This window comes from Petromyzon marinus, unplaced genomic scaffold (assembly GCF_048934315.1).
Source record: "Petromyzon marinus isolate PM22_M1 ecotype Great Lakes invasive population unplaced genomic scaffold, UKy_Petmar_22M1.pri1.0 PM_Scaffold_25, whole genome shotgun sequence".
In the NCBI taxonomy this organism is placed as follows: Eukaryota; Metazoa; Chordata; class Hyperoartia; order Petromyzontiformes; family Petromyzontidae; genus Petromyzon; species Petromyzon marinus.
In genome coordinates, this window is record NW_027423224.1 from 1,263,071 (window position 1) to 1,389,658 (window position 126,588).

Sequence of the window (126,588 nt, forward strand, 5' to 3'; positions counted from 1 at the left end):
TCCGTGCAGTTTAACGCTCTCTATGTGTTGCACTGATGTCACCCTATGTGCTATTTGTTTTTACACCTGATGAAGATCGCTTGTGTTGCGGTCGAAACGTCGTGATTGATTTATTTTAATATAATTTTATGGTATTTCTACATACGTGACTTTACCGAAAAAACCAATGAGTTAATCAATGGTTCTCTGTGTGAGTGAGTCTATGTGTCTCCATGTGAGTGAGCCTATGGCTCTGTGTCAGTGAGACTTTGGCTCTCTGTGTGAGTGTACTCTGTGAGTGAGTCTATGGCTCTCTGTGGGAGTAAGTGGGTCTCTAAGGCCACAACCATCTTGCCCCCTGCCCAGTGCGTCCACCTGGTTGAGCTGCAGGAGTCTATTGTCCACCGCTCCAGACCGCACAGATATCCGACGTCCACCTCCAGCACAGACACCAGCAGATTCTTAAACCTGGTTGTGGAAGTAAGGACACGAGAGGGGTAATAGTCAACCACCATTACCACCATCAATACCACCATTACAACCACCAAAATCACCGCTATCGTTAACACCACCATCAATATCACCACCTCCACCACAACGATCACTATCAAAATCACAATACTCTTTGGTTCTTTAGGTAAAGTCACGTAGGTAGAAAAAAATAATAGATCACGACGTTTCGATCGCAACACAAGCAACCATCATCAGGTGAAAAAATATAGCGAGAAAGCTGCTGAAACACAAAGTTATATTGGCTTGAGATAAGCTCAGCCCAAGGGTAAGTGGGCGGGGCTAGAGGTAGAATTTGCATGTAAATACAACACCACATCGTGGAAAAGGAAAGAGAGACACAGACACCGAGAGACATCCACACACAGAGAGAGGCACACACAAAGAGACACACGAGAGACGCATATAGAGAAAAACACACCGGCAGAGAGAGACACCCACACAGACAGATGCAGAGAGAGATAGACACAGAGGGAATTACATAATTGCCCATGAATTACTATGGTGTGACAATGCCAATTACCAATGTCAAAGGGAACATCAATGAATGGTAAATGTGGGGTAATATCCCCAGAAGAGCATGTAGACTACATTAAAAAATAAAATAATCAATCAATATAATATCACATATGGGTTCAGTTTAAAGTTTACTTATGACAAATAATACTGAAATAATTGTGCTCCATAGATTATCTTAATGGTCAAGTTACATAACCATCACGGAATCACTTAAGCTGACCATTTAAAAAGACATTAATTGCAAGATGTTGAGTAAAGGAAATTGTTTGGAAGTTCATCTCACACTAAGTACATGTTACTATAAATCTAAATCTGCATAGTTCTCGATCAGCAAAGTCGCAAACATGTTTTACCACAAGCAAGGAGTTCGGTGTAAAGCTGTTAAGCAAATTAACCACTGCACACGGTTGTAAAGCTCTCTGCCTCAAAGACAGCACTCTACCAAGTGTCGCGACGCAGCTGCGGATGCCGCATGACAATAGGCGGAGTGAGTGAATCTAAGTAGACACTGACCCTGTCAAAGGGGATCCCATGTCTAGAGTATTTGTGGCTGGTGCTACACATTTCTAACGTGATTAGCCATTTAGCTGATCTATCATTTGTGGAAAGGTCGCTTCTGGAAAACAGCCACATAGCTCAGTGGGTCTCACCTGGTAAAATAAAAATAGTTTATAGAGTTCGTTCTGCCTCAACGCGTGTTTTCATAACGCCATTTGGATATGGTACGATGGATGTAATAGGGAACACGTTTTATAACGCAGATGCTAAATGGATATAACGCGATTGAGTCAACAGAACCACGTCGCGCGAGTAGGAATGTGCGGTTGTACGGCTGCCTGGGCACAGCGTCACACGAGGCATTGGGATGCTGCTGGATGCTTCCTGATGCTCCCCACGCGCCTCAGTCTTTGTTCAGCCGACACACGCATCTCACGCTGTTATCACGGACTGTGCTTTACCCTGTATTAGTCATTGTAACGAGGGAGTTTACACAACGCGGTGTTATTCAGCAACGCAACTGCCGCGTTATAGAACACTGCAGTAAATATTGTCGCGGTGTGGAAGGAGCAATGAACGTCATCTTGTGGCATGGAAAGGCATCGCAGCCCTAGCGAGCAGCCAGAGACAAAGCCTGCACGCACGGCAAAGTTGTGATTGACCCGGGGACTATTAGCAAGTGACACGTATGGACTAATGGTTACTCTAAATGACGATGTTGACGATGGTTATAACGTGCTACAAATATGCAAAACGCACATCGCATTAGCTCTGACAAATAGCGGACTTTTTTAAAGTTATCGTTTACAATGGTTAATTTGTATATCATGCCAAGTGAGTAATTTGCGTGTGGACCCTGACAGCGGCACTCAATGTCCAACTCTTGCGAATGCTCTCAGGGGATCTTTACCGTGCGCTGCGTTCACTCACTCAGCCCCAATCTCCCTGTCGTGAACTCACCACTCACCCACTCACTCACCTCACCCTTCAACTCACTCACCCTCCTCACCTATTAATTCTCCTCATTAACTCACTCACCCTGCAATCCCCCCCCCCTCCATCACCCGGCACTCACCGCCTGTCCGTGACCACCTCTCCCGTGCGTACAACCACAAACACCACCACCACCTCTCCCGTGCCTACAACCACAAACACCACCACCACCTCTCCCGTGCCTACAACCACAAACACCACCACCACCTCTCCCGTGCCTACAACCACAAACACCACCACCACCTCTCCCGTGCCTACAACCACAAACACCACCACCACCTCTCCCGTGCCTACAACCACAAACACCACCACCACCTCTCCCGTGCCTACAACCACAAACACCACCACCACCTCTCCCGTGCCTACAACCACAAACACCACCACCACCTCTCCCGTGCCTACAACCACAAACACCACCACCACCACCTCCTGCTGCTGCTGCTGTCTCGGTCTCCGCGTGGCGCCGCGGGTCCAGGGGGAGGCCTCGCGGCCCAAGAGCGGCGCCACGGCTCCCCCCCTCCCGCTCCTGGCCCCTCCCCCTCGTCCCTCCTGGCCCCTCCCCCTCGTCCTTCCTGGCCCCTCCCCCTCGTCCCTCCTGGCCCCTCCCCCTCGTCAATCCTCCTCCCGTTCGCGACGTGGAGTGAACTCAGCCCCGCCCCCTCCCGCCCCCACCGCCCCCCCCCCTGCGCGGCCCCGCTGCCCATTGCAAGAATGGCGGGAAGCGGTCGCGGGGCCTACCGCGCGCCGCCTCTCGCGTGATTGGCTCGCTTCGCGTCACGTGGGGAAGGCGGAAGAAGAGTATGGGGGAGGAGCTGCGCGGTAAGGGGCGGGGCCGTGGAGTCACGTGGTGGGCAATGATTGCCAATAAGTGGGCAGGGATGGCTGTACGTCACATCCGGTGATATAGGACACGCCCCTTCGTGACGTGCCTCACACTTCCTTCCGTCCCGCGTGCCGTCAACACGAGCTCAGCATGGCGCTGTTGACCGTTGGCGTTCCGCTGTTGGCCATGCTTGGGATGGAGATCTTCATTTATCTTCGTTTTAAGCTTTCCATCTCATACTTTTACCGCGAGACCACGACGCTGCAAACGGAGAGGATGGGCCTGCAGAATGTGGAGCTCTGTCAGAAGAACAAGACCATGGAAGTGGAGAAAGATGGTAAGCTACCATTTTCTTTGGTTCTTTCGGTAAAGTCACGTAGAATGAGAATAAAATAATAGATTGATAAAATAAAATAACACAATAATATTCTCACGACGTTTCGGCCACAATACAAGCGGCCTTCATCAGGTGAAGGGGACGAGACTGTCTGGAGGACAGCGCTGGAGTGAGAAAGCCACGCTGAGATCGCGATCTTTAAGCTGTGTGAGAAGAAACAAAGCGCCTTGACAAAGGAATTAACATAATTTAGCATTGAAATGGCTGAGTGATTAGCTTGTGACTGGTCACAGAAAAGGCTATGTTAAAGTTAAAGCATACACATCCGCAAAGGCACCCCTTGACAAAGGAATTAGCATAGAATTTAGCATTGAAATAGCTGAGTGATTAGCTTGTAACTGGTCACAGAAATAGCTATGTTAAAGTCAGAGCATATACATTCACCGAGTCACCTAGTACAAATCAAACAGGAGAATTTAGCATTGAAATAACTAGGCGAATTTAGCATTGATATAACTGAGTGATTAGCTTGTGACTGGTCACAGAAATGGCTATGTTGAAGTTAAGGCCTACACATCTGAGCTATTCACAGTAACTGGGTATACAATATATAATGAATACTATATACTGAACCAATAAAAAACACAAACATTTTAATTACCTCAATGTTATCAATAAACTCTATATTCTCCAATCAGCTAAGCTACCAACAATAAGTCGTTATATATCACAATGCTATATGGCGAAAAATGGGTGGATTCTTACCCTCAACTTTAGCACCACGGATAGCTACGGGTCCCGTTCAGACGGACGAGTTCATCGATGGTCGGAACAGAGGAGGGGGAGAGAGACAGCTGCGAGGCGCTGTTATACTCCATGTTGTAAACCATACCATTAACCACGGTTAAGCTATCCGTGTTGCTAAAGTTGAGGGTAAGAATCCACCCATTTTTCGCCATATAGCATTGTGATATATAACGACTTATTGTTGGTAGCTTAGCTGATTGGAGAATATAGAGTTTATTGATAACATTGAGGTAATTTATATTTTAGTATTTTTTTTGTTCATGATATAGTATTCATTATATATTGTATTGTATACCCAGTTACAGTGAATAGCTCGGATGTGTAGGCCTTAACTTCAACAGCCATTTCTGTGACCAGTCACAAGCTAATCACTCAGTTATTTCAATGCTAAATTCGCCTAGTTCAATGCTAAATTCTCCTGTTTGATTTGTACTAGGTGCCTCGGTGAATGTATATGCTCTGACTTTAACATAGCTATTTCTGTGACCAGTTACAAGCTAATCATTCAGCTATTTCAATGCTAAATTCTATGCTAATTCCTTTGTCAAGTAGTGCCTCTGCGGATGTGTATACTTTAACTTAGCTATTTCAATGCTAAATTCTATGCTAATTCCTTTGTCAAGGGGTGCCTTTGCAGATGTGTATGCTTTAACTTTAATATAGCCTTTTCTGTGACCAGTCACAAGCTAATCACTCAGCCATTTCAATGCTAAATTAAATGCTAATTCCTTTGTCAGGCGCTTTGTTTCTTCTCACACAGCTTAAAGGTCGTGATCTCAGCGTGGCTTTCTCACTCCAGCGCTGTCCTCCAGACAGTCTCGTCCCCTTCACCTGATGAAGGCCGCTTGTGTTGTGGCCGAAACGTCGTGAGAATATTATTGTGTTATTTTATTTTATCAATTTATTATTTTATTCTCATTCTACGTGACTTTACCGAAAGAACCAAAGAAGATGAATCCTTGCAGTCACGAAAACTTTAAATCGAAATTTAAGCTACCATTCTTAGATGTTCTGTTTGAGAAGAGACCTGATGGCTCATTGGGGCATTCTGTCTACAGGAAACCCACCCACACAGATTCCTACTTGAAACCTGATTCCCACCACCACCCAGCCCAAAAGAATTCTCTCATCAAAACTTCATACCATAGGGCTCATTGCATTTCGGACCAACACCACCTGACCAGTGAATTAAAACATGTACACCTGGCCCTCAAAAGGAATGGTTACTCTGACCGTACCATCCGCCAAGCTGTTTCTCCCTCCATACAGAAACAACCACTTGATACTCCGGCCAAAACCATCACACTACCATATATAGCAGGCGTTACTAAAAAGATTTCAAAAATTCTAAACAAACACAAGATCCAGGTCCGGTTCAATACAGTACACAAAATTCGTGATCTGATCCCATCCGTGAAGGATGGCATTCCTGACTTACAGTACCCCGGGGTTTACAAATTGAGTTGTACCTGCGGTGATTGCTATATCGGGGAGACAAAGCGACATGTCTCTGACCGAATTTGCGAGCACAAATCAGATTTGAAACACAGCAAAACGAATTCTTTGCTGATCACTGTTACAACCATGTGGGTGATCACGATATAATTTTCTCCGATACCAAGGTTCTTTGCAAACCCACGGGTTTTTATCAGAGATTTGTTCACGAGGCAATTCAGATCTACAAACACAGACACAATTTCAACCGAGAAGTTGGTTTCAAATTAAGCAACCATTGGAAAGATGTTCTAAATCGAACTAAACATAAACTCATTTCTGTGGTACAGTATATTTTTCAAGTAGTGGTACCCCAAACTTTCGCAGCTCTCAGCTCCCCCCCCCTCGTCCCTCCTGGCCCCTCCCCCTCGTCCCTCCTGGCCCCTCCCCCTCGTCCCTCCTGGCCCCTCCCCCTCGTCCCTCCTCCCGACTCGCGACGTGGAGTGAACTCGCCCCCGCGCCCCGCGCCCCACCCTGAGCGGCCCCGCCGCCCTTTGCAAGAATGGCGGGAAGCGGACGCGGGGCCGACCGCGCGCCGCCTCTCGCGTGATTGGCTCGCGTCACGTGGGGAAGGCGGAAGAAGAGTATGGGGGAGGAGCTGTGTGGTTAGGGGCAGGGCCGTGGAGTCACGTGGTGGGCAATGATTGACAATAAGTGGGCAGAGATGGCTGTTACGTCATAGTGTACGTCACATCCGGTAATGACGTCACGATAAATAACACGCCCCTTCGTGACGTGTCTCACACTTGCTTCTGTCCCGCGTGCCGTCAACTCGAACTGAGCATGGTGCTGCTGATCGTTGGCGTTCTGGTCTTGGCCATGCTTGGGATGGGGATCTTCATATATCTTCTTTTTACGCTTTCCATTTCAGACTTTGACCATGAGACCACGACGCTGTCTACGGAGAGGATGGGCCTGCAGAATGTGGAGCTCTGTCAGAAGAGCAAGATGCTCCGTCTGGAGCTACAGCATCAGCTGGAGGAGTTCATGGAGAACCGAGAGACTCTCCAGAGAGAGATCAGGAGCCTGGTTCAACAGCTTAAAGAGCGCCAGTTGGAGCTGGAGCCCACGAGAGTGCCTTGCAGGGAGAGCAAGTCTCTGCATGCAGATTTTCTCCGAGACTGCAATGCAGCAAAGCGGAAAATGTCGCTGCGCTGTGAAAACGAAGATCTCCGGAGGTCGCTGCACGCCCACCTGAGGAAGTTGAACTTCCTGAATCCGCAGAGAGGGCAGGAACAGTTTAGGCTGCGCGGGAAGCTGGTGCGTCACGAGGACATGTGGCATGGGGAAAAGAGGCTGCAAGAAGAGAACCTGCATCTCCGTAGCCAGCTGAAAGAGCTAATATGGACCGTGTCTCAAATGTACAATGATGCCACCACCACCGAGGCCACTTCCACCGCCGCTGCCACAGCTTCCACCACCGCAACCGTTTCCACCACCACTTCTGCCACCACCACCAAGCCCAAGAAGATGAAGAGATTTAGCCATTGGTTCCGAAAATTGCTGAAGCGCAAGTCGGCCATTTAAAAATATTGGGGAAATTGTGAAAATGACACCACCCTAATTAAAACATTACTCAGAAAGACAAACATACCCCATAGAACATCAACAAAGTCATATATAAGACAAAATATCGTACATTTGCATGCAACACTCTAATAAATACTGTATTGTGAGCAAAACATAAAGTTACTTAAATGGAAAAAAAATCTGTTATTGTCACTTACCTTTAGTCCGGATGCCGGTCTGCTTGTCGGGAGGGGGCGTAATGAGTCCCTGCACACACGGGGGCGGTGGGAGGGGGGTGAACGTCCATACACACACACAACAGCGACAATCATCCGCTGTATAGCCTTACCAGAATGTTGGGGCAAGCGCCTATGAAGCTCTGAATGGCACACGGGGTGAATGGCCAGCACCCTGCCCGGCTGCCTCTCTTTATCTCTCCATACACGAGACTCACAGGCGTACATGCGTCCGTGCACACACGCACAACAACAACGCAACAACCGTCGTTCACCCCTAAGTGGCGGTGACATCACCACAGCACTTGTGCCATGCTCGGTGCATTTTGAGGCCACGTGAAGTGTCGAAGGCTGGCTGGCAGGAGGTCATGTAATAGACGCAGGTGCCATGGATTGACTTAGGAAGATGATGGGCAGATGCAACAGCCGTGCTCCCCACTGTGCCAACTTTATTTGTGTCAGTTGTTTGGCGCTCTGCTCGTTGTTTTGAGCCTCGCTCCTCTGCCCTATGCTGTTGCTGGAGGGCAACTGCCTCCACTTCCCCAGCAGCACCTTTCATGAACCTCCTCCACAGAAGCCGATCATGACACTGCTGATACCAGTCATCAATAAGTCCAATCAGCTCCACATCCTTCTGCACCACATCAGTCCATCTCTTCTCTACCCCGTACCACGCCCATTTAGCACCATCTATCCAGCCAAATTGAAGCTGCTTGGGGATGCCGTGACTGCATACGGACTGCATGACACAATCAACGCAGCCTCGCTTGCTGGAGGAGCCCACAGATGGGCATTTGTCCAGATATTCTAGGAATCTGTGAGCTTACAAAGTCCAGTCTGGTTAAACCCTGAATAGATCGTGGGCAAGCTAACCTTAATGTTCCTTTCGAGAGAGATAAGGAAGGGTATAACTGTGGCCGAGAAGACATGAAGATTTTTATGGAGTGACATGCCAGGTAGCTTCCACACTGTTGAGCAGTTGATGAAAATATAATGCTCGAATTATTTTAAATGAGACCTCGGCTCCCAAAACGGACTTGATCATCAGCACACTGCCCACTCCACTCTCTCCTCAGGTGCCCCAAATACATGAGGAATTGAGGAAGGGAGCATTTTTATGATGTAAAATACCCAGGGAGGTGATTTGTTTTCGTGGGGCTGATGGTAACGGCCCATATTTTAGTAGCATGCTTCATGTTTAGCTGTAGTGTCTCCAACTTCTCCTTAGAGTGGGCAGTAATCACCAGATCATCCGCATTCATAATATGGTTTAACAATAGAGAGCCATACCATGACCGGCTCAGGCATCGATCAGCCTCCCATTATATCTATACCAGATAAATTCTACTGGTACATCCATGGAAATCGTCTCAAACTACGTAGTCAAAGAAAATGTTCAGTCGTGTAGGGGGCAGAGGACATCCATGTCGCACATTACTCACACATTCTATCATCCCTTAGCTCCATTACGTCGATTTTTCATGAGACAGCAGTTGTCTTTCTATTGTTTATATATGCTTTATCGAAAGAAGAAAATAGTATGTTTGCTTTAATTACTGTAACTCTGTGTTTTATTTAGCTTTGGTAATTTGGGTGATCCAGGTCTCTCTTGCAAATGAGACTCATCCTGGTCGCTTTAGTTCTCGCCTTGTTCAACTCAATAAACTGGTACTCACTCCATTATGAACTCACCCACTTCCTTAAATCTATGACTCACGTAAATACTCCCTCTCTCTCCTCATGAGTCATATATTTACCTGATCACACAATCACCCGATCATTTACTGTGTCAACCTCACTCACGCACTTTTTCATGCTCTCAAGAATGACCCACCCATTCTATCACTACATAAATCATCATCCCCTTCCCTCATTGACCCACTGGTAAAATTAAAATACTCGACAGCAACAACACGTGAGATTATACTCAGGCTTACACTCACATGTGTAAAGAAGCTCCTTTGCAGGTTCCATTTGATAGATGATTTATTTCACGATGATGTATTTACAACGCAAGAGTACGACTCACACGAACCTTCCCCCGTACAGTAACCTGTACCTGTTTCAACCCATCTCCACTGCCCCCACTATAAACTTTGCCATCCAAGAGAAGTGAAGTAGAAGACAATAGAGTCTGCTGAGAGAATCTACCGGGGAAAACTGCTGGAAGTTACCAGGGCGTGGCCGTGCGGGTATATGGGGTGATGCCTTGGGGACTGAAGAACAACTGCAGGTGGACGACATCGGGGCCGACTGTTGGAAATCAACATGGTGGAAACCATCAAGAAAGACTGTTCGAGATTAATCTACTCTATTAGAAACCACCGGGACTGCAGATAGTCATAGCCTTGTGCAACGTGTGAGTCGCACTCTCACCTTGTAAATATGTTATCGTCGGGAATAAATCATCTAGAAAATGAAACCTGCGAAGGAGCTTCTTTACACATGTAAGAATGCAGGACATGCTTTATCAGCAGGCCGTTGTTTTTGTCTACAACAGACCTATGCACACGATCTTGAAAATGGCATTTGATTGGGATTGTCACCTTCAACCCATTCTGAAATCGTCCAACTACCAAAACCCTTGTCTGCATTATACCTAAAACTTGACCAACGTGGCAATGTTATTTTCTCATTTTATTGACAGTAAACAAAAAACATGGCATAGTTTTTTTTAATTTCCCTGTTAACTTGTACATACGAGTGGAACGGTGTCACAATGGTTTGTGCATTGCACTATGAATCAGGCCACTTGAGTTTGATTCTCGGTTATAGTTAACATCAAACAAACTGGCCATGAGCCTTTTCGTTATCAACCCACGTTGAGAAGCATGATGGCGTATGGTGAAACAATCTCCATGACTGATCCAGTATGGGAAGACTTCACCCATGACAATGGTTATACATTTATTATTGTTTTTGTTTATTACCACCAAAGGAGTAACTTCAGACCTGTTAGCCAGCCTATATATACTCATAGATAAACTTTCGCCTAAACACCACCATTGGGATGAAGCTGACTTGGTATCTTCCATACTCTTTGGTTCTTTCGGTAAAGTCACGTAGGTATAAAATAAAATAAATCACGACGTTTTGGATGCAACACAAGCGTCCGTCATGAGATGGCAAAGCATGATCTGCTGTTGAGGCAGAATGTTTAAAAGAGTTTGAAATGGGTGTAGCCCAACGGCCATAAATAAGTGGGCGGGGCCAGTGATGTTAATGTGAGAAATTAGCATGTAAATGTAAGAACGGAGAGTGGCCTCCTCGTAGAGGGCATCAAAGTGGCCATGTTAATGTGAGAGATTAGCATGTTAAAGTAATATCGAAGAGTGGTGGAATCCAAAGGCATGAGAGTGCAATCCAAAGGACATGTAAGCATGAGAGATCTAAGAGAGAGGCATAGAGAGAGACACAAAGAGTCGGAAATAACAGCTGACATAGGCAGGTAGGATGGAAATATCAGAATCATAAAGAAGGTACACCACTCTGTGCTATCGTCTCCACCAAAGAGTATGAATCCCTGCATTCATGAAAGCTTTAATTTAAGATTATTCCAGCAAATTTTACCGTCTTCTACCTCGAACCTTCCCTCGTACGGTACCATGCACCTGTTTCCACCCATCTCCACTGACACCACTATAACTTTTGCCATGTACAGTACCCTACATCACCCTCTTCTGCCCATAAAAATATCTGTCCCGGCTAAAACTCTAATTTAACAGGTCCCTGCAGGGTGGGCTGGTAGGAACATTGGAATTTTGCGCAATTTTATTTTTACACCCCAATAGCACGAGATTTCACTTTGTTAAAGTATTGAAAGGGGACGGACGGACGCATTAATCTATTGCAAGCTGGTACACTCATCTATTGCAGGCTGGTACACTCAGTTTACAACTTCGTTCCTACCAGTAATAGGGAACTCTATGTGGGAATCAATGGGATCGCACACGGGATTCAGTGATGTGGGCATGGAGTACAAAACATTTAACCTCTGGGTTAATGCTTAACATAGGCGCTTGAATCAAGGGGGGGAAGGCATTACAACCCAACTTGACCATTCAGTATCATCACCAAACTCTTACGTGGGCTGCCCTATTGAAGGTGTACATTCTTAGGCAAACAATACGCAACATCATTAGCCTTACATTTACAACAAGCCATCAATATGTACTGTAGGTGTGGTCGAGCAGCACATTCGACCCGGTGACACTCCTTCTCGGCACCTCTCTAAATTAGTCCGTCGGCCTCCCTCATCGTGGCCATCTTCATTCCGGTCGATCCTGAGAGGAGAGTGCGGGGGCACTATTTCTGTGAGGAGGATGCTCCCCTCCCTGGCATTCATCACGACGCCCCTGGACACGGCTTTGTGAGCCTGAACGATCCCTTGTGACGTCAGTTCTCTATATGGTTTAGGGCGACTCGGATTAACCACCCATCTCTGGCGTCCCATTTGGATGCGAACACTTTGCGGGCAGAGGATTTTAACAATTCCACTGGGCTTTGCCAAGGATGGTGTAGTTTGGCGGATTTTCTAACCCGGACCTCAGGACAGTGTAACCAGGCCCGATCACCCTGTTCAAAGGGTACAGGCGTCTCCGTTCTTTTCCGCAACCGTTTGTTTGCTATTTGCGATCTGCCTGACTCTGCTATCGCGGCTTCACGAGCTTCACAGAGCTTTTTTAGTGGCAGTCTGAGGGAGGCTGGTGACGACACAACTTTAGCAGGGAAAGCCACCAGTTGGTCCTCAATAGGTGGCTCAGGGTCTCTCCCATACATCAAAAAGAAGGGGAAGAGCCCGGCCGATGCATGTGGCACTCTACAATATGCCCCTAGGACCCCTGGGATGTGCAAGTCCCAGTCCATCTGATCACCATTTACAACATGGCACAACATTGCGGACAGCGTGCGGTTAAGCCTATCTACTTGTCCATCACACTGCAGGTGGTATGGTGGCGTTCGAATTTTTCTTAGTGCCCACGATATTACAAACCTCTCGCAACAGGTTAGTAGAAAAATTCTGACCCTGGCCTGCTAGACGTTTCTCAGTGGGGCCCTTGTCCAATACATAGCCATGGAGAAAGGCTTCTGCTATTATTGCAGCCGTTTGGTCATGTATCGGCCATGCAACGAGCCAGTGTGTGCAATACTCCATCCCCTCGAGCAAATATTTATTTTATCCTTGCTGTTTTAGGAAATGCACCCAGGATATCCAACGCTACTAGTTCGTTTACCCTCACCACTGCGATCGACTGCAGTGGAGCCTGTATAGGATGGGGAGCAGGTTTCCTTTTTGCACACTCCTGACAATGATTACCCGCTCGCGTACATCTTTTGACATCACTGGCCAAAAATATCGAGCCTGCAGTATGAGCAATGTGTTTCGGTGGCCCAAGTGGATTTGTTGTTTGGCGTGCACTTCTAGTAGCAACTGTTTTTGCAAGGGTTTTTGCACCACTAGGCAACAACGCTGCATCTTCATGTCCCACCTCATCAGGAGTCCTCGCCATGGGATGAATGGCTCCCCATTTTGACCAGTTTGAGCACATTCAGCTGCCTGTGCAGCCAATGACTGTATAATTTCATCCTGTTTTTGCAATCGGATTCATTCGGTCCTTATCAGCCCAAGATCATGATCTGTGGGTGGTACATCATTTTCTAAGGTTGCTGTGTTTATTGACATCACCTGTCTCGGCGAGTCAGGGAGGGTCGGTTTACACCATGCTGCTCCTGTCGCTGCTGCTACGACCGATCTCACTAACTTTTTCCACTTAGCCCGAGATGTTGGCCCAATTTTCCCTGTTGTTTCACTCCAGGTCGATGTGATCGAGTGGTGTGCTAGTGATGTTGGTGATGAGGGTTTTGGAAATGAGGTGCACGTGTGATCTGGCTGGGTGTACAGGCGACACGCCTGGGTGTTTCTTGGTTGTCTCGGGATGACTTCCCCTCGGCAACCTCTCGCGATGTGGCCCGACCTCCCGCAGTGGTAGCAGTACATCACCGCATGGTCCTGAATTCCTCCGTGGTTGTGCCATGGTCGCTGATGCTGTAGTTGACACCTTGAATCGTTGAACCCCTGGATGGCCACAGCCATCTCTTCCAAGGTCGCCTGCAGATCACCCTCCATGCTGGGCATTGCGGCGGTCCCTGTTGTTGCTGTCCCTGTTGGCTCCATTGGTCCTTCTGCTCCTCCATTCTCCATCACCCTTGTCACATGGGCTGCTACTTCACATGGTGCCCTGGGATCTGTGTGTGCCCAGAGGCATTTAGCAAACTACATTGAAGTTTGCTCACTCTCTGGCAAAATCGGCAATGTAATGCCACTTTGATAGAGGAGAGTTTGTAGCCGCTCCGCCACTAGCACGTCTCAGGTTGTCATGTCCATCCTTGGAAATGCCACATCTGCAACCGCATGCAAGGTACTTCTATAAGCCATCAGTGGCTCGCTATCTCCTCTTCTCCAGGATGAAAATTGCTGCCTTGCGCTGGACGCAGGACAGAAAACATCGGCCATCCCTTGACAACCTTGTTGGGTTGTGGCAGGTTGATTTTCCGGGATCATAAAGAAGGCCAATAGTGCTCTGTCATCCAACACCGTAGGCAGCAGTCGTAGCACTTCATCGTCAATCAATCGGCTGACTCTGACAGCTGCTTCAAATCTTTTGATGAATGCAATACAATCGCCTCCCGTATTTTTATGCATGGTGGTCAAGGTCTGTTGAACAGCTTCTAGTTGTGGTTGAGTCATTTGATTGGTTCCCGCCTGCTGCTCGACGGGGGGAAGCGATGGCTGCTGCCCTATGGCGCTTTCTCCTCGCCATTGCGGTCCATGGTGGAGATGGATCTGGCTTCAGCCGCGCACTACCTGTTCCTTCCTCTTCTCTTTTCTTCATCATCGAAATTATCAGTCGATCCACCACTGAGGTAAGGTGGTCCAACCTGTCCAACAGCTGCCGCCAATTTTTTTTGTTCGGCGATGCTGGTTCTTGGGTCTTTGGCGGAGCATCTACTTCCATCGGGAACTTGGCTGCCAACGGGGTCCGGCTCTCACTCCCGCCATTTGCCGAGTCTGAAAAACCTGGAGCGCTTAGGGTTGATAACTCGTTCTCTGCAGGAGCTCTTCGGCAGGTCTTCCTTCTTGAACTTGTAGACTGTATCCCACCACTGCCACCAGAAGCTTCTTTGCAGGTTCCATTTTTGAGAAGAGAGTGCAACTCACACGCTTCACAAGGGTATGACTATCTGCAGCCCCAGTGTTTTCCACTACATTCATCTCGAACAATCTTTCTTAATGGTTTCCACCATGTACAACAGTCGGCCCCGATGTCATCCACCTGCAGTCGTCCTTCAGTCTCCGAGCTAGCGCCCCAATTGCGGGCCTCGCTCTCCCTTTTCTACCCACTCAGCCTCGCCCTGGCAGCTTCCAGCAGTTTCCTTGGTACATTCTTCCAGCAGACTCAACCGTCTTCTACTTCCTTTCTCTTAGATGGCAAAGGATATAGTGGTGTCAGTGTTGATGGGTGGAAACAGATGCAGGGTACTGTACGAGGGAAGGTTCATGTGAGTCGTACTTTTGCGTTGTAAATACGTTATCGTGAAATAAATCATCTAGACAATCTAACCTGCGAAGGAGCTTCTTTAAACAGGTGAGTGTTAGACTGCATATTTCCATTTTACCAGTGGGTCAATGAGGGAAGCGGATGGTGAGTAAGGTAGTGAGTGATGGGATGAGTAGGTCATTGGTGAGATTGTGAAATAGTGCGTGAGTGATGTTGGCACAGTGAATGATCAGGTGGTTGCCTGGGTTATCAGGTCAATATATGACTCATGAGGAAGGAGAGGACGTATTTATGTGAGTCATAAAGTAAGGGAAGTGGGTGAGTTCATAATGGAGTAAGTAGTAATTTATTTAGTTAAAACAGGCGAGAACTAAAGAGACTAGGATGATTCTCATTTGCAAGAGAGACCTGGATCACCAAAATAACAAAAGCTAAATAAAAACACAGAGTTACAGTAATGAAAAGCATATATAAACAATAGAAAAACAAATGCTGTGTCTCATGGGAAATCGATATAATGGAGTTAAGGGATGATAGAATATGTGAGTAATGTGCGACATGGATGTCCTCTGGCCCCTACACGACTTAACATTTTCTTTGACTACTTAGTAATGAGACGATTTCCATGGATGTACCAGTAGAATTTATATCTGGTATAGATATAATGGGAGGCTGATCGATGCACGAGTCCGGTCATGGTATGGCTGTCTATAGTTAAACCATATTATGAATGCCGATGATCTGGTGATTACTGCCCACTCTAAGGAGTTGGAGACACTCTATATAAACACGGAACATGCTACTAAAATATGGGCCGTTACCATCAGCCCCACAAAATCAAATCACCTCCCTGGGTATTTTACATCATCAAAATGCTCCCCTCCCTCAATTCCCCATGTATTTTGAGGCAGTTGTGGAGAGAGTGGAGATATTTCCGTACTTGGGCAGTGTGCTCATGACCAACTCTGTTTTGGGAGCCGAGGTCTCACTTCGATTCATTCGAGCGGCATTATATTTTCATCAGCTGCGTAACATTGTATGGAAGCTACCTGATCTGTTACTCCATACAAACCTTCATGTCTTCTGGACCACAGTTATGCCTTCCCTTATTTCTCTCTATAGGATTATCTGCAATGGTTTGAAACATTTGGTCTAGCCTGCCTACGATCTATCCAGGGTTTAACCAGACTGGACTTTGTGAGGAGGCCAAAATTTTCTGAAATATCTGGACAAAGGCTCATCAGTGGGCTCTTCCGGCAAGTCAGGCTCCATTGGCTGGGTCATGAAGTCTATATGCACTGTCACCGCATCCCCAAGCAGCTTCAATTTGGGCGGATAGATCATGCTAAACAGGCGCGGCATGGGCTACAGAAGAGATGGACTGATGTGGTACAGAAGGATGTGGAGCTGATTGAACTTGCTGATGACTGGTAGCAGCAGTGTCGCGATAGGCCTATGTGGAGGAGGTTCATGAAAGACTCTACTGGGGAGGTGGAGGCAGTTGCCCTCCAGCAATAGGGTAGGGCAGCGGAGCGACACTCATAACAATGAGCAGAGCGCTATACGACTGAAACACTGAAATTTGGCACAGTGGGGAGCACGGCGTTTGCATCTGCCCGTCATCACCTTAAGTCAACCCATGGTACCTGTGTCTATTCATGACTTCCTGCCAGCCATCCTTCGACACTTCAAGTGACCTCAAAATGCACCAAGCACCGCACAAAAGCGCTGTGGTGATGTCACTGCCACTTAGGGGCAAACGGCGATTATTGTCTTCTTGTTGTGCGTGTGTGCACGGACGCATATACCCCTGTGAGTGTGTGTGTGGGGAGAGATAGTGCAATGGTGAACACTGTCTACCATCCCACCGATCCCAGTTCGATTCCCACTCACGACCAACACCTTTAACGATTATATTAATGGTTGCTGGGCTTTCCGTCGATCGACTCAGCCTCAAATAAGTGCCTGGTGTGGTGTGTAAATATCACCACTGGCGAGACAAAGGCAGCCGGGCGTGGTGCTGTCCACGCACCCCCTCTTGCGACATTCCAGCCTTCATAGGCGCTGCTGGCTAACAGCACTTGCCCCAACATTCTGGTTAGGCTATTCGGGGGATGACTGTCGCTGTTGTGTGTGTGTGCTTGCGGGCGTTCACCCCCAACCCTCCCGTGTGCAGTTATGGGGACTCATTATGCCCCCTCCTGACAAACGGTCCCACATCCAGACTCAAGGTAAGTGACATTAAAAACATATTTTTTGTCCTATTTACGTAACTTTATTTTTTGTTTACATTACAGTATTTATTACAGTATTATTTGCAAATGTATAATATTCCGTGTTATGACTTTAACAATGCTTCAAAATTTTTGTTAAACCGTAATACATTTTACAACACTTCCAGTATGTGAATTTAAATACAGTACACTATTTTATTCAGACTTATGAACTGTTCGACTCACTAACGATTCTCTGTAATGGAATCCAAAAGTTGTACTATTCATTAACAACATCTCCCATTGGTATGGTTGACTACATGTGATGCAAAATAAGTTAAACATAGATAAATATATATTGTACAACACTTTCCCCAACAGTGTGTTGAGGCTACATGGGGGACCTTTGTGTTTGTGCTTGTGATTGTATTGTGGAGGCCTTCTTAGGTGCTGCTCCTTGCTAATAGCACTTGCCCCAATAGTCTCTTGAATCTATACAGGGAACGTTTGTCTTTGTGAATAATGTTTTAATTGGGGCGGTGTCATTTTCTAAATTGCCCCAATGTTTTTAAATGGTCGACTTGCGTTTCAGCCATTTTCGGACCCAATAAATACATCTCTTCATTTCTTGGGCTTGGTGGCGGTGGTGGCAGCTGTGGCAGCGGCGGTGGCAGTGGCGTTGGTGGTGGTGGCATCTTTGTAAATTTGAGAAATGGCGCATTTCAGCTCTTTCAGCTGTCTACTGAGATGCCGGCACTCTTTGCGCATCTGCACTTCGCCGTGCCACTTTTCCTCATGACGCGCCAGCTTCCCGCACAGCCTAAACTGCTTCTGCCCTCTCTGTGGATTCAGGAAGTTCAACTCCCTCAGGTGGATGCGCAGCGACCTACGGAGACCTTCCTTTTTACAGCGCAGCGACATTTGCCGCTGTGCTGCATTGCAGTCTCGGAGAAAATCCGCACGGAGAGACGCACGCTCGCAGCCAGGCACTCTCGTGGACTCCAGCTCTAACTGGCGCTCTTTAAGCTGTTGAACCAGGCCCCTGTTCTCTCTCTGGAGAGTCTCTCGGTTCTCCATCAACTCCTCCTGCTGCTGCTGTAGCTTCAGATGGGGCGTCTTGTTCCTCTGACAGAGCTCCATATTCTGCTGGCCCATCCTCTCCGTTTGCAGCGTCGTGGTCTCGCGGTGAAAGTCTGAGATGGAAAGTGTAAAACGAAGATAAATGAAGATCTCCATCCCAAGCAGGGCCAAGAGCAGAACGCCAACGATCAGCAGCGCCATGCTCAGCTCGTGTCGACGGCACGCGGGACAGAAGCAAGTGTGAGGCACGTCACGAAGGGGCGTTATTTATATAACTTCTTTACCGGATGTGACGTACGCTATGACGTACCAGCCATCCCTGCCCACGTATTGTCAATCATTGCCAACCACGTGACTCCACGGCCCCGCCCCTAACCGCGCAGCTCCTCCCCCATACTCCTCTTCCGCCTTCCCCACGTGACACGAAGCGAGCCAATCACGCGAGAGGCGGCGCGCGGTCGGCCCCGCGACCGCTTCCCGCCATTCTTGCAATGGGCGGTGGGGGGGCGAGATCACTCCACGTCGCGAGCGGGAGGAGGGACTAGGGGGAGGGGCCAGCAGGGACGAGGGGGAGGGGCCAGGTGGAACGAGGGGGAGGGGCCAGGAGGGACGAGGGGGAGGGGCCAGGAGGAACGAGGGGGAGGGGCCAGGAGAGACGAGGGGGAGGGGCCAGGAGGTACGAGGGGGAGGGGCCAGGAGCGGGAGAGGTGGTGGTGGTGTTTGTGGTTGTAGGCACGGGAGAGGTGGTGGTGGTGGTGTTTGTGGTTGTAGGCACGGGAGAGGTGGTGGTGGTGTTTGTGTTTGTAGGCACGTGAGAGGTGGTGGTGGTGTTTGTGTTTGTAGGCACGGGAGAGGTGGTGGTGGTGTTTGTGGTTGTAGGCACGGGAGAGGTGGTCACGGACAGGCGGTGAGTGCCGGTTGATGGAGGGGGGGGGTGAGGGAGTGGATTGCAGGGTGAGTGAGTTAATGAGGAGAATTAATAGGTGAGGAGGGTGAGTGAGTTGAAGGGTGAGGTGAGTGAGTGGGTGAGTGGTGAGTTCACGACAGGGAGATTGGGGCTGAGTGAGTGAACGCAGCGCACGGTAAAGATCCCCTGAGAGCATTCGCAAGAGTTGGACATTGAGTGCCGCTGTCAGGGTCCACACGCAAATTACTCACTTGGCATGATATACAAATTAACCATTGTAAACGATAACTTTAAAACAAGTCCGTTATTTGTCAGAACTAATGCGATGTGCGTTCAGCATATTTGTAGCACTTCATAACCAACGTCAACATCGTCATTTAGAGTAACCATTAGTCCATACGTGTCACTTGCTAATAGTCCCCGGGTCAATCACAACTTTGCCGTGCGTGCAGGCTTTGTCTCTGGCTGCTCGCTAGGGCTGCGATGCCTTTCCATGCCACAAGATGACGTTCATTGCTCCTTCCACACGCGACAATATTTACTCCAGTGTTCTATAACGCGGTAGTTGCGTTGCTGAAGAACACCGCGTTGTGTAAACTCCCTCGTTACAATGACTAATACAGGGTAAAGCACAGTCCGTGATAACAGCGTGAGATGCGTGTGTCGGCTGAACAAAGACTGAGGCGCGTTGGGAGCATCAGGAAGCATCCAGCAGCATCCCAATGCCTCGTGTGACGCTGTGCCCAGGCAGCCGTACAACCGCACATTCCTACTCGCGCGACGTGGTTCTGTTGACTCAATCGCGATATAGCATCCGCGTTATAAAACGTTCCCTATTACATTCATCGTGCTATATCCAAATGGCGTTATGAAAACACGCGTTAAGGCAGAACGAACTCTATAAACTATTTTTATTTTACCAGGTGAGACCCACTGAGCTATCTGGCTGTTTTCCAGAAGCGACCTGTCCTCAAATGATAGATCAGCTAAATGGCTAATCACGTTAGAAATGTGTAGCACCAGCCACAAATACTTTAGACATGGGATCCCCTTTGACAGGGTCAGTGTCTACTTAGATTCACTCACTCCGCCTATTGTCATGTGGCGTGTGCAGCTGCGTCGTGACACTTGGTAGAGTGCTGTCTTTGAGGCAGATAGCTTTACAATCGCGTGCAGTGGTTAATTTGCTTAACAGCTTTACACCGAACTCCTTGCTTGTGGTAAAACATGTTTGCGACTTTGCTGATTGAGAACTATGCAGATTTAGATTTATAGTAACATGTACTTGGTGTGAGATGAACTTCCAAACAATTTCCTTTGCTCAACATCTTGGAATTAATGTCTTTTTAAATGGACAGCTTAAGTGATTCCGTGATATTCTTAGTTTTTTCGGTAAAGTCACGTTGAAAAGAAACAACAAAATAATAAAATATATATAACAAAAAAATTCTCACGACGTTTCGACCATAACTCTAACGGTCATCTTCAGGTGTGTTGGTTTGCATAAATTAATTTTTAAACGGCGCATTTATTTATTTATAAAAAACGTTAGCGCCACGCGCAGCGATTTGGCAGTTTACCCAGGACTAGTCCATCTATATTTTGAAAAGAGGAGGGGGGAGACGAAATTTTTTATAATGTATGCTGTCTGAAAGCCACATATACAAGCACAGAGACAATTTCAACCGAGAAGATGGATTCTATCTTAGCAATCATTGGAAAGATTTGATAAACCATTTCAGTTCTTAATTGATTGTTCACGCTTACAGTGATATTATATTGCCTGATTATTTTAATTTTTAATGTAGTCTACATGCTCTTCTGGGGATATTACCCCACATTTACCATTCATTGATGTTCCCTTTGACATTGGTAATTGACATTGTCACACCATAGTAATTCATGGGCAATTATGTAATTCTCTCTGTGTCTATCTCTCTGCATCTGTCTGTGTGGGTGTCTCTCTCTGCCGGTGTGTTTTTCTCTATATGCGTCTCTCGTGTGTCTCTTTGTGTGTGCCTCTCTCTGTGTGTGGATGTCTCTCGGTGTCTGTGTCTCTCTTTCCTTTTCCACGATGTGGTGTTGTATTTACATGCAAATTCTACCTCTAGCCCCGCCCACTTACCCTTGGGCTGAGCTTATCTCAAGCCAATATAACTTCGTGTTTCAGCAGCTTTCTCGCTATATTTTTTCACCTGATGATGATTGCTTGTGTTGCGATCGAAACGTCGTGATCTATTATTTTTTCTACCTACGTGACTTTACAGAAAGAACCAAAGAGTATTGTGATTGTAATTTTGATTGTGATCGTTGTGGTGGAGGTGGTGATATTGATGGTGGTGTTAACGATAGCGGTGATTTTGGTGGTTGTAATGGTGGTATTGATGGTGGTAATGGTGGTTGACTATTACCCCTCTCGTGTCCTTACTTCCACCACCAGGTTTAAGAATCTGCTGGTGTTTATGCTGGAGGTGGACGTCGGATATCTGTGCGGTCTGGAGCGGTGGACAATAGACTCCTGCAGCTCAACCAGGTGGATGCACTGGGCAGGGGGCAAGATGGTTGTGGCCTTAGAGACCCACTTACTCCCACAGAGAGCCATAGACTCACTCACAGAGTACACTCACACAGAGAGCCAAAGTCTCACTGACACAGAGCCATAGGCTCACTCACATGGAGACACATAGACTCACTCACACAGAGAACCATTGATTAACTCATTGTTTTTTTCAGTAAAGTCACTAATGTAGAAATACCATAAAATTATATTAAAATAAATCAATCACGACGTTTCGACCACAACACAAGCGATCTTGCAACACAAGATCTTGCAACACAAGATGGCTTGTGTTGCGGTCGAAACGTCGTGATTGATTTATTTTAATATAATTTTATGGTATTTCTACATTAGTGACTTTACCGAAAAAAACAATGAGTAATTTATGCAGTCACGAAAGCTTTAATTCTTTATTAACACACTTCTACGGGGAAGTTACCTTTACAATTCTGTACTAAACTAATTGCACCCCCTTACATTTTCCTGCCCCTCCCTCTTCTGCTGCTGCCGTGCCCCTTGCTTTCTTCGGACCCTCCCCCCACCTCTACTACTTATTTTAAGCCTCTGTCTGTTCATCCCTCCGGCCCCATTTTTCTTGCTTCTCTGTCCGTCTTTCCTCTTCTTACCTCTTGTGTCCCTGTATATGTATTTCTGCTATATTATACCTCGTATTTGTTCACTCTGTCTATGCTGGTATGTTCAACCCAGAGGATGAACACGAAATTTAGCACTCTTCTGAAATTCGTGGTCTGCCAGGCAAGTGTCTAACTGTGTCGTTGGCCGACTGGTATTGCATCACGTAAATTTTTCTTAGGTTTTTTGAATTATCGTCTCTCATCTTCTTGTTGTATTTACCTCCGTGCAGTTTAACGCTCTCTATGTGTTTGCGTTGATGTCACCCTATTTGCTATTTGTTTTTACACCTGATGAAGAGCGCTTGTGTTGCGGTCGAAACGTCGTGCTTGATTTATTTTAATATAATTTTATGGTATTTCTACATACGTGACTTTACCGAAAAAACAATGAGTTAATCAATGGTTCTCTGTGTGAGTGAGTCTATGTGTCTCCATGTGAGTGAGCCTATGGCTCTGTGTCAGTGAGACTTTGGCTCTCTGTGTGAGTGTACTCTGTGAGTGAGTCTATGGCTCTCTGTGGGAGTAAGTGGGTCTCTAAGGCCACAACCATCTTGCCCCCTGCCCAGTGCGTCCACCTGATTGAGCTGCAGAAGTCTATTGTCCACCGCTCCAGACCGCACAGATATCCGACGTCCACCTCCAGCACAAACACCAGCAGATTCTTAAACCTGGTGGTGGAAGTAAGGACACGAGAGAGGTAATAGTCAACCACCATTACCACCATCAATACCACCATTACAACCACCAAAATCACCGCTATCGTTAACACCACCATCAATATCACCACCTCCACCAGAACGATCACAATCAAAATTACAATCACAATACTCTTTGGTTCTTTCGGTAAAGTCACGTAGGTAGAAAAAAAATAATAGATCACGACGTTTCGATCGCAACACAAGCAACCATCATCAGGTGAAAAAATATAGCGAGAAAGCTGCTGAAACACGAAGTTATATTGGCTTGAGATAAGCTCAGCCCAAGGGTAAGTGGGCGGGGCTAGAGGTAGAATTTGCATGTAAATACGACACCACATCGTGGAAAAGGAAAGAGAGACACAGACACCGAGAGACATCCACACACAGAGAGAGGCACACACAAAGAGACACACGAGAGACACATATAGAGAAAAACACACCGGCAGAGAGAGACACCCACACAGACAGATGCAGAGAGAGATAGACACAGAGAGAATTACATAATTGCCCATGAATTACTATGGTGTGACAATGCCAATTACCAATGTCAAAGGGAACATCAATGAATGGTAAATGTGGGGTAATATCCCCAGAAGCGCATGTAGACTACATTAAAAAATAAAATAATCAGGCAATATAATATCACATATGGGTTCAGTTTAAAGTTTACTTATGACAAATAATACTGAAATAATTGTGCTCCATAGATTATCTTAATGGTCAAGTTACATAACCATCACGGAATCACTTAAGCTGACCATTTAAAAAGACATTAATTGCAAGATGTTGAGCAAAGGAAATTGTTTGGAAGTTCATCTCACACTAAGTACATGTTACTATAAATCTAAATCTGCATAGTTCTCGATCAGCAAAGTCGCAAACATGTTTTACCACAAGCAAGAAGTTCGGTGTAAAGCTGTTAAGCAAATTAACCACTGCACACGGTTGTAAAGCTCTCTGCCTCAAAGACAGCACTCTACCAAGTGTCACGACGCAGCTGCACACGCCGCATGACAATAGGCGGAGTGAGTGACTATGTAGACACTGACCCTGTCAAAGGGGATCCCATGTCTAGAGTATTTGTGGCTGGTGCTACACATTTCTAACGTGATTAGCGATTTAGCTGATCTATCATTTGTGGACAGGTCGCTTCTGGAAAACAGCCACATAGCTCATTGGGTCTCACCTGGCAAAATAAAATATTTTATAGAGTTCGTTCTGCCTTAACGCGTGTTTTCATAACGCCATTTGGATATAGCACGATGGATGTATTAGGGAACACGTTTTATAACGTGGATGCTAAGTGGATATAACGCGATTGAGTCAACAGAACCACGTCGCGCGAGTAGGAATGTGCGGTTGTACGGCTGCCTGGGCACAGCGTCACACGAGGCATTGGGATGCTGCTGGATGCTTCCTGATGCTCCCCACGCGCCTCAGTCTTTGTTCAGCCGACACACGCATCTCACGCTGTTATCACGGACTGTGCTTTACCCTGTATTAGTCATTGTAACGAGGGAGTTTACGTAACGCGGTGTTCTTCAGCAACGCAACTACCGCGTTACAGAACACTGCAGTAAATATTGTCACGGTGTGGAAGGAGCAATGAACGTCATCTTGTGGCATGGAAAGGCATCGCAGCCCTAGCGAGCAGCCAGAGACAAAGCCTGCACGCACGGCAAAGTTGTGATTGACCGGGGGACTATTAGCAAGTGACACGTATGGACTAATGGTTACTCTAAATGACGATGTTGACGTTGGTTATAACGTGCTACAAATATGCCAAACGCACATCGCATTAGTTCTGACAAATAGCGGACTTTTTTAAAAGTTATCGTTTACAATTGTTAATTTGTATATCATGCCAAGTGAGTAATTTGCGTGTGGACCCTGACAGCGGCACTCAATGTCCAACTCTTGCGAATGCTCTCAGGGGATCTTTACCGTGCGCTGCGTTCACTCACTCAGCCCCAATCTCCCTGTCGTGAACTCACCACTCACCCACTCACTCACCTCACCCTTCAACTCACTCACCCTCCTCACCTATTAATTCTCCTCATTAACTCACTCACCCTGCAATCCACTCCCTCACCCCCCCTCCATCACCCGGCACTCACCGCCTGTCCGTGACCACCTCTCCCGTGCCTACAACCACAAACACCACAACCACCACCTCCTGCTGCTGCTGTCGCGATTTCTCCCCATGAGCGAAGCTCCGTGGCGAAGGTGTCAGGAATTAATTCGGATTGATGGATCTGTTGGTAATTTATGCGATTAGAAGTACAATCCAAGACAAAATAGTTTAGATGGAAAAATTATTACTATACTTATAAACGACGGATGGTTATCACTCGGTCTGTCACGATACCTTCACGGCCACCGATGGTTCCCGTCTTGAGAATTAGGCCTTTGTCAATGACGCGTGTGTTTTTAGTGATATGGATGGTGTACAGTAGGCCAGTGTTTCGCCACGGAGCTTCGCTCACGGGGAGAAATCGTATTAAACCGGTTTCCTTATACAATTCCGTCCACGAATTAATTAATCTCCCGTGAGACAGCATGCACCCCACCGCACAACCTCAATCCAAGCCATTTCTGTAATCATCTGATCTTGCCGATGGATCTATTGATATATTTGTGCCTTTGGGAATAACTGTTTTGATCGCCTTTTCGTATGAATTTCGTCATGTAATCTTTAAGCACCTTCGTTAATGATCGCCGCACATACTCGCGTACTCTACAGAATACTCAACTGTTCCATGACCCAATGTGCTAACAACGTGATAAGGGTTTCTTATGGATCTCTGAATGAACGCCATACTGTGTGTGCACATTCCAGTATAATCTTTCATAATAAAGTATCAAGGTTTGTTTTGTTTAGATGTTTAACGACTCTCTCTCTCTCTCTCACCAACTGAGCTCGCGTTATGCGGCGGAATTAACCACAGGTGCTGTTGTCAAAGTGAAACAACGCAGTCGTGATGGTTACTGTGATGATACTGTGTTGAAATTCCAAGATCGAGATTTCGCATATTATATTAGAATTAAAGTTTAGTTAGAAAATAAAATTGATTAACGCATAAGTGATTGTGTGATTCTTTCCTGAAATCTATGCATAAGAACTGGTTCTGCGTAGAGATATGAACTTGGTGACCTTACATAAACACTCTAATCCATACTCAGTAAATATTAAAGCAAGAATAATTGTATTATACTAATCGATAATACGAAGTTAAACAATGAAGCCGAGTTGACTCTGGCATACTCGCATCACACTAACATAACTGCATACGATTAATTATATTATCCCGATTGATAACCAACCCTCGTCAACGAGGCGGGGCCTGATTATCTTAAAGGCTGTCATTAACAACCACACCCACTCGCATAATTTATACGCATGATTACCCAAATTAACATAATTGCAGATAAATTATGCAAATTTAAAACTTCATTTAATATTACTATTTTCATCAAATTTTCATTACCCACATATACAACAACCTCGACATCGTCCTGCCATCCGTCGACAAAGACGACTTGTCTTCTCTCAAAGTTTCAAGATGCATCCAGGCCCACCTGCTCTTGCAACGACATAAGGGGTTGGCGGCGTATACTGTGCCTAGTGAGATGCGTGATACACCCGAAGATGTGGAGCCCATCCAAGCCTGTGCTTCAACCCAAGGCGGAGGCTGGCGGGGGGGGATGGCATGGTGTGACAGGATGAACAACTTCGATGGCAAGATACCTCTCCTCATCCTGAGAGCGGGCACCACAGTCATCCACCTGACTGTCCACCACTCCACTGCACCCGAAGGCGAGTCGCCTTCGGCCCCTGAATCCACCTCACTCATTACGTTCGGTCGGTTTTCATTCCCGTCGTGTGTCGGTGCATGAGGGTTCAGATTTTGCTCAGGCTGACTGGCTGCTCCGACCGGGTCGGTGATTGGAGTTGGTCCATAGAGCGATTGCTGTGACCGCAGGTTCATCCGCTGTTATCGGATTGATAGAGGGGGTTGAAATCAGAATGTTCGTCGATACTGGTGCATCCGCGAACTATCATTTCCAAGTTGATTTTTAACATTCTGCCCCCTAAATGTCGTACCCTATGTCCCGTCAGGGTTCCGTGCTTTTATGCAAATGGCTGCTCATTGGGCCTCACTGGGAAAATAAGAGCGGAGGTGTGTATTGGAGATATTAAATTGACGAGGCCAGTTCTTGTATCAACGTCCCTTGCTGTTCCTTGCTTGCTCAGGACTGACTTCTTGAGGCAGATGCCCCTGAAAATTTTGATCGATCAAGGTTCCCTTGAGTTACCATTGGGCCATCGAATGGCCTTTTGCCTTCTCCCACTCGATTGTTCTTTGCCAACGCTACTGTACAAGCGCTTGCGAGTAAGACCGTAAAGATTCCCCCCAGCATGCAAATGTTGGTTCCTTTACGATTGCGCAAGCCGCTAGACCAGGAGGCGACTGAGGGGGGAATTCTTCTAGGATCCTCAAACAAAGACATTCGTGGTTTGCCGTTGGTGGGGGCCCAAACTATCATATCCAATTGCCAGGAACCGCTCATTCAAGTCCTGAAGGCAGGGTTGGACATGTTTGTCATTCAGGAGGGCACCGTGCTAGCTCACGTGTCGTCCATGCTTCACGAGGGAAACATCATTGGCGGTGTAGGGGGTCACGTTGAATACGAAGCCGCAACAGGTTTCTGATGAAAAGTGGATGGATACGCTTTGTTCCGAAAATTCGGAATTGTTCGAGTCCCAGAGTCACCACATCGATATGGGCGACGCCGCTCCCATCCAGCAGAACCCCTACCGGCTGAGCCCTATGGAAAAAGAACACGTACAGCTGGCAGTTGATGAAACGTTGGCCGCCGATATTATCTCACCATCCACCAGCCCGTGGGGAGCCCCGATTGCTCTTGTTAAAAAGGCAGGATGGTAGTTTGCACTTCTGTGTTGACTTCTGTAAGCTTAATAAGATCTCTGTAGCTGACCCGTACCCTCTTCCTCGGATGGACGATTCCTTGGACGCTCTCGCAGGGGCATATTATTTTTCGACTCTTGACCTATCTTGATTTTCGCAGTTGCCCTTGGATGAATCCTCTAAACCGAAGACAGCTTTTCGCACATCACAAGGCTTATTTGAATTAAATCAGCTTACGATGGGTCTTCACTCCACTCGGCTACGTTCCAGCGATTGACGGAACTAGTTCTGGCAGGCCTTCAGTGGGACTCATGCCTAATATATCTGGACGATGTTATCGTTTTTAGCCGTACGTTTAAAAAACATCTGCAGAAGTGTCAACCTGCTCCAAAAATGGGTTCGGTATCTTGGCCACATAGTCAGTAAATCAGGGATAGCGATGGACCTGAACAAAACCACATGTGTCCATACTTGGCTGACCCCCACGTCGGTGGGGAAGGAGGTGCGGAGTTTCATTGGATTTGCATCCTATTACCGCCGTTTTGTCACCGGGTTTGTCACGATCGCCAAACCTCTCCACGCCCTGACGGCAAAAGGTGAGAAGTTCCATTGGGGGCAGTAGGAGGAGGCCACATTTGTTGTGCTCTGGGATGGCTTGGTGAACGCCCCTCCCCTCCACTACCCCGACTTTTCCTTGCCGTTCATCCTTGATACGTATGCTAGCAACACCGGAATTGGCGCTGTTCTGTCTCAAGTCGTTATGGCATGGAAAGTGTTGTAGCATATGGCAGCAGAGTCATGTCTCCGGCGGAACTTTTGGCAACTGTTTTTTTTTGTGCAACAGTATCACGCCTATCTTTATGGCAGACGCTTTGAGATGCTCTCTGACCATGCAGCGCTACAGTACGCGCTGCATATTGAGCAACCATCTGACCAATTTTCATGTTGGTTGGAAGTCCATCAGGACTATTCCATTACTGTTTCCTTTTGTAAAGGTACCCAACACACGAACGCGGATGCCCTTTCGCGATTACCAACGAGCGACGGGTGAACGTGTTTCTCGGGCCGGGGCGCTGTAAGGCACCTGCTGAAGACTCGCCTCGTCCCCTTCTGGCATTGGCTGAGGTTGACATCTCTGAGGAAAGCCGACGGTCCTGTTGCGCATGACGCCGTTATTGGCATGAACCATGCAGACTTCGGACGCCTTCAGGTGGAAGACGCTTCCCTGTTCAAGTTACAACGCCGTGTCAAGGAGGTGGACGGGGGTGGTGAATCGACGGGGTGTAGCCTCTGTCATCCTCAGAGGCAGATTGCTCATGCATTGGAATAGAGGATTGACACGTTACAACATTGTCGTGCCTACTGCCCTACGGAGTAAAGTCATCTGGGCTGTGCATGAGCGACTGTTGCACCTTGGGGTGCATAAGATGCTAGCCACACTTAAGCTCGACTTCTTCTGGCCTGGCATGGTGGAAGATGTCGCTATTGTATTCAAGGGGTGTGTGCAGTGTGCACGGCGGAAACCCCCGTCCAAACTCTGCTGTCCACCATTGCAATCCATTCAGGTTTCCCGCATAAATGAGCTGGTCGCTCTTGTTATCCTTGGTCCATTTCCTACCACCCCTCGTGGCAATAAGTATTTACTGGTGGGCGTCAAATATTTTAGCCGATGGCTTGGCCGCCGCCCAACCAATCGGATTTGGCCATCACCGAGGCATTCCTTGATTGCTATGTGATGGACAAGGGGGGCCCTGAGCATCTTCTGACCGATCAGGGCAAGGAATTTTCTTCAAAATTGCTGCGGGAGGTGTACGACTTGTTGGGAACAAATAAAATACGCACGTCACCATACCACCCCCAGACGGATGGAATGGTGGAGCGGCTGCAGAGGACTCTGACCTCCATGTTGAGCCATCAAGTCAGTGAGTCCCAGCTTGACTGGGACTTGCATGTTACCGGGGTCCTGGCTGCCTATAGAATGGCCCCTCACCCATCCACCGGCTTCTCACCATTTTTTAAATGTATGGAAGAGAACACGACCCCCAGATTGATGTCCAATTATGAACCGAGCCAAACAAGGCTAAATCTAAAATTTCGGAGTCCATGCGTTTTACCCTTCAGAGGCTTTCAGAAGCACGCGAGGCTTCCAGAGAGAATTCCAATTCGTGCCAATTGTCAAATGAGCAGCTGAGGGGTCTCCATCTTTCCGGACATGAGTGGGCTTCAGGCGACAGAGCCTGGCTGCACTGTCCCCACATACTGGTGGGTACTTCACCGAAATTGTTTAAACCCTGGAGGGGGACGTTTGGCGTGATTCGGGTCGTTTGGCTTCAGTGTGAAAAAAATTTGCTTGGGTCGGCGGAGTTGGTTTGTACATCCCTCTCGCCTCAAGCCTTTCATCACGCTGCGTGAATTCATCCCATCTACACTACACAGGGGCCAAGTGTCAGATGTGTCTGGCGAGCTGAGGTGTGTACCCACTGAGGTTGGTTCTCAGGGGAGTCATGTGATCCCATCCTCAGATGCCGCACGTTTAACATCCCCCAAGCCGCCACCTGCGCCATCTTCACAAGCTTCGGGAGCGGAAGGCTCGTCTGCCCGGCCGACTGCTCTTTGCTCGATGGGACATTTTGAAATTCCCCCTGGGACCCCCGAGGAGAGTACGCCCACCTTTCCTGGGAGCTTGGCCACAAGAACTCGATCAAAGACTCTTCGGTTTTTGTATATATTGTATATATTGTATAGATGGGTTGAAGTATTTATTTGTTGATGCACACTAACGGGTTGTTCGTTTTGTTCTTTTATTGAAGGGGGAGTTGACAAAGGGGCCCCAAGTGAGGGCTAGGGGGGTCACGTGGTTGGGATCCAGATCCTGCTCTAGGATTCTGTAAGGTGTTCGTGACCAAGGGTGGAGCCAGCCATGCCGCAGAGAATATAAGCCGGGTCCCGAGAGGGACCAGGGTTGTTGTTGTTGTTGTTGTTTTTCATCCTGGAAGAAACATTCGTCGACGGTCTACGTTCTATGATCTACGTTCTCCGTTCAACGAGTCTCCAACACGTGTACCTGGACCCGAGCTGTTGGTCCCGGTCTGTAGTAGCTAGTTACTTTGTAATTAGTGTAGTTAGCCTGGTGGTCACCACCATAGGTTGTTATTCTAAGGGGAAGTTACCCTGTGTGTTGGAGTTAAATAAATGTGTTGCCTCCAAGTCTACGTCTGCGCCTCAGTTGAACTCACTACACATTTACAACTTAGAGCGTTATTACTACGGCTATCAGTCAGCCCTGATGGTTTCCACCTTATTGCTCCACAATTAGTTTGTCCCAATCTCGTCCACCTTGTTCTTTGTGCATCCCCGGGCAAGTGCGGAGATCGCGGGCCTCGCTCCCCTAATATACCCCCTTGGCCCCGCCCCTATCAGACAGTGCCCCCACTCCACTGTGGCAAGTGTATTGTTTATTGGATAATTTATTATCATCAATACAGTACCTTCCGGCCACCTGTTTCTAATTATCTCAACGTGTACGCTCTAGAACTTTCTCTTTACAGTTCCCTACACAAATACAATGTCACTGCTTATAGTCAACACATCTTCTATCCTCTCACATATATTCCTTCTGCATTCTCCAATCCGTACTCACCAGCAACGTGAATTATGATGAAAAAGCAACAATCGACAACTCACTTGGCATTGAAAAACCCTCTCCCAGCCTTGTTATGATAAGTTATTTTCGTGATCCTGTTCAGGTAATGCTATGAACAATTGTATATTTCTCTGTGCACTTGCACCATCCTGGATCCATGGTACCACCGTCAAATAATCATTGCAAATTCATCACCTTAATACAGCAGTGACATTTTTCCTACGGTGTTGAAGTAGACAGTGCCTCCAACTGATGAAGCAATTAAATTCTGAGTATTCCAGATGTTGGCTCTACAGATATCCATAGATTTACAGACGTTCGGATTACGGAATTTCGCGTTCATGCAATTGACAAATTATGGACATTTTTCTATTTACGAAATCGAATTTCCATGTTAACGAAATTTTACACGGCACACGCCATGAAAGCATCAAAGAAGAAGCACCCAGGAGGATACGTCATCCATCCGCGACACTGTCACAGTATATCCCTACAGCTCACCAGTAACGCCTCACATCGCCTTTCTAGGCATTCCAACATGCAGATCGTTTGGTGAGTTCCCTTAAAAGTATGGATCCTTGCAGTCTCGAAAGCTTGAAATCTAGAATTAATTATTCGTCTTAAATTAGTTGTTATTCAATCTTCTTAACATTTATGTACTTTCTTATTATTTCTGATTTGTCAATATGTGAACAATTTTTGGTTAGGAGTGGGGTGGAATGATTGTCTGAAACTCATCCCTAAGTTTTTGTGTTGAATATAATGGGAAAATATTTTCTGATCACGAAATTTTGTTTGACTTGTGTTTTTTCCAGAACTCATCCATTTCTAAAGTAGAGGGAAGCCAGTACTATGCATGATGTTCTCAGGCTCATGTCTAATCTGACATTATCATGTTGGAGGACTTCTGACATCCGACTGATGACGTTCATGATGGTCATGGCCTTTCTTTTAGTGAACAGAAAAACACATTGTATCAGTTCAATACTGTAAAATACAGTAATTGAGAAAAAAAGGCAATCGGAGGGGTAACCATCTCGTAAATATTAAAAATGAAATGTTTTTGTTTAAAAGAGCCTGCGGCAGTGGCACCAGGTCAATGGCAATTATGAATGCCTATCATTGTTGGCACTTTCCAAGGAATAGCTCATGTTAATGTCCCACAAAGAGGTACTCATCAACTCCAGAGGGATGAAAGGATGATTCAGTACCTTTTCGAGATATTAAGTTATTATCTTTAATGCTAGCTCTCTGTCTTATTGGACCCCTCACCCTCCAAAAACTATTGACAATGGCCATCAAAATCATTTGGAACAATATGACATGGTTCAAACGAATAACTGCCCACTGGAAGCATTTCTGAAGACAACAGATGAATAATTTAGAGAATGCAGAAATCTCTTGTCAACCTTAATTCACTGTGTTCCACTAAATCTTCTCATCTCAACTAATTTTTTAATCTGCTTCCTTTTTCCCTTCCATAATTTGGCCACCATTGCATTGTTAATGTTGACCTTACATCTGATGTGCTAGATTATCACCTGCCAACTCTAGTTGGCAGGTGATTATCTAGCTAGTTTTATATATAGGATTTTTTACGGAAAAAACTTTTTTTGCCGTTGGTCAGTTCCATTCTTTGTCCAATTTTAGCTCAAAAGAGAATGCGTCCTGCCTTGAATCTCGTTGAAAATTTCACGCACAACGAGGCTGCTACAGAGAGCAATGCACATTATACCATCGGCAAGCCAATGTTTTATTCGTATATGTGACATTTAGTAAGATCAAGTGCAGATGCAAATGTAATTTCATTATTTGTGCAGTCATTGATGACCTGGCTGAGGCCATGAAATATCTGCACTAGAAAAGTCGCTCAATAACAGGAAGCTGATGAAGGATATTGGCAGTACTAGCTTCGCGCTCTGCCCTTGGAGCTGCCTGGCTACTGTTTTCATGCCTTCTTGACTGATAGCATGACTGAACTATTAATGGGGATGATATAACGATCTAACGTTGTTCACGTCTCACAGCCGGAATACTGCCGACTGCTTCGCTCCTGACAAAGCGCTGATACACCGCTGGATCGAGTAGGATGGTCCTTGTGGCGAGGCTCTCAAAGTGGAAGATACCAAATCAGCTTCAACCCAATGGTGGTGTTTAGGAGAGCATTTATCTATGAGTATATATAGGCTGGCTGACAGATATGAAGTTATTCCTTCGGTGGTAATAAACAACAACAATAATAATAATTGTTACCCTTTGTCATACCACTTATGGGTGAAGTCTTTCCATACTGGATAAGTCGTGCAGATTGCTTGACCATACTCCATCATGCTTGTCAACGTGGGTTGATGACGAGAAGGCTCAAGGCCAGTTTGCTTGATGGTAACTATGACTGAGAATCAAACTAAAGTGGTCTGATTCATATTGCAATGGCCAACCATTGTGCGACCGTTACACTCGTATGCATAAGTTAACAGGGAAAAAAACTATACCGTTTTTGTTACTGTGAATAAAATGACAAAATAACATTGCCACTTTGGTCAACTCGTCGTCTTGAAATTACGGAATGTACAAATGTAAAGTCTTAGGTATAATGGAAAGAAGGGTTTTGCTAATTGGGCGATCTCAGAATGGGTAGCACGTGGCAATCTTAATCAAATGCCATTTTTCATATTTCGTGTGTTTAGGTCTGTTGTAGACAAAAAACGGCCTGCGATGAAACATGTCCTCTATTCCGACATGTGTAAAGAAGCTTATTCGCAGGGTACATTTTCATGATGATTTATTTCATGATAACATATTTACAGGCGAGAGTACGACTCACACGTTTCACAAGGCTATAACTACCGCAGTCCTGGTGGTTTCTAATAGAGTAATATCGAACAGTCTTTGTTGATGGTTTCTCCCATGTAGATCTCCAACAGTCGGCCCCGATGTCGTCCACCTGCAGTTGTTCTTCAGTCCCCAAGGAATCAACCCATTCGCGGGCCTCGCTCCCCCTTATATACCCCTACGGCCACGCCCTGGTAACTTCCAGCACTTGCCCCCGGTAGATTCTATCAGCAAACTCTATCGTCATCTACTTCCCTTCGCTTCGATGGCAAAGGTTATAGTGGTGTCAGTGTTGATGGGTGGAGACAGGTACAGGGTACTTTACGGGGGAAGGTTCGTAAAAGTCGTACTCCTGCGTTGTAAATACTTTATCATGAAATAAATCATCAAGAAATTGGAACCTGCAAAGGAACTTCTTTACACATGTGAGTGTAAGCCTGAGTACAATCTCACGTGTTGTTGCTGTAGAGTATTTTCATTTTACCAGTGGGTCAATGAGATAAGGGGATGGTGATTAAGGTAGTGAGTGATAGGATGGGTGGGTCATTCTTGAGAGCATGAAAAAGTGCGTGAGTGAGGTTGACACAGTGAATGATCAGGTGATTGTGTGAATGATCAGGTAAATATATGACTCATGAGGAGGGAGAGGGAGCATTTATGTAAGTCATAGAGTAAGGGAAGTGGGTGAGTTCATAATGGAGTGAGTGAGTACCAGTTTATTTAGTTGAACAAGGCGAGAACTAAAGCGACCAGGATGAGTCTCATTTGCAAGAGAGACCTGGATCACCCAAATGACCATAGCTAAATAAACACACAGAGTTACAGTAATGAAAGCAAATATAAATAATACAAAACAACTGATGCGTCACATGGGAAATCGACGTAATGGAGTTAAGGGATGATAGAATATTTGAGTAAGGTGCGACACGGGTGTCCTCTGGCCCTTTCACGACTTAACATTTTTTTTGACTACGTAGTTTGAGACGATTTCCATGGATGTACCAGTAGAATCTATATCTGGTATAGATATAATGGGAGGCTGATCGATGCCCCAGTCCGGTCATGGTATGGCTCTCTATTGTTAAACCATATTATGAATGCGGATGATCTGGTGATTACTTCCCACTCTAAGGAGAAGTTGGAGACACTACAGCTAAACATGGAGCATTCTCCTAAATTATGGGCCGTTACCATCAGCCTCACAAAAACAAATCACCTCCCTGGGTATTTTACATCATCAAAATGCTCCCCTCCCTCAATTCCCCATGTGTTTTGGGGCAGTTGTGGAGAGAGTGGAGATATTTCCGTACTTGGGCAGTGTGCTGATGACCAACTCTGTTTCAGTAGCCGAGGTCTCACTTCGAATCATTCGAGCGGCATTCTATTTTCATCAGCTGCTGAATACTGTGTGGAAGCTACCTGGCATGTCACTCCATACAAACCTTCATGTCGTCTGGACCGCAGTTATGCCCTCCCGTATCTCTCTCGAAAGGAACATCTGCACTGGGTGAAACATTTTGGTAAGCCCACGATATATCCAGGGCTTAACCAGACTGGACTTTGTGAGGAGCTCAGATTCCTGGAATATCTGGACAAATGCCCATCTGTGGGCTCCTCCAGCAATCGAGGCTGCGTTGGTTGTGTCATGCAGTCCGGATGCACAGCCACGGCATCCCCAAGCAGCTTCAATTTGGCTGGATAGATGGTGCTAAATGGGCGTGGTACGGGCTAGAGAAGAGATGGACTGATGTGGTACAGAAGGATGTGGAGCTGATTGGACTTATTGATGACTGGTATCAGCAGTGTCACGATCGGCTTCTGTGGAGGAGGTTCATGAAAAGCGCTGCTGGGGAGGTGGAGGCAGTCGCCCTCCAGCAACAGCATAGGGCAGAGGAGCAAGGCTCAAAACAACGAGCAGAGCGCCAAACAACTGACACAAATAAAGTTGGCACAGTGGGGAGCACGGCTGTTGCATCTGCCGATCATTTTCCTCAGTCAATCCATGGCACCTGCGTCTATTTACATGACCTCCTGCCAGCCAGTCTTCGACACTTCACGTGGCCTCAAAATGCACTGAGAATGGCACAAGTGCTGTGGTGATACTCTTTGGTTATATTGGATAAAGTCACGTAGGTAAAAAATAAAATAACAAAAATCACGACGTTTCGGCCACAACACAAGCGGCCTTCATCAGGTGAAGGGACGAGACTGTCTGGAGGACAGCAAAAGCTTTAAATCTGCTGTGGTGATGTCACCGCCACTTAGGGGTGAACGACGGTTGTTCCGTTGTTGTTGTGCGTGTGTGCACGGACGTATGTACGCCTGTGAGTCTCGTGTATGGAGAGAGAAAGAGAGGCAGCCGTGCGTTGTGCTGGCCTGTGTGCCATTCTGAGCTTCATAGGCGCTGCTCACTAACAGCGCTTGCCCCAACATTCTGGTAAGGCTATACGGCGAATGATTGTCGCTGTTGTGTGTGTGTATGGACATTCACCCCCCTCCCACCGCCCCCGTGTGTGCAGTTTTAGGGACTCATTACGCCCCCTCCCGACAAGCAGGCCAGCATCCGAACTAAAGGTAAGTGACAATAAAAACAGATTTTTTTATTCCATTTAAGTAACTTTATGTTTTGCTCACAATACAGTATTTATTACATTGTTGCATGCAAATGTACGATATTTTGTCTTACATATGACTTTGACAATGTTTCCATGTTTTGCTGAACCGTGATAACATCTTTAAAAACTTACAGTATGTGGATTTAAATACAGTACACTATTGTATTCAGACTTATGAACCGTTCGACTTACGGACAGTTCTCAGGAATGGAACCGATAAGTTGTATTATTCGCTAACAGCACCTTCCATTGGTATGGTTGACTACATACAATGCAAAGAAAGTTAAATATAGATACATATATATTGTACAGCACTTTCCCCAATAGTATGTTGATGTTCTATGGGGTATGTTTGTCTTTCTGAGTAATGTTTTAATTGGGGCGGTGTCATTTTCACAATTTCCCCAATGTTTTTACATTGGCCGACTTGCGCTTCAGCAATTTTCGCACCCAATGGATAAATCTCTTCTTCTTCTTCTTGGGCTTGGTGGTGGCAGAAGTGGTGGTGGAAGCTGTGGCAGCGGCGGTGGAAGGGGCATCGGTGGCATCATGGTACATTTGAGACACGGCGCATTTCAATTTTTTCAGCTGGCTACTGAGATGAAGGTTCTCTTCATGCAGCCTCTTTTCCCCATGCCACATGTCCTCGTGACGCACCAGCTTCCCGCGTAGCCTAAACTGTTCCTGGCCTCTCTGCGGATCCAGGAAGTTCAACTCCGTCAGGTGGGCGTGCAGCGACCTCCGGAGATCTTTGTTTTCACAGCGCAGCGACATTTGCCGCTGTGCTGCATTGCAGTCTCGGAGAAAATCCGCATGGAGAGACTTGCTCTCCCTGCAAGGCACTCTCGTGGACTCCATGCTGCATTGCAGTCTCGGAGAAAATCCGCATGGAGAGACTTGCTCTCCCTGCAAGGCACTCTCGTGGACTCCAGCTCCAACTGGCACTCTTTAAGCTGTTGAACCAGGCTCCTGTTCTCTCTCTGGAGAGTCTCTCGGTTCTCCATCAACTCCTCCTGCTGCTGCTGTAGCTCCAGACGGAGCATCTTGTTCTTCTGACAGAGCTCCACATTCTGCAGGCTCATCCTCTCCGTAGACAACGTCGTGACCTCATGGTCAAAGTCTGAAATGGAAAGCGTAAAAAGAAGATAAATGAAGATCCCCATCCCAAGCATGGCCAAGACCAGAACGTCAACGATCAGCAGCACCATGCTCAGCTCGTGTTGACGGCACGCGGGACGGAAGGAAGTGTGAGACGCGTCATGAAGGGGCGTGTTATTTATACAAACGTCATTACCGGATGTGACGTACGCTATGACGTAAAGCCATCCCTGCCCACTTATTGGCAATCATTGCCCATCACGTGACTCGACAGCCCCGCCCCTAACCGCGCAGCTCCTCCCCCATACTCTTCTTCCGCCTTCCCCACGTGACGCGAAGCGAGCCAATCACGCGAGAGGCGGCGCTCGGTAGGCCCCGCGTCCGCTTCCCGCCATTCTTTCAATGGGCGGCGGCGCGCAGGGGGGGGGCGGTGGGGGCGGGGCCGAGTTCACTCCACGTCGCGAGTCGGGAGGAGGAGGGAGGGGGAGGGGCCAGGAGAGACGAGGGGGAGGGGCCAGGAGGGACGAGGGGCCAGGAGGGATGAGGGGCCAGGAGGGACGAGGGGCCAGGAGGGACGAGGGGCCAGGAGGGACGAGGGGCCAGGAGGGACGAGGGGCCAGGAGGGACGAGGGGCCAGGAGGGACGAGGGGCCAGGAGGGACGAGGGGCCAGGAGGGACGAGGGGCCAGGAGGGACGAGGGGGAGGGGCCAGGAGCGGGAGGGGGGGAGCCGTGGCGCCGCTCTTGGGCCGCGAGGCCTCCCCCTGGGTCCGCGGCGCCACGCGGAGACCGCGACAGCAGCAGCAGGAGGTGGTGGTGGTGGTGGTGTTTGTGGTTGTAGGCACGGGAGAGGTGGTGGTGGTGTTTGTGGTTGTAGGCACGGGAGAGGTGGTGGTGGTGTTTGTGGTTGTAGGCACGGGAGAGGTGGTGGTGGTGTTTGTGGTTGTAGGCACGGGAGAGGTGGTGGTGGTGTTTGTGGTTGTAGGCACGGGAGAGGTGGTGGTGGTGTTTGTGGTTGTAGGCACGGGAGAGGTGGTGGTAGTGTTTGTGGTTGTAGGCACGGGAGAGGTGGTGGTGGTGTTTGTGGTTGTAGGCACGGGAGAGGTGGTGGTGGTGTTTGTGGTTGTAGGCACGGGAGAGGTGGTCACGGACAGGCGGTGAGTGCCGGGTGATGGAGGGGGGGTGAGGGAGTGGATTGCAGGGTGAGTGAGTTAATGAGGAGAATTAATAGGTGAGGAGGGTGAGTGAGTTGAAGGGTGAGGTGAGTGAGTGGTGAGTGGTGAGTTCACGACAGGGAGATTGGGGCTGAGTGAGTGAATGCAGCGCACGGTAAAGATCCCCTGAGAGCATTCGCAAGAGTTGGACATTGAGTGCCGCTGTCAGGGTCCACACGCAAATTACTCACTTGGCATGATATACAAATTAACAATTGTAAACGATAATTTTTAAAAAAGTACGCTATTAGTCAGAGCTAATGCGATGTGCGTTCAGCATATTTGTAGCACGTTAACCAACGTCAACATCGTCATTTAGAGTAACCATTAGTCCATACGTGTCACTTGATAATAGTCCCCGGGTCAATCACAACTTTGCCGTGCGTGCAGGCTTTGTCTCTGGCTGCTCGCTAGGGCTGCGATGCCTTTCCATGCCACAAGATGACGTTCATTGCTCCTTCCACACCGCGACAATATTTACTGCAGTGTTCTATAACGCGGCAGTTGCGTTGCTGAATAACACCGCGTTGTGTAAACTCCCTCGTTACAATGACTAATACAGGGTAAAGCACAGTCCGTGATAACAGCGTGAGATGCGTGTGTCGGCTGAACAAAGACCGAGGCGCGTGGGGAGCATCAGGAAGCATCCAGCAGCATCCCAATGCCTCGTGTGACGCTGTGCCCAGGCAGCCGTACAACCGCACATTCCTACTCGCGCGACGTGGTTCTGTTGACTCAACCACTTAGCATCCGCGTTATAAAACGTGTTCCCTAATACATCCATCGTGCTATATCCAAATGGCGTTATGAAAACAGCGTTGAGGCAGAACGAACTCTATAAACTTTTTATTTTACCAGGTGAGACCCCTCTGAGCTATGTGGCTGTTTTTCAGAAGCGACCTTTCCACAAATGTGTGCAGTGGTTAATTTGCTTAACAGCTTTACACCGAACTCCTTGCTTGTGGTTAAACATGTTTGCGACTTTGGTGATTGAGAACTATGCAGATTTAGATTTATAGTAACATGTACTTGGTGTGAGATGAACTTCCAAACAATTTCCTTTGCTCAACATCTTGGAATTAGTTTAACACGTAGGCTTTCGCGACCAATATTATTCATAATAAAGGTTTTTGGGTTAGATCGCGTTTATTTATAAATGTGTCGTAACCCTCCACCACCCGACACGGCCAATCAGCAAAAAAAAAAGTGTCACGTTGACAAAAGACAAATAATTCACTACTTCAGCCCACCGGTGTGTTGAAGAGTTAATCCACATTTACAGTTTGAGTACGACGTTTCGCTGGTAAATACTTCCAGCATCATCAGGCAATTCGCCAGAATGGTAAAGCCCTCGCTTGCTCCCGGTTTTATATAGAGCAGCAGGGTGACGTCATCACTTAACTCATCAGGTGCAGTGATTAGAGGCGGAGGGGGGGGTAATGTAATTATATAATCGATTAGTAATCAGTCATTGGTTATGATTAGTAATGAGTTGTAGATTAGTAATTCTTTAAATCAAAATGTAATGTGTATTATTTAATAATACGCTTCCAGGCCGCACTAAGCCGGTAGCTGTCAGGGCGATTAAAGTTATTCTTGTTCCTCTCAATTTCAATGGATTCTCTAATTAGTCTTTGCCAGTAATAATTAGTTTTACACACCACTGCAACATTGTCAAAATCAATTGAGTGTCCTTGTTGACAAGCATGTTCTGCCACTGCCGACAGTTGTGTTTGAGATAATTTAATATTTCTCTGATGTTCTTTTAGTCTTACTCTGATGTTACGTCCCGTCTGCCCAATGTAGCAGCTGCCACATGAACAATTAATCCGATATACACCTTCTGTTGATAGTTTAGGTAATGCGTCTTTAGTGCAAGATACTAGTTTTTGAATTTTGTGTACTGTACCAAATCTTACTGTAATGTTTTGCTTTTGCAAAACGCGGGCTAATTTGTCAGTTACTCCTGACATATATGGAATTTTTATTGTTTTAACAATCTGGTCGCTTTCAGTAGTATTGCTTTGCGATCGTGATTTGGCATTCAGTGCTCTGTTAATTTGAGCATTATTGTAGCCATTCTGTCGTAGTGCGTCTTTAACGTGTTTAATCTCTCTCACTAGACTCTCACCATCTGACACTGTTTTCGCCCGATGTACGAGCGTCTTGATAAGAGAGGATTTTTGAGCTGGATGATGATGTGATTCTGCATTCAGATAGGCATCAGTGTGCGTTTGCTTTCTGTAAACGCTGTGTGTTATTTTACCGTTTAGGCACAAAACCCGGCCATCCAGTTCACCATGGAAATGGAGGTGAATAACACACTCCCATTCCTAGATATTTTGCTTGGACATGGCCTGAATGCTTGTCAACAAGGACACTCAATTGATTTTGACAATGTTGCAGTGGTGTGTAAAACTAATTATTACTGGCAAAGACTAATTAGAGAATCCATTGAAATTGAGAGGAACAAGAATAACTTTAATCGCTCTGACAGCTACCGGCTTAGTGCGGCCTGGAAGCGTATTATTAAATAATACACATTACATTTTGATTTAAAGAATTACTAATCTACAACTCATTACTAATCATAACCAATGACTGATTACTAATCGATTATATAATTACATTACCCCCCCCTCCGCCTCTAATCACTGCACCTGATGAGTTAAGTGATGACGTCACCCTGCTGCTCTATATAAAACCGGGAGCAAGCGAGGGCATTACCATTCTGGCGAATTGCCCGATGATGCTGGAAGTATTTACCAGCGAAACGTCGTACTCAAACTGTAAATGTGGATTAACTCTTCAACACACCGGTGGGCTGAAGTAGTGAATTATTTGTCTTTTGTCAACGTGACACTTTTTTTTTTGCTGATTGGCCGTGTCGGGTGGTGGAGGGTTACGACACATTTATAAATAAACGCGATCTAACCCAAAAACCTTTATTATGAATCTTGGAATTAATGTCTATTTAAATGGTCAGCTTAAGTGATTCCGTGATGTTTATGTAACTTGACCATTAAGATTATCTATGGAGCACAATTATTTCAGTATTATTTTTCATAAGTAAACTTTAAACTGAACCCATATGTGATATTATATTGCCTGATTATTTTTATTTTTAATGTAGTCTACATGCTCTTCTGGGGATATTACCCCACATTTACCACTCATTGATGTTCCCTTTGACATTGGTAATTGGCATTGTCACACCATAGTAATTCATGGGCAATTATGTAATTCGAGCAGGTATTTTTAGGAAACTCACCCATGGGGGACCATTTTCAAATGTATTGCCTTAATTTAATAATAAAAATAATTTATATATAATTTGACAGTTCTTATCATTGTATTGCAGAAACATCTGTGTGTCTCTCTGTGTCGTTCTCTCTGTGTCTATCTCTCTCTGTGTCTCTCTCTTTGGGTGTCTCTCTTTCGGTGTGTGTTTTTCTCTATATGTGTCTCTCTCTTGTGTGTGGCTCTGTGTGTGCCTCTCTCTGTGTATGGATGTCTCTCGGTGTCTGTGTCTCTCCTTTTCTACGATCCGGTGTTGTATGTATATGCAAATTCCACCTCTTGCTCCGCCCACTTACTCTTGGGTTGAGCTTATCTCAAGCCTATATGACTTCGTGTTTCAGCAGCTTACTCGCTATATTTTTTCACCTGATGATGGTTGCTTGTGTTGCGATCGAAACGTCGTGATCTATTATTTTTTCTACCTACGTGACTTTACAGAAAGAACCAAAGAGTATTGTGATTGTAATTTTTATTGTGATCGTTGTGGTGGAGGTGGTGATATTGATGGTGGTGTTAACGATAGCGGTGATTTCGGTGGTTGTAATGGTGGTATTGATGGTGGTAATGGTGGTTGACTATTACCCCTCTCGTGTCCTTACTTCCACCACCAGGTTTAAGAATCTGCTGGTGTCTGTGCTGGAGGTGGACGTCTGGATATCTGTGCGGTCTGGAGCGGTGGACAATAGACTTCTGCAGCTCAACCAGGTGGACGCACTGGGCAGGGGGCAAGATGGTGGTGGCCTTAGAGACCCACTTACTCCCACAGAGAGCCATAGACTCACTCACAGAGTACACTCACACAGAGAGCCAAAGTCTCACTGACACAGAGCCATAGGCTCACTCACATGGAGACACATAGACTCACTCACACAGAGAACCATTGATTAACTCATTGTTTTTTTCGGTAAAGTCACGTATGTAGAAATACCATAAAATTATATTCAAATAAATCAATCACGACGTTTCGACCGCAACACAAGCGATCTTGTGTTGCAAGATCTTGTGTTGCAAGATCGCTTGTGTTGCGGTCGAAACGTCGTGATTGATTTATTTTAATATAATTTTATGGTATTTCTACATTAGTGACTTTACCGAAAAAAACCAAGAGTAATTTATGCAGTCACGAAAGCTATAATTCTTTATTAACACACTTCTACGGGGAAGTTACCTTTACATTTCTGTACTAAACTAATTGCGCCCCCTTACATTTTCCTGCCCCTCCCTCTTCTGCTGCTGCCGTGCCCCTTGCTTTCTTCGGCCCCTCCCCCCACCTCTACTACTTATTTTAAGCCTCTGTCTGTTCATCCCTCCGGCCCCTTTTTTCTTGCTTCTCTGTCCGTCTTTCCTCTTCTTACCTCTTGTGTCCCTGTATATGTATTTCTGCTATCTTATACCTCGTATTTGTTCACTCTGTCTATGCTGGTATGTTCAACCCAGAGGATGAACACGAAATTTAGCACTCTTCTGAAATTCGTGGTCTGCCAGGCAAGTGTCTAACTGTGTCGTTGGCCGACTGGTATTGCATCACGTAAAATTTTCTTAGGTTTGTTGAATTCTCGTCTCTCATCTTCTTGTTGTATTTACCTCCGTGCAGTTTAACGCTCTCTATGTGTTGCGTTGATGTCACCATATGTGCTATTTGTTTTTTACACCTGATGAAGATCGCTTGTGTTGCGGTCGAAACGTCGTGATTGATTTATTTTAATATAATTTTATGGTATTTATACATACGTGACTTTACCGAAAAAACCAATGAGTAATTTATGCAGTCACGAAAGCTTTAATTCTTTATTAACTATTGATTAACCCACACAGAGAACCATAGAGTCACTCGCACAGAGAGACATAGACTCACTCACGCAGAGAACCATATGCAGTATATCCACGTTTTTTATGTAATGTGTTTTGCTTAGCGCACCCCACACCCACTATAACGCGAGTAGCAGAGTAGCACATGACGGACTGCTCTCATGAGTGGTGTGGGTCTTGGCAGCATTGTTCTGTATTGCTGGGAGCTGATGCTGTACCGGTGCGCGCTGTGTTACGTGGCGTGTCATCCTCTTCCTCAGCCTTTGTTCCAGCATGTGTGTAGTGTCATCTCACTCACTCCCTTATAGTTTTCACTCATCATATCTCCCTTTCACGTCCTTTGTATGTATATTGATGAATGTAACACAATTTTTTATTATTATTTGGCTGCTATAAATTTCCACGTCATAAGCCACTTCATTCAGCTATCATTTGTGGCCAGTTCGCTTCTGATAAAGAAGCTAATAGCTTAGAGGGCTTTACTTGGTAAGATACAAAATAGTTTATTTTTTGGTCATTTGCTTACCTTTCCTATACTTTGCACTTCGATTGTGTTTTTGCATCGTTTGTTCTTGTAACTTTCTGTACCACCCCAACTGGAAATCTGTGAAAAAGGGCTTTTTAGATTCCTCCAGTATAAATAAAGATTATAATATAGATCTTCTACATATACACAACACATTTAAAATAAACATAGAAAACAGTGTACTGTACTCTCAATTAAAAATAATAATAAAAGTTTGTGCTGAAACGGAGCCTCCCCCTTTACCGTTATTCCTTGTAGAAAAGTTTTCTGCTTCACGTAAAATAGCTTTAAGCAGCAATTTTCGACAACGCAACCCCCACGTTAAGCAAGGATATGTGCACAAGCTTGTGTGCATGTGTGGGTATGCGTATCATTCGGTAATTGTATAGTGTTTCGCGTATTACGCGATGAACTTGACAACACCGGGACCGATGAACTAAACTGGTTTTGGGCTAACCCTAGGTCGACTCAGCCTCCAACGAATACCTGGTGCGGTGTGTAAACATCACTACTCGGGAGATAAAGGCGGCCAGGCATGGTGCTAGCCACCCACCTCATTGTGTACCGTGCTGGCTTTCATAGGTGCTCGCTAAAGCACTTGCCTCAAGAGTCTGTTGAGGTTATACAGACAACCTTTGTCTTTGTGTTTAATGTTTTAATTGGTGGTGGTGTAATTTTAAATGTAATTTTTTTTATGGCCGACTTGCACTACGGCCACTTCTGGACCCAACAAATAAATATGTTCCTCTTCTTGGTGGCAGTGGTGGTGTATATTTATAGAGTGCCTTCTCTCTTGACATAACAAGCACAAGGTGGTGACAGAATGGAATGATTTAGATGGCAGCGGTGTACAAAGATTGAGGAATGAGTGACAGCGATAGACGGTGAAGGGATCAGAGAAGAGTAGGGACGAGAAGGAGTGGAGGCTTAAGGGGAGAGAAGAGGTAGAGAATGGGAAATGGAGAAGAGGTGGGGCTTTATGAGAGGAATGGAAGAAGGTTAAATAGAGGGACCATAAATGAGATGTGGCACAGAGAGAAGGAGGGACAGAGAGAGACAGAGAAGATTGGGAACAAAGAGGATGAGAGAGGACATGGAAGGAGATGAGAGGCAAAATTAGGTAGGGCAAGTCCATGGAGAGGTTTAAAGACCAGCGACAGGTATTTGAAAAGACAGCGGTAGTGAACGAGAAGCCATTGGAGTTGAAGGAGGAGAGGCAAAGTGTGAGAATTAAAGGGGAGATTGAAAATAACTCGTGCAGAAGAATTGTTTAATTTGTTGGGAGGGGAGTGAGGAAACCAAGAAGAAAATTACATTTGTAATTAGAGGTAGCTCTTTACATTATGAGACCTCCTTTGCCAGTAACAAGATATAGGAATAGGTTTTACCCTTTTAACTGGCACAGAAACTGACACCTTTATTCAAGGCATCATGTTTGCAATAACCACAACACAAGCAGTCAAAATGCAAACAAAAAAGACAACTCTGATAATAATATGCACTGTCCTTGAATTTGATTGGTCCACACCCGAGACGGCTTTCTTTAGAGCCTAGTCTCCATTGGTGTTGGACCAGAAGACGCCAAAAGGCATACTTCCGAGACGGCTTTCTTTAGAGCCTAGTCTCCATTGGTGTTGGACCAGAAAACGCCAAAAGGCGTACAACTCAAAAACAGCGCACTATCAGAGTATTGAGGGCTCGGAGTGAGCATTTACATTATGAGACCTCCTTTGCCAGTAACAAGATATAGGAATAGGTTTTACCCTTTTAACTGGCACAAAAACTGACACCTTTATTCAAGGCATCATGTTTGCAATAACCACAACACAAGCAGTCAAAATGCAAACAAAAAAGACAACTCTGATAATAATATGCACTGTCCTTGAATTTGATTGGTCCACACCCGAGACGGCTTTCTTTAGAGCCTAGTCTCCATTGGTGTTGGACCAGAAGACGCCAAAAGGCGTACTTCCGAGACGGCTTTCTTTAGAGCCTAGTCTCCATTGGTGTTGGACCAGAAGACGCCAAAAGGCGTACAACTCAAAAACAGCGCACTATCAGAGTATTGAGGGCTCAGAGTGAGCATTTACATTATGAGACCTCCTTTGCCAGTAACAAGATATAGGAATAGGTTTTACCCTTTTAACTGGCACAAAAACTGACACCTTTATTCAAGGCATCTTTGCAATAACCACAACACAAGCAGTCAAAATGCAAACAGAAAAGACAACTCTGATAATAATATGCACTGTCCTTGAATTTGATTGGTCCACACCCGAGACGGCTTTCTTTAGAGCCTAGTCTCCATTGGTGTTGGACCAGAAGACGCCAAAAGGCGTACTTCCGAGACGGCTTTCTTTAGAGACTAGTCTCCATTGGTGTTGGACCAGAAGACGCCAAAAGGCGTACAACTCAAAAACAGCGCACTATCAGAGTATTGAGGGCTCGGAGTGAGCATTTACATTATGAGACCTCCTTTGCCAGTAACAAGATATAGGAATAGGTTTTACCCTTTTAACTGGCACAAAAACTGACACCTTTATTCAAGGCATCTTTGCAATAACCACAACACAAGCAGTCAAAATGCAAACAGAAAAGACACCTCTGATAATAATATGCACTGTCCTTGAATTTGATTGGTCCACACCCGAGACGGCTTTCTTTAGAGCCTAGTCTCCATTGGTGTTGGACCAGAAGACGCCAAAAGGGTAAAACCTATTCCTATAGAGGTAGCTCTGTTAGATCCACTTCTATGGGTGACTGTCTAATACATTTGCGGTTCATAAAACAGTGCCCCAACCACTGCGCCACCATTCCCCACGCGAATTTACACACACAGATACAAAGATCCCCCGTGTAGCCCGTATAGCCATAACAGACTGTGTGACCAAGTACTGTGAGCGAGCACATACGGATTGGTGGCCAGCACCACGCCTGGCCACCTTATCTTCAGAATGGCGATGTTTACACACCGCACCAGGTACTCATTTGAGGCTGAGTCGACACACAATAACACAAAGACAAAGATCCCCCATATAGCCTAAACAGACTGTTGCGAATTGCTATTTGCAAGCACCTTTGAAGGCTGGCAAGGCACACGAGGGGGTGGATGGCCAACACCACGCTCGGCCGTGTGTGGCTGAGTCGATACACAGATGTACACACACACGCGTTTACACACAGTATCACGTGTAAATGTCACAGGGACTTTATCACCACAAATAACTCTGTCAGCGCGTGATTTTATATAACAATTTAAAGGATTTCAACTGCACGGCCGTGCATACACCTGTGGACCCCTAAGTCGTATGTGCTGTGCAACTTTAGGACTTGTAAATATTCCTATGCACAGATCTTCTCGATGCGATTATGTTTTTAATTTAAGAGGATTATCATCGTAAAAATTTTTCCGAAGGTGCGTGTGTATGTATAAAAAGGATTTGATCAAGACTTGTCACACTAGACTTTCGCGACTACAATGTAGAATAGCAATGCATGGTGCTGTTTTTGTTTTATTTTAATTACTTAGATTTGCTCGGGGAGGGTACATGCGGAGTGTTTTTGTATCTGAATGTGTAAACGTAGAAATAATTAACCGACTGCTTAATTAGCTGATATCTATCTGCTTCACCGTTACACTCAACGGGAAGTGAATTACTTGGTTCATTGAGAACAGGGACATACTATTTGTAAGGGTTCAACACGACACTTGTGGCAAAGCAGAGCTCTAGGGCTGAAACCAATCAAACCTCCACACCCTCACTGTCTGACAAATTCGCCTGTCGTGTTTACTGCTGTGGATTCATATTCTGTATGTAGTTTTTGGTTTACATGTACACGATTGTCAAATACCACACGCATGCATGTGAGCACACAAGCAATAAATAGAGTTATATTCTTGGTTCTTTCGGTAAAGTCACATAGAAGGGAAACAATAAAATAATAAAAATATTATACAATGCAATTCTCACGACGTTTCGACTGCAACACAAGCAATCATCATCAGATGTGAAAACCACAACAATAAAATATGGTTGTGTACACACACCCACACACATATATAAGAGAAATGTATACATCGACACGTAGAACATCTTAACAACTCTTATTAAATTTTGATTTAAAGCTTTCGTGACTGCAGGGATTCATATTCTTGGTTCTTACCAATATATACACTGCACCAACTAAGGCCGAGTCAACCTAGGGGTAGCTCAGAACCACGCATGGCCGCCTGTGTCTCCCACGTGCTGACGTTGATGCACTGCACCAGCTAAGGCCGGGTCATCCTAGGGGAGGCTCAGTACCGTTTCATATGTTCGTCACTGATGTTAGCCGTGAGTGGACATTCAACTTGGGCATCCTGGTTAGTGACAATGCGCTGACCATTCTACTACTGCTCCGCAAACAAGCAATTTATATAGAGACATTTGGTATGTCGTTTTTAAATGCACGCTATATATACATACCCCTTTCAATTATAGGGTGCACATGTGCGTGTGGTTTGTTCACCCGTGTGTGCATGGTGCATGTGGTCCTTTACACGTGATCATCATTTTTGCAACTGAATTAAGTCTCGAGACTCCCCTTCGCACCAGTGCCGGACGATCCTAGTAGCACAAGTAGCTACAAATGATACGGGCCCCGCAATTTCAAGAACCCCGCGCGAAATGCTTTCAAGCTATCAATTCCGGTCCAGCGATTCTGCACTTGCTCTATTACTATCATACTATACTGCCTTCAACTTTTGTGAACGACTGGGTGTTTAAGTTTAGTGATTTGTCGTATTATCTTACTGTATAGCAAATGAAAAGATACAATAACTTTACTATGCAAGTTAAAAATCTGTGTTTTAATGTTTAGGTCTTTTTTTTATTTACGGCCCCTTTATAACATTTGCTACAGGCTTCGCACGAGCTTAATCCGGCACTGCTTCGCACACAAGTGCACTCGCCAGAGACACCGCAGTGCTGTGGCAACTTCACTATTCCCACATTTCGCTTGACTTCCTATGACAAACGCCAATTACAATTTAGCTAAAGCGTGATGTAAAGCCATTGTAACGCCTGCCAGGGCTTCATTGCTCACTCGATATTTTCCGCAAAGCTGATGGGCCAGCTTGGAGTAGTAGGGGTGATCGGCATAAGGTACTACCACTAGAGTACAAGATACGTCTTTTAGTAATAATCCTATGCGATTGTACTCTGTTCTTCCATCTTATAATCATATGAAGATGTTTATAAGCAAGAGGGCACAGTACTGCGACATGGATGTGGCGTGATCAAAATTATTCCTGGAACATTGTTCCGGAGTGACCCGGCTGAAATAAATCAATGAGTGTCGCCGTGAACACTAAAATATCACTGAGTTCAGCAATTTTGCCGCCTATTTTACAAAGTAGATCCGTGGTACGTGAGCACAGCAACGAAAAAAACAGACAAAACCATCAAGATTGCAGATAACGAGTCCAAGGGGTATTGCACAGCTAACGAAACGAGGTATTTGATGGTCGTTAACGAGACACAGGAATATAAAAAACGGAGAATGCGTTATTACTGAAAGATGAAACAGACGAATAACTTTGGGTAAGAGTGCGGGTGCTACTGCCCAGAAGATATAAGTAGCTTTGTCTCCGTCATATATGCGTATTTATTCATAAAAACATAATTCTTTTTACAGAACCCATTGTCCCCACGTTATTCTGAAGCGCATCTTATCAGCAGAATTGATTCAGTACAAGCAAACTCTGGACAGGTTTCGACATTCAGTATCCCATCAGCAGAGTTAGGGTGGCTTGAATCATCGCTGGGGAACTTCCAGATGGTAAAGACAAGGACCGTCCCTTGAATAATATGTATCCTAGTTCCATACAAATCTGTTTTAATACTTAAACAGAATGAGCATGAATTATATGAAGCAGACATTTCTTCGTAATTTAACTGTGTGGAGCCGGTCGCCACCTGGTGGACACACAACGATTGCATGTTGGCTGGGCGCTCATTCTCTGCTGCTGTCCTCAATATCCAGAAATCCACTTTCCGTGCCATCCGAGCTGTTTACTGCCTGTCATTTAAATGTGCAAATAACAATAGAACCCATCACAACAGAAACATCAACGCAGGCTGGATACAAATACGTTTAACAACACAAAAAGGGTGTGCATTGCTGGTGCACAAATCTATTTTCACCGAATTTTGACTTCAAACTTTCGTGACTGCAGGACTTAATATTCTTGGTTATTTCGGTAAAGTCACGTAGATATAAAATAAAAAAAATATGAAGACCGCTTGTGTTGCGATTGAAACTTCGTGGGTTTTTTGCTTTTATTATTTTCAATTTATTATTTTCAATGTATTATTTTAAATACAAATGTTCCTAAAATTTACTATTTATGTATTTATGTTCTATCTACGTGACATTACCGAAAGAACCAAGAATACTATTTTCACTGATTCTATTGTGAAATCTTTTGTTTCCAGCCTGCATAATTTATATTTGTTATGATTGGTTTTCTCATCATTTACAGATTGGGTTACTGTTGCCTTTAGCCAACCGTCAATGGGGTCACTATAGTGTAAAGGTCATCTCCATATATGGGGTTGCCAGAGGCATATAGCAAGAGAAAGTATTGATGACTGTCCTGCACTGATGAGTCCTAATTAGACGAATCCGGCCCATAGTTGCCTTTGTCTCACTGCTGCCTGTTGCTGGGACTGCCACCACGTGTCCTCAACTCTTTGAGTCTGTGGTCTAAACGACGACATGGCCACAAATTCAGTTCTTCTGAGCTGGTGGTCTAGATACGTTTGAGAGCGTGTAAACATTCATACTGCACACATCTGTATGATTCTGCATCTAAGACGACTCCCTGTACCTTCCAATGCCGTGAATCCTACACGTGGAGGGTGATGGTGGTGACGATGGTGAAAGTGGTGACGGTGGTAATGATGGTGTGGGTGGTGACGTTGGTGACTGTGGTGACGGTGGTAACGATGGTGAAAGTGGTGACGGTGGTGACGGTGGTGACGATGGTGACGGTGGTAACAGCGCTGACACTGGGACGCCTGCACGGCGCGACTGCCTCTCAAGGGCAAGGCTGGGCCACTTGGTTTGCGAGGAATGCAATCCCCTTTGCATTTCTAAAGGGCACCCCCAGTGGCAACGGTTTCTTTTTTTGCACGATAAGGCGACTCAGCATTTCACCTGCAAGTGGCTTTGCTCTGCACGTAGGGGTGCTGATTGCTCGATGTAAAATGCAATTGAGTAATGTCCGATTATCACGGTTGGCTAAGCACGGTGCGAAAGAAGTTCGACATACAAGAATCTTATTGCAGCCTCGTAATTTAATAACACACCGATCCACATTCTCGCATTTAGCCACAAACACATGCGCGCAGTAGAGCACACCCACAGTTGAGCACACCCACAGCTAGACGATAACGCGTGCTGCTCTCGAGTTATCTGCTTTCATCTGGCTCTCGTGATCGCCGGCCTTGCCTCGTCACAGCTGCTGTGGAGTCGCCTTTGTGCAGAATATAAATAACAACATAGAAACGCATACAGCCCCTGTCTACTGATCCATTTTATCATCTGTAAAACAAGTAATCCTGATTTGTTTACAGATGTTTTACTAACTAAAAGTCTATCCTTCCAAGAGCGGGTGAGTGAGCGGATGGGTGTGGGTGGGTGAGCGGGTGAATGTGTATGGATGGATGGGTGAGCAGGTGAGTGGTGAGTGGGTGGGTGGTGAGTGGTTGGGTGGGTGTGTGAGTGAGTGGGTGAGCGAATGGGTGGTTGAGCGAGTGGCAGGTGTGTGAGTGGGTGGGTGAGTGAGCAGGTGGGTGGTTGAGCACTTGGGTTGGTAAGCGGGTATGGTTGGTGGGCGGGTGGGCAGGCGGGTGGGTGAGAGTGTGAGTGGGTGAGCGGGTGGGTAAGCAGATGGTGAGTGTGTGAGTAGGTGGGTGAGTGAGCGAGTGAGCGGGTGGGTGGGTGAGCAGGTGGGTGGATAAGCAGATGGCAGGTGTGTGAGAGGGTGGGTGAGTGAGCGGGTGAGTGAGCGAGTGAGCGGGTGAGTGAGCGGGTGGGTGGGTGAGCGGGTGGGTGGGTGAGCAGTTGGGTAGGTGAGCGGATGGGTTGGTGAGTGGGTGGTGAGTGTGTGAATGAATGAAGGAATGGGTGGATGGTGAGTGGGTGAGTGGTTGAGAGCGTGGGTGAGCGAGTGAATGGGTGGACGAGTGAGTGGTGAGCAAATCGGCGAGCGAGTTGGTGAGCCAGTGGTGAGTGGGTGAGCGGGTAGGTGGATGAGTGGTGGGTGGGTTAGGGGGTGAGCGGTTAGGTAGTGAGTGGCTGGGTGAGCGAGTGGATGAGCGGCTGGGTGAGCGAGTGGGTGAGCGAGCGGTTGAGTGGGTGGGTGGTGAAGGGGTAGGTGAATGGCTGGGTGGTGAATGGGTAACTGGCTGGTGGGTGAGTGTGAGGGTGAGTGGGTGAGCGGGTGGGCGAGTTGTGAGCGAATGGCAGCGCTGCTCGTGAAGCTGAGTCTCTGTGAGTCTCTGTGTAAGCCTCCGTGTGTCTCCGTGTCTCTGTGCGAGTCTGTGAATCATGAGGTGAGTTTCTTTGCGATTCTTTGCGTGCGTCTCTGTGCGAGTCCCCGAGTCTCCGTGTCTCTCCCAGGACCCCCTGGATGCGTTGAGGCAGCGCTGCTCACGTAGCTGTGAATCTCTCAAGGCGGAGTTCTCCATCGGAGAGTGTCGCGTCACGTCCCGGACTCGCACCCAGGAGTCCTGCGCCCAGGAGCTCCTGGATCTGCCCCACTGCCAGGACCACTGCGTGCATCTCCACGGCAACCGCCGTAGCAATCGCTGCAACCAACATCACCGCGATGGTCACCGTAGAGACCGCCATGATTATAGCAACTTCCATCGCCATAGCAGCAACCACCATCACCGCAGTAATCACCGTAGTTACCACCATCACTGTCAGCAACCACAGCGTAGCAACCACAATCAGTCTAGCAACAACCACCATCACCACAGCCACCAATATGGCAACTACAACACAGCAATCACCATCAACATTGTTGCAATGACAGCATAGAAACCACATTCACTCTAGCAGCAAACCACCATCACCACAGCAATCATCGTAGTAGCCACCGTCACCAAAGCAATCACCATAACTGGAACCCAATAGGAATGAGTCGTTATGTTGATGATGTTGACGATGATGTTTTTGTTGCTACAAGTTGCAAATCAACTTTTTTCTAAACTCAAATGAAGAAACACCATCTCTACCCCCCCCCCCTTTCCTCGCGCTCAGTTGCATAGCGACGCCGTGTGTGCTGTAAGTACCAATAATAAACACCGAGTTGTCTCCAAAGTCCGTGTCTCCGCGATCTCTCTCCCTGCTATACTAAGGTTTTTAATGTTTGCCCCCCTGATTCTGCTGAAGATTTCCTCTTCATACTTCCTCGTCTCCTTGTTCTCGAGTGCCTCCTCCTCTTCTCATTGCGTTCTGGATGTCCGTTTTAGTTTTAGTCGTAGGTTGCATAGTACCAACCACTGAGGCATGGACAGTCCTAAACATGGGATTGGAAACTGCAAAACAGGGAGTGGCTCTTCTTTTGAATAAAACAATGAATGCGGTGTGGGAAGCTGCGAATCTCAAGTAACGGTGGGCTCACCTCCCCATTATCGGGAGTCAGGTAATGGTGGCTTGGTCACAGGAAGATGCGCTTGAGAGTCTTCCACTCTGGTGGTGGGTGTCCATCTCGGACCCCATTAAAACCGACAGTGGCCTGGTTTCAGCCAGCTGATGAAAGTTGTAATAAATAATTTAATCATCACTTGCAGTTGGGGTTGGCATCGTCCCCCTCTCCTACTTATGCCCATCCATCCTGGGTTTAACCAGGCTGGATTGTGAGCTCACATCACGTGAGCTCTTCCGACGGGCAATGCTTGAGTTGACTGGGTCATCTAGCCAACATACCCAGCCACCACATGCTCAAGTAGCTTATGTTGGGGCAGATAGAGGGTTATAAACGGACATCACACAGGCTGGAAAAGAGATGGACTGATGCAGTAAAGGAGAATGTGGAGCCGAGTGTATTTGCTGAAGACGGCGCTCAGGGGAGAGCTGCATTTTGGGGACATGGGTGTTACGAGATAAGAAATAGGCTGAGCCATTGTCCCAAAGAGCACTTGACTCTAGAGCCTGTATGGGTATTAGGGGTTCTTTGTCTTAGCTTTTTGTGTGGAGGAGAGGGAAAGAGTGCTCCTAGCATAGAGAGAGAGAGAATTACAAATATAATGATAATAACAATGTTGTCCATCTATCTACGAAAACATCACCGGCATCCCAAGACTAATTTTTTAAGAAATTCCTGCCCTGGGACGGCTGACCATTTCCAAGAAACAGGTGTTTGGCTTTGTGTGGGAGGGAACCAGAGTACCGGGAGAAACTCCACGTTGCACATGAGAGGATAACACTCACAGTTCTGCAACAGATGGAATTCACAGACCCGCTTGCTGTACTGCTTGATAAAGGCCTTCCTACATATTATCTGTAGTAATGCTTTCTTGCTATATTTCATCCTTACCCCCATTATGGGTTGGTGAAGCGAGGGGGGCAGGACCGATTCTTCTGTCACTCGACTGATTTCAGGCCATGGGTTTCTAGTGCCGGTGCTCTAAGCACTGCAGCTGCTCCACCCGATATTCCTGTGCAACGTTGCACGTAAGATATTCTATCGCTATGGATTTTCCAGATGAAATATTTTCTGAAATGAAAAATGCAATGCAGGAAAAATAGAAAAACTGCCACGACACGGAGGGCAGGTGTGAGATAGAATGGATTAAAATGATCACGGCTGAACACCCATCCCGAGCACACCGTAGTGGTGTTCACTTCATCTGGTGGCGAGATGTTAACTAACACCTTGTGAAAGACCCAAGGCAGATCCCTGGGTTTGATCTTACAAGAAGCTCATGGTCCACCCTAAACCGCATCCACTGCACAAACCATGGCAGATGCGGATACCGGATGTACAAATGGAAAATGAAAAACTATCCAGTGTGCGACTGTGGTCATCCAGAACAGACCAATCAACATACAATGATGCAATGCCCGATTCCAAATATGAAGGAAACATGACAGGGACACACTGCTCTACTCTTGACGTGGTTATCTGGCTTGACCACCTGAATGTGAGTTTGTACTTGTTACTCTGCACCTATATCAGCCATACGAAAAGAATAAGACGAAATGATAGGGGAGGGAGAGGTAGAGAATGGGAAATGGAGAAGCGGTGAGGCTTTAAGAGAGGAACAGAATGAGGTTAAGGAGGGGGACTACTTAATGTGCTGGGGAAGATTATTCCAGTGTAGGTGTGCAGGGAGAAGGATTGGATGCAGGGAGATGGAGGAACAGAGAATATTGGGAACGGAGAGGACGAGAGGGGACATGGAAGGAGATGAGAGGCAAGAGAAGGTGGGGCAAGGCCATAGAGAGATTTGAAGATGAGCATCAGACATTTGAAAAGACAATGGTCGTGAACGGGAAGCCAGTAAAGTTGATGGAGGAGAGGCAAAGTGTGAGAATAAATGGGAGATTGAAAATAACTTGTGGGAAGTCTTTTTTATTTGTTGGAGGGGAGTGAGGGCTGATGCAGGGAGGCCAAGACGACGAGAATTGGTGGTCCAGACGGTTAAAAATGAGAAAATGAACTAGCAGTGGGATAATAGTGGGAGGTATTAGTGATATAGTGGACGTGGCAAGTTATTAATTTGGCGGATCTAAATGGTAGTGGGCTGGGTTAGTGGTGGAGTGGGGGCTACGACTGGAGTGGGCAGGGCTAGTGGTGAAGTGGGTTGGACTAATTGAGGAAGTGGGCGGGCCTTGTCGCGGAGTGTGCGGGTCTAGTCGGGAATGGGCATCTCTAGTGGTAGAGTGGGCGGGGCTAGTGGGGGAGTGGCTCTGTGTACGAGTCTGGACGTTTTCGTGAGTCTGTAGCTTTGAGTTGATATACGAGCCTCTTTGTGAGTGTGTTTGTCGAAGCGAGACTGTCTGTGTGCCTCTGTGCGAGTCTATGCACATGGCCTGGCACAAGCGTCGTGGTGATGTCACCGCCACTTAGTGGCGAATGGCGGTTGTTATTGAGTCTATGCAACCCTGTACGTCTAGCTCAGTGCGAGTACATTTCGCTGTTTGTCTTTTTGTATCAACATGCGTCTTTATATATCAATGTGAGTCTGTGGATCTCTGTGAGTTTATGGGTCTGTCTGAAACTGAGTGTCAGTGGAAGGCATTTGACTGGTAAGCCCTGTGATATCCACTTTTGTGGGCCACTTTCTAACACAAATGCTTGCACTGCATCATGATATATCCAAACAGATTATATTATTAGTCTCGTGACACCATTAGTAGGTCGATGAAAGTATTGGGTACAATATCAAAAATATGCAATAATATTGAAACCTTTAAATGGCAACACCGCATGAGTAACCAGGAGAGTCCTCTTGTGAGTTACACCGAGTTTGTATTCTCCAGCACGTAGTCCATGCGATAAGTTTGAATGCTTGACAAGCAAGAGAAGGAAGTGGAGTGAGCCATATGGAAATTTACTAAACCTCCTGCACCAAAAGCTCAATGCGCTGAAACTGAGAGCGCAGGAGTGGGGGTCACTGGGAGTCTCTTCTCTGTTTCCGTGTTTCATCATCACCACCTACATCACGGCTACCCCCAGATACAAATACAACACAAATCCCCCATATACAGTACACACACACAAGGAAACCATACACAGATCCCTCATGTAGTCTACACAGGCTGTTGGGGAAAGTGCAGTTAGTGAGCACCTATTCAGGCTGACATGGCACACGAGGGTGTGGTGTGGCCAGTGCCATGCTCGGCCACCTTTGTCTCCGCACTGCTGATGTTTACACACTGCGATGGGTACTCGGTTAAGGCTGAATATACACACTAAAAGCAGAATCTGAATATTTATACTGGAGTAATCCAATGAGTGGAGTCAAGACAGGACAGGAAGTTACAACAACCAATATAAATACACGATAAGAGTGCAAACTATAGTAAAGGTGAACAAATCACTTAAAAATATGGAAACAAAATAAACTCTGTTTTATCATACCAGGTAAGGCCCAGAGCTATTATCTTGTTTTTCAGAAGCGACCTGGCCACATATAATAGCTCGAGGAAGTGGATTACCACTTGAAATTTATAGTAGCAAAATAATCTAAACGGATGTTTCTAAATGTGGAGGGAAAAACTGGAGGACCCAGAGAAAATCTCCATGTGTCCACGGAGAGAACTTGAACACTCCACATGTACAGCAGGTATCAGGGTCGGACCCCCAAACTCCTGCATACCAGCCGAGGAAGATAGCATCACACCACCGTGGCGTCACTTAATAATACATAATAGCATGCAAGTCCAAATTACATCAGATCCCAAGCTTTGGAAAGGCAGTAAAACAACAGCAATACACATTTCCAGACCACACCGAGACAATGACAGTCTCCCAATAAAATTGTACATTTAAATTTAATTATTGGTACATTTTCTGGGTTCTTTCGGTAAAGTCACGTAGAATGGAAATAAAAAAATAAAGATAAAACAATAAAATAAAATTCTCCCTCAACGTTTCGGCCACAACACAAGTAGCCTTCTTCAGGTGAAGAAACAGAACTGTCGGGACAACAGCGCTTCAATGAACACTGCTAAGCTTGGCAGCGTCTTTAGGAAAACTACCCATATGGATGCTTACTTAAAACCGGATTCCCACCACCATCCATCCCAGAAGAATTCCCTCATCAAGACTCTATACCATAGAGCCCAATGCATTTCCGACCAGGAACACATTGCCAGTGAACTCGAGCACGTACACCAAGCTCTCAAGGCTAATGGTTACTCCGACTACACAATCCACAAAGCCATCACTCCAACCAAGAAGAAGGATCCTCTTGAGGAGCCATTCAAAACCATCACCTTACCCTACATTGCGGGGGTCACAAAAAAGATCCTGAATAAACACAAGATCCAGGTCCGATTCAACACAGTACATAAAATCCGTGATCTGGTTCCGTCTGTAAAAGATGTGGTTCCAGACATACAGTACCCGGGCGTCTACAAACTAAGTTGCCTCTGTGGTAGCAGCTACATTGGAGAAACCAAACGACATATCTCGGACCGCATCCGTGAACATAAAGCAGACTTGAAGCACAGTAGGACGAATACCTCAGCCGTGGCAGATCACTGTTATAATTCAGTGGGCTCACATGACATTGACTTCTCCAAGACGGAGGTTCTCTGCAAGCCATCCGGCTACCATGAGAGATTCGTTCATGAGGCCATCCACATATACAAACACAGACAATTTCAACCGAGAAGATGGATTTTGGCTTTGTAACCATTGGAAAGACGTTATAAACCATTTCGGTTCTTGATTGATTGTATTTTACGGTGACTTTCAGACCGCAGTCCATTCGCTGGCACTGCCTCTTAGTACCTTTCACACGACGGTCAATGGTATGGTTTTTAGCATGTTGTATAATAATAAATAGTATAACAGTGTAATGTTTAACATAATTCATAAGGCAATATATAGTATCGTAATTGTATAGTGAATATACAGCAGTGTTGTATAGAGTAGGGTTGGTAGAATAATACATAGTGTAATATTACAAGTCTAATATTTTATAGTCTAAAGTATAGGGTAGTGTATAGTAATGCATTGTATAATTCAATGGTGGGGTTTGTCTATGGCAGTGTATATTACGGTGTATAGTCGTGTAATATATTAAAAAAAGTTTAATTGGAGGCATATCAATATAATGCATAATGTTAGAGCTTACATTGGGCTGTATATACGATATTATACAATGTAGTTTAGATTGGAAGGTTGTAATGTATAGTAGTCTAGTTTATAGCATAGTTGTAATGCAACACAGGATAGAGCAGCGCATCATGGCTGTTTCTCTTTCTCCCCCCTCCTTTGTTCCGAGCATAGATGGACTCGTCCGACTGAACAAAGCTTGCCGCTTTCCGTGGTGCTAACATTGAAAAGAAACCGCTACTTTTTTCGTCATAGAATTGTAATGTATAGTAACTCATTGCTAGTAGCTCAGCTGATTGGATAGTATATTGAGTTTATTGATAATGTTGATGTATACTCTTTAGTTATATTTGGTAAAGTCACGTAGGTAAAAATAAAATAACAAAAATCACGACGTTTTGGCCACAACACAAGTGGCCTTCATCAGGTGAGGGACTGGACTGTCCAGAGGACAGCGTTGGAGTGAAGACAGCCAAGCCCAGGTCGCGTCCTTTAAGCTGTGTGGGAGGAAACAAAAGACGCCTTGACAAAGGAATTAGCATAAAATGATGTACTGGACCGGCACGGTTGGGGAGGGGGGGGGGGATTTTACATAATGTTGGTGTGAAGGGAAATAACCTGCTTTTAAAGTTTGGGATACCACTACTTGAAAAAATATACTGTACCATTGAAAATTAGTATAATGTTTGGTTTGATTTAGAGCATCTTTCCAATGATTGCTTAATTTGAAACCATCCTCTCGGTTGAAATTGTGTCTGTGTTTGTAAATCTGAATTGCCTCGTGGACAAATCTCTGATTAAAACCCGTGGGTTTGCAGAGAACCTTGGTATCGGAGAAAACAATATCGTTATCACCCACAGCGTTGTAAGTGATCAGCTACGGCAGAATAATTTGTTCTGCCGTGTTTCAAATCTGATTTGTGCTCACGAATTCGGTCAGAGACATGTCGTTTCGTCTCCCCGATATAGCAGTCACCACAGGTGCAGCTCACAGCTTAAAGGACGCGACCTGGGCTTGGCTGTATTCACTCCAACGCTGTCCTCTGGACAGTACGGTCCCTTCACCTGATGAAAGCCACTTGTGTTGTGGCCGAAACGTCGTGATTTTTGTTATTTTATTTTTACCTACGTGACTTTACCGAATAGAACCAGAGTATGGATCCTTGCAGTCACGAAAACTTCAAATCTAGAATATTGATGTAGTTTATATTTTAGTTTTTTTTATCAGTTTACTATTTGGTATTCATTATACAGTGTAGTGCATACCCAGTTACTTTACGTTAATAGCTCAACTTATTGAAGAATATATTGAGTACATGTATTATATTGATGTAGTTTATTCTTAGTTCTTTCACATCGGCTTATTGTACGACAGTTGGGTAGTTGCAGTTCTTTAGCGTCAATATACTAAATGCCTCTGTTGATATGTAAACTCTGACTTTAACATAGCTACTTCCGTGACCAGTTACATGCTAATCTCCCAGTTACATGCTAATTTCTGACTTTAACACTCTGCTAATCCAACACATTAACACAGCTAGATCAATGATAAATTCTTCTGTTGATATGTAAACTCCTTTGTCAAGGCGCTCTGCTCCTCCCACCCAGCTTAAAAGACGCCGCCAAGCTTAGCAGTGTTCATTGAAGCGCTGTCGTCCTGACAGTTATGTTTCTTCACCTGAAGTAGGCTACTTGTGTTGTGGCCGAAACGTCGTGAGAATTTTATTTTATTATGTTTTATTTTTATTATTTTTTTTCCATTCTACGTGACTTTACCAAAAGAACCAAGAAGATGAATCCCTGCAGTCACAAAAGCTTTAAATCGAAATTTATTGATACATTGTTAAGCATTCCGAGGCTGTTGAAGTGCTGTTATTCGGTATATAGATATATGTTGACATAGAAATTTGAAATATCAGGTGTATTTTTTAACCTGTTTTTTTACCTGGATAGCCTAATTTGCAAGTGTGACCTGACACCAAAAAATAAAACTAATAAATTAGAGCAATGAAGCAAAGAGAAATCAGAGCAAAAACAACTTTAATGCAAGAAATGAACATTCCACAATCATTACATTTCGATTTAAAGCTTTCGTGACTGCAGGGATTCGTATTCTTGGTTATTTCGGGAAAATTCTCACGACGAAATGTCGTGAGAATTTAAGTTAAATTTTTATTATTTTATTATTTCCCTTCTACGTGACTTTACCGAAAGAACCAAGAATATGAAACAATCATTAATTAAACAAAATAAATCACATTACGGTTGCAACACAAGCGCCCGTCTTCAGGTGACAATCGCGATAGCCGCGATGTCTGCTGCGAGCAGCACGATGTCTGCAGCAGACACACCAATTGAAAGTTAAAATACATACATTTTAAACAGATATAGGGTGACTATCGAAGTCATACGTAAAGTGGCTAGGATATGTGCATGTTGTGTGATACACACCTCTATGTACGCACCAGTGATGTGCGGTGAGGTCAATGGCTGGGGAGGCACTGGCTAGTGTCAGAGCCAGATTCACATAGAGGGCGTGGCCTCACGGAGGGGGGCGTGGCCTCACTGAGGGGTGCGTGTTAGACACGTCCCCCTCAGTTATAGCTGCCTCCTCTGGTGCTTTTTCATTGCAATTTCATGACGAGACCAGCGAGCCTAAATATATTTATACACATACGTGAAATAAGTTACCTCGAGTATGGAAGGCGAGGACATGAAATGAAGGGGTCTACAAACATTACACACACGAACATATGCACACACAATTTGTGAAGTAGTGAATGCGAGGTGTGCAAGTCTCACACTAGCTCTTTACATCTGTGCAGTCCAGGCTGAAGCCTCTTCATTTCCTCGGTGCCAATGCCGCAGTCAAACAGGTTGAGTGTCTCCACAGGTTCCTCTCGATGCAGCAGGATCGAGGTGATGGCAGCGCAGTCTGGCAGGGACAGCCTTGTGAATGACAGGTCTATCTCAGTCATGGACCGAGTGGCATCACTCATGGACTTGCGGTCGTGCGGCTCGTGCACACAGTGCAGGAGACTGATGAGCCTGTGTTTGTCAACCTTCTGATTTTCCATGTTGTGATTGAGCCACTCGATTATTTCCTTTTGAGAATCTGCAGATGGAGGATCCAAGATACCCTCAAAGAACATCCATGGAGTGCTTGATGCTAGTCCACAAAAAAACCTCTGAAACACATCAAACCTCCCATCTTTGCTGTCCTCAATAGCTTTGATTATGTCACTCACTGGCCGTGTTGAATGTGTCAAATGCATGGCTATTGCTGCAAAGAATTCCTGGATTGTTAAGTGTGAAAACGAATAACAACTCCCTTATTCTTAGTTCTTTCGGTAAAGTCACGTTGAAGGGAAACAACAAAATAATAAAACGTGACTTTACCGAAAGAACTAAGAATATGAATTACTGCAGTCACGAAAGCTTTAAATCAAAACAACTCCCTTGTTTAATGCCCTCACATGTGAACACTTTGTTGATGAATGTACTTCCTAGTTCAGAAGAACTAACAACACACTCTTCTAGATCTTTTTGGCTGAACACCTGGATGTTTTGCTGAACCCCTTTCAGAGCCATATTTGCAAGAGACAATAAAATTTCCTTGGCTCCGTGGCTGCCACGTCCATGGTGTTCTACGAGCCCAAACACGTATTGTGTGAAGAGGTCGGTCATTGATTTGAGGATAATCTCAGAATGATCAGACTTTTGTAAATGTTCCTTCAGTGTAATGGCTGCTATATGACAGAATGAAGGGTTCTGGGACAATGTATTCACTGTTTCATTTTCCTGCAGGAGCTTGAGTACTCTTTCTGCTAGATTCCTATCTTTGTAAAAATTGCGTAAAAATTATATTTTATCCTCATGGGAAAACCCAGCAATTTCAACAGCTCGATCAACATTCACTCCACTCAGCTGCGCCATGGCAATAGGTCTGGTCGTTATCAAGACCGAGGCCTTGGGCAAGAGGTTTCCATTCACTAGTGCAGCAATGATGCCTTCTACTGTTGCCGTCTTACGTGGATCAGTGCAAGCATTGGCATAGTGAAGGCACTTTCCAAACTCATCCAACCCATCCATAACAAAAAGGGTTCTCTCTTGGTTTGCGTAAACCTCATCCGCTTTTTTTCCCAAACATGAGTGCAGCACAGAAAACAGCTCTGCGAGTGACACCTCTCCAACATCATTTATCTCCCTGAACGTTATGAGCACGATGTGCTCAAAGCGTCGTGCAAACACTCTCTCACCTGACAGCAGGCTGTGCACAATGAATTTGCTCAACATGGTTTTACCGCTGCCTGGAGTCCCAACTACAATAACCAGTCGGGGGTGTGTTTATTTTCCAATGAGATCAAAGATATTATTGTAAGTCATCCCTTCTCTCTGTGCTCTCTTCATCAGCTCCTTGTGCTGTTTGCCTCTCGCTAGTAACTCGTGCTGCTTGGTTTCTTGATGGCGGTAGTAGGGAACCAGAATTGGCTTCACCATTCTCTCCAGCAAAAATACTGCAGGTTCTCCAGGTCGTGCGTTGTAGTCTCGTGTTAATGATGTCAGCTTCAGCAAGAATTCTCTGTAATCATCACCAGGGTTATCTAAATTAAACAAATCATTTAAAAACAAATTAGTTTCATTTACACTAAAAAAACATTCCTATAACAGACAAATATGTTTAAAATAAACTACGTAAAAAAAGCATATTTCATCATGGAAAATGTATTGCCATCATGTACATCACAAATTATTGTGTGGACATTTTCCCGATGTGTATTCTACATATCTCAACAAAAATTTACCACCACTTGTCTTGTTTGTTTTGCATGTGAAACAAGATAGTACCACCACATTTGAAATTACGATGTACATCAGCATAATCCCAACCTAATGCTATCAATTTGTGTCTAAAATGCACTGCTGCCTTGTCCTACAATTATTATTTTTTGTTGTTTAGGATGTTGAATTTTACTTTTTATATTTCACTGGTATTGGGGTTGTGTTTCCTTTTCCATTTCAAGCTGGCCTACATCACCTAGCAAGGGGGCTACACTGTGGTTGAGTGCAGTACACCAGGCACGGTCCTAGCAGCAGAGAAGATGAAGTGCTTTCACCTCCACAACAGCCACATGAATTACAGAATTCGTAGCATCCCACGTGTTGCATCGTAGGTTCACTTAAACTTCAAATAATCTGGTTACTGCATCATCAGCAAGCACTGTGGCATCCACTACATTGGGGAGTGTCGATTTCCAATAGCAAATTTGCTCAACAACTTCCATCTGCTTTCCAAGTAAATACTGAACCCAGAGGCGCACCACTTGGGCAATGTTGACCATAAGAACCGTGATACCTCTGTATCTGATGTTATTTTAATCTCTCGGGAATCATATATTCAGAGTCATTTAATCACGTCGACTTTTTTTCTAAATGAGAGGGATACAAATTTGACGTTTAATCTGGAGTGAATTATAACCAATCCAGTTTCAGTTTCATTTATTTTGTATAGCCCTGTGAGCCATTCGGCTCTTGAATCGGGTGCAACCGCAACAAATAAAAACAGGAAAAAGAAACATCTTAAAGTGACTACGCGCAAACAGAAAAATCCAGGAAAAAACAGCAAAGTCTTCCAGAAAAAGCACTGTATATCAATGCTGTGTGCAAAAATCCCAGTGGGATGCAAGTCAAACAATAACAACCATAAGACAATTTAGAGTAAAGTTATCAGTCTAACTCTGTACTACAACAAACAAATATGGCTAAACCAAAACGTTTTCGAAATCACCAAAAGAAAGCTATAAAAGCAATGGAACAGTGATCATAAGAACTGATTGAAATTTTACAATAAACGATATAAATAACATGTACTACCAAACTTTGCAGCCATAGCTGGCTGCATGAGTCACTCCATAACAGCAGGAGTATCAGTAGGAGTGTCAACATTTTTAAAGAGTTAAGAGGATAGAGTAGGTTCCGTTTCATGAGTCAATGGCAATAAAAGGCTGGGTGTCCTTAGAAATAGCAGTGATAGCTAGTCAATATAAAAAAAATTAGGAGTAAAAAATGTCCACAAAGGAGGAGACATTGTACTGAGAAGAGCAGATAGCCAAGGACGGAGCCATGTGGAACACCATAGAATGGGGGCTTCTGAACGGAAGGCAGTCATTGCTTGGAAAAAATAGGGCTCACTTTTAGAGGGTGAAGCAGAAGCAGTGGGGAAGTGTGTGAGAGATGCCTGCGTAGCAATGCCGATTCAAGAGGATGGAGTAGAAGCAGCTTCCATAATTTAAGAGAGGTGGTCATTCACCCTGCAGTTTCAACGACATGGCCTTGGTGGAATCCAGATTGTACCAAGTCATGGAGACCATGGCAGCAGATGGGTTTGCTGCCATGGCCAAACATCTTGGGCTTGACACTTGAAAGAGCTTCATAGCTCATTACATTCTTCCAGCTGAAATAAAATGTCTGTGTCTGAAGAGGTGAGAGAAAATCACCATGTTTAAGTCTTTTGCAAGGAAAATGAGGTGTAGGATAGGACAGAAATTCAGGAATGTTGGGGTCCAGTGTGGATGTAATGTTTTGATACTGACACACATTTCCATTATCCATCCATCCTTTCCTCCAAGTTGCTGATTCCTTGTACATACCCTGCTATGGAATGGAATATTAATGTCCTCCTTCTGAGAGGAATGTTGTCATGCAAGGGTGGTGCAGTTTGTTAATATTAAATGACAATTCATATCAGTTCAAAGCAATTATTTCACTTAAATTTGCCAGAGACATGCAAATGAATATGTGAAGTTTAGCATCACTCACGAGAAGCTGCTCCAGGGATGGCTTTACCCGCAGTTCAGCTCAGATCGACACCCATCACGTTGAGCTGCTGCTCATGCTGTGATATCCACAGAATCCATGAGAGGGATCTCGGATCTCAGCGGCACCAGCACGGCTTCAATGAATCTCATGCACACTTCTTCTCCCTTGCCGAGCACCAGGTCAACCAGGTGCCGTGTTCGCACAATGGGGTCATTCTCGTTTTTGAGGGACGCGTATTCGCCGTACAGGACTATCTCTGTTTGACAGGAATGGTCAAGCACTTCTGAAGACTTCGCCTGGAGGTATTCCTGCAGTTTCACTTTGTTGGTTCTAATAATCTCATATGCAAGATCATTTGATGCCATCACGACCAATGCATCGAGTCACCTGAGGAAAATGAAAACAAACCACGTGTCACCTGTAAGCATAGTCATGTAATTTTAGCCAGGTAAAAGAAATAATAATTATAAAAATAAAATGTTGCTACTAAATTCTAAGAGGTCTCGGTTAGGTACAATTGTGACTCTAGCTATTTGATCGTGAATACATTGGGTTATTTAAATTGTAATAAAAGCTTAAAATTGTTATTGGAATATATAGAAATACGTAAAATTGCATCGAAACACTTTAGGCATCTCAAAACACTCTTCAGTGCAAGCATTTGAACATTCACATGAACACAACACTACGATAAAAAAAGTAAAATGTAAACCTAATTCAAAACACCACACAGGTTTAGCAGATTAAGCAGCTGTGTGACACCACGTGCTCACTGCCTCGACCATCGTGATGCCACGCAGACGGCGAATTGCGCTGTAATGTGCAATGATGGAGATAGCGTCACCTCTAGTTGAGTGACGATTAGAGGGTGGGAGCCAGGTTTGATCTTGGGTAGTCCCTATGTAGTGGGCACTCCCATGCTCTCAATGTATGGGTAGAGGGTGCTCTGAGGTTGTCTAGAAGTGGTATGACGTCACATACCGCGTTCCCAGCAACGGCTGGCGGGGCCGTTTGTGAGGGGGCCGGGGGAGCTGACGGAGGGAGCCGACGGGGCCGGGGGGGGGGGGGCGACGGAGCCGGGGGCGGGGGGCGACGGAGCCAGGGGGGGGGGGCGACGGAGCTGGGGGGGGGCAACGAAGCCGGGGGGGGCGACGGAGCCAGGGGGGGGGGCGTGGGCGACGGAGCCGGGGGGGGGCAATGGAGCCAGGGGGGGGCGATGGAGCCAGGGGGGGGCGATGGAGCCAGGGGGGGTTCGACGGAGCTGGGAGGGGGGGGGGGCGACGGAGCCAGGGGGGGGCCGACGGAGCTAGGAGGAGGGGGCGACGGAGCCGGGGGGGTGGGGGGCCGGACGGAGCCAGGGGGGGCCGACGGAGCTGGGGGGGCGACGGAGCCGGGGGGGGGGCGACGGAGCCGAGGGGGGGGGCGATGGAGCCGGGGGGCGGGGGGGGGGGCGATGGCGCGAGCAGAGGGAGCCGACACTGACTTTCTCATACATTATGCACTGACTCACTCACACATCATGCACTGACTCGCTCATCATGCGCTGACTCGCTCATCAGGCGCTGACTCGCTCATCATGCGCTGACTCACTCACACATCATACACTCGCACAACCACTGACCCATTCACTCATCATACACAGGTTCACTCATCGTGTGCTGGCTCACTCGCACATCATACACTCACTCTGCCGCTGACTCACTCACACATCATACACTGACTCACTCATCATGCGCTGACTAACACGTCATACACTCACTCAACCTAATACTAACTCACTCATCATACGCTGACTCGCACATCATACACTCACTCAACCTAATACTGACTCAATCATCATATGCTGACTCGCACATCATACACTTACTCACGCTGCTGCTGACTCACTCACACATCATACACTGGGAGTGTCGTGCTACCAGCTATGGCTGCAGGTTTTGTCGTACGTGTTATGTATATCGTTGTTAAATTTAAAATCACAGTTCTTATGATTACTGTTGTTACATTGTTTTTTTAGCTTTATTTTGGTCTGGTTGTGGTGTAATAGTTTTCTGCAATGTAGATTCATATTTTGTTTGTTGCGGTTGCACCCGACTTAAGAGCCGCATGGCTCACAGGGCTATACCTAATAAATGAAACTTGAAAACTTGAATACGCTTCACGGAAATGAGTAAACATGACCTTTTGTGGAGGTAGTGTTTGTGTGGGAAAGCCAAAACTTAAAGTACACACATGAGGCAGCGCCAATGTTACTGTAATGTTCATTATGTTAAATAAATCACTTATACAGGACAGCAGTGGTCCATGCGTCTGTGCAGCCACCTTCCTACGTCTTTGAATCTCCACCTACATTGTCTCTTAGGAATCCTTCAAAATGAGCGGCACGTTACATCATCATCAGCAGCCATTGTCTCTCTACCGCTGAATGAACGCCTCCCTATATTTGTTTAACGTGAGAAATTAATGAAAAAAAGTCTTAATTTAACATTTTTTATTAGTATCAATAATAACGAAGCATCTGGTCAGTGAGTATGCACCACGTGCATTTACAACAGCATGCAGAGCATGAGACTATAACGAGTTTTGTACATCATGTTTGTAAACCCAAGTAATCCATTCTTTAGTATGAGATATTTATACATTTAACTCTTTGTGTATTGAGCTGTGTGTATTGCATTGCTGCAAACTAAATATCTATACTGTACATATACAGGCCGGTCTGACTTAACCAGCGTTCTTTTTACAAGAATGTGCTATAACAAGCAATATTAATTTATCCCTGGGGTGTCACTATATACGTATGATTTTATGAGTAGTCAAAGAGTACGAGGAGATAATGTAATAGGGAGAAGGGGGTGAGGGCGTGGGCTTAGTCGCTTTTTCTCTCATAAAGCACACATCTCCACAGGAAATGAAAAAAATAACACCTGGCAAATGGACATACATTGATGTTTACGCCCAAGACGCAACAACTCTATTGGTTTCACTATCGTACAGCTCCACGCTACACACAGCAGACGCGTGCTCCCTACAGAGGATAAACTGTCGAGCGTCTTCTACGCCGACAGCACGAGCTTCAACACAAACATCCCCCATGTAGCTCCACAGACTGGTGGGTCAAGTGCTGTTAGTGAGCCCCTTTGAAGACCCGCACGCAAAGTGGGGTAGAAATGGCCAGCACCACACCTGGCCACGTTTGTCTCATAGGTTATACTGATTACCCATTGTACCAGGCACTCATTTAATGCAGACACAACCTAGAGGACCCAAAACCAGTGTAGATATCACGTGCTATTGATAACTGTGGCTGAGTTTGTTGTGCAGCATGGCTCGCCACAAACACACAGGCGATGTACACAAACATACAAGATACAAATGAGAAAAATCTCCCATATCGTTTTTTACATTATTGGGATTAGTTCTGCTAGCGAGCACCTAAGAAGGCCAGTACGGCACATGAAGGGGTGGGTACATAAACACAATAACAATAAAAGCCATTCGCCACTCAAAATTGGTGACGTCAACAAAGTGTTTGTGCCAGGCTAAGTGCACATTGAGGTCATGTGGACTGTCGAAGGCTCATGGGCAGGAGGTTACAGGATAGATAAAGGTGTCATGGGTTGAGTGACAGGGATGACTGGCAGATCTACCACCTGTGCTCCCTACTGTTCCACCTTGCTGCATTTTACTCATTCTGCACTCCGCTCGTTGTTGTGAGCATCACTCCTCCGCCCTCCGTTATTGCTGGAGGCGGACATCCTTCACAAAACTCCTCCAGAGACGCTGATCTTGAAACCACTGGTCGAGCTGTTGGCAAGCCCAAACAGCTCCACCATCCTTCTGTTACACAGCAGTCAAACTCTTGCCTATAGCGATAAGCCCCTTATATCTGGACAAACAGAAGCTGTTTGGGTACACAGTGACTGGGCATTTGGGCTACATGACTCAGCCAATGCTGCCTCACCTGCCTTAGTATCTCACTGATGGGCATTTGTCCAGATCATTCAAGGATCTAAGCTGCTCACATAATCTAGTTTGTTAAGCCCACGGTGGATCGTAGACAACTTGGATATGCAAAACCAGTGTGGATGTTCCTTTAAAAGGGATCCAAATTTCTCAAATGTAGAGAAGGGAGGGAATATCTGGCTGAGAAGACCCAGAGCTTTACATGGAGCGACAGGCAATGCAGCATTCACAGTGTGTTACGCAGCTGAGATAATTATGTTCAACCGATTCGGAGCATGACCTCTGCTGCCAAACTGGAGCTAGTCACATGCACCCTTTCCAGGTATGGAAAATTGTTCTGCTCTGTCAAAAACTGCCCCACTGGTCATGGGGAGTGGAGGGATGGGAGAATACGATGACACAGAATACCCAGGCAGGTGCTTTGTTTTATGTGGGGATGAACGTAAACCCCATTTCTTAGTAGTACTCTCGAAGTTCAACAAAAGCTTCTCCAGCTCATACTGGATATAATTCTTATGGTGGGGATGGTTGTAATGTGGAGGTGGGCAGTGGTAATGCACACTCCTGTCTAATGAGGAACCAACAGTTTGGGACAATTTCAAGATTATGTAAACAACGCCGCCAAGACCTGCCCAACAACCTGTTGCAATATTGGAAATGAATGGATTAGTGATTAAACGTGGTGTTTAATTGAAAAAAGAACGTAAAAACTGCTACAAGGGCCTAAGAAGGCAATGCAAAACTCAGATCTGGCATGAACAGAGGGGGCCTGATGGAAAAGCTGCAGCAGTTGAATAATAACTCTCAGTCAAATAAAGGATGACTTTGCAAACTTCAGTCAGCTCAGGGGAGCCTACTTCAATATTTCCTGCGCAATTACAAATGCCAGTGGCAAGCTCCTCAGCAGTTGAAGGCAGAAACTAGCATGCTAGAAGTAATTATGCTCCCAAATGCAGAATCGCTCTTCGTCATATCCCTTTGAAGAGCTCATGCAAGCCACAGCAACCAAAGACCCTACACCTTCTGCATTGAGCCATTTGAGTATAAAGTGAGAGGTACCCTAAGAAAAATGAAAGAAATCACTAGTATCCAACACTTGCAATATCAGAGCAGAAATGCTGACACCCAGAGGCTCAACTATCATCACATGGGTGAGTAAGATCTTTTAACACACGTGGAGGGCAGGCTTGAAACCAGCTTTCAATGATGCAGCCTTTTTGGTTGGACTGCAGGCAGTCTTACTCGTGCCGTGTCAGTCATAGAGGTTGTTGGACCATGCTTATATTTGCCTCAAGCAAGTCTTGACGAACAAAGTGGGGCATAATATGCTGAGTAGTGTAGTGGAGGCTGTGAAATGAGAAATAATCAATTAGAGTGCCTTTAAAAAGAGCCTCTGTCAAGGTGATGTGCACATCAGTGAGATACAATCATCATTGGGAACAAGGTGGTGTACATTCAGCCTACATTTCTAAAGAGAGAACATACAGTGATGATCACAGGAGAAATCTGTGGATGGTAAGTGACAGGCCCAAATAATTGCATCAAAAGAAAAGGGAATGAGTGACCTCCGAATGAGTAAAGGTTGATTAGAAGTTCCAACTGGAAGCCTTGGTTGCTGGGCGGAGAATGAGTGAAGGGGAGTAAAGCGAGATGGTAGGGACGATATAGGAGAACATTGGGAGGGGAATGAGATGATGGGAGAGGCAAACAGGAGCGTGTCCATGGTGGAACTTGAAGACAGCAAAGGGGATATTGTGCTTGATGCAGAAATTAATCGGATACCAGTGGAGGGATCAAACACGATCACAGCTTTACCAATTAAAAACCAGGCAACAGAAACAAACATGAGTACAGTATTCCCAAAGACAAGACTGTCACACTATATAAAGTCCCACTCATTTCATGGATCGTTATTAAACAAAGGTGTCGCTTTAATCGACATTGTGAACTCGGGATGTTACGGGACAATGAGTCCCATAGGCAACGCCACGGGCTGAAGGGCACAGTGGGGGCTATCACTCCCTCGACTGACTGTGCGCGAGTAACAGACTTCAGCCTCTATTGACGATCTCTGTGAACAGGGAGGTGGAAGCCAATAGAGTTCATGTCAACAACAAAAACCGTGACCTTTAAAGAGACAATGCTCCTGTTAAAATACGATTGACAGTACATTACCATTTTTACATGCTTCAGAGTACTATACCGATTTTAGAAGCAGCGTTGCTTTGTAGATTGATTTTGTTACTGATGGAGATAGTAAAAAAAGCATGTGGCAAGATGAGACGTTCATTCGAATGTCCTAGCCCCTTGGCATAGCCCCTAGGCTCGAGCACAAGACACTGATACTATTTTACTCAACACCCACCTCTATAACCCCCATAATCGCTCCCCCTCAATCCCGCTATGTCCCCCTCCCCCCATAGCGATGTTATTTATCTTCCAAAAAAATTTCTTCGATAACACCGCTTTGAAATGAAATGTTTATAGTAAGAGACGATTCAGGCAATGGCCCTTTTGTCACAGCACTTCAGTCTCCTCGACTTGTGACATCGGCACCACCCATGAGGAGGCCGCATTTGTTGCACTCCAAGATGGCTTGGTGAACGCCCCTCCCTGCCACTACCCCGACTTTTCCTTGCCGTTTGTCCTTGATACAGATGCTAGTAACACTGGCATTGGAGCTGTTCTGTTTCAAGTTGTCAATGGCGTCGAGAGTGTTATCGCATAAGGAAGCAGAGTGCTGTCTCCGGCTGAACAGCGGTACTGTGTCACACGCTGATAACTGTTAGCTATCGTGTTTTTCTTGCAACAGTATCTTCCATATTTGTATGGGAGAGACTTTGAGATGCGCTCGGACCACGCGGCGCTGCAGTACGCGCTGCAGGTTGACCAGCCATCTGGCGAACTTTCACGCTGGTTGGAGGTCCTCCAGGACTACTCTTTTCAGGTTACCTATCGCAAAGGCTCCCATCACACGAACGCGGACGCCCTGTCGCGATTACCCACGAACGAGAGTTGCGCAAGTTTTTCGGGCTCCGGTCGCTGTAAGCCGCGCAACGAAAACTCGCCCCCTACCCTTACGGCATCGGCCGAGGTTGTAACATCTGAGGGGGCTGGGGATCCAGTGGCGCGTGATGCTGTCATTGGATTGGACCACGACGAATGGGGGCGCCTCCAGGTTGAGGACGCTTCCCTGCTTAAATTGCGATGCCGTGTCAAAGAGACTGATGGGGGCGAGGATCGATGGGGTGTCGCCTCTTTCATTCTCAGAGGCGGATTGCTCATGCATTGGGGCGGAGAGATGCGATGTTCCAACATTGTTGTGCCCACCGCCCTGCGGAGTAAGGTCATTTGGGTGGTGCACGAGCGTCTGTTGCACTTGGGTGTGCATAAACTAGCATTGGCCACACGTAAGTCGGATTTCTTCTGGCCTGGCATGGCTGAGGATGCTGCCAATTTGTTGAAGGGGTGTGTGCAGTGCACGCGGTAGAAGCCGCTTGTGGGACTAAATATTTTCTGGTGGGAGTCGAGTATTTCTCATGATGGCCTGTGGCCTGGCCGCTTCCCAAACAGTTGGCGGCAAAGATCACTGAGGCATTCCTCAATGGCTACGTAATTGTAGTGGCATGGTTGAACATGATCGCCACTAATCATAGCCGTCAGTACTAGCTTGTGTCAGTAGGGAGCAGAGGGGAGGCTGAACCTGCTGGATTAATGATGACGGGCCGTTGGCCAAGGCAATCCCTGGGGGAGCATCGTGGCCAACGGTCGGGACCCCAGATCCCGGGAAGGGGGCTGGGGAGATGATGTCATTCTCCAGACCCTCGGAGACGGTCCTAGAAGGAAGGCGTGGCCAGGGGCGGAGTGAGCCAGGAGCCTATATATAAGTCAGGTCCCTGAGCGGTCCCAGCAGTTGTTGTCCGGCCGAAGACTGAAGAGCATCCTGGAGCCCTGAAGAGAAGAGCCCAATGGGCAGAGCAGAACCCCTGGCTAGGGTCGGCTCGAGCTTGTACCAGTGAAAGCTCCAGCTGATAACCCGTGAAGACTCAAGGGAAGACTCAAGCCCCAGCAGTATAGATGCCGTGATAGCCAGTGAGAGGCAAGCTAGTCTGGAGGGACTACCTCCATAGAGTATCGGGTGAAAGGGGCCATTACCCCATTGTGTAATAACCTGTTAATGTTATAATAAATGTGTTGCCTCAGAGTAAGCTTCCTCCAGTTTATTACCCACTACATTATGGACAAGAGTGCTCCCGAACGTCTTCTGAACAATCAGGGCAAAACATTTTCTTCAAAATTATTGCAAGAGGTGTGCCTTAGTTGTGAACCAAGAAAGTACGCATGTCACCGCACAATCCGCAGATGGATGGTATGGTTGAGGTGGCTGCACAGGACTCTGACCTCCATGTTGAGTCATCAGGTCAGCGAGAACACGACCCCCTGATTCATGTTCAGTTACAAGCCGCACCCAACAAGGCAAAATCTTAAATCTCTGACTCCGTGTGCTGCGAAGTGCGGGAGACTTCCAGGGTAAATTCTGATTTGTGCCGATTGGCCAATGAATGGCTGAGGGGCTTCCGTACTTCAGTGCAACCAAGCTCTGGGGACAGAGCTTAGTTGCACTGTCCACAGGTACCGTTGGGTACATCGCCCAATTTGCTCAAACCCTGGAGAGGGCTGGTTGATGTGATTCGGGTCATTCGACTGCAGTGTGTCCAGATCCGCTTGGGGCGGCGGAGTTAGTTTGTACACTCCTCTTGCCCTAAGCCCTTTATTGCTCCCTGTGAGTTTGTTCCATCTCCACACTGTGGGCGCCGAGGGACAGATGTGTCCGGCGAGCTGGCATGTGTGCCCGTTGAGGTTGATCCTCAGCGGAGTCGTGTGCTTCCTCCCTCAGGTGCCGCGCGCCTGATTTCCCCCGAGCCGCCGCCTGCGCTGTCTTCACTTGATTCGGGAGAGGAGAACCCGTCGACCCGGCCTACTGCTCTTCGACTGGACAGTTGCATATTCCCCCTGGGACCTCCAGAGAGAGTGAGCCCACCTCCACTGGAGACCCAGCCACGAGGACTCGCTCAAAAACTCTTCGGATTTTGTGACACCCATGCACACACACTCCCACACCATCAGTTGCTTGTCACACTCAGTAGGCCATATCGGTTATTGGCTGAACCTAGCCTTTGTTGTGCTTATGGGTATTGTTACACAGTGAGGATGGGAGTTGTTGGTGATGGAGGGGATTCCGTGCATTCGCGTTTTATACTTTCTCGTGTTGTTCTGTACATTTGTAGCTAGTGTATATATTGTATAGGTGGGCTTGGGTATTTATATGCTATTTGTTATTGTTAATTATTGAGGCACACATAGCGTTTAGTCACTTTTACTCGCTTTTTATCACCTTATTCACTTAAGCAACCATTGGAAAGATGTTCTAAATCATACCAAACATTAAACTAATTTTCAATGGTATTTATCCAAATAGTGATATACCAAACTTTCATAGAAGCTTATTTCACTTCACACCTACATTTGTAAACTCCCGCCCCGTGCCGGTCCTCTACGTTCCACTTAACACCCCCTCCCCCCCCGTGCCGGTCCTCTTGTGCGTTACGGTCATTTTATGCTAATTCCTTTGTCAAAGTATTTTGTTTCCTCCCACACAGCTTAAAAGGACGCGACCTGGGCTGGACTGTCTTCACTCCAACGCTGTCCTCATGACAGTACGGTCCCCTTCACCTGATGAAGGCCACTTGTGTTGTGGCCGAAACGTCATGAATTTTGTTGTTTTATTTTTTACCTACGTGACTTTACCGAATAGAACCAAAGAGTATGGATCCTTGCAGTCACGAAAGCTTCAAATCTAGAACTTATTCACTTGGTTAGTTTTAAGGGGGAGTTGACAGCCAGGACGGCTGAATGCTACGAATGGGGGGGGGAGGGGGGTAATGTAGTGACATCGGGAATGCCACTGTGTAGTGCCGGCCTGAGAGGCACGGCGTGCGATGTAATTACATCACCGACACCCCATATATGTGGGTGTAGTACCAGCCTTAGTGGGGCTTGGTGAGCGCTGAGTCATGGCGCTGAGTGGCACCACGTGTGGCGTGCAGTGCTGTTCTCTATAGGAGGGGTGTGAAAGTGTCAGCCATGAATGAGGTTAATGTGGGCCATTGCACTTTGTTTGACCCTGGAAGGTACATGACGGGTAAATTCTACACAGGGGCCACAAGTTGGGGTTAGTGGGTAGTCACGTGTCAGGGCGAGATCTTGCAATAGGAATCGAGAAGGTAGTTGTGGCCAAGGGCGGAGCCGGCCACGACTGGTAAGCATATAAACCGGGTCCCCAGAGGGACCGGGGTTCAGCTTTGCTGTTGTCTTCTGAAAGATCTACATTCAACGTCCGTGAAGAGTCACCAACACATGGGCAGGACTCAAGCTGGAGTCCTGCTCGTTGTAGCTATCCCAGAGTGTTAGCGCAGATAGCCTGGTGGTCCACCACCATAGGTTGTTATCTGGTAAAAGGGAAGTTACCCCTTCGTGTTGGTATAAATACATTTGTTGCCTCCAAAGAGTATGTCTGCGACTCAATTGAACCGACTACACAATGGTGCAAAGGTCAGTAAAGTGACCGAGGCCACCAGGTGCTGTACCAGTATACCACATCAGATTAACAAGGGGCTCAGTGGTGGCAACAAGTTATCCCCTTCACCTGGAATGCAGGAGGTCGTGGGTTCGATTCCAACCCCAACGCCTGGATATTTGGAGTTTGCATATTCTCCCCGTGGTGGCGTGGGTTTTTCTCTGGATCCTCGAGTTTTTTTCCCTCCACATTTAGAAATATGCGTTTACAGTATTTGGCTGCTACAAATTTCCACGTGATAAGCCACTTCGTTGAGCTATGATTTGTGGCCAGGTTGCTTTTGAAAAATAGCTATATAGCTCAGTGGTCCTTACTTGGTACAATAAAATAAAAATCTGCCGATTCCTGGAGTTATACTATAGGAAGGCCTGGGTACCCAAGGGACCAGGTTACACCATTTGTCAGTTCAATGAAAAATCGACAAACAATAAATCCAACAAACACACCCAGTGCTGAAATGCACTGAAAAACAGTAAATGTACCAGAATGAAGCAGTAGACATCTTGTCAAGTTGTATTTATACAACAAAGATAACTAAAGAAAAATAACCAAATCCACAATTAGATGTGGATGTGATAATAAAGTAAAGCCCTTCTGGATAATGGACACCCTATGCCCTGTCGGTCGTGTTGATTTTTTACCATATTTCACCACGCCGACTAGTGCGGGTTGGTGAAGCGAGGGGGGCAGAACTGATTCATTTGTCACTCGCCTCTGGATTTAGTCCATGGGTGTGTAGTGATGTGCGCTAAACACTGTGCAATTGGACGACCCCACATGCCCTGGGCACCCTTTCGCATGAGATATTCAAACTCAATCTATTTTGCAGGTGAAATATTTCTGAAATAAAAATGCAATGAAGGAAAACAGAGAAACTGCCATGACACGGTGCACAGGTGTGAATTAATATATTATAATAATCAGTCACACGACTGACCATACAAGGCAAGCACACCATGGTGGTGCTCGCTTCATCCACCCAGCAACACACTTCAGCGCAATTGTTTCCCAGCGCCTATCTCGTGACTCGGTATGGGAATCGCTGCGGCGGTGTCCGCTCGTGCAGCTCCATGCGACCCACAGCAGACGAGCGCTCCCTATAGAGGATCCACGGTCGCGCGTCGTCTATGCCTACAGCACGAGCTCCGACACAAACATCCCCCATGGAGCTCCACAGACTGGTGGGGCAAGTGCTGTTATTGAGCTCCTATGAATGAAGCAGTACACATCTATGAAGGCCGCTGTTAAGTGTCGAGTCGCCCCGCGTCTCTCGCCCCTGACGCGGCCCAGTTCCCCGTGTAGACTCCTCTGCTGTGCTCTCAGCCTCTGGCCCTTACGCAGCAGAAAGGAGAGGGGTGGAGGGGTGACGGGAGGAGTGAAAGGAGCGTTGAGGGGAGGGTTGGGGGGAGGATCGGTGGGAGGGGTGGGAGGGGTGGGGTGGGTGGTGTGGGGTGGGTGGGGTGGGGTGGGTGGGTGGGGTGGATGGGGTGGGGTGGGTGGGGTGGGGTGCCCATTGCTTTCTTCGGCCCCTCCCCCCACCTCTGCTACTTATTTTAAGCCTCTGTCTGTTCATCCATCCGGCTCCTTTTTTCTTGCTTCTCTGTCCGTCTTTCCTCTTCTTACCTCTTGTGTCCCTGTATATGTATTTCTGCTATCTTATACCTCGTATTTGTTCACTCTGTCTATGCTGGTATGTTCAACCCAGAGGATGAACACGAAATTTAGCACTCTTCTGAAATTCGTGGTCTGCCAGGCAAGTGTCTAACTGTGTCGTTGGCCGACTGGTATTGCATCACGTAAAATTTTCTTAGGTTTTTTGAAATCTCGTCTCTCATCTTCTTGTTGTATTTACCTCCGTGCAGTTTAACACTCTCTATGTGTTGCGTTGATGTCACCTTATGTGCTATTTGTTTTTACACCTGATGAAGATCGCTTGTGTTGCGGTCGAAACGTCGTGCTTGATTTATTTTAATATAATTTTATGGTATTTCTACATATGTGACTTTACCGAAAAAAACAATGAGTTAATCAATGGTTCTCTGTGTGAGTGAGTCTATGTGTCTCCATGTGAGTGAGCCTATGGCTCTGTGTCAGTGAGACTTTGGCTCTCTGTGTGAGTGCACTCTGTGAGTGAGTCTATGGCTCTCTGTGGGAGTAAGTGGGTCTCTAAGGCCACCACCATCTTGCTTCCTGCCCAGTGCGTCCACCTGGTTGAGCTGCAGAAGTCTATTGTCCACCACTCCAGACTGCACAGATATCCGACGTCCACCTCCAGCACAGACACCAGCAGATTCTTAAACCTGGTGGTGGAAGGACACGAGAGGGGTAATAGTCAACCACCATTACCACCATCAATACCACCATTACAACCACCAAAATCACCGCTATCGTTAACACCACCATCAATATCACCACCTCCACCACAACAATCACAATCAAAATTACAATCACAATACTCTTTGGTTCTTTCGGTAAAGTCACGTAGGTAGAAAAAATAATAGATCACGACGTTTCGATCGCAACACAAGCAACCATCATCAGGTAAAAAAATATAGCGAGAAAGCTGCTGAAACACGAAGTTATATTGGCTTGAGATAAGCTCAGCCCAAGAGTAAGTGGGCGGGGCTAGAGGTAGAATTTGCATGTAAATACAACACCACATCGTGGAAAAGGAAAGAGAGACACAGACACCGAGAGACATCCACACACAGAGAGAGGCATACACAAAGAGACACACGAAAGACGCATACAAAGAAAAACACACCGGCAGAGAGAGACACCCACACAGACAGATGCAGAGAGAGATAGACAGAGCGAATTACATAATTGCCCATGAATTACTATGGTGTGACAATGCCTATTACCAATGTCAAAGGGAACATCAATGAATGGTAAATGTGGGGTAATATCCCCAGAAGAGCATGTAGACTACATTAAAAAATAAAATAATCAATCAATATAATATCACATATGGGTTCAGTTTAAAGTTTACTTATGAAAAATAATACTGAAATAATTGTGCTCCATAGGTTATCTTAATGGTAAAGTTACATAAACATCACGGAATCACTTAAGCTGACCATTTAAAAAGACATTAATTGCAAGATGTTGAGCAAAGGAAATTATTTGGAAGTTCATCTCACACCAAGTACATGTTACTATAAATCTAAATCTGCATAGTTCTCGATCAGCAAAGTCGCAAACATGTTTTACCACAAGCAAGGAGTTCGGTGTAAAGCTGTTAAGCAAATTAACCACTGCACACGGTTGTAAAGCTCTCTGCCTCAAAGACAGCACTCTACCAAGTGTCACGACGCAGCTGCACACGCCGCATGACAATAGGCGGAGTGAGTGAATCTAAGTAGACACTGACCCTGTCAAAGGGGATCCATGTCTAGAGTATTTGTGGCTGGTGCTACACATTTCTAACGTGATTAGCCATTTAGCTGATCTATCATTTGTGGACAGGTCGCTTCTGGAAAACAGCCACATAGCTCAGTGGGTCTCACCTGGTAAAATAAAAATAGTTTATAGAGTTCGTTCTGCCTCAACGCGTGTTTTCATAACGCCAATTGGATATAGCACGATGAATGTATTAGGGAACACGTTTTATGACACGGATGCTAAGTGGATATAACGCGATTGAGTCAACAGAACCACGTCGCGCGAGTAGGAATGTGCGGTTGTACGGCAGCCTGGGCACAGCGTCACACAAGGCATTGGGATGCTGCTGGATGCTTCCTGATGCTCCCCACGCGCCTCAGTCTTTGTTCAGCCGACACACGCATCTCACGCTGTTATCACGGACTGTGCTTTACCCTGTATTAGTCATTGTAACGAGGGAGTTTACACAACGCAACTACCGCGTTATAGAACACTGCAGTAAATATTGTCGCGGTGTGGAAGGAGCAATGAACGTCATCTTGTGGCATGGAAAGGCATCGCAGCCCTAGCGAGCAGCCAGAGACAAAGCCTGCACGCACGGCAAAGTTGTGATTGACCCGGGGACTATTAGCAAGTGACACGTATGGACTAATGGTTACTCTAAATGACGATGTTGACGTTGGTTATAACGTGCTACAAATATGCTGAAGGCACATCGCATTAGCTCTGACAAATAGCGGACTTTTTAAAGTTATCGTTTACAATGGTTAATTTGTATATCATGCCAAGTGAGTAATTTACGTGTGGACCCTGACAGCGGCACTCAATGTCCAACTCTTGCGAATGCTCTCAGGGGATCTTTACCGTGCGCTGCGTTCACTCACTCAGCCCCAATCTCCCTGTCGTGAACTCACCACTCACCCACTCACTCACCTCACCCTTCAACTCACTCACCCTCCTCACCTATTAATTCTCCTCATTAACTCACTCACCCTGCAATCCACTCCCCCCCCCCCTCCTCCATCACCCGGCACTCACCGCCTGTCCGTGACCACCTCTCCCGTGCCTACAACCACAACCACCACCACCACCTCTCCCGTGCCTACAACCACAAACACCACCACCACCTCTCCCGTGCCTACAACCACAAACACCACCACCACCTCTCCCGTGCCTACAACCACAAACACCACCACCACCTCTCCCGTGCCTACAACCACAAACACCACCACCACCTCTCCCGTGCCTACAACCACAAACACCACCACCACCTCTCCCGTGCCTACAACCACAAACACCACCACCACCTCTCCCGTACCTACAACCACAAACACCACCACCACCTCTCCCGTGCCTACAACCACAAACACCACCACCACCTCTCCCGTGCCTACAACCACAAACACCACCACCACCTCTCCCGTGCCTACAACCACAAACACCACCACCACCACCTCCTGCTGCTGCTGCTGTCGCGGTCTCCGCGTGGCGCCGCGGGCCCAGGGGGAGGCCTCGCGGCCCAAGAGCGGCGCCACGGCTCCCCCCCTCCCGCTCCTGGCCCCTCCCCCTCGTCCCTCCTGGCCCCTCGTCCCTCCTGGCCCCTCCCCCTCGTCCCTCCTGGCCCCTCCCCCTCGTTCCAACTGGCCCCTCCCCCTCGTCCCTGCTGGCCCCTCCCCCTAGTCCCTCCTCCTCCCGCTCGCGACGTGGAGTGATCTCGCCCCCACACCGCCCATCGCGCCGCCTCTCGCGTGATTGGCTCGCTTCGCGTCACGTGGGGAAGGCGGAAGAGGAGTATGGGGGAGGAGCTGCGCTGTTAGGGGCGGGGCCGTGGAATCACGTGGTTGGCAATGATTGACAATAAGTGGGCAGGGATGGCTGGTACGTCATAGCGTACGTCACATCCGGTAAAGAAGTTATATAAATAACGCCCCTTCGTGACGTGCCTCACACTTGCTTCTGTCCCGCGTGCCGTCGACACGAGCTGAGCATGGCGCTGCTGATCGTTGGCGTTCTGCTCTTGGCCCTGCTTGGGATGGAGATCTTCATTTATCTTCGTTGTACGCTTTCCATCTCAGACTTTCACCGCGAGACCACGACGCTGCAAACGGAGAGGATGGGCCAGCAGAATGTGGAGCTCTGTCAGGGGAACAAGACGCCCCATCTGAAGCTACAGTATCAGCAGGAGGAGTTGATGGATAACCGAGAGACTCTCCAGAGAGAGAACAGGGGCCTGGTTCAACAGCTTAAAGAGCGCCAGTTAGAGCTGGAGTCCACGAGAGTGCCTGGCTGCGAGCGTGCGTCTCTCCGTGCGGATTTTCTCCGAGACTGCAATGCAGCACAGCGGCAAATGTCGCTGCGCTGTAAAAAGGAAGGTCTCCGTAGGTCGCTGCGCATCCACCTGAGGGAGTTGAACTTCCTGAATCCACAGAGAGGGCAGGAGCAGTTTAGGCTGCGCGGGAAGCTGGCGCGTCACGAGGAAAAGTGGCACGGCGAAGTGCAGATGCGCAAAGAGTGCCGGCATCTCAATAGACAGCTGAAAGAGCTGAAATGCGCCATTTCTCAAATTTACAAAGATGCCACCACCACCAACGCCACTGCCACCGCCACTGCCACAGCTGCCACCACCGCCACCAAGCCCCAGAAATGAAGAGATGTATTAATTGGGTCCGAAAATGGCTGAAACGCAAGTCGACCATTTTAAAACATTGGGGCAATTTAGAAAATGACACCGCCCCAATTAAAACATTATTCACAAAGACAAACGTTCCCCGTATAGATTCAAGAGACTATTGGGGCAAGTGCTATTAGCAAGGAGCAGCACCTAAGAAGACCTCCACAATACAATCACAAGCACAAACACAAAGGTCCCCCATGTAGCCTCAACACTGTTGGGGAAAGTGTTGTACAATATATATTTATCTATGTTTAACTTATTTTGCATCACATGTAGTCAACCATACCAATGGGAGATGTTGTTAATGAATAGTACAACTTTTGGATTCCATTACAGAGAATCGTTAGTGAGTCGAACAGTTCATAAGTCTGAATAAAATAGTGTACTGTATTTAAATTCACATACTGGAAGTGTTGTAAAATGTATTACGGTTTAACAAAAATTTTGAAGCATTGTTAAAGTCATAACACGGAATATTATACATTTGCAAATAATACTGTAATAAATACTGTATGGTAAACAAAAAATAAAGTTACGTAAATAGGACAAGAAATATGTTTTTAATGTCACTTACCTTGAGTCTGGATGTGGGACCTTTTGTCGGGAGGGGGCATAATGAGTCCCCATAACTGCACACGGGAGGGTTGGGGGTGAACGCCCGCAAGCACACACACACACAACAGCGACAGTCATCCCCCGAATAGCCTAACCAGAATGTTGGGGCAAGTGCTGTTAGCCAGCAGCGCCTATGAAGGCTGGAATGTCGCACGAGGGGGTGCGTGGACAGCACCACGCCCGGCTGCCTTTGTCTCGCCAGTGGTGATATTTACACACCACACCAGGCACTTATTTGAGGCTGAGTCAATCGACGGAAAGCCCAGCAACCATTAATATAATCGTTAAAGGTGTTGGTCGTGAGTGGGAATCGAACTGGGATCGGTGGGATGGTAGACAGTGTTCACCATTGCACTATCTCTCCCCACACACACACTCACAGGGGTATATGCGTCCGTGCACACACGCACAACAAGAAGACAATATTCGCCGTTTGCCCCTAAGTGGCAGTGACATCACCACAGCGCTTTTGTGCGGTGCTTGGTGCATTTTGAGGTCACTTGAAGTGTCGAAGGATGGCTGGCAGGAAGTCATGAATAGACACAGGTACCATGGGTTGACTTAAGGTGATGACGGGCAGATGCAAAAGCCGTGCTCCCCACTCTGCCAAATTTCAGTGTTTCAGTCGTATAGCGCTCTGCTCATTGTTATGAGTGTCGCTCCACTGCCCTACGCTATTGCTGGAGGGCAACTGCCTCCACCTCCCCAGTAGAGTCTTTCATGAACCTCCTCCACATAGGCCTATCGCGACACTGCTGCTACCAGTCATCAGCAAGTTCAATCAGCTCCACATCCTTCTGTACCACATCAGTCCATCTCTTCTGTAGCCCATGCCGTGCCTGTTTAGCATGATCTATCCGCCCAAATTGAAGCTGCTTGGGGATGCGGTGACAGTGCATATAGACTTCATGACCCAGCCAATGGAGCCTGACTTGCCGGAAGAGCCCACTGATGAGCCTTTGTCTAGATATTTTAGGAAATTTTGGCCTCCTCACAAAGTCCAGTCTGGTTAAACCCTGGATAGATCGTAGGCAGGCTAGACCAAATGTTTCAAACCATTGCAGATAATCCTATAGAGAGAAATAAGGGAAGGCATAACTGTGGTCCAGAAGACATGAAGGTTTGTATGGAGTAACAGATCAGGTAGCTTCCATACAATGTTACGCAGCTGATGAAAATATAATGCCGCTCGAATGAATCGAAGTGAGACCTCGGCTCCCAAAACAGAGTTGGTCATGAGCACACTGCCCAAGTACGGAAATATCTCCACTCTCTCCACAACTGCCTCAAAATACATGGGGAATTGAGGGAGGGGAGCATTTTGATGATGTAAAATACCCAGGGAGGTGATTTGATTTTGTGGGGCTGATGGTAACGGCCCATATTTTAGTAGCATGTTCCGTGTTTAGATGGAGTGTCTCCAACTCCTTAGAGTGGGCAGTAATCACCAGATCATCCGCATTCATAATATGGTTTAACTATAGAGAGCCATACCATGACCGGACTCGTGCATCGATCAGCCTCCCATTATATCTATACCAGATATAAATTCTACTGGTACATCAATGGAAATCGTCTCATTACTAAGTAGTCAAAGAAAATGTTAAGTCGTGTAGGGGCCAGAGGACATCCATGTCGCACATTACTCACATATTCTATCATCCCTTAACTCCATTATATCGATTTCCCATGAGACACAGCAGTTGTTTTTCTATTGTTTATATATGCTTTTCATTACTGTAACTCTGTGTTTTTATTTAGCTTTTGTTATTTTGGTGATCCAGGTCTCTCTTGCAAATGAGAATCATCCTAGTCTCTTTAGTTCTCGCCTGTTTTAACTAAATAAATTACTACTTACTCCATTATGAACTCACCCACTTCCCTTACTTTATGACTCACATAAATACGTCCTCTCCTTCCTCATGAGTCATATATTGACCTGATAACTCAGGCAACCACCTGATAATTCACTGTGCCAACATCACTCACGCACTATTTCACAATCTCACCAATGACCTACTCATCCCATCACTCACTACCTTACTCACCATCCGCTTCCCTCATTGACCCACTGGTAAAATGGAAATACGCAGTCTAACACTCACGTGTTTAAAGAAGCTCCTTCGCAGGTTAGATTGTCTAGATGATTTATTTCACGATAACGTATTTACAACGCAAAAGTACGACTCACATGAACCTTCCCTCGTACAGTACCCTGCATCTGTTCCACCCATCAACACTGACAAAACTATATCCTTTGCCATCTAAGAGAAAGGACGTAGAAGACGGTTGAGTCTGCTGGAAGAATGTACCAAGGAAACTGCTGCAAGCTGCCAGGGCGAGGCTGCGTGGGTAGAAAAGGGAGAGCGAGGCCCGCAATTGGGGCGCTAGCTCGGAGACTGAAGGACGACTGCAGGTGGATGACATCGGGGCCGACTGTTGTACATGGTGGAAACCATTAAGAAAGATTGTTCGAGATTAATGTAGTGGAAAACACTGGGGCTGCAGATAGTCATACCCTTGTGAAGCGTGTGAGTTGCACTCTCTTCTCAAAAATGGAACCTGCAAAGAAGCTTTTGGTGGCAGTGGTGGGATACAGTCTACAAGTTCAAGAAGGAAGACCCGCCGAAGAGCTCCTGCAGAGAACGAGTTATCAACCCTAAGCGCTCCAGGTTTTTCAGACTCGGCAAATGGCGGGAGTGAGAGCCGGACCCCGTTGGCAGCCAAGTTCCCGATGGAAGTGGATGCTCCGCCAAAGACCCAAGAACCAGCATCGCCAAACAAAGAAAATTGGCGGCAGCTGTTGGACAGGTTGGACCACCTTACCTCAGTGGTGGATCGACTGATAATTTCGATGATGAAGAAAAGAGAAGAGGAAGGAACAGGTAGTGCGCGGCTGAAGCCAGATCCATCTCCACCATGGACCGCAATGGCGAGGAGAAAGCGCCATAGGGCAGCAGCCATCGCTTCCCCCCGTCGAGCAGCAGGCGGGAACCAATCAAATGACTCAACCACAACTAGAAGCTGTTCAACAGACCTTGACCACCATGCATAAAAATACGGGAGGTGATTGTATTGCATTCATCAAAAGATTTGAAGCAGCTGTCAGAGTCAGCCGATTGATTGACGATGAAGTGCTACGACTGCTGCCTACGGTGTTGGATGACAGAGCACTATTGGCCTTCTTTATGATCCCGGAAAATCAACCTGCCACAACCCAACAAGGTTGTCAAGGGATGGCCGATGTTTTCTGTCCTGCGTCCAGCGCAAGGCAGCAATTTTCATCCTGGAGAAGAGGAGATAGCGAGCCACTGATGGCTTATAGAAGTACCTTGCATGCGGTTGCAGATGTGGCATTTCCAAGGATGGACATGACAACCTGAGACGTGCTAGTGGCGGAGCGGCTACAAATTCTCCTCTATCAAAGTGGCATTACATTGCCGATTTTGCCAGAGAGTGAGCAAACTTCAATGTAGTTTGCTAAATGCCTCTGGGCACACACAGATCCCAGGGCACCATGTGAAGTAGCAGCCCATGTGACAAGGGTGATGGAGAATGGAGGAGCAGGAGGACCAACGGAGCCAACAGGGACAGCAACAACAGGGACCGCCGCAATGCCCAGCATGGAGGGTGATCTGCAGGCGACCTTGGAAGAGATGGCTGTGGCCATCCAGGGGTTCAACGATTCAAGGTGTCAACTACAGCATCAGCGACCATGGCACAACCACGGAGGAATTCAGGACCATGCGGTGATGTACTGCTACCACTGCGGGAGGTCGGGCCACATCGCGAGAGGTTGCCGAGGGGAAGTCATCCCGAGACAACCAAGAAACACCCAGGCGTGTCGCCTGTACACCCAGCCAGATCACACGTGCACCTCATTTCCAAAACCCTCATCACCAACATCACTAGCACACCACTCGATCACATCGACCTGGAGTGAAACAACAGGGAAAATTCGGCCAACATCTCGGGCTAAGTGGAAAAAGTTAGTGAGATCGGTCGTAGCAGCAGCGACAGGAGCAGCATGGTGTAAACCGACCCTCCCTGACTCGCCGAGACAGGTGATGTCAATAAACACAGCAACGATAGAAAATGATGTACCACCCACAGATCATGATCTTGGGCTGATAAGGACCGAATGAATCCGATTGCAAAAACAGGATGAAATTATACAGTCATTGGCTGCACAGGCAGCTGAATGTGCTCAAACTGGTCAAAATGGGGAGCCATTCATCCCATGGCGAGGACTCCTGATGAGGTGGGACATGAAGATGCAGCGTTGTTGCCTAGTGGTGCAAAAACCCTTGCAAAAACAGTTGCTACTAGAAGTGCACGCCAAACAACAAATGCACTTGGGCCACCGAAACACATTGCTCACACTGCAGGCTCGATATTTTTGGCCAGTTATGTCAAAAGATGTACGCGAGCGGGTAATCATTGTCAGGAGTGTGCAAAAAGGAAACCTGCTCCCCATCCTATACAGCCTCCACTGCAGTCGATCGCAGTGGTGAGGGTAAACGAACTAGTAGCGTTGGATATCCTGGGTGCATTTCCTAAAACAGCAAGGATAAAATAAATATTTGCTCGAGGGGATGGAGTATTGCACACACTGGCTCGTTGCATGGCCGATAAATGACCAAACGGCTGCAATAATAGCAGAAGCCTTTCTCCATGGCTATGTATTGGACAAGGGCCCCACTGAGAAACGTCTAGCAGGCCAGGGTCAGAATTTTTCTACTAACCTGTTGCGAGAGGTTTGTAATATCGTGGGCACTAAGAAAAATTCGAACGCCACCATACCACCTGCATTATGATGGACAAGTAGATAGGCTTAACCGCACGCTGTCCGCAATGTTGTGCCATGTTGTAAATGGTGATCAGATGGACTGGGACTTGCACATCCCAGGGGTCCTAGGGGCATATTGTAGAGTGCCACATGCATCGGCCGGGCTCTTCCCCTTCTTTTTGATGTATGGGAGAGACCCTGAGCCACCTATTGAGGACCAACTGGTGGCTTTCCCTGCTAAAGTTGTGTCGTCACCAGCCTCCCTCAGACTGCCACTAAAAAAGCTCTGTGAAGCTCGTGAAGCCGCGATAGCAGAGTCAGGCAGATCGCAAATAGCAAACAAACGGTTGCGGAAATGAACGGAGACGCCTGTACCCTTTGAACAGGGTGATCGGGCCTGGTTACACTGTCCTGAGGTCCGGGTGAGAAAATCCGCCAAACTACACCATCCTTGGCAAAGCCCAGTGGAATTGTTAAAATCCTCTGCCCGCAAAGTGTTCGCATCCAAATGGGACGCCAGAGATGGGTGGTTAATCCGAGTCGCCCTAAACCATATAGAGAACTGACGTCACAAGGGATCGTTCAGGCTCACAAAGCCGTGTCCAGGGGCGTCGTGATGAATGCCAGGGAGGGGAGCATCCTCCTCACAGAAATACTGCCCTCGCACTCTCCTCTCAGGATCGACCGGAATGAAGATGGCCACGATGAGGGAGGCCGACGGACTAATTTAGAGAGGTGCCGAGAAGGAGTGTCACCAGGTCGAATGTGCTGCTCGACCACACCTACAGTACATATTGATGGCTTGTTGTAAATGTAGGGCTAATGATGTTGCGTATTGTTTGCCTAAGAATGTACACCTTCAATAGGGCAGCCCACGTAAGAGTTTAGTGATGATACTGAATGGTCAAGTTGGGTTGTAATGCCTTCCCCCCCTTGATTCAAGCGCCTATGTTAAGCATTAACCCAGAGGTTAAATGTTTTGTACTCCATGCCCACATCACTGAATCCCGTGTGCGATCCCATTGATTCCCACATAGAGTTCCCTATTACTGGTAGGAACGAAGTTGTAAACTGAGTGTACCAGCCTGCAATAGATGAGTGTACCAGCTTGCAATAGATTAATGCGTCCGTCCGTCCCCTTTCAATACTTTAACGAAGTGAAATCTCGTGCTATTGGGGTGTAAAAATAAAATTGCGCAAAATTCCAATGTTCCTACCAGCCCACCCTGCAGGGACCTGTTAAATTAGAGTTTTAGCCGGGACAGATATTTTTATGGGCAGAAGAGGGTGATGTAGGGTACTGTACATGGCAAAAGTTATAGTGGTGTCAGTGGAGATGGGTGGAAACAGGTGCATGGTACCGTACGAGGGAAGGTTCGAGGTAGAAGACGGTAAAGTTTGCTGGAATAATCTTAAATTAAAGCTTTCATGAATGCAGGGATTCATACTCTTTGGTGGAGACGATAGCACAGAGTGGTGTACCTTCTTTATGACTCTGATATTTCCATCCTACCTGCCTATGTCAGCTGTTATTTCCGACTCTTTGTGTCTCTCTCTATGCCTCTCTCTTAGATCTCTCATGCTCACATGTCCTTTGGATTGCACTCTCATGCCTTTGGATTCCACCACTCTTCGACATTACTTTAACATGCTAATCTCTCACATTAACATAGCCCCTTTCATGCCCTCTATGAGGAGGCCGCTCTCCGTTCTTACATTTACATGCTAATTTCTCACATTAACATCACTGGCCCCGTCCACTTATTTATGGCCCTTGGGCTACACCCATTTCAAACTCTTTTAAACATTCTGCCTCAACAGCAGATCATGCTTTGCCATCTGATGACGGACGCTTGTGTTGCACCCGAAACGTCGTGATTTATTTTATTTTATACCTACGTGACTTTACCGAAAGAACCAAAGAGTATGGAAGATACCAAGTCAGCTTCATCCCAATGGTGCTGTTTAGGCGAAAGTTTATCTATGAGTATATATAGGCTGGCTGACAGGTATGAAGTTACTCCTTTGGTGTTAATATACAACAAAAACAGTGATAAATGTATAACCATTGTCATGGGTGAAGTCTTCCCATACTGGATCAGTCATGGAGATTGTTTCACCATACGCCATCATGCTTTTCAACGTGGGTTGATAACGAAAAGGCTCATGGTCAGTTTGTTTGATGTTAACTATAACCGAGAATCAAACTCAAGTGGCCTGATTCATAGTGCAATGCACAAACCATTGTGCCACCGTTTCACTCGTATGTACAAGTTAACAGGGAAATTAAAAACTATGCCATGTTTTTTGTTTACTGTCAATAAAATGAGAAAATAACATTGCCACGTTGGTCAACCCGTCGTCTGAAAATTACGAGATGTACAAGTCAAAAGTCTTAGGTATAATGCAGACAAGGGTTTTGGTAGTTGGACGATTTCATAATGGGTTGCAGGTGACAATCCTAATCAAATGCCATTTTCAAGATCGTGTGCATAAGTCTGTTGTAGACAAAAACAACGGCCTGCTGATAAAGCATGTCCTGCATTCTTACATGTGTAAAGAAGCTCCTTCGCAGGTTTCATTTTCTAGATGATTTATTCCCGACGATAACATATTTACAAGGTGAGAGTGCAACTCACACGTTGCACAAGGCTATGACTATCTGCAGTCCCGGTGGTTTCTAATAGAGTAGATTAATCTCGAACAGTCTTTCTTGATGGTTTCCACCATGTTGATTTCCAACAGTCGGCCCCGATGTCGTCCACCTGCAGTTGTTCTTCAGTCCCCAAGGCATCAGCCCATTTGTGGGCCACACTCCCCCTTATATACCCGCACGGCCACGCCCTGGTAACTTCCAGCAGTTTTCCCCGGTAGATTATCTCAGCAGACTCTATTGTCTTCTACTTCACTTCTCTTGGATGGCAAAGTTTATAGTGGGGGCAGTGGAGATGGGTTGAAACAGGTACAGGTTACTGTACGGGGGAAGGTTCGTGTGAGTCGTATTCTTGCGTTGTAAATACGTTATCGTGAAATAAATAATCTATCAAATGGAACCTGCAAAGGAGCTTCTTTACACTGATGTGAGTGTAAGCCTGAGTACAATCTCACGTGTTGTTGCTGTCGAGTATTTTAATTTTACCAGTGGGTCAATGAGGGAAGGGGATGATGATTAATGTAGTGATAGAATGGGTGGGTCATTCTTGAGAGCATGAAAAAGTGCGTGAGGTTGACACAGTGAATGATCGGGTGATTGTGTGATCAGGTAAATATATGACTCATGAGGAGAGAGAGGGAGTATTTACGTGAGTCATAGATTTAAGGAAGTGGGTGAGTTCATAATGGAGTGAGTACCAGTTTATTGAGTTGAACAAGGCGAGAACTAAAGCGACCAGGATGAGTCTCATTTGCAAGAGAGACCTGGATCACCCAAATTACCAAAGCTAAATAAAACACAGAGTTACAGTAATTAAAGCAAACATACTATTTTCTTCTTTCGATAAAGCATATATAAACAATAGAAAGACAACTGCTGTCTCATGAAAAATCGACGTAATGGAGCTAAGGGATGATAGAATGTGTGAGTAATGTGCGACATGGATGTCCTCTGCCCCCTACACGACTGAACATTTTCTTTGACTACGTAGTTTGAGACGATTTCCATGGATGTACCAGTAGAATTTATCTGGTATATATATAATGGGAGGCTGATCGATGCCTGAGCCGGTCATGGTATGGCTCTCTATTGTTAAACCATATTATGAATGCGGATGATCTGGTGATTACTGCCCACTCTAAGGAGAAGTTGGAGACACTACAGCTAAACATGAAGCATGCTACTAAAATATGGGCCGTTACCATCAGCCCCACGAAAACAAATCACCTCCCTGGGTATTTTACATCATAAAAATGCTCCCTTCCTCAATTTCTCATGTATTTGGGGCACCTGAGGAGAGAGTGGAGTGGGCAGTGTGCTGATGATCAAGTCCGTTTTGGGAGCCGAGGTCTCATTTAAAATAATTCGAGCAGCATTATATTTTCATCAACTGCTCAACAGTGTGGAAGCTACCTGGCATGTCACTCCATAAAAATCTTCATGTCTTCTCGGCCACAGTTATACCCTTCCTTATCTCTCTCGAAAGGAACATTAAGGTTAGCTTGCCTACGATCTATTCAGGGTTTAACCAGACTGGACTTTGTAAGCTCACAGATTCCTAGAATATCTGGACAAATGCCCATCTGTGGGCTCCTCCAGCAAGCGAGGCTGCGTTGATTGTGTCATGCAGTCCGTATGCAGTCACGGCATCCCCAAGCAGCTTCAATTTGGCTGGATAGATGGTGCTAAATGGGCGTGGTACGGGGTAGAGAAGAGATGGACTGATGTGGTGCAGAAGGATGTGGAGCTGATTGGACTTATTGATGACTGGTATCAGCAGTGTCATGATCGGCTTCTGTGGAGGAGGTTCATGAAAGGTGCTGCTGGGGAAGTGGAGGCAGTTGCCCTCCAGCAACAGCATAGGGCAGAGGAGCGAGGCTCAAAACAACGAGCAGAGCGCCAAACAACTGACACAAATAAAGTTGGCACAGTGGGGAGCACGGCTGTTGCATCTGCCCATCATCTTCCTAAGTCAATCCATGGCACCTGCGTCTATTACATGACCTCCTGCCAGCCAGCCTTCGACACTTCACGTGGCCTCAAAATGCACCGAGCATGGCACAAGTGCTGTGGTGATGTCACCGCCACTTAGGGGTGAACGACGGTTGTCGCGTTGTTGTTGTGCGTGTGTGCACGGACGCATGCACGCCTGTGAGTCTCGTGTATGGAGAGATAAAGAGAGGCAGCCGGGCAGGGTGCTGGCCATTCACCCCGTGTGCCATTCAGAGCTTCATAGGCGCTTGCCCCAACATTCTGGTAAGGCTATACAGCGGATGATTGTCGCTGTTGTGTGTGTGTATGGACGTTCACCCCCCTCCCACCGCCCCCGTGTGTGCAGGGACTCATTACGCCCCCTCCCGACAAGCAGACCGGCATCCGGACTAAAGGTAAGTGACAATAACATATTTTTTTTCCATTTAAGTAACTTTATGTTTTGCTCACAATACAGTATTTATTAGAGTGTTGCATGCAAATGTACAATATTTTGTCTTATATATGACTTAGTTGATGTTCTATGGGGTATGTTTGTCTTTCTGAGTAATGTTTTAATTAGGGTGGTGTCATTTTCACAATTTCCCCAATATTTTTAAATGGCCGACTTGCGCTTCAGCAATTTTCGGAACCAATGGCTAAATCTCTTCATCTTCTTGGGCTTGGTGGTGGTGGCAGAAGTGGTGGTGGAAACGGTTGCGGTGGTGGAAGCTGTGGCAGCGGCGGTGGAAGTGGCGTCGGTGGTGGTGGCATTGTACATTTGAGACACGGTCCATATTAGCTCTTTCAGCTGGCTACGGAGATGCAGGTTCTCTTCTTGCAGCCTCTTTTCCCCATGCCACATGTCCTCGTGACGCACCAGCTTCCCGCGCAGCCTAAACTGTTCCTGCCCTCTCTGCGGATTCAGGAAGGTCAACTTCCTCAGGTGGGCGTGCAGCGACCTCCGGAGATCTTCGTTTTCACAGCGCAGCGACATTTGCCGCTGTGCTGCATTGCAGTCTCGGAGAAAATCCGCATGGAGAGACTTGCTCTCCCTGCAAGGCACTCTCGTGGGCTCCAGCTCCAACTGGCGCTCTTTAAGCTGTTGAACCAGGCTCCTGATCTCTCTCTGGAGAGTCTCTCGGTTCTCCATGAACTCCTCCAGCTGATGCTGTAGCTCCAGACGGAGCATCTTGCTCTTCTGACAGAGCTCCACATTCTGCAGGCCCATCCTCTCCGTAGACAGCGTCGTGGTCTCATGGTCAAAGTCTGAAATGGAAAGCGTAAAAAGAAGATATATGAAGATCCCCATCCCAAGCATGGCCAAGCCCAGAACGCCAACGATCAGCAGCACCATGCTCAGTTCGAGTTGACGGCACGCGGGACAGAAGCAAGTGTGAGACACGTCACGAAGGGGCGTGTTATTTATCGTGACGTCATTACCGGATGTGACGTACACTATGACGTAACAGCCATCTCTGCCCACTTATTGTCAATCATTGCCCACCACGTGACTCCACGGCCCTGCCCCTAACCGTGCAGCTCCTCCCCCATACTCTTCTTCCGCCTTCCCCACGTGACGCGAAGCGAGCCAATCACGCGAGAGGCGGCGCGCGGTCGGCCCCGCGTCCGCTTCCCGCCATTCTTGCAATGGGCGGCGGGGCCGCTCAGGGTGGGGCGCGGGGCGCGGAGGCGAGTTCACTCCACGTCGCGAGTCGGGAGGAGGGACGAGGGGGAGGGGCCAGGAGGGATGAGGGGGAGGGGCCAGGAGGGACGAGGGGGAGGGGCCAGGAGCGGGAGGGGGGCGGAGCTGAGAGCTGCGAAAGTTTGGGGTACCACTACTTGAAAAATATACTGTACCACAGAAATTAGTTTATGTTTAGTTCGATTTAGAACATCTTTCCAATGGTTGCTTAATTTGAAACCAACTTCTCGGTTGAAATTGTGTCTGTGTTTGTAGATCTGAATTGCCTCGTGAACAAATCTCTGATAAAAACCCGTGGGTTTGCAAAGAACCTTGGTATCGGAGAAAATTATATCGTGATCACCCACAGCATTGTAACAGTGATCAGCAAAGAATTCGTTTTGCTGTGTTTCAAATCTGATTTGTGCTCGTGAATTCGGTCAGAGACATGTCGCTTTGTCTCCCCGATATAGCAATCACCGCAGGTACAACTCAATTTGTAAACCCCGGGGTACTGTAAGTCAGGAATGCCATCCTTCACGGATGGGATCAGATCACGAATTTTGTGTACTGTATTGAACCGGACCTAGATCTTGTGTTTGTTTAGAATTTTGGAAATCTTTTTAGTAACGCCTGCTATATATGGTAGTGTGATGGTTTTGGCCGGAGTATCAAGTGGTTGTTTCTGTATGGAGGGAGAAACAGCTTGGCGGATGGTACGGTCAGAGTAACCATTCCTTTTGAGGGCCAGGTGTACATGTTTTAATTCACTGGTCAGGTGGTGTTGGTCCGAAATGCAATGAGCCCTATGGTATGAAGTTTTGATGAGAGAATTCTTTTGGGCTGGGTGGTGGTGGGAATCAGGTTTCAAGTAGGAATCTGTGTGGGTGGGTTTCCTGTAGACAGAATGCCCCAATGAGCCATCAGGTCTCCTCTCAAACAGAACATCTAAGAATGGTAGCTTAAATTTCGATTTAAAGTTTTCGTGACTGCAAGGATTCATCTTCTTTGGTTCTTTCGGTAAAGTCACGTAGAATGAGAATAAAATAATAAATTGATAAAATAAAATAACACAATAATATTCTCACGACGTTTCGGCCACAACACAAGCGGCCTTCATCAGGTGAAGGGGACGAGACTGTCTGGAGGACAGCGCTGGAGTGAGAAAGCCACGCTGAGATCGCGATCTTTAAGCTGTGAGAAGAAACAAAGCGCCTTGACAAAGGAATTAGCATTTAATTTAGCATTGAAATGGCTGAGTGATTAGCTTGTGACTGGTCACAGAAAAGGCTATATTAAAGTTAAAGCATACACATCCGCAAAGGCACCCCTTGACAAAGGAATTAGCATAGAATTTAGCATTGAAATAGCTAAGTTAAAGTATACACATCCGCAGAGGCACTCCTTGACAAAGGAATTAGCATAGAATTTAGCATTGAAATAGCTGAATGATTAGCTTGTAACTGGTCACAGAAATAGCTATGTTAAAGTTAGAGCATATACATTCACCGAGGCACCTAGTACAAATCAAACAGGAGAATTTAGCATTGAAATAACTAGGCGAATTTAGCATTGAAATAACTGAGTGATTAGCTTGTGACTGGTCACAGAAATGGCTGTTGAAGTTAAGGCCTACACATCTGAGCTATTCACTGTAACTGGGTATACAATACAATATATAATGAATACTATATCATGAACCAAAAAAAATACTAAAATATAAATTACCTCAATGTTATCAATAAACTCTATATTCTCCAATCAGCTAAGCTACCAACAATAAGTCGTTATATATCACAATGCTATATGGCGAAAAATGGGTGGATTCTTACCCTCAACTTTAGCACCACGGATAGCTACGGGTCCCGTTGAGACGGACGAGTTCATCGATGGTCGGAACAGAGGAGGGGGAGAGAGACAGCTGCGAGGCGCTGTTATACTCCATGTTGTAAACCATACCATTAACCACGGTTAAGCTATCCGTGTTGCTAAAGTTGAGGGTGGATTCTTACCCTCAACTTTAGCAACACGGATAGCTTAACCGTGGTTAATGGTATGGTTTACAACATGGAGTATAACAGCGCCTCGCAGCTGTCTCTCTCCTCCTCCTCTGTTCCGACCATCGATGAACTCGTCCGTCTGAACGGGACCCGTAGCTATCCGTGGTGCTAAAGTTGAGCGTAAGAATCCACCCATTTTTCGCCATATAGCATTGTGATATATAACGACTTATTGTTGGTAGCTTAGCTGATTGGAGAATATAGAGTTTATTGAAAACATTGAGGTAATTTAAATTTTTGTATTTTTTATTGGTTCAGTATATAGTATTCATTATATATTGTATTGTATACCCAGTTACTGTGATTAGCTCAGATGTGTAGGCCTTAACTTCAACATAGCCATTTCTGTGACCAGTCACAAGCTAATCACTCAGTTATTTCAATGCTAAATTCGCCTAGTTATTTCAATGCTACATTCTCTTGTTTGATTTGTACTAGGTGCCTCGGTGAATGTATATGCTCTGACTTTAACATAGCTATTTCTGTGACCAGTTACAAGCTAATCACTCAGCTATTTCAATGCTAAATTCTATGCTAATTCCTTTGTCAAGGGGTGCCTTTGCGGATGTGTATGCTTTAACTGTAACATAGCCTTTTCTGTGACCAGTCACAAGCCAATCACTCAGTCATTTCAATGCTAAATTATATGTTAATTCCTTTGTCAAGGCGCTTTGTTTCTTCTCACAGCTTAAAGATCGCGATCTCAGCGTGGCTTTCTCACTCCAGCGCTGTCCTCCAGACAGTCTCGTCCCCTTCACCTGATGAAGGCCGCTTGTATTGTGGCCGAAACGTCGTGAGAATATTATTGTGTTATTTTATTTTATCAATTTATTATTTTATTCTCATTCTACGTGACTTTACCGAAAGAACCAAAGAAAATGGTAGCTTACCATCTTTCTCCACTTCCATGGTCTTGTTCTTCTGACAGAGCTCCACATTCTGCAGGCCCATCCTCTCCGTTTGCAGCGTCGTGGTCTCGCGGTAAAAGTATGAGATGGAAAGCTTAAAACGAAGATAAATGAAGATCTCCATCCCAAGCATGGCTAACAGAACGCCAACGGTCAACAGGGCCATGCTGAGCTCGTGTTGACGGCACGCGGGACGGAAGGAAGTGTGAGGCACGTCACGAAGGGGCGTGTCCTATATCACCGGATGTGACGTACACACATCCCTGCCCGCTTATTGGCAATCATTGCCCACCACGTGACTCCACGGCCCCGCCCCTTACCGCGCAGCTCCTCCCCATACTCTTCTTCCGCCTTCCCCACGTGACGCGAAGCGAGCCAATCACGCGAGAGGCGGCGCGCGGTAGGCCCCGCGACCGCTTCCCGCCATTCTTGCAATGGGCAGCGGGGCCGCGCAGGGGGGGGGGCGGTGGGGGCGGGGGGGGCGGGGCTGAGTTCACTCCACGTCGCGAACGGGAGGAGGATTGACGAGGGGGAGGGGCCAGGAGGGACGAGGGGGAGGGGCCAGGAAGGACGAGGGGGAGGGGCCAGGAGGGACGAGGGGGAGGGGCCAGGAGCGGGAGGGGGGGAGCCGTGGCGCCGCTCTTGGGCCGCGAGGCCTCCCCCTGGACCCGCGGCGCCACGCGGAGACCGCGACAGCAGCAGCAGCAGGAGGTGGTGGTGGTGTTTGTGGTTGTAGGCACGGGAGAGGTGGTGGTGGTGTTTGTGTTTGTAGGCACGGGAGAGGTGGTGGTGGTGGTGTTTGTGGTTGTAGGCACGGGAGAGGTGGTGGTGGTGTTTGTGGTTGTAGGCACGGGAGAGGTGGTGGTGGTGTTTGTGGTTGTAGGCACGGGAGAGGTGGTGGTGGTGTTTGTGGTTGTAGGCACGGGAGAGGTGGTCACGGACAGGCGGTGAGTGCCGGGTGATGGAGGGGGGGGGATTGCAGGGTGAGTGAGTTAATGAGGAGAATTAATAGGTGAGGAGGGTGAGTGAGTTGAAGGGTGAGGTGAGTGAGTGGGTGAGTGGTGAGTTCACGACAGGGAGATTGGGGCTGAGTGAGTGAACGCAGCGCACGGTAAAGATCCCCTGAGAGCATTCGCAAGAGTTGGACATTGAGTGCCGCTGTCAGGGTCCACACGCAAATTACTCACTTGGCATGATATACAAATTAACCATTGTAAACGATAACTTTAAAAAAGTCCGCTATTTGTCAGAGCTAATGCGATGTGCGTTTTGCATATTTGTAGCACGTTATAACCATCGTCAACATCGTCATTTAGAGTAACCATTAGTCCATACGTGTCACTTGCTAATAGTCCCCGGGTCAATCACAACTTTGCCGTGCGTGCAGGCTTTGTCTCTGGCTGCTCGCTAGGGCTGCGATGCCTTTCCATGCCACAAGATGACGTTCATTGCTCCTTCCACACCGCGACAATATTTACTGCAGTGTTCTATAACGCGGCAGTTGCGTTGCTGAATAACACCGCGTTGTGTAAACTCCCTCGTTACAATGACTAATACAGGGTAAAGCACAGTCCGTGATAACAGCGTGAGATGCGTGTGTCGGCTGAACAAAGACTGAGGCGCGTGGGGAGCATCAGGAAGCATCCAGCAGCATCCCAATGCCTCGTGTGACGCTGTGCCCAGGCAGCCGTACAACCGCACATTCCTACTCGCGCGACGTGGTTCTGTTGACTCAATCGCGTTATATCCACTTAGCATCCGTGTTATAAAACGTGTTCCCTAATACATCCATCGTGCTATATCCAAATGGCGTTATGAAAACACGCGTTGAGGCAGAACGAACTCTATAAACTATTTTTATTTTACCAGGTGAGACCCACTGAGCTATGTGGCTGTTTTCCAGAAGCGACCTGTCCACAAATGATAGATCAGCGAAATGGCTAATCACATAGAAATGTGTAGCACCAGCCACAAATACTCTAGACATGGGATCCCCTTTGACAGGGTCAGTGTCTACTTAGATTCACTCACTCCGCCTATTGTCATGCGGCGTGTGCAGCTGCGTCGTGACACTTGGTAGAGTGCTGTCTTTGAGGCAGAGAGCTTTACAACCGTGTGCAGTGGTTAATTTGCTTAACAGCTTTACACCGAACTCCTTGCTTGTGGTAAAACATGTTTGCGACTTTGCTGATCGAGAACTATGCAGATTTAGATTTATAGTAACATGTACTTAGTGTGAGATGAACTTCCAAACAATTTCCTTTGCTCAACATCTTGCAATTAATGTCTTTTAAAATGGTCAGCTTAAGTGATTCCGTGATGGTTATGTAACTTGGCCATTAAGATAATCTATGGAGCACAATTATTTCAGTATTATTTGTCATAAGTAAACTTCAAACTGAACCCATATGTGATATTATATTGCCTGATTATTTTATTTTTTAATGTAGTCTACATGCTCTTCTGGGGATATTACCCCACATTTACCATTCATTGATGTTCCCTTTGACATTGGTAATTGGCATTGTCACACCATAGTAATTCATGGGCAATTATGTAATTCCCTTTGTGTCTATCTCTCTCTGCATCTGTCTGTGTGGGTGTCTCTCTCTGCCGGTGTGTTTTTCTCTATATGCGTCTCTCGTGTGTCTCTTTGTGTGTGCCTCTCTCTGTGTGTGGATGTCTCTCGGTGTCTGTGTCTCTCTTTCCTTTTCCACGATGTGGTGTTGTATTTACATGCAAATTCTACCTCTAGCTCCTTCCCACTTACCCTTGGGCTGAGCTTATCTCAAGCCAAAATAACTTCGTGTTTCAGCAGCTTTCTCGCTATATTTTTTCACCTGATGATGGTTGCTTGTGTTGCGATCGAAACGTCGTGATCTATTATTTTTTCTACCTACATGACTTTACCGAAATAACCAAAGAGTATTGTGATTGTAATTTTGATTGTGATCGTTGTGGTGGAGGTGGTGATATTGATGGTGGTGTTAACGATAGCGGTGATTTTGGTGGTTGTAATGGTGGTATTAATGGTGGTAATGGTGGTTGACTATTACCCCTCCCGTGTCCTTACTTCCACCACCAGGTTTAAGAATCTGCCGGTGTTTGTGCTGTAGGTGGACGTCGGATATCTGTGCGGTCTGGAGCGGTGGACAATAGACTTCTGCAGCTCAACCAGGTGGACGCACTGGGCAGGGAGCAAGATGGTGGTGGCCTTAGAGACCCACTTACTCCCACAGAGAGCCATAGACTCACTCAGAGAGAGCACTCACACAGAGAGCCAACGTCTCACTGACACAGAGCCATAGACTCACTCACATGGAGACACATAGACTCACTCAAACAGAGAACCATTGATTAACCCACACAGAGAACCACAGAGTCACTCGCACAGATTCACACAGAGAGACATAGACTCACTCACGTAGAGGACTATATGCAGTACATCCTCGTCTTTTATGTAATGTGTTTCGCTTAGCGCACACCACACCCACTATAACTCGAGTAGCACATGACGGACTGCTCTTATGAGTGGTGTGGGTGTTGGCAGCATTGTTCTGTATTGCTGGGAGCTGATGCTGTACCGGTGCGCACTGTGTTACGTGGCGTGTCATCCTCTTCCTCAGCCTTTGTTCCAGCATCTGTGTGTAGTGTCATCTCACTCACTCCCTTATAGTTTTCACTCATCATATCTCCCTTTCACGTCCTTTGTATGTATATTGATGAATGTAACACAATTTTTTTATTATTATTTGGCTGCTATAAATGTCCACGTCATAAGCTACTTCATTCATCTATCATTTGTGGCCAGTTCGCTTCTGAAATAGAAGCTAATAGCTTAGAGGGCTTTACTAGGTAAGATAAAAAATAGTTTATTTTTATTTTTTTGTGATTTGCTTACCTTTCCTATACTTTTCACTTCGATTGTGTTTTTGCATCGTTTGTTCTTGTAACTTTCTGTACCACCCCAACTGGAAATCTGTGAAAAAGGGCTTTTTAGATTCCTCCAGTATAAATAAAGATTATAAGATAGATCTTCTACATATACACAACACATTTAAAATAAACATAGAAAACAGTGTACTGTACTCTCAATTAAAAATAATAATAAAAGTTACATTGTGCTAAAACGGAGCCTCCCCCTTTACCGTTTTTCCTTGTAGAAAAGTTTTCTGCTTGACGTAAAATAGCTTTAAGCAGCAATTTTTGACAACGCAACCCCCTCGTTAAGCAAGGATATGTTGTACTCACTTACACAGAGAGACATAGACTCAAACTTGATTTGGCACTTTCGTGACTGCAGGAATTACTCTTTGGTTATTTCGGTAAAGTCACGTAGACATAGACTCGCACAGAAAGCCATAAACTCACTTGAACAGAGAGACTTGGAGTCAATCACACAGAGCCATCGACTCATTCAAACACAGATGATGATAACAGATACCCATGAACTCACATTGAGACCCATGGACTCACACAGAGACCAGTAAACTTACCAGACCCGTAGACTCACAGAGACGCATAGACTTACAGAGAGGTATAGACTTACACAGAGACCCATAGACTTACAGAGAGGTAAAAACTTACACAGAGACCCAAAGACTGGTGAGCGAGATTTGAACTCGGATCACCAGATTTGTAGCACAGCACATTCGCCGATACACTACCGTTCACCTTACACACTCACACGCACTCACATGCTCACTCATTCATGCAACCAGACGCTCACTTACACATTCAATCAATCACTCAATTACTCACACACTCGCGTTTTATTGCATGTAGCAATATCTTCAGGAGCTAAATGTCAATTATTGAGGTCTGTTAAGATAAGCGAGTGTGTGGGTGTGTGGATGACATAGCAATAGTGGGTGAGTAGGTGAGTGAAGAGGTGAGCTCAGTAGCATGTTGCAGGTCTTCCCCAGGACAAGGCAGGTCATATTTAGGGTGTGTAACATGTTGATTGACTGGGTTGAGTGTTGTGTGTTTGTGAGCGAGTAGGTGAGCTCACTCGAATGTCGCAGGACTCGCCCAGCGTTTTCCAATCAAAGATTAAACAGATGAATGAGTGGTGGGATTTTTGTTATTGTTCTCAGGTGAGCAGCACCACCTTAACACAAATATCTGTATTACACCTTCATCCATGTAATAGCTGTGTCTGTCTTACACCTCCATTTTCTTAGAAGCCTCTGGATTTGACATAGGGCATCTTTTTCTGTGTGTGTCTGTATGACCCAGTCCTGGACCTTCCCTCGGTCGACTCACCCTCTAAAGAGTACTTGGTGCAGTCTATAATAAACATCAGCAATTTGGAGAGACAAAGGTGGCCGCGTGCATGGTGTTGGCCACATCACATCCCCACAGCAGATTTTGGCGAACCATCGAACAAAGACGGTCGCTGCATCGCACTTTCAGAAGCGCTTCTGCGGCCGTCTCGAACGCTCTTCCTTCTGATATTAGAAGCCACTGGAGCTGTGCACTTTTACATCTAGATTGAAAACTCATTTCTTTAGAACTACTTTTTATGCTTACTTTGTTGCCCTTCCCCTGCACCTCCGATTAGCACGGTTGGCTACGTACCGTGCAAAAGAAGTTCAACATACAAAATACATACCACCCCCTCGTGTGTTCCACAGCACAAGGCTCCACAACTTGCCCTAACATGTCTATTGAGGCTACTTTGGTGACCTGTGTGTGTGCATAATTAATTATCATTATTTTATTAAATGGCCTTCATCAACAAAGGACACGAGTCCATTGAGGGACGGGGACAGCGTGGGACCCTTCGTGGAGCCGATTCTCGCAATGGCGGAGGAAGAGTTGGAGGGATGCAGCAGAGGAGGGGGTGGCACCGCACGATGTTCGTGCTGAGAGTGAACGTGGCACTGGGGGAGGCTCCGGAGTTGGGCCTCTTCAGGGCGACTGGCGATAGAGTGGAGAAGTCGAGGTGAGAGTGACTCGGGGAATGGGGGTGAGGTGAGTGGAGGGGTGACTCGGGGAGTGAGATTAGTGGAGGGGTGACTAGGGGAGTGGACGTGCACCTGATTATGCACGAATGTGAGTGGACTGCCCATGCATTCATCATCATTATGGGCATCATCGCCAGTGGTAAATCCACTGTTTGATGAAGGCCTCCCCAAACCAACGTCACTTCTCGTGACGCCTGCGCTGTGACAATCGGCCCCAGCACATCCTGTGCATGAGCTTCCCACCTCCTCCTCCCCTCCAAGTTACTCTTGATCATCAGCCATCGTCACTTCCAGAAACGTTTTCATCTGCGTGTTGCTCTTTCCTTCTCATCATGGTCAACATGAGGAGGGATCTTACCTCTGTGTATGTTCTCTCATCTGCGCGTTCCTCTGTCTTGGTGTGATTTCGAGCACGCGTCTCTGCATGCTTCTCTGCGCAGGGTTTGTTCTGTACGTGTTTTTTGAGCTGGTGGCCGCGTCTGAACCGTGTCGTGCCCGTCAGGATGCCACTCAATACAAAACAAATGGAAGGAGTGAAATTATCTTGGGACCACAGCCTTGTCTCAATTCTTCACCCCTGGTGTACAAGTCAGCAGCTGGGACCATCACTGCTATCCATTAACATGTACGGGCTGCTAAGGATTCTCTTCATCTCTGGGTCTCTACCTCTAAATGATGACTCTGAGTATTGACCGCAGTGCATTTCTCAGCTCTATCGAGTACCCGGTAAGATCGAGAAACTCTCAGCTCACACGGTGGCTTCGGGTGATCAGCCAATGAATACATCAGGATGTGCACCCTGATGAATAACCAACGTGCATTGCGGAAGGTGCCGACTGACTGCCATGCTGCATACTGCTGTATAAATAACCTACCCACACATGCACAAGCCTGTGTGGGTATGCTTATTATCCGGTAATTGTATAGTGTTTCGCGTATTGCGCTATGAACTTGGCAACACCAGTACCGATGAACTAAAGTGGTTTTGGGCTAACTCGAGGTCGACTCAGCCTCCAATGAGTACCTGGTGCGGTGTGTAAACATCACTACTCAGGAGATAAAGGCGGCCAGGCATGGTGCTGGCCACCCTCCCCATTGTGTACCATGCTGGCTTTCATAGTTGCTCTCTAAAAGCACTTGCCTCAAGAGTCCATTGAGGTTATACAGACAACCTTTGTGTTTGTGTTTAATGTTTTAATTGGTAGCGGTGTAATTTTAAATGTAAATTTTTTTCATGGCCGACTTGCACTTTGGCCACTTCCAGACCCAACAAATAAATCTGTTCCTTTTCTTGGTGGCGGTGGTGACGGTGGTGGCGGTGGTGGCTTTGGTGTATATTTATAGAGTGCCTTCTCTCTTGACATAACAAGCACAAGACGGTGACAGAATGGAATGATTTAGATGGCAGGGGTGTACAAAGTTTGAGGAATAAGTGACAGCGATAGACAGTAATGGGATCGGAGAAGAGTAGGGACGAGAAGGAGTGGAGGCTTAAGGGGAGAGAAGAGGTAGAGAATGGGCAATGGAGAAGAGGTGGGGCTTTAAGGGAGGAATGGAAAAGGTTCAGTAGAGGGACCATAAATGAGATTTGGCACAAAGAGGAGGGACAGAGACAGAAGATTGGGAACAAAGAGGACGAGAGAGGACATGGAAGGAGATGAAAGAGGCAAAATTATGTAGAGCAAGTCCATGGAGAGGTTTAAAGACCAGCGACAGGTATATTAAAAGACAGCGGTAGTGAACGAGAAGCCATTGGAGTTGAAGGAGGAGAGGCAAAGTGTGAGAATTAAAGGGGAGATTGAAAATAACTCGTGCAGAAGAATTTTTTATTTGGTGGAGGGGAATGAGGGCAGATGCAGGGAAATCAAGAAGAAAATTACATTTGTAATTAGAGGTAGCTCTGTTATATACACTTCTGTGGGTGACTGTCTAATACATATGTGGTTCATAAAGCAGTGCGCCAACCACAAATAACTCTGTCCGCGTGTGATTTTTTCTCACAATTTAAAGGATTTCAACTGCACGGCAGTGCGTACAGCTGTAGACCCCTAAGTCGTATGCGCTGTGCAACTTTTAGGCCTTGTAAATATTCCCACACACAGATCTTCTTAATGTGATGTTTTTTTCAATTGTAGAGGATTATCATCGTTAAAATGTTTCCTCAGGCACGTGTATATGCATAAACACGATTTGATCAAGACTTGTCACACTAGACTTTCGCGACTACAAAGTAGAGCAGTAATGCATGGTGCTGTTTTTGTTTTATTTTAATTACTTAGATTCGCTCGGGGAGGGTACATGCGGAGTGTTTTTGTATCTGAACGTGTAAACGTGAAATTTCGATTTAAAGCTTTCGTGACTGCAATGATTCATCTTCTTTGGTTCTTTCGGTAAAGTCACGTAGAATGAGAGTAAAATAATAAATTGATAACATAAAATAACACAATAATATTCTCACGACGTTTCGGCCACAACACAAGCGGCCTTCATCAGGTGAAGGGGGCGAGACTGTCTGGTAGGACAGCGCTGGAGTGAGAGAGCCACGTTCAGATCACGGCGTTTAAGCTGTGTGAGAGGAACAAAGAGCCTTGACAAAGGAATTAGCATAAAATTTAGCATTGAAATGGCTGAATGATTAGCTTGTGACTGGTCACAGAAATAGCTATGTTAAAAGTTAAAGCATACACATCTGCAGAGGCACCCATTGTTAAAAGGAATTAGCATAGAATTTAGCATTGAAATAGCTAAGTTAAGGCATACACATCCGCAGAGGCATCCCTTGACAATGGAATTAGCATAGAATTTAGCATTGAAATGGCTGAGTGATTCGCTTGTAACTGCTACAGAAATAGCTGCGTTGAAGTCAGAGCATACACATTCACCGAGGCACTTAGTACAAATCAAACAGGAGAATTTAGCATTGAAATAACTAGGCGAATTTAGCATTGAAATAACTGAGTGATTTGCTAGTGACTGGTCACAGAAATGACTACACTTCTGAGCTATTCACAGTACTATATAGTGAACCAATAAAAACTAAAATATAAATTACCTTCATGTTATCAATAAACTCTATATTCTCCAATCAGCTAAGCTACCAACCATAAGTCGTTATATATCACAATGCTATATGGCGAAAAAATGGGTGAATTCTTACCCTAAAATTTCCGCACCACGGATAGCTACGGGCCCCGTTCAGACGGACGAGTTCGTCCATGGTCGGAACAGAGGAGGGGGAGAGAGACAGCTGCGAGGCCCTAGTATACTCCATGTTGTAAACCATACCATTAACCGTGGTGTGAGAGGTATTAAGAGGCAATGCTGGCGAAAGAGCTGCAGTCTGAAGGTCATCGTAAAATTACAATTAATTAAGAACAGAAATGATTTAACACATCTTTCCAGTGGTTACTAAGCCTGAATCCATCCATTTCAACCGAGAAGATGGATTCAGGCTTAGTAACCACTGGGAAAGATGTGTTAAATCATTTCTGTTCTTAATTAATTGTAATTTTACGATGACCTTCAGACCGCAGCTCTTTCGCCAGCATTGCCTCTTAATACCTCTCACACCACGGTTAATGGTATGGTTTACAACATGGAGTATACTAGGGCCTCGCAGCTGTCTCTCTCCCCCTCCTCTGTTCCGACCATGGACGAACTCGTCCGTCTGAACGGGGCCCGTAGCTATCCGTGGTGCGGAAATTTGAGGGTAAGAATCCACCCATTTTTTCGCCATATAGCATTGTGATATATAACGACTTATGGTTGGTAGCTTAGCTGATTGGAGAATATAGAGTTTATTGATAACATGAAGGTAATTTATATTTTAGTTTTTATTGGTTCACTATATAGTACTGTGAATAGCTCAGATGTGCAGTCATTTCTGTGACCAGTCACTAGCAAATCACTCAGTTATTTCAATGCTAAATTCGCCTAGTTATTTCAATGCTAAATTCTCCTGTTTGATTTGTACTAAGTGCCTCGGTGAATGTGTATGCTCTGACTTCAACGCAGCTATTTCTGTAGCAGTTACAAGCGAATCACTCAGCCATTTCAATGCTAAATTCTATGCTAATTCCATTGTCAAGGGGTGCCTCTGCGGATGTGTATGCCTTAACTTAGCTATTTCAATGCTAAATTCTATGCTAATTCCTTTTAACAATGGGTGCCTCTGCGGATGTGTATGCTTTAACTTTTAACATAGCTATTTCTGTGACCAGTCACAAGCTAATCATTCAGCCATTTCAATGCTAAATTTTATGCTAATTCCTTTGTCAAGGCTCTTTGTTCCTCTCACACAGCTTAAAAGCCGTGATCTGAACGTGGCTCTCTCACTCCAGCGCTGTCCTACCAGACAGTCACGCCCCCTTCACCTGATGAAGGCCGCTTGTGTTGTGGCCGAAACGTCGTGAGAATATTATTGTGTTATTTTATTTTATCAATTTTATTTTATTCTCATTCTACGTGACTTTACCGAAAGAACCAAAGAAGGTGTAAACGTGACTTTACCGTAAAAAAACAAGTATACTATTTTCACTGATACCATTGTGAAATCTATTGTTTCCAGCCTGCATAATTAATATTTGTTGTGATTGGTTTTCTCATCATCTACAGATTTGATTACTGTTACCTTTAGACAACTGTCTATGGGGTCACCATAGTGTAAAGGTCATCTCCATATATGGAGCTGCCAGAGGCATATGGCAAGAGAAAGTATTGATTACCGTCCTGCACTAATGAGTCCTAATTAGACGAAACCGGTCCACAGTTGTCTTTGTCTCACTGCTGCCTGTTGCTGGGACGGCCACGTGTTCTCAACGCTTTGAGTCTGTGGTCTAAACCAGGGGTCCCCAACCCCCGGGCCGCGGACCGGTACCGGTCCGTGGCCTGTTAGGAACCGGGCCGCACAGCAGCAGGCGAGCGGTGGGCGAGCGAGCGAAGCTTCATCTGTATTTCCAGCCGCTCCCCATCGCTTGCATTACCGTCTGAGATCCGCCTCCTGTCAGATCAGTGGCGGCATTAGATTCTCATAGGAGCGCGAACCCTACTGTCAACTGCGCATGCCAGGGATCTAGGTTGCGCGCTCCTTATGAGAAGTCGGAATCCGTAACTTATTTTAGTCTGCGCGTGGCCTTCCCATTATTGTATTTACCACTTCCGTCCGCGCCTCTCTCCCGCACTGCGCACTTGTCTCAGTCACAGTTTTGGTATAAAGCCCACAAGGTAACCCTCGCCAAAATGAGCAAAAAAGAAACGTCGCTGGAGAGCTTCTTTGAAAAGGGGGAAAGGCCCAATGATGACCCCCCCCCCCAGTCCGTGAAAAAATTGTCTTCCACGAAATTGGTCCCTGGTGCCAAAAAGGTTGGGGACCGCCGGTCTAAACGACAACTTGGTCACAAATTCAGTTTTTCTGAGCTGTTGGTCTAGATAAGTTGGAGAGGGTGGGTGCATGCATGCTGCACACCTATGTATGGTTTTTCATCTACGATGACTCCCTGTCCCTTCAAATGCCGTGAATCCTACACGTGGAGGGTGATGGTGGTAACGATGGTGTGGGTGGTGACGTTGGTAACGATGGTGAAAGTGGTGACGGTGGTAACGATGGTGTGGGTGGTGATGATAGTGACGGTGGTGACGATAGTCACGGTGGTGACGATGGTGACGGTGGTGACGGTGGTGACAGCGCTGACACTGGGACGCCTGCACGGCGCGACTGCCTCTCAAAGGCAAAGCTGGGCCACGTGGTTTGCGAGGAATGCAATCCCCTTTGCACTTCTAAAGGGCACCCCCAGTGGCAACTTTTTTTTGCACAATAAGAAGGCGACTCAGCATTTCACCTGCAAGCGGCTTTGCTCTGCACGTAGGGGTGCTGATTGCTCGATGTAAAATACAATTGAGTAATGTCTGATTATCACGGTTGGCTAAGCACGGTGCAACAGAAGGTCGACATACATACAAGGATCTTATTGCAGCCTCGTAATTTAATAACACACTGATCCACATTCTCGCATTTAGCCACAAACACACGTGCAGTTGAGCACACCCACAGCTAGACGATAACGCGTGCTTCTCTCGAGTTATCTGCTGTCATCTGGCTCTCGTGATCGCCGGCCTTGCCTCGCCACAGCTGCTGTGGAGTCGCCTTTGTGCAGAATATAAATTACAACGTAGAAACGCATACAGCCCCTGTCTACTGATCTATTTTATCATCTGTTAAACAAGTAATCCTGATTTGTTTACAGATGTTTTACTAACTAAAAGTCTATCCTCCCAAGAGCGGGTGAGTGAGCAGATGGGTGTGGGTGGGTGAGCGGATGAATGTGTGGATGGGTGAGCGGGTGAATGTGTGTATGGATGGGTGGGTGAGCGTGTGGGTGGGTGGTGAGTGGGTGGATGAATGGGTGGGTGGTGAGTGGTTGGGTGGATGTGTGAGTGAGTGGGTGAGCGAATGGGTGAGTGGGTGGGTGGTTGAGCAGGTGGCAGGTGTGTGAGTGGGTGGGTGAGTGAGCAGGTGGGTGGTTGAGCACTTGGGTTGGTGAGCGGGTATGGTTGGTGAGTGGGTGGGCGGGTGGGCAGGAGGGTGGTGAGTGAGTGGGTAAGCGATTGGGTGAGTGGATGGGTGGGTAAGCAGATGGTGGGTGTGTGAGTAGGTGAATGAGCGAGTGAGCGGGTGGGTGGACGAGCGGGTGGGTGAGTGAGCAGGTGGCGGGTGTGTGAGTAAGCGGGTGGGTGGGTGAGTGGGTGGGTGGGTGGATAAGCAGATGGCAGGTGTGTGAGTGGGTGAGTGAGCGGGTAAGTGAGCAGGTGGGTGGGTGAGTGGATGGGCGGGTGAGTAGGTGGTTGGTGAGTATGTGAATGAAGGAATGGGTGGATGGTGAGTGAGTGGTTGAGAGCGTGGGTGAGCGAGTGAGTGGATGGACGAGTTGGTGGACGAGTGAGTGGTGAGCAAATCGGCGAGCGAGTTGGTGAGCCGGTGGTGAGTGGGTGAGCGAGCAAGCGGGTAGGTGTATGAGTGGTGGGTGGGTTAGGAGGTGAGCGGCTGGGTGAGCGAGTGGGTGAGCAGGCGGTTGAGTGGGTGGGTGGTGAAGGGGTAGGTGAATTGCTGGATGGTGAATGGGTAACTGGCTGGTGGGTGAGTGGGAGGGTGAGTGAGTGGGTGAGTGGGTGAGCGGGTGGGCGAGTTGTGAGCGAGTGGCAGCGCTGCTCGTGAAGCTGTGAGTCTGTGTGAGTCTCTGTTTAAGCCTCCGTGTCTCTGTGCGAGTCTGTGAATCATGAAGTGAGTTTATTTGCGAGTCTTAGCGTGAGTCTCTGTGCGAGTTCACGAGTCTTCGTGTCTCTCTCAGGAACCCCTGGATGCGTTGAGGTAGCGCTGATCGCGTAACTGTGAATCTCTCAAGGCGGAGTTCTCCAGCTGCGAGTCTCGCGTCTCGTCCCGGACTCGCACCCAGGAGTCCTTCGCCCAGGAGCTCCTGGATCTGCCCCACTGCCAGGACCACTGCGTGCATCTCCACTTAACCGCCGTAGCAATCGCTGCAACCAACATGACCGCGATGGTCACCGTAGAGACCGCCATGATTATAGCAACTCCCATCGCCATAACAGCAACCACCATCACCACAGTAATCACCGTAGTTACCACCATCACTGTCAGCAACCACAGCGTAGCAACCACAATCAGTCTAGCAACAACCACCATCACCACAGCCACCAAAATGGCAACTACAACACAGCAATCAACATAGTTGCAATCACAGCATAGAAACCACATTCACTCTAGCAGCAAACCACCATCACCACAGCAATCATCGTAGTAGCCACCGTCACCAAAGCAACCACCATAACTGGAACCCAATAGGAATGAGTCGTTATGTTGATGATGTTGACGATGATGTTTTTGTTGCTGCAAGTTGCAAATCAACTTTTTTCTAAACTCGAATGAAGAAACACCATCTCTACCCCCCCCCCTTTCCTCGCGCTCGGTTGCCTAGCGACGCCGTGTGTGCTGTAAGTACCAATAATAAGTTCATAGTTCATTTATTTGGTATAGCCCTGTGAGCCATTCGGCTCTTGAATCGGGTGCAACCGCAACAAACAAAAAACATGAACAAGAAAACGTCTTAAAGTGATTATGTGACTGTGCAAACAGAAAATACAGGAAAAAAATATCAAAATATTCCTGAAATAGCACCGTACACCAACGCTGTGCGCAAAAATCCCAGTGGGATGCAAGTCAAAATAACAACAACCACAAGACAACTAAGATTAAGGCCATCAGTCAACTCCGTACTACAATAAACAAAAACATGGCCAAAACAAGAAAAAACTTTTCGAAATCACCAAAGTAAAAGCCATAAATCCAACGTAACAGTGATCATAGGGACTGTGACCGAATTATTTACAGGTGAAGGGACCGTGCTGTCATGAGGACAGCGTTGGAGTGAAAACAGCCAAGCCCAGGTCGCGTCATTTAAGCTGTGTGGGAGGAAGCAAAACGCTTGACAAAGGAATTAGCATAAAAATGAGCATGATGTACGTAGGAGGTGCATGGGCCATGATGGACCAGCAGCGGGGGGGGGGGGGGGGGGGGAGTAGAGTGAGTGAGTGGAGTGAATGGAGTGAGTGGAGTGAGTGAGTGGAGTGAGTGGAGTGAGTGAGTGGATGGAGTGAGTGAGTGGAGTGAGTGATTTAGAACATCTTTCCAATGATTGCTTAATTTGAAACCATCCTCTTGGTTGAAATTGTGTCTGTGTTTGTAAATCTGAATTGCCTCGTGGACAAATCTCTGATAAAAACCCGTGGGTTTGCAGAGAACTTTGGTATCGGAGAAAACTATATCGTGATCACCCACAGCATTGTAACAGTGGTCAGCTACGGCAGAATAATTCGTTCTGCCGTGTTTCAAATCTGATTTGTGCTCGCGAATTCTGTCAGACATGTCGCTTCGTCTCCCCGATATAGCAATCACCACAAGTGCAGCTCAATTTGTAAACCGCGGGGTACTGTAAGTCAGGAACGACATCCTTCACGGATGGGATCAGGTCACGGATTTTGTGCACTGTATTGAACCGGACCAGGATCTTGTGTTTGTTTGGAATTTTGGAGATCTTTTTAGTAACGCCTGCTATATATGGTAGAGTGATGGTTTTGACCAGAGTATCAAGTGGTTGTTTCTGTATGGAGGGAGAAACAGCTTGGCGGATGGTATGGTCAGAGTATCCGTTTCTCTTGAGGGCCAGGTGTACATGTTTTAATTCACTGGTCAGGTGGTGTTGGTCCGAAATGCAATGTGCCCTGTGGTATAACGTTTTGATGAGAGAATTATTTTGAGCTGGGTGGTGGTGGGAATCAGGTTTCAAGTAGGAATCTGTGTGGGTGGGTTTCCTGTAGACAGAATGCCCCAGTGAGCCATCAGGTCTCCTCTCAAACAGAACATCCAAGAATGGTAGCTTGCCATCTTTCTCCACTTCCATGGTGAATTTGATGGCGGGATGTCTAGAATTGATGTGGTGTAGGAAAAGGTTCAAACCTGGGAGGCCATGTGGCCAAATGACGAAAGTGTCATCCACATATCTCTTCCACAGGGAAGGTCTGAGGGTGGAAGTCTGGATGGCGTCTGATTCAAATTTCTCCATGAAAACATTGGCTATCACTGGTGATAAGGGAGAACCCATGGGGGTACCCTCATTTTGTTTGTAGAAGCTGCCATTCCAAGTAAAGTAGGTAGGTATTGGTGAGGCAGTCTAATCAGCGCAGGTGTATCGGGGTCTAGTCCATGTTGGACCAAATTTTCAATTATTTCAATGGTATCAGGTACCGGGACCTTGGTGAACAGGGAGACCACATCGAAGCTTGACAAGGATATCGTCAGGGGACAGTACAACGTCTTTGACCATAGAGACCAAATGAGCTGAGTTAAGTACTGCTGAGGAGGTCTTGCCAGTGAAAGGTAGCAAGGTATCTGACAGAAAACATGCTAGCTTATAGGTAGCGGAGTTGATCGTGGATACGATGGGTTGTAGTGGAGTGCCTTCTTTATGAATCTTGGGGAGACCATAGAATCTAGGGGGTCTTGCAGCAGAAGGTTTTAAGGAGGGATGTTTAGTTGGTTCGATTAGGGAGGTCGAACTTGTGATGATCTTGTTGGTTTTTATAGTTAGGCTATTAGTAGGGTCATTTTTAATGTTTGAGTAACTTCCATCGTTGAGTAGGTTCTGGATTTTGTTGTTGTACGAATCTTTATCCATAATTACAGTAGCGTTGCCTTTGTCGGCTGAGAGGATGACTATATCACTTCTGGTTTTTAAATTCGCGAGTTCAGAGCGTTCATTTTTGCTTGTGTTGCTAATGGGTTTCTTAGCATTATTCTTAGCTCTTTCGGTAAAGTCACGTTGAAGGGAAACAATAAAATAATAAAATATATATAACAATAAAAAAAATTCTCACGTTTCGACCATAACACAAATGGGCGTCATCAGGTGTGTCGGTTTGCATAAATGTATTTATTTTTAAACGGTGCATTTATATATTTATAAAAAACGTCAGCGCCATGCGCAGCGATTTGGCAGTTTATTTAGAAGGACTAGTCCATCTATGTTCTGAAAAGAGGAGGGGGGAGACGAAAAATTAATGTATGCTGTCTGAAAGCCACTGTAAGCGTGAACAATCAATTAAGACCTGAAATGGTTTATCAAATTTTTCCAATGATTGCTAAGCCAGAATCCATTTTCTCGGTTGAAATTGTCTCTGTGCTTGTATATGTGGATAGCCTCATGAACGAATCTCTCATGGTAGCCAGATGGCTTACAAAGAACACCGTTTAAAATACACCGTTTAAAAATAAATAAATGTATGCAAACCGACACACCTGATGACGACGGTTTGTTATGGTCGAAACGTCGTGAGAATTGTTTTCTTGTTATATATATTTTATTATTTTATTGTTTCCCTTCAACGTGACTTTACCGAAAGAGCTAAGAATATGAATTACTGCAGTCACGAAATCTTTAAATCAAAATTTCTTAGCATTCTTAGGAATAGTGGATATTTCAGCTCTCGCAACGTCTGCTTGGATGTGTCCTATGCCTTTAAGGGCCGCATCGACCTGAGAGATGATATCTACAGGAATATGTTTCGGGGTAACAGCAAAATTTAGCCCTCTAGCCAGTACTGTTTTCAGATTGTCCGAAATCGGGGTGCTACTCTGATTAATGACGATTTTGTTAACGTCTAGTTTTGTTATATGTGGGACTGGGTTCTTCTTCGATAGGTGGTTGAATTTAGAAATCAAGCTAGCTTTGTATTTGACTGAAAGTGAATCGGCAGAAGAAGCAGTTATGTTGTCTACGTGGTTCCAATCAGCAGGTGACATTTTTTGTGTTAGCGTTAAATGAGCTTGTAGGAGAGTCCTGTCTAAAGTATCGAGTCAAAACGGAGTAGTCTTATCCTCTCTGAGATTAAAGATAGGCTGGCCTTAAACAGAATCTGTTTAGAATTCGGTGAGGATACAGCAGCAGATGTTAGTGTGAAAGCGATGGGTATTACCTTGTTATCGCGGCATCTTTTGAGGAAGGTCAGCGTCTCGATGAGCTTTGACTTATTGTCCCGTTGTCTGTTGAAAGCGCTAACAGATAGGTGAAAGCCCTCCCCGTAGAGGTTATCAATTCTAGATTTGAAGCTTTCGTCACTGCAAGGATCCATACTCTTTGGTTCTATTCGGTAAAGTCACGTAGGTAAAAAAGAAAATAACAAAAATCACGACGTTTCGGCCACAACACAAGTGGCCTTCATCAGGTGAAGGGACCGTGCTGTCATGAGGACAGCGTTGGAGTGAAAACAGCCAAGCCCAGGTCGCGTCCTTTAAGCTATGTGGGAGGAAGCAAAACGCTTGACAAAGGAATTAGCATAAAAATGAGCATGATGTATGTAGGAGGTGCATGGGCCATGATGGACCAGGAGCGAGTGAGTGGAGTGAGTGAGTGGAGTGAGTGGAGTGAGTGGAGTGAGTGAGTGGAGTGAGTGAGCGGAGTGAGTGAGTGGAGTGAGTGAGTGGAGTGAGTGGAGTGAGTGTGTGGAGTGAAATATGCAGCTGTGAAAGTTTGGAATACCACTACTTGAAGAAAAAATTACTGTACCATTGAAAATTAGTTTAATGTGTGGTTTGATTTAGAACATCTTTCCAGTGATTGCTTAATTTGAAATCATCCTCTCGGTTGAAATTGTGTCTGTGTTTGTAAATCTGAATTGCCTCGTGGACAAATCTCTGATAAAAACCCGTGGGTTTGCAGAGAACCTTGGTATCGGAGAAAACTATATCGTGATCACCCACAGCGTTGTAACAGTTGTCAGCTATGGCAGAATTCGTTCTGCCGTGTTTCAAATCTGATTTGTGCTCGCGAATTCGGTCAGAGACAAACATTAAACTTATTTTCAATGGTACAGTATTTTTTTCAAGTAGTGGTATCCCAAACTTTCACAGCTGGTTATTTATCTCCACTCACTCCACCCACTCACTCCACCCACTCAGTCCACTCACTCACTCGACCCACTCACTCACTCCACCCACTCACTCCACCCACTCACTCACTCCACCCACTCACTCCACCCACTCACTCACTCCACCCACTCACTCACTCCACCCACCCACTCACTCACTCCACCCACTCACTCACTCCACCCACTCACTCACTCCACCCACTCACTCACTCCACCCACTCACTCACTCCACCCACTCACTCACTCCACCCACTCACTCGACCCACTCACTCACTCCACCCACTCACTCACTCCACCCACTCACTCACTCCACCCACTCACTCACTCCACCCACTCACTCACTCCACCCACTCACTCACTCCACTCACTCCACCCACTCACTCACTCACTCCACCCACTCACTCACTCCACCCACTCACTCACTCACCCACTCACTCACTCCACCACTCACTCACTCCACCCACTCACTCACTCCACCCACTCACTCACTCCACCCACTCACTCACTCCACCCACTCACTCACTCCACCCACTCACTCACTCCACCCACTCACTCCACCACCACTCACTCACTCCACCCACTCACTCACTCCACCCACTCACTCACTCCACCCACTCACTCACTCCACCCACTCACTCACTCCACCCACTCACTCACTCCACCCACTCACTCACTCCACCCACTCACTCACTCACTCACTCACTCACTCCACCCACTCACTCACTCCACCCACTCACTCACTCCACCCACTCACTCACTCCACCCACTCACTCACTCCACCCACTCACTCACTCCACCCACTCACTCCACCCACCCACTCACTCCACCCACTCACTCACTCCACCCACTCACTCACTCCACCCACTCACTCACTCCACCCACTCACTCACTCCACCCACTCACTCACTCCACCCACTCACTCACTCCACCCACTCACTCACTCCACCCACTCACTCACTCCACCCACTCACTCACTCCACCCACTCACTCACTCCACCCACTCACTCACTCCACCCACTCACTCACTCCACCCACTCACTCACTCCACCCACTCACTCACTCCACCCACTCACTCACTCCACCCACTCACTCACTCCACCCACTCACTCACTCCACCCACTCACTCACTCCACCCACTCACTCACTCCACCCACTCACTCACTCCACCCACTCACTCACTCCACCCACTCACTCACTCCACCCACTCACTCACTCCACCCACTCACTCACTCCACCCACTCACTCACTCCACCCACTCACTCACTCCACCCACTCACTCACTCCACCCACTCACTCACTCCACCCACTCACTCACTCCACCCACTCACTCACTCCACCCACTCACTCACTCCACCCACTCACTCACTCCACCCACTCACCACTCACCCACTCACTCACTCCACCCACTCACTCACTCCACCCACTCACTCACTCCACCCACTCACTCACTCCACCCACTCACTCACTCCACCCACTCACTCACTCCACCCACTCACTCACTCCACCCACCTCCACCCTCCTCACTCACTCCACCCACTCACCACACACCCCTCACCCCTCAACTACCCACTCACTCACTCCACCCACATCACTCACTCCACCCACTCACTCATCCACCCACTCACTCACTCCACCTCACTCACTCTCCACCCACTCACTCACTCACCACCCACCCACTCACTCACTCCACACACTCACTCACTCCACCCACTCACTCACTCCACCACTCACTCACTCCACCCCTCACTCTCTTCACTCACTCACTCCACCCACTCACTCACTCCACCCACTCACTCACTCCACCCTCCTCTCTCACTCCACCCACTCTCTCACTCTCCACTCACTCAATCCACCCACTCACTCACTCCCCACTCTACCCTCTACTCACTCACACCCACTCACTCACTCCACCCACTCACTCACTACCATTCACTCCTCCCCCCACTCACTCCCCTCTCACTCCACACTCTACTCACTCCACCCACTCACTCACTTCCACCCACTCAATCACTACACCCTACTCACACACTCCACCCAACTCACTCACTACCACCTCAGCACGCACCACTCCAGCCCATCCACTCACTCACCGCACTCACTCACTCCACCCACTCACTCACTCCACCCACTCACTCACTCCACCCACTCACTCACTCCACCCACTCACTCACTCCACCCACTCACTCACTCCACCCACTCACTCACTCCACCCACTCACTCACTCCACCCACTCACTCACTCCACCCACTCACTCACTCCACCCACTCACTCACTCCACCACTCACTCACTCCACCCACTCACTCACTCCACCACTCACTCACTCCACCCACTCACTCACTCCACCCACTCACTCACTCCACCCACTCACTCCACCCACTCACTCACTCCACCCACCTCACTCACTCCACCCACTCACTCACTCCACCCACTCACTCACTCCACCCACTCACTCACTCCACCCACTCAGCACTCCACCCAATCACTCCACTCCACTCACTCTACCCACTCACTCACTCCACCCACTCACTCACTCCACCCACTCACTCACTCCACCACTCACTCACTCCACCCACTCACTCCACCCACTCACTCACTCCACCCACTCACTCCACCCACGCACTCCACCCACTCACTCACTCCACCCACTCACTCACTCCACCCACTCTCTCCACCCACTCACTCACTCCACCCACTCACTCACTCCACCCACTCACTCACTCCACCCACTCACTCACTCCACCCACTCACTCACTCCACCCACTCACTCACTCCACCCACTCACTCACTCCACCCACTCACTCACTCCACCCACTCACTCACTCCACCCACTCACTCACTCCCACCCACTCACTCACTCCACCCACTCACTCACTCCACCCACTCACTCACTCCACCCACTCACTCACTCCACCCACTCACTCACTCCACCCACCACTCACTCCACCACTCACGCACTCCACCCACTCACTCACTCCACCCACTCACTCACTCCACCCACTCACTCACTCCACCCACTCACTCACTCCACCCACTCACTCACTCCACCCACTCACTCACTCCACCCACTCACTCACTCCACCCACTCACTCACTCCACCCACTCACTCACTCCACCCACTCACTCACTCCACCCACTCACTCACTCCACCCACTCACTCACTCCACCCACTCACTCACTCCACCCACTCACTCACTCCACCCACTCACTCACTCCACCCACTCACTCACTCCACCCACTCACTCACTCCACCCACTCATTCACTCCACCCACTCACTCACTCCACCCTCACTCACTCCACCCACTCACGCACTCCACCCACTCACTCACTCCACCCACTCACTCACTCCACCCACTCACTCACTCCACCCACTCACTCACTCCACCCACTCACTCACTCACTCCACCCACTCACTCACTCCACCCACTCACTCACTCCACCCACTCACTCCCACCCACCTCACTCACTCCACCCACTCACTCACTCCACCCACTCACTCACTCCACCCACTCACTCACTCCACCCACTCACTCACTCCACCCACTCACTCACTCCACCCACTCACTCACTCCACCCACTCACTCACTCCACCCACTCACTCACTCCACCCACTCACTCACTCCACCCACTCACTCACTCCACCCACTCACTCACTCCACCCACTCACTCACTCCACCCACTCACTCACTCCACCCACTCACTCACTCCACCCACTCACTCACTCCACCCACTCACTCACTCCACCCACTCACTCACTCCACCCACTCACTCACTCCACCCACTCACTCACTCCACCCACTCACTCACTCCACCCACTCACTCACTCCACCCACTCACTCACTCCACCCACTCACTCACTCCTCCACCCACTCACTCACTCCACCCACTCACTCACTCCACCCACTCACTCACTCCACCCACTCACTCACTCCACCCACTCACTCACTCCACCCACTCAATCACTCCACCCACTCACTCACTCCACCCACTCACTCACTCCACCCACTCACTCACTCCACCCACTCACTCACTCCACCCACTCACTCACTCCACCCACTCACTCACTCCACCCACTCACTCACTCCACCCACTCACTCACTCACCCACTCACTCTCCACCCACTCACTCACTCCACCCCTCACTCACTCCACCCACTCACTCACTCCACCCACTCACTCACTCCACCACTCACTCACTCCACCCACTCACTCACTCCACCCACTCTCACTCACTCCACCCACTCACTCACTCCCACCCACTCACTCACTCCACCACTCACTCCACCCACTCACTCACTCCACCCACTCACTCACTCCACCCACTCACTCACTCCACCCACTCACTCACTCCACCCACTCACGCACTCACCTCACTCCACCCACTCACTCACTCCACCCTCACTCACTCCACCCACTCACTCACTCCACCCACTCACCTCCCCACTCACTCCACCCACTCACTCACTCCACCCACTCACTCACTCCACCCACTCACTCACTCCACCCACTCACTCACTCCACCCACTCACTCACTCCACCCACTCACTCCACCCCTCACTCCACTCACTCACTCCACCCACTCACTCCACCCACTCACTCACTCCACCCACTCACTCACTCCACCCACTCACTCACTCCACCCACTCACTCACTCCACCCACTCACTCACTCCACCCACTCACTCACTCCACCCACTCACTCACTCCACCCACTCACTCACTCCACCCACTCACTCACTCCACCCACTCACTCACTCCACCCACTCACTCACTCCACCCACTCACTCACTCCACCCACTCACTCACTCCACCCACTCACTCACTCCACCCACTCACTCACTCCACCCACTCACTCACTCCACCCACTCACTCACTCCACCCACTCACTCACTCCACCCACTCACTCACTCCACCCACTCACTCACTCCACCCACTCACTCACTCCACCCACTCACTCACTCCACCCACTCACTCACTCCACCACTCACTCACTCCACCCACTCACTCACTCCACTCACTCACTCCACCCACTCACTCACTCCACCCACTCACTCACTCCAGCCACTCACTCACTCCACCCACTCACTCACTCCACCCACTCACTCACTCCACCCTCTCACTCACCCACGCACTCCACCCACTCACTCACTCCACCCACTCACTCACTCCACCCACTCACTCACTCCACCCACTCACTCACTCCACCCACTCACTCACTCCACCCACTCACTCACTCCACCCACTCACTCACTCCACCCACTCACTCACTCCACCCACTCACTCACTCCACCCACTCACTCACTCCACCCCACTCACACCCACTCACTCACTCCACCCACTCACTCACTCCACCCACTCACTCACTCCACCCACTCACTCACTCCACCCACTCACTCACTCCACCCACTCACTCACTCTACCCACTCACTCACTCCACCCACTCACTCACTCCACCCACTCACTCACTCCACCCACTCACTCACTCCACCCACTCACTCACTCCACCCACTCACTCACTCCACCCACTCACTCACTCCACCCACTCACTCACTCCACCCACTCACTCACTCCACCCACTCACTCCACTCCACCCACTCACTCACTCCACCCACTCACTCACTCCACCCACTCACTCACTCCACCCACTCACTCACTCCACCCACTCACTCACTCCACTCACTCACTCCACCCACTCACTCACTCCACCCACTCACTCACTCCACCCACTCACTCACTCCACCCACTCACTCACTCCACCCACTCACTCACTCCACCCACTCACTCACTCCACCCACTCACTCACTCCACCCACTCACTCACTCCACCCACTCACTCACTCCACCCACTCACTCACTCCACCCACTCACTCACTCCACCCACTCACTCACTCCACCCACTCACTCACTCCACCCACTCACTCACTCCACCCACTCACTCACTCCACCCACTCACTCACTCCACCTCACTCCACCCACTCACTCACTCCACCCACTCACTCACTCACTCCACCCACTCACTCACTCCACCCACTCACTCACTCCACCCACTCACTCACTCCACCCACTCACTCACTCCACCCACTCACTCACTCCACCCACTCACTCACTCCACCCACTCACTCACTCCACCCACTCACTCACTCCACCCACTCACTCACTCACCCACTCACTCACTCCACCCACTCACTCACTCCTCTCCCCACTCACTCACTCCACCCACTCACTCACTCCACCCACTCACTCACTCCACCCACTCACTCACTCCACCCACTCACTCACTCTACCCACTCACTCACTCCACCCACTCACTCACTCCACCCACTCACTCACTCCACCCACTCACGCACTCCACCCACTCACTCACTCCACCCACTCACTCACTCCACCCACTCACTCACTCCACCCACTCACTCACTCCACCACTCACTCACTCCACCCACTCACTCACTCCACCCACTCACTCACTCCACCCACTCACTCACTCCACCCACTCACTCACTCCCCACTCACTCCACCCACTCACTCACTCCACCCACTCACTCACTCCACCCACTCACTCACTCCACCCACTCACTCACTCCACCCACTCACTCACTCCACCCACTCACTCACTCCACCCACTCACTCACTCCACCCACTCACTCACTCCACCCACTCACTCACTCCACCCACTCACTCACTCCACCCACTCACTCACTCCACCCACTCACTCACTCCACCCACTCACTCACTCCACCCACTCACTCACTCCACCCACTCACTCACTCCACCCACTCACTCACTCCACCCACTCACTCACTCCACCCACTCACTCACTCCACCCACTCACTCACTCCACCCACTCACTCACTCCACCCACTCACTCACTCCACCCACTCACTCACTCACCCACTCATTCACTCCACCCACTCACTCACTCCACCCACTCACTCACTCCACCCACTCACTCACTCCACCCACTCACTCACTCCACCCACTCACTCACTCCACCCACTCACTCACTCCACCCACTCACTCACTCCACCCACTCACTCACTCCACCCACTCACTCACTCCACCCACTCACTCACTCCACCCACTCACTCACTCCACCCACTCACTCACTCCACCCACTCACTCACTCCACCCACTCACTCACTCCACCCACTCACTCACTCCACCCACTCACTCACTCCACCCACTCACTCACTCACCACCCACTCACTCACTCCACCCACTCACTCACTCCACCCACTCACTCACTCCACCCACTCACTCACTCCACCCACTCACTCACTCCACCCACTCACTCACTCCACCCACTCACTCACTCCACCCACTCACTCACTCCACCCACTCACTCACTCCACCCACTCACTCACTCCACCCACTCACTCACTCCACCCACTCACTCACTCCACCCACTCACTCACTCCACCACCACTCACTCCACCCACTCACTCACTCCACCCACTCACTCACTCCACCCACTCACTCACTCCACCCACTCACTCACTCCACCCACTCACTCACTCCACCCACTCACTCACTCCACCCACTCACTCACTCCACCCACTCACTCACTCCACCCACTCACTCACTCCACCCACTCACTCATCACTCCACCCACTCACTCACTCCACCCACTCACTCACTCCACCCACTCACTCACTCCACCCACTCACTCACTCCACCCACTCACTCACTCCACCCACTCACTCACTCCACCCACTCACTCACTCCACCCACTCACTCACTCCACCCACTCACTCACTCCACCCACTCACTCACTCCACCCACTCACTCACTCCACCCACTCACTCACTCCACCCACTCACTCCACCCACTCACTCACTCCACCCACTCACTCACTCCACCCACTCACTCACTCCCCACCCACTCACTCCACCCACTCACTCACTCCACCCACTCACTCACTCCACGCACTCACTCACCCACTCACTCACTCCACCCACTCACTCACTCCACCCACTCACTCACTCCACCCACTCACTCACTCCACCCACTCACTCACTCCACCCACTCACTCACTCCACCCACTCACTCACTCCACCCACTCACTCACTCCACCCACTCACTCACTCCACCCACTCACTCACTCCACCCACTCACTCACTCCACCCACTCACTCACTCCACCCACTCACTCACTCCACCCACTCACTCACTCCACCCACTCACTCACTCCACCCACTCACTCACTCCACCCACTCACTCACTCCACCCACTCACTCACTCCACCCACTCACTCACTCCACCCACTCACTCACTCCACCCACTCACTCCACCCACTCACTCCACCCACTCACTCACTCCACCCACTCACTCACTCCACCCACTCACTCACTCCACCCACTCACTCACTCCACCCACTCACTCACTCCACCCACTCACTCACTCCACCCACTCACTCACTCCACCCACTCACTCACTCCACCCACTCACTCACTCCACCCACTCACTCACTCCACCCACTCACTCACTCCACCCACTCACTCACTCCACCCACTCACTCACTCCACCCACTCACTCACTCCACCCACTCACTCACTCCACCCACTCACTCACTCCACCCACTCACTCACTCCACCCACTCACTCACTCCACCCACTCACTCACTCCACCACTCACTCACTCCACCCACTCACTCCACCCACTCACTCACTCCACCCACTCACTCCACCCACTCACTCCACCCACTCACTCCACCCACTCACTCACTCCACCCACTCACTCACTCCACCCACTCACTCACTCCACCACCCACTCACTCACTCCACCCACTCACTCACTCCACCCACTCACTCACTCCACCCACTCACTCACTCCACCCACTCACTCACTCCACCCACTCACTCACTCCACCCACTCACTCACTCCACCCACTCACTCACCCACCCTCACTCACTCCACCCACTCACTCACTCCACCCACTCACGCACTCCACCCACTCACTCACTCCACCCACTCACTCACTCCACCCACTCACTCACTCCCACCCACTCACTCACTCCACCCACTCACTCCACCCACTCACTCCACCCACTCACTCACTCCACCTCACTCACTCCACCCACTCACTCACTCCACCCACTCACTCACTCCACCCACTCACTCACTCCACCCACTCACTCACTCACTCCACCCACTCACTCACTCCACCCACTCACTCACTCCACCCACTCACTCACTCCACCCACTCACTCACTCCACCCAACTCCTACTCACTCCACCCACTCACTCACTCCACCCACTCACTCACTCCACCCACTCACTCACTCCACCCACTCACTCACTCCACCCACTCACTCACTCCACCCACTCACTCACTCCCACCCACTCACTCACTCCACCCACTCACTCACTCCACCCACTCACTCACTCCACCCACTCACTCACTCCACCCACTCACTCACTCCACCCACTCACTCACTCCACCCCTCCACTCACTCCACCCACTCACTCACTCCACCCACTCACTCACTCCACCCACTCACTCACTCCACCCACTCACTCACTCCACCCACTCACTCACTCCACCCACTCACTCCACTCCACCCACTCACTCCACCACACTCACTCACTCCACCCACTCACTCACTCCACCCACTCACTCACTCCACCCACTCACTCACTCCACCACTCACTCCACCCACTCACTCACTCCACCCACTCACTCCCACCTCACTCACTCCACCCACTCACTCACTCCACCCTCACTCACTCCACCCACTCACTCACTCCCACTCACTCACTCCACCCACTCACTCACTCCACCCACTCACTCCCACCCACTCACTCACTATA

General features: G+C 47.3%; 2 protein-coding genes and 3 long non-coding RNA genes across 5 annotated transcripts; 2 read left to right on the forward strand and 3 right to left on the reverse strand.

Annotated features, from left to right (window-relative positions):
- Positions 1 to 3,400: 3,400 nt before the first annotated feature.
- LOC142923014 (uncharacterized) lies at positions 3,401 to 7,648 on the forward strand. The gene is made up of 2 exons (XM_076063950.1): positions 3,401 to 3,659; positions 6,832 to 7,648. Exons 1-2 carry the CDS (start codon positions 3,473 to 3,475, stop codon positions 7,485 to 7,487), a joined length of 843 nt encoding a protein of 280 aa, XP_075920065.1. The 5' UTR covers positions 3,401 to 3,472; the 3' UTR covers positions 7,488 to 7,648.
- A 35,359-nt stretch (positions 7,649 to 43,007) lies between these two features.
- Positions 43,008 to 54,692, forward strand: LOC142923047 (uncharacterized). The gene is made up of 2 exons (XR_012940495.1): positions 43,008 to 43,690; positions 53,988 to 54,692. It is a non-coding gene; the product is annotated as an uncharacterized LOC142923047 (long non-coding RNA).
- A 7,286-nt stretch (positions 54,693 to 61,978) lies between these two features.
- LOC142923046 (uncharacterized) lies at positions 61,979 to 67,623 on the reverse strand. The gene is made up of 2 exons (XR_012940494.1): positions 66,985 to 67,623; positions 61,979 to 64,769 (listed from the first exon to the last, which is right to left on the reverse strand). It is a non-coding gene; the product is annotated as an uncharacterized LOC142923046 (long non-coding RNA).
- Positions 67,624 to 78,088: 10,465 nt separating this feature from the next.
- LOC142923032 (uncharacterized) lies at positions 78,089 to 79,928 on the reverse strand. The gene is made up of 2 exons (XR_012940481.1): positions 79,795 to 79,928; positions 78,089 to 78,919 (listed from the first exon to the last, which is right to left on the reverse strand). It is a non-coding gene; the product is annotated as an uncharacterized LOC142923032 (long non-coding RNA).
- A 12,460-nt stretch (positions 79,929 to 92,388) lies between these two features.
- On the reverse strand, positions 92,389 to 98,546 carry LOC142923019 (uncharacterized). Its single transcript, XM_076063954.1, has 2 exons — positions 98,308 to 98,546; positions 92,389 to 94,942 (listed from the first exon to the last, which is right to left on the reverse strand). The coding sequence occupies exons 1-2, from the start codon at positions 98,489 to 98,491 to the stop codon at positions 94,290 to 94,292; spliced, it is 837 nt and encodes a 278-aa protein (XP_075920069.1). The 5' UTR covers positions 98,492 to 98,546; the 3' UTR covers positions 92,389 to 94,289.
- Between the last annotated feature and the right edge of the window lie 28,042 nt (positions 98,547 to 126,588).

Bases quoted from the DNA above. Each gene is read 5' to 3' on its own strand.
- LOC142923014 (XM_076063950.1), top strand. From the start codon at position 3,473: ATGGCGCTGTTGACCGTTGGCGTTCCGCTGTTGGCCATGCTTGGGATG. The intron at 3,660-6,831 runs GTAAGCTACCAT...TTTCCATTTCAG, and splicing joins CATGGAAGTGGAGAAAGATG to ACTTTGACCATGAGACCACG.
- LOC142923019 (XM_076063954.1), bottom strand. From the start codon at position 98,491: ATGGCCCTGTTGACCGTTGGCGTTCTGTTAGCCATGCTTGGGATGGAG. The intron at 94,943-98,307 runs GTAAGCTACCAT...TTTCCATTTCAG, and splicing joins CATGGAAGTGGAGAAAGATG to ACTTTGACCATGAGACCACG.